This window comes from Nerophis lumbriciformis, linkage group LG11, assembly GCF_033978685.3.
Source record: "Nerophis lumbriciformis linkage group LG11, RoL_Nlum_v2.1, whole genome shotgun sequence".
NCBI classification, from domain to species: domain Eukaryota; kingdom Metazoa; phylum Chordata; class Actinopteri; order Syngnathiformes; family Syngnathidae; genus Nerophis; species Nerophis lumbriciformis.
The window spans coordinates 3,002,772-3,146,950 of record NC_084558.2 but is presented as its reverse complement, the minus strand read 5'-3'; the positions used below and the strand labels follow the sequence as shown (position 1 = coordinate 3,146,950).

The 144,179-nt window shown below is 39.4% G+C and overlaps 6 protein-coding genes and 1 long non-coding RNA gene across 13 annotated transcripts in view; 1 reads left to right on the top strand and 6 right to left on the bottom strand.

Annotated features, from left to right (window-relative positions):
• The window catches only part of ngfrb (nerve growth factor receptor b), a 66,824-nt gene extending 62,488 nt beyond the window's left edge, over positions 1-4,336 (top strand). Inside the window, exons 6-7 of one of the 2 annotated variants that reach the window (XR_009815949.1) lie at positions 1,280-2,783; positions 2,814-4,336. Coding sequence is in view for 1 of the 2 variants with exons in the window: in XM_061967841.1 (XP_061823825.1) it covers positions 1,280-1,617 (338 nt within the window). In the remaining variant the exon portion in view is untranslated. Of the gene's footprint in view, positions 1-1,279 lie in introns of both variants that reach the window. The other variant, XM_061967841.1, reaches the window with a different exon arrangement.
• The window catches only part of LOC133611010 (uncharacterized), a 62,818-nt gene extending 48,391 nt beyond the window's left edge, over positions 1-14,427 (bottom strand). Inside the window, exons 1-2 of the long non-coding RNA XR_009815950.1 lie at positions 14,395-14,427; positions 3,500-3,578 (exon numbers count right to left, since the gene is read on the bottom strand). This is a non-coding gene — a long non-coding RNA (uncharacterized lncRNA). The remainder of the gene's footprint in view (positions 1-3,499; positions 3,579-14,394) is intronic.
• A 19,758-nt stretch (positions 14,428-34,185) lies between these two features.
• Positions 34,186-52,346, bottom strand: spop (speckle type BTB/POZ protein). The gene is made up of 10 exons (XM_061967839.1): positions 52,243-52,346; positions 45,125-45,328; positions 42,870-42,991; positions 42,644-42,795; positions 42,441-42,568; positions 41,807-41,984; positions 41,677-41,732; positions 41,472-41,594; positions 40,241-40,383; positions 34,186-37,418 (listed from the first exon to the last, which is right to left on the bottom strand). Exons 2-10 carry the CDS (start codon positions 45,200-45,202, stop codon positions 37,274-37,276), a joined length of 1,125 nt encoding a protein of 374 aa, XP_061823823.1. The 5' UTR covers positions 45,203-45,328; positions 52,243-52,346; the 3' UTR covers positions 34,186-37,273.
• A 10,835-nt stretch (positions 52,347-63,181) lies between these two features.
• Positions 63,182-89,805, bottom strand: cenpt (centromere protein T). Of its 3 annotated transcripts, none has more exons than XM_061967836.1 (14): positions 89,673-89,805; positions 89,465-89,582; positions 87,388-87,505; positions 87,172-87,316; positions 87,013-87,103; positions 86,785-86,921; positions 75,569-75,629; positions 75,348-75,487; positions 73,852-75,216; positions 72,066-72,335; positions 71,905-71,998; positions 63,799-63,969; positions 63,622-63,726; positions 63,182-63,519 (listed from the first exon to the last, which is right to left on the bottom strand). In XM_061967836.1, the coding sequence occupies exons 2-14, from the start codon at positions 89,548-89,550 to the stop codon at positions 63,390-63,392; spliced, it is 2,913 nt and encodes a 970-aa protein (XP_061823820.1). In that variant the 5' UTR covers positions 89,551-89,582; positions 89,673-89,805; the 3' UTR covers positions 63,182-63,389. The 3 variants fall into 3 exon arrangements, with proteins under 3 accessions (XP_061823820.1, XP_061823821.1, XP_061823822.1); XM_061967837.1 differs by having other exon boundaries at positions 63,799-63,966; XM_061967838.1 differs by having other exon boundaries at positions 86,791-86,921.
• A 2,473-nt stretch (positions 89,806-92,278) lies between these two features.
• Positions 92,279-93,845, bottom strand: ndufa4b (NDUFA4 mitochondrial complex associated b). Its single transcript, XM_061966225.1, has 4 exons — positions 93,577-93,845; positions 92,795-92,883; positions 92,673-92,733; positions 92,279-92,550 (listed from the first exon to the last, which is right to left on the bottom strand). Exons 1-4 carry the CDS (start codon positions 93,622-93,624, stop codon positions 92,494-92,496), a joined length of 255 nt encoding a protein of 84 aa, XP_061822209.1. The 5' UTR covers positions 93,625-93,845; the 3' UTR covers positions 92,279-92,493.
• Positions 93,846-98,623: 4,778 nt separating this feature from the next.
• LOC133611005 (protein FAM117A-like) lies at positions 98,624-128,194 on the bottom strand. 4 transcript variants are annotated; one of them, XM_061967833.1, is made up of 8 exons: positions 127,585-128,194; positions 119,372-119,517; positions 118,940-119,065; positions 118,694-118,810; positions 106,836-106,964; positions 106,539-106,701; positions 106,296-106,449; positions 98,624-99,837 (listed from the first exon to the last, which is right to left on the bottom strand). In XM_061967833.1, exons 1-8 carry the CDS (start codon positions 127,697-127,699, stop codon positions 99,594-99,596), a joined length of 1,194 nt encoding a protein of 397 aa, XP_061823817.1. In that variant the 5' UTR covers positions 127,700-128,194; the 3' UTR covers positions 98,624-99,593. The 4 variants fall into 4 exon arrangements, with proteins under 4 accessions (XP_061823817.1, XP_061823815.1, XP_061823818.1 ...); XM_061967831.1 differs by having other exon boundaries at positions 106,284-106,449; positions 127,585-128,193; XM_061967834.1 differs by having other exon boundaries at positions 127,594-128,193.
• Positions 128,195-129,607: 1,413 nt separating this feature from the next.
• On the bottom strand, positions 129,608-143,214 carry rundc3ab (RUN domain containing 3Ab). The gene is made up of 11 exons (XM_061967830.1): positions 142,894-143,214; positions 138,653-138,768; positions 136,895-137,022; positions 133,947-134,032; positions 133,770-133,859; positions 133,622-133,702; positions 133,290-133,440; positions 131,543-131,700; positions 131,340-131,459; positions 130,416-130,516; positions 129,608-130,333 (listed from the first exon to the last, which is right to left on the bottom strand). The coding sequence occupies exons 1-11, from the start codon at positions 143,028-143,030 to the stop codon at positions 130,191-130,193; spliced, it is 1,311 nt and encodes a 436-aa protein (XP_061823814.1). The 5' UTR covers positions 143,031-143,214; the 3' UTR covers positions 129,608-130,190.
• Positions 143,215-144,179: the final 965 nt, after the last annotated feature.

Below are 144,179 nucleotides of genomic sequence, written 5' to 3'. Positions count from 1 at the left end.
TAACTAGAAGTGTCGTGTTGATTGTTGGGCCTTAGAAAACATTGTTGATAAATAAATATTTTAAACTTTTCATTATTCAATGAGAATGTGTAAGGTCTCCAAGATATTTAGTTTAACAGAAATGAACTTAGTTTATTTCACCTATTTGAGACAAAGAAAGTAATTGCTGAAAAATGTCTAGGATTTTAAAATTTGAAATTTTTATATTTTTAGATGAAAGAAATTCATATAAGATCATTTTGCTATGTACTTTAGGTACATTTGAGTACAAAAAATGGTATTACCTTTTTCCTTTTGTATTTTTTTTAATTCGCATTCTAATTGCATAATTTGACATTTTAACATTTCTACGCAGTTTTTTTTTTTTTTTAGATAGTACATTATTGAAATAAATTTGGGATAAATTACCATGTTTAATAAAATAAATGTTTTTTAAATGTTCTAATTATTAAACATGTCTACATTTAATCTGCAATAATTCATATATTTAATCCATGTCACATTTTAACTCAGGGGTGTCAAACTCATTTTAGATCGGGGGCCTTATGGAGAAAAATCTACTCCCAAGTGGGCCGGACTGGTAAAATCACAGCACGATAACTTAAAAATAAAGACAACTTCAGATTGTTTCGTCTGTATAAAAATAGAACAAGCACATTCTGAAATTGTACAAATCATAATATTATTGTTGTTGTTTTTTTTAACTTACATGTTGCGGTTAATAGTATTATATCTTTATTTGTCGTTATTTATATTTTCTGAATAAATGATGTGATAATGTTCATCAGTCAACTCATTGGTGTTCATTTTCAATCCATCAAGATAAAAAAATATCAAATTAAAATTAGAGTATGTTATTTATGTAGTTTGATCATTTTCCTCGACTGATGTACTAACATCATGTGGTTTATTTTGTACATATGTAGCATAACCTACATAGATACAAAGAATCGCTATTGTGACATCTAGTGGACACATTTAGAACAGCAGTTTATTTCATTCAAAAATTTTGGCTCATTTTTATACTTAGCAATCTCATCCTGCGGGCCGGATAAAACCTGTTCGCGGGCCGTACGTTTGACACCCCGGTTTTAACTACAATTTACTAGCAATAGCATTTTTTATGTTTTATTTTTTCAGTAATTTTATGTTTTATGCATTCATTATATAATTAATAATATTTTGATTTAGATTTAAATTAATTAATATTATTACATGATATATATTCCTTTCTGTATATATTTTTCCTAGATATTGATGACATTTTATCTTGACACAGCGGTGACCATGGACGAGGACCCCTGCTTGCTGGTCCCCCTGCACACCAGAGAGAAAGTGGAGCAGATGCTGTTCAGGCGCGGCGAAGGGGACGACTGCAACATGGAGGAGGACTGGTGCAACCTAGCAGGCCTGCTGGGCTATGAGGACGAACGTATCGCCACCTTCCGCCAGGGGGAGCACCCTGTGCGCGCTCTCTTGTCCGACTGGGCGACCAAGGACTGCGCCAGCGTGGACGCCTTGTGCACGGCGCTACGCAAGATCAACCGCAACGATGTCGCCCAGAGTCTGGCGCTCAGCCCAACCGCCCCGAAACCCACCGCCACTTCCGTGGTGTGAATTTAGGATTAAATAAAGCAGATGGAGCTTTTTATTTTTAGTGTGTGCACACGCAAGGAAATGAGCTTTTTTGCAAATTGAATTCAATCTGTAATCATTCCAATGTGCATTTCTGACTTTTACTGACTTTCCAGTTGTACCAAAGATGTGTTAAAAGTCAGGCCTAACCTTATTTAGTGTACATTGTAGCCCCGGCCTGCCTGGACCGGATGAGGCCTACATCCCACCCAGTGTCTGGATCCCTGCAAGTGTGACAAGCAGAGGAAGGATGTTTGGATGATGTCATATGGACCTCTTTCCATGAGGAATAAACTTTGTCCAAAGTGACCTTTGCACACTTAAGTGGTGCCCTCTAACACACCATAAACAACACAGTGAAGGACATTGAACTCATCGTGTATAATGTAGACAACACACACAAACATATACTGTATGTAACCATGCATGCTTGTAATATATAAAACACACACACACACACACACATTCTTGTATTTTTTACCTTCTTGAGCCCTCTGAAAAATGCCCACCTCTTTAGGACCACCCCTTCTAGATATATAAAGATTTGTATTTACAACATTAGTAATATATACATACTATGCAAATATAAAAAAATGTAAGCTTTTAGTTTGGGTTTTTTTGTTGAATTTTTGGTTTGTAATTGTTTTTTAATCGTCATTATTTACTTCAAGTTATTACAGTATGTCTCTATGTACATATTTAGTTTATGTTTTTAATTCATTTTGACCAAAGGGGTGCACTTGTTATTACATAAGTTGGCCAGAGGGGGAGCACACCAAATTTTTACACACACTTATTTCATATGCTGACCAGAGGGGGAGCACTTTTAAAACCGACAAAAAATCCCTCCTTTTTGGGACCACCCTAATTTTGATAGATTTCACCACCAGGGGTGCAAAGGAGACATTCTCTATTAGATGCAATGGTTTTCCGTATTAGGACTATGATTTATGACCTAACTTGTTCACCGGTCCTCATATGGAAGGTACTTTTCCTTGTTGGTGTCTCAAGAAGGGTAGAAATACAACACACACACACAACTTTTTTAAAATAAAATGTTTTTTTAAATTGTATTTACATAAATCACAGATTGTTAATCAATCTAATAAAATAGAATAGAAAAAGCCCAACTCCAACCCAATCGAAGTGTTGAAATACTTAAGATAAGAAATTACAAGGCAATTGAGAAGACATACAAATAAAATAGTGAACTAAATACGACACAAAAAAAGGAATAGCGACAATGAATGAAAGCAACAGTATTAATAACACTAATAAAATAAGCGGTAGAAAATGGATGGATATCAATAATAGTTGTTTAATGTTTGTAATCCAAAAATTGCAAAAAAATAAATAAAAATGGTTTCCTTTATCAACGATTCTTGCATCGATTTAGAATTAGAATAAATAGAAATTGCGGTTTGGATATAAATAGACTTTTTGAGCACCCCTAACAGATATTCTAAAAGTTTTATGAGTATTAGAAAAACTAAATTGCCAAGTCCCAAAGACGTTTTTCAACCAATCTGGCTAAAAGTTTACACACAAGTTTGTTGGTCCCCGCAAGACATGTGCCAGGTTTTGTGGAGCTTTGACAAAACACCCAAAAGTCACAGTGGAGACTTGAAAACTGCAGTAGACTGACTCAATAGCACCTCTGCTGGTTCCAGCCAAGTACTGCCCTCAATTTCTTTCAGATTTCAAATATTCTTTACTGTCCATAATTCCGGACTTCATCTCCATCCCTGGTGTAAGCAGCAGGAGTTTATGAATGATTGTCTGCTATACAATAAACAACGACACATAAAACACATGCAAAAACGACAGCCAGCTTGAAAAAAAAGAACACACCAAATGCACTTACTGTATGATCAGGATGCAAAACAGCTTTTCCTCTCCTCTCTGCCTCCTTTCTCAGGGTAAATGGAGTGATTGTGTCGCCTCTAAGGAACACAACATTGACACAAGTCAGTGTGATGTACACAAACGTTTAATAACATAATCAAACTCTTTTAGCTTTAGGCACGCATTCCATTCAGTTTATTCCATGTGATTTAAATATGCTGACCGGGGGGAAACCCGCCACCTCTTTTCTTTTGTTGAAGGAGCCAATGTGACATGTACGGTATGTCCTAATTGTTACCAATAGCTTAGTGTTCTTTAAAATGAAGGTGTTATGTTATTTTTTTATTGTTATTCTCTATAATGTAGCATAAGTCCGTTTACATGTTGCAGGTTGTGTGGTGATGTTGTACAGAGCATTTAGTTCATTTCTTGTAAATACCAAACTCCAGCAGGGAGGAGCTAAATGTACATTATATGGATTTAAGTTACAGGAAATATAATGGGACCAATATAAAAATGGCAACGCATGCATGCTGTGCGTTACAAATACTAAAGCCTCCTTTTTTGACTGTACTATAATAACATGAGCGTGTCCTCCCTGGACACTTTGGATTTCTCTGGACAGTATTTGTTTTTGGAGCAAGAGGTTGTACAGTCGTGAATATGTCATGAATTCGCACTTGAGCGTGTTATAGGGATTATGCAAATGAGGGGAGCGCTTGATGGCGGTGACTGAACATGTACAGCCCTGACACTCACTGAATGTTCCTTCTATACTAACTAACTAACGCATAATACTGTATTATACCTCATGTGAATTGGAGAGGTTCTTAAAATAATAAAGCTCATGAATACACTCATGTTGTCATCGTGTCTATGGAAATGCAGTAAGAAGTTTACATAATTATGAATTTGCGCAACCCATTTTTTTTAACCAGATTATACCACTTCAGTGATTTAAAAAAAACAAGAATGGGAAAAACAGTGACAACAACCTTTTGGACTAATTCTCGCCAAAAATTTGCTCCGTCTTCTTGTAGGAAACATGGTTGGATTCGTGGCACGGATCTGGATTTTAAAGCATGGAGACTTTACGACACAATTGTGTGATTACTCTTTTTAATCTGGTATGCATGTTGTTTTATTATCTTTCCATACATCGTGCAATCGTTAAGTGTGCATCATGTATCATTTATTACTCATTTTTAGTGTTACTTTGGTTGCTCAGTGACGTGCGGTGAGGTTCGTGACTGGTGAGGCACTGACTTCATCACAGTCACATTTACAAACATATGAACCCTAAAGAGTATCTTATTCACCATTTGATGGGTAATGTTTAAAAGCTCATACCAGCATTCTTCCCTGCTTGGCACTCAGCATCAAAAGTTGGAATTGGGGGTTAAATCACCAAAAATGATTCCCGGGCGCGGCGCCGCTGCTGCCCACTGCTCCCCTCACCTCCCAGGGGGTGAACAAGGGGACGGGAGGACAAATTTCACCACACCTAGTGTGTGTGTGACAATCATTGGTACTTTAACTTAACTTTAACTTTACACATACAAACTGTAGCACACAAAAAAGCACATTTAATAAAAAAAACGTTATTATGGTCTTACCTTTACTTATAAGTGCGGGAACAGTGGTGTTCGTGTTGGAGGAGTTGTGAATGAATGAAATATGAAATCCGTGCTGCAGTCTGCAGGTGTACCTAATGTTGTGTCCCTGCAGTCGTTCACGGCTCCTCCGGCGCGAGCATTGTTGTTTTTGCACTTTTTGGACTCTTGTTAAGTGACTTTTTTTGGGTGGATTCGGTCTTGCACGTGGGGGGTTTGGGTGTGGGCTTTGGTTGGTATGGCGCTCTCGTCGGGGGGTGCGTTCTGCGGCGGAAGTGCATTAACCGGCACCAGGAGGCGGGATTACTGCGAGCCTCACACAGTGCGTCTTCGCAGCAGTTTTATGATTGCTCAGCACAAGAAATACGTTACACACATACAGTTGTTGACAAAATACACTGTACATTATATACCTCAGCTAACTAAACTATGGAAATGTATAATATAATTCATATAGCAATACGGTCTCACTGCACAGCAGGCCAGCAGTTAGCCGAGTCATTGCGCAATCCATGTTGAGGCACTGAGTGACGTGCCTCAACTGGCTGCTGATCACCGCACCGTCTCTTCTCAGTATTTGAACGGCAAATGTGAAAATTCAGCGATTTTGAATAAAAATAATCTAAAACTGGTGAAGTTAAATGGAAAATAACTTTATAGTATAATCACTGAATACATATAACAATCTAATTAATTGTTTTTCTTTTTACATTTTTTTTCTTTCCATGATGGCAGGTGAGGCCCCGCCTCATCTGCCTCCAGTGACCGCACGTCACTGTGGTTGCTGCCGCATCCTTTCCCCATCGTGGGATAAATAAAAGTCAAACCTTTTGACTTGGGGGCGACATTTGGCAAAAAAAAATTTGTCTGGGGGCCGAAAGCCGACTGCATGTAGTAAGTGACAATATATTTAGCATATACATATACTGTATATGTGTACATATTATATTAATATAATGGATATATCAGGAGGATGAATGTGATTTGCATATTTATAAGGGGGCGCAGCCAATTTAAAGTTGATTGGGTTATAAAAAAAATGTGCTTGGATTTGTGCATGCATACACTTAAATACATTTACATTTTTAATTGTTTTTTGGATTTGAACGTATGTCTATTTTTAGTAGGAAATCCACGCAACTCCTATTTATTACATGAGGCCCCTGGTCTTACTCACTAGCATTAACTTATAGCGAGATATCAACATAACTTTGTTTTCCAACCATGGGAAGGACATTACTGAGAAGACGTGGCTTTATTATTTGAATGAAAGAAAGAAATCAAAAACATAACCGAGCGTGTCGCCAATGGGATTGTGCTGAAAATCTTAATTTCTCCTCGGGGATTATTAAAGTATTTCTGATTCTGATTCTGATACAATCGGAGCGTATCACTGCTAGTCTGCGCCATGCTGAAGCAAAATGAGCAATGCCAGCCAAGAATGTTAAAATAATTTTGAAACAGCTGACATGTTGTACATGAATATATGGAAAAGCTGCTGATGGTGTGTTTGACGGAGAAGCAGCTGGAAGGAGATACTGTAGGAGTCCGTTCTCCAAGGTAAATGCTGTACATTTTTATTATGTTGTTTCAATTCAATCCAATCCACTTTATTTATATAGCACATTTAAACAACAAAATGTTTCCAAACAGAAATAAATACATATAAAACCAATATAAAATAAATATGATATGATTTTATTTCATAAAACTACTGTACCAATTATTGTCACACACACACTATCTGGGGTGAGATTATCCTCTGCATTTGACCCATACCCCTCACCCCCTGGGAGGAGAGGGGAGCAGTGAGCAGCAGCGGTGGCCGCGCCCGGGAATCATTTTTGGTGATTTAACCCCCAATTCCAACCCTTGATGCTGAGTGCCAAGCAGGGAGGCAATAGGTCCCATTTTTAGAGTCCTTGGTTTAGTAGTTAATTCCATTGTATTCTTAAAAAAAAGTTTTTCTTTTTAAAAGGCCTTTTACGTGTTAAAATTGTGCTGAAGTACCAATTAAATTGATTTCAAATAATTTCAGTGGGAGACGTTGATTTGAGATACAAAAAAAAAAATCCTTTCAACATTATTGCCTGAAGTCAGAAAAGCCCCTGTGGCATGTAATCCTAGCCAAACAAGACTCAAGAGGGGGCTAAAGTAGCAAGAAGTAGTTCACGCTTCACGCATGTGCTGGCGCTGGAAGACAAACAGTCCGTCAAGTCAATTAAGTCCTCGGATTGACACGAGAAGCTAACGGCGCACACTGGCAACATTTGCCCTCGCAACTGCTATATTATTCCAAAGTCACCATGGGGTTAAGTTAGACTTAAATCCCAATAGCCGGGACCGCTTTCGGAAGTCAGCCCGGTTCCAAATGGGAAACACATTCACGCTCGGAACCTCTAGTGGGTCGTTAGCGAGGAATGTTGGACGTGTGAAGGGAACCATGTGTGTGCAAGAGCGAGAGCACGTAGGCCGTGTTGAGTTCAGGTGAAGACCTTTTACTTGATTCTCACGTTTGTAGGAGAACATCGGCTCAACTCACTTGCAGACTCCGGCTGGGTTGCATCATTATTGACAGGCCAAATAGACTGAAAGAGCATGGTTTCAAGAAGACAAATAATAGACAAAAATAAAGAAACAGTTGACCCAGTAGGGACGAGACATCGATACAACGTTGATTACACATACATGTCCTTTAAAACAACGTTGCAAAATAATTTGTAAATTCAGACAACGTTGATGTCCAACGTTGGATCCACGTTGTTGGATGGTAAATGACCACATTTCAATGGTCAAATCAACGTCACAACCTGACATGGAATAAACGTCATCAAAAAGCATGTTGTTTCAACATTGTATTTGTATTGGTTGGGAAATGATCACATTTCAAAAGTCAATTAAACGTCAGAACCCAACATTGATTGAACGTCGTCACAAGGCATGTTGTTTCAACGTTAGGTTTGAGTTGCTCAACGTCAGGACCTAATTCAACAAGTTCTCAACGTTGTTTTAATGTCTTGTGTCTAGGGGGAAGAGGTTAAAGAAAAAACTATTTGAAACATTACAATTACAGTGTATTAATATTAGCATAGCAGTATTTATTTGTTCTTTAAAAAAAAAAAAAAATCATATATATTATCACACAAAAATTCCCTCTGCAGGCTATTGTAATATTCAATTAGATTTCTGTGTGATTCCACACATTGTTTTTTTTTTTATGTTATTTAAAAACAGGAAAAAAAATCTTTATTTAAATTATCAGATAAATAATGCAATATATATAATATTACATGTTCCTGCTGTTAAGTAATATATATATATATTAATATATTAAAAATATTCCTAAACGAGGTTTAAAAAAGATGAAATACTTTTTTTTTTTTAAATCATAATTTAAAAAGGTTATTTCTGTTGAGTCATTCAAATGAATTGAAAACATTTTAATAGGTCCGTGTACCTTCCGTTCATTCTATTTCCAATTCTTAAACGCAAGTCAAAAAACAAAATCAGGGCCGTTTTTCGAATTTTATTATACATGGCAGATTTTAAAACAAACAAAAAAGGGTTGATTTTCATTAAAATATTGCCATAAAATTGGCTTATGTGCTGGTTTCCCTTTATGGATTTTTATTTTTCCAGATAAACACAAAAATCGAATATACGTTCATCCAAAATGCAAAAATGCGTGGTTATCTGTGCGATGACACATTGAACCGGAAGCAGTATTTTAGCTTTTCCTTTGCGTTTAGCATGCTTTTTGCATAACGGTAACATCTTTGTTCAGCAGGAGTCCTATTGTCGTTTTAAATCACTAAATCACCAAATGATTCCCGAGCGTGGCGCACGCTGCTGCTCACTGCTCCCCTCACCTCCCAGGTGGTGAACATGGGGATGAGTCAAATGCAGAGGACACATTTCACCACACCCAGTGTTGGGACTTTAACCTTAACTTTATTGTCATTCTAAAAAAGCGTCATTAAATAGTTGTTCAGCTTTTGTTTTAGAAATGAAAATAGAAAAAAATGGCCCGCAATGTTGTTTTTGGATTTGCATTTATGAATTTGAAATGGAATGAACGGAAGGTACACGGACCTTAATACAATAATTAAAAATATATTACCATTGTTTGTAATATTTGACTTAATACAATTGTATTACAAGATCAAGATAATATTTAATTAATAAATAATTAACAATGAAATGTTTTTCAATTATGATTCCCTATCATAATCTTCTTTGGAACTTGTGGGTCTGTGTACATCATTCTATTTCCAATTGTGAAACGCAAATCAAAAAACAAAGTTTTTCGATTTTTACTATATATGGGAGATTTGAAAACAAACAAAAAATGGTTGAGTTTCATTAAAATATTGCCATAACATTTTATTTTGTGCTGTTTTCCTTTTATGGATTTAAATTTTTCCAGATCAACACAAAATTCCATCCATCCATCCATCCATTTTCTACCGCTTATTCCCTTTGGGGTCGCTGGAGCCCATCTCAGCTACAATCGGGCGGAAGGCGGGGTACACCCTGGACAAGTCGCCACCTCATCGCAGGGCCAACACAGATAGACAGACAACATTCACACACTAGGGACAATTTAGTGTTGCCAATCAACTTATCCCCAGGTGCATGTCTTTGGAGGTGGGAGGAAGCCGGAGTACCCGGAGGGAACCCACGCAGTCACGGGGAGAACATGCAAACTCCACACAGAAAGATCCCGAGCCCGGGATTGAACTCAAGACTACTCAGGACCTTCGTATTGTGAGGCAGATGCACTAACCCCTCTGCCACCGTGCTGCCCCACAAAATTCCAATTCATGTTTATCCAAAATGCAAAAATGCGTTTTCTGTGTAATGACAAATTGAACCGGAAGCAGTATTTTAGCTTTTCCTTCGCGTTTAGCATATTTTTAGCAAAGCGGTAAAACCTTTGTTCAGCAGGAGTCCTATTGTCGTTTAAAAAAAAGTGTCATAAAATAGTTGTCCAACTTTTGTTTCAGAAATAAAAATAGAAAAAAATGGCCCAAAATGTGTTTTTTGATTTGCATTGTCGAATTCGAAAGTACACGGACACTTCTGCTTCGTTAAAAAGAATCTATTGATTTTTTTTTTTTCATATTTAAGTTATAAATCAATTAATCATTCTATTATTCATATGCAGGTATTTCCAGTTGTGTAATGTTTTACAGTTAAAAGTTAAAGTACCAATGAATGTCACACACACACTCGGTGTGGCGAAATTATTTTCTGCATTTGACCTATCACCCTTGTTCACCCCCTGGGAGGTGAGGGGAGCAGTGAGCAGCAGCGGTGGCCATGCCCGGGAATCATTTTTGGTGATTTAACCCCCAATTCCAACCCTTGATGCTGAGTGCCAAGCAGGGAGGTAATGGGTCCCATTTTTATAGTCTTTGGTATGACTCACGACCTACCGATCTCAGGGCGGACACTCTAACCACTAGGCCACTGAGTAGTTTTGTGACTCAGCATAACATTTTTACGCGTCAAATCACCTCTGGGATATGAAAGGGGAAGGTAAGACCCCCTCGGGGGCGTGTGAAATGAGACATGTCACGGAAGCTATCGTTGAAAGATTTGTTCAAGTCAGAATAACACAAACTGACATCTCCAGGGAGGGGTTCAAAAACCAAGGAGGTTGCAGTTGGCTTGTTTTGTTTCTAAGTGGCCACAAGATTAGGTACACTATCATAATAAAAATGGAGATGCTCATTTTAAGCTGTAAATCTCACAGTTTAGCGTTTAAAGAGCGCACTGGGTGCATTTTGTGTTACAGCAGTCCAACCAAGCGGGACCACCTACTATTCAGCAACGGATGACTTTTACAAACTGTCCATCCATAAAAAAATCAAGTGGTGCGGTTCGTCCACTCGGCTTTTCCCGACTCTGCTCCTTGCTGGAAGAAGCAGAGCGGGAAGCTCCGACCGGCAACGCTGCCAATTAAGAAAAGAGTGATGAAATTATAACCGTGCTCCGAGCAAATGGATGGATGACTGGGTGGAGAGGAGAAGTGAGAAGGAGGGAGAGTCCACTCTGGAAATTCTATTAGGGCCGTGTACTGTAACACAGCCTTTGGACTCATCTGTCAGCGTTTGGAGGTTGTGCAAGCTGCTGAAGCTGAAGCTGACAGCGTCACCTTTTGACAACACGTGACAAATTGCCTGGATAGCACCGTGTACATTTCTGAATACCGTTGTCACATATGCACAGTGGTGTGCCGTCAGGGCCAGCCAGGCCTTCCCCGCTGGCCCAACATAACCAGAAATAATGATCATCATTTAAAATGTTCTTTCCCTAAATATCTAAAAGTATTCCTATTCTCTTCATGTCATATTATGCTCCTTCCAGCGCTGTTGTTTTTAGTTTATAGTTTTTCTCCAATCAGAATTCAGCTAGCTTATGTTGCCATGCTGTACCAAATCTGCCTAGATCCCTCAGAATCAACAATGTGGGCACTGTAAGTGAACGGGCACATACAGTTGCAATAGCCAATCAGATCACGCCTTGTTGTCAGTAAGGCCTTCTAGATGGCATAAGGCAGATATATAGGGATGTTATGACCTATGTAACGTAAGAACTCCATTACCCAGCACAGTAGTGAAGTGAAGTGAATTATATTTATATAGCGCTTTTTCTCTAGTGACTCAAAGCGCTTTTTCTAAGTTACATTTAAACCAGTGTGGGTGGCACTGGGAGTATGGGGGCAAAGTGTTTTGCCCAAGAACACAACGGAAGCGACTAGGATGGCGGAAGCGGGGTTTGAACCTGGAACCCTCAAGTTGCTGGCACGGCCACTCTACCAACCGAGCTATACCGCCCCGTTTAGGTTGTTAAATGTAGACATGCCGGCAGCGGGATGTTTTTGATGAGCACACTGTGGAGTAAACTTTAAGAACTCAGTCAACTCGCCTCGTCTGCATCTTTTATGATTAGACAAGACAACACATATATATTTGCAAGGCCATTTTCAAGAAGGATATTTAAAGCGAAACTACATCTTGTGAGACGAAGTCGGCTAATTTTAATTTTGACAGTACCACATAAGATATGTTTTAATTGCTGATGCGGGTTTATTGATTTTTAAATGCGCCAGAAAATAACCCGTTTTGTACAATGCCCAGTAGTGCGTAATTGTGTTTCTGGATAGTATTTCTCCAGCAATATTTCAACAACAATAATATTCTTTGGAACTTTTGCTTTGTTATATAAAAAAAAATTGTCGCTGTAATGATACAGACAAACCATAACCAAGAGTTATGTTAATAATATATCACTTATATGAAAAATCTTATTTTCAACCTAAATTTCCCTATGAAGGCTATTTTTCCATTAGATTTTGTTGTGATTAAACACATTATCAAACAAATATTTCATTAAAAACAATAAAAGACGAATACAAATTAGCACAAATTTGAAATTGTTTTTCTATATTTTATTAAAGAGATTAATGTATCATATTTTTAAATACAATTATTAAATAAATAATACATAAAAAAGGAGTGTTTATGAAAAAACGAACGCCATTAAAAAAACAAAAAACGCAAGCAGACATCAAAACAAATCAATTTAACTCGTTTTAATCATCTCAGCTATAAAATTATGAAACAATATTTCATTTCTGACAGTCCAAATACAGTATGTAGGCATGCACGCGCTCTATTGTCTTTGCTGCGTGAACGCCTCCTTTCTCCCCCGCCATTTGTGCTTAACTGTGCCAGTTGCACATACTTTGGAGAACAGTTGATAAGTCTTGATAAATCCCATTGTGAGTGCTAAATGATTATATTCTCCTGCCAGTATTGCGGGACGTAGTAATGATCAGCATATATTCTGCATATTCATGAAGACAGACACGCTAAATCAGGGCTGTCAAACTCATTTTAGCTCGGGGGCCGCATGGAGGAAAATCTGTGCCCACGCGGGCCGGACTATTAAATTCATGGCATTAAAACAAAAAAATAAAGACAACTTCAGATTGTTTTCTTTGTCTTACTTTGGCCAAAAATAGAACAAACACATTCTGAAAATATTACAATAAAAATATAGAAAAAAAATACCGGCAGCGGTAAAGTCCATGAAAGAAAGAAGAAAGTGTATGAATGTATATAACTGAATACATTTACAAATGCATAAAAATTTGTTTTCTTTTGTATTATTTTTTTTAATGAATTAAGTAACGTTTATGACAACCTTTTTCCAAAACACAATATAGGATGTGAGTGGCAACACTCAAATTTGGCCCTAGTGTGTGAATGTGAGTGTGAATGTTGTCTGTCTATCTGTGCTGGCCCTGTGATGAGGTGGCGACTTGTCCAGGGTGCACCCCGTTCTGCCCGAATGCAGCTGAGATAGGCTCTAGCACCCCCCGCCACCCCAAAAGGGACAAGCGGTAGAAAATGGATGAATGGGGTATAACAGGTTAATGCATACATTTTTACAAAAAAGTGGGACCCCAAAAATTTACTGTGGGACCCCATTTATATGACTTGATGGGGTCATAAAAGATGGGCCCCATTTAGAAAATTCCTAGCGCCAACACTGACGGAGTATTGGTGCGTGCCAAACAGCAGCAGGCGGCTGTGGCCTGCGGGCCGGTTCCAATACTAATCAAATATCATCCCGGGGGCCATAGTTAATTTATTCGCAGGCCGGATCAGCTAGTACCTACTCAGTGGCCTAGTGGTTAGAGTGTCCGTCCTGAGATGGGTAGGTTGGGAGTTCAAATCCCGGTCGAGTCATACCAAAGACTATAAAAAATGGGACCCATTACCTCCCTGCTTGGCACTCAGCATCAAGGGTTGGAATTGGGGGTTAAATCACCAAAATGATTCCCGGGCGCAGCCACCGCTGCTGCCCACTGCTCCCCTCACCTCCCAGGGGGTGATCAAGGGTGATGGGTCAAATGCAGAGAATAATTTCGCCACACCTAGTGTGTGTGTGACAATCATTGGTACTTTAACTTTAAATCAGTTTCCACGTTTGCACGAAAACGCATACGTGTGCTCACACGGAGAAGTATACCCAGTATACCAGTAGCGGGGAGTGTATCACCCTCAATAGGCGCCATCTTGGCTACATAGTGGAAGGGGAGAGGCTAACCTGAGTGGCTGCAATTCAAATCTAATAAGAAGGAAAGGAAGCGGATTTATATTGCTATCGTCCTTTTCCTGTAAGTGGCACAGCACTACACTGTCATCGTTTGCGCACTTGAGAACTAAGTACGCAGTGTACATAGTGCAGTATACATACTGAAGTGTACTGATGGAAATATTGTCACCTGGGGGGATAGCAGGTGCACTCTTTGCTTCTTCACTCCCTTGCTTCGCCAGGCTGGATGAGGCCCACGGAAACGTTCCCAATCACGACCTAAGATAGAATGATAATGTTATTTCACTGATGAGAGCAGACACAAAGCTCCTCTCCCCCTCCCGGACTCCACCCCCAGTCTCTCCAACTTGTGTCGGCCGCAGGTCAGATCACCGATAGAGTCGGACAACGTCACGGGGACACCCGCCGCACCCCCTGTGCCCTCCTGCCTGCACGACCTCTGCTGGTTTGGGGACATTCCGGAGGCTTCTGTCAAAGAGCTGCCATTTTCAGATGACAGACAAGGGCGCAAACCAGCACAGACACGTTCTTTTACATTCCGAAATGAGGGAATCTTTGAAAATGTGATTTAAGGCCGCAGTTGAAAAGAAAAATAAAGTTGTTTCGAGCCAACTGGACCAGATAGACGGCTTATAGTGACATTTAAACAAATAATTGTGTACTGTGTTTGTATAGACCAGAAGGATTTGTCCTTTCTTTCACTTTATAAGTATTATCAAAATTAATGTTGACATTTCTCCGCTGTTTGCTTCATACGATTGGTCTAAGTCAGGGGTGTCAAACTCATTTCAGCTTAGGGACATGGAAGAAAATCTATTCCAACGTGGGCCGGCCTGATAATATCATGGCATAATCATTTAAAAATAAAGACAACTTCAAACATTTTGTTTTTGTTTTACTTTGGGCAAAAATAGAAGAAGCACATTCTTAAAATGTACATATTACAACTAATCCTCTTGGCAAAACACTTCAAGTTAGATGACAATTCTGAGGGAAAAAAATGGTGCAGTTTCCAAAACACCATGAAGACCACCATGAACTTAGACGTTGTCTCAGTGTTTTTACAAAGCCATTAAACTTTAAGCACTTTCTATTCAACATTCTCATGTTGGCAGTTCACCATTAAAGACGTGTTTGGAAAAATAATCGAGTGTTTCCTCAAACCGCCACATTGGTGACATCTACAACTGCCACAACACATTCATTTATCATCCACCAAATATTACATTCATTCATTCATCCATTTTCTACCGCTTGTCACTTTTGGGGTCACGGGGGGTGCTGGAGCCTATTTCAGCTGCATTCGGGCGGAAGGCGGGGTACACTCTAAACAAGCCGCCACCTCATCGCAGGGCCAACACAGATAGACAACATTCACACTCACATTCACACACTAGGGCCAATTTAGTGTTGCCAATCAACCTATCCCCAGGTGCATGTCTTTGGAGGTGGGAGGAAGCCCGAGTACCCGGAGGGAACCCACGCAGTCACGGGGAGAACATGCAAACTCCACACAGGAAAACCCCGAGCCTGGGATCGAACCCAGGACCTTCGTATTGTGAAGCACATGCACTGTGCTGCAATTATAACATAAACAAAACAATTGTATAAAAACATGACACCATAATAGCCGAATGAAAGATAACATGACTACAAACTTAACCAATGTGAACATGATAGATTTCTGTATGAAATAAAACAAACGAAAGTAGTAACACAATTTTTTACAATGGACTTCAGTGTGCACATCGCGCCGTCAACCAATTGCGAGCGCTGCACGGGACTCTAACTACAAAGATCAAGTTGACTTAAGTCTTTGCATCTTACCGTTTCGTTATTTTATCCGTTAAGTGTGTAATTTACAATAAAATAAGGTATTGTGTGTCTCTACAGCATTAGTCTGCAATTAGCCACAAGAGGAGCAGCTGATTGCTTGCACCTGCGCTGATTGGAGTAGCGGCAGCCAATCCAGAAGGCGCTTAAAGTCAGTTGACACGTCATCTTAAACAGTGTGATGTGTGACGTGAGTTACACTTGACTTGCTATTGTGACATCTAGTGAACACATTTAGAACAGCAGTTTCTTTCATTCAAAAATTGCAGCTCATTTTTATATTTAGCAAACTCATCTTTCGGGCCACAGGCCGGATTAAACCTGCCGTCCATTTGACACCCCTGGTCTGAGTCAAACTAACAGTAGCTCTGATTGGTGGATGTTACATTTTCAGAGGTATGCGATGTGACAATATTCTTCTGCCTTTCATAGTATTAGACAAATAAATAAAAAATGGACTCTATTTGTCAATTCGCTCCCTTTTAAACTCTCCCTCCCACAAAGTCCAATCATTATATTCACACAGATTTTACCCATTTGTATGTTTGCACCTTAATAATGTATATCATTTTTTTTACTCATAACTATGTATGTACTACAAAAGTATCATTTAGTTCCCATATTCCTATCATAGCTTGTGTATATCTAATGTGGGACGGCGTGGCGCAGTGGAAGAGTGGCCGTGCGCGACCCGGGGTCCCTGGTTCAATCCCCACCTAGTACCAACCTCGTCATGTCCGTTGTGTCCTGAGCAAGACACTTCACCCTTGCTCCTGATGGGTGCTGGTTAGCGCCTTGCATGGCAGCTCCCTCCATCAGTGTGTGAATGTGTGTGTGAATGGGTAAATGTGGAAGTAGTGTCAAAGCACTTTGAGTACCTTGAAGGTAGAAAAGCGCTACACAAGTACAACCCATTTATCATTTATCATTCAATGTATATATTATTCTCTATTCATTACATCTAGTTTGTGTACATCTAAATACTTAGATAATTTATTATGTACATGCATGAATAATTCTGTATACTAATTATGCACTTCTGGATTTGATGCTAAATTACATTTCATTACCCTGTATTCTTTTCTGCATGTGTAATGACAATAAATGTAACATAATCCTAATACTTAATAAATAAATAGCTAAAAAGAAATATATAAATTAATGCCCAATTAATAAATGACAACTAAACACCTTTTTAATAAAAGGTTAAATAGTGATAAGAAAAACAAATAGGAAAATAAATGAAGCCAAACAATGAAAATAATGCTGAATACATAATAAAGTACAGTAATTGAAATGTAGATTAAACAAATAAATCCATCCATCCATTTTCTACCGCTTATTCCCTTTGGGGTCGCGGGGGGCGCTGGAGCCTATCTCAGCTACACCCTGGACAAGTCGCCACCTCATCGCAGGGCCAACACAGATAGACAGACAACATTCACACTCACATCCACACACTAGGGCCAATTTATGATATATACAAATCATTAAATAAATACAAAAAAGCAAAAATAATTGTTATTATTGCCAAATAAGTCAATGGCAACACATTTTAAAAAATAAAGCCAAATAAAGAAATAAATGCTGAATATATAAAATAAAAGTAATGCTTACTAACAAGTACATTTTTAAGTAAATAAAAGCTAAAAAAAACAACTAAAAGGCAGACTAAATACATACCAAATAGTATTCTGTGAATACTTAGAGAATGCACTGTAAATATCACACAAACAACGTCATTGATTTTATCTCTCTGAGTTGGCAGTTTAATAGAATGTGGGAAAAAAGCCAACACTGCCTTGCATTTAGCATTGAGACATGTCCTTTGTGCACAGCATTACCACCAAACCATATGTGCAACAGTCGCACAAACAGACTTTCATATTCATCAAGCCAATTAAACCTTTTCTGGATGTTTTTTGGGGATTATTGTGAGCAATGTATGTGTTACCGCTTGTCTAATTGAGCTTTATGTGAAGCCACATCAAGTCCATGCACACAGGCCTGCCTCACAGATGTCAGCACCACACATGCTTTTAGTGCCACTTGGTAGAATTCAACCACCAAGCAACCTGTTTTCTTGAATAAAGTCTCTAACATCTGGGGGAAAACACTTTAATGCATGTTAAGAGTCTTTATGCATTTTGTGAGACGACAAACATGGCCGAATTGTCCCCATACTAATATTTTGGTACCGGTACCAAATTACTTTTCTAAATAAAGGGGACCACAAAAATGGCATTATAGGCTTTGTTTTGTTTTTTACAAAAAAATCTTACGGTACATTAGTCATGTGTTTCTTATTGCAATTGAAGAAGAATTTTGGCCTTAAATAAAATAGTGAACATACAAGACAACTTGTCTTTCAGTAGTAAGTAAGCAAACAAATGTGTCTAACATATTGTGTCATTTCTCATTCTATTATTTTGTCAAAATTAGGAGGGACAAGCGGTAGAAAAATGGAATATTAATCAACTTGTTTATTTCCTGTTAATATCAGATTATTTGCTTTTACATGTTCTATCTACACTTCTGTTCAAATGTAATAATCACTTATTCTTCTGTTGTTTGGATACGTTACATTCATTTTGGATGATACTACAAATTTGGGTATCCATCCGATACCAAGTATAGTTACAGGGTCATACATTGGTCATAATTAAAGTCCTCGTGTGTCCCGGCACATATTTCCTGAGTTTATAAACATAATATAATTTTTTTTAAAGAAAAAAGTTCAATGTAATCACTTGGTATCATTACAGTGGACGTCAGGTGTAGATCCACCCATGGCATTTGTTTACATTGAGGAGCGCTAGCTTGTTGTTAGCGGTGAGCTATTGTATCCTCCTACGGTGCGTAGTGAAGCATGTTTAGCTATTCCTCGTCCTGCATGGATGATCCTTGTAAGAACCTCACTTTGTTTGTCGCCATGGAGACGAGGATTAGTGATCTAGAAGTCGCTAAAACACTGCCGACTGCGGATGGACGTTAGCCGCTAGCTAGCCAGCCATGATTTTTTAAAGCACCTCTTCCTGAGGGTGTTTCAGTGTTTATAGCTTCAACTTTATTGTTAGTCCATTCTCCCCTTTCTGTCGACACAGCGTGTCTGCTTGTAAGTGCTCTGTGCGTGTGCGTTGCCGACCATGCTCCCCTGCTCGTAAAACCAGCAATGTCGCGACGGGACGACGGCATGCCGTCATGCCCGATCAGACAAACATTTAAAAAAGGGAACCGGTATTTTTCAGAAGCAGTATAGTACCGTTTTTCATTTATTAGTATCGGTATACCGTACGTGGTTATCATTTCAAGGTCTGACTTGCCTTGAGGCCAGTCAAGGACAAGCGTCCAAGGTAAGTGTAAAGTGAGGATGATGTTGATATTACAGAGATATGGTCTCTAAATAAAGGAGTGAGGTAAAGGGGGATGGAATGGAGCGCTGCAGCGTGACACACAAGCTTTCCCACATCGGTCTAGACGTCCAAGAAAGACAAAAAGCCTGCAGCGCTTCTTTTGTTAGTGCTTTCAATGTACCACCGACATTAATATCACAGGAAATAAAGGCTGTTGGTAAAAAAAGAAAGCTCTGTTCGATAGGTGCCAACATCTCTTGTGAAGAAGAGCACCCTATTAGACCGGAACTTTTTCATATACCTTTTTATGCTTTTGTTGCAAACTAAAATGCTTGAATTCGCGGATGTTAGGAATTTGCCATCCGTGTATTAAGTGCTCCTTGTAACTTTACCCTTAAAAAGCACAGGATTTTAACAAAAGTTGGGAAACAAATACTGTCTGGATGTTTTACTCATTTTAAACCATGCAGACTTAAAAGTTCATACCGTATCTTTCGGACTATAAGTCACAGTTTTTTTCATAGTAGTATTATACTCAGGAGCGACCTATGTGTGAAATTATTAGCACATTAGCGTAAAATATCAAATAATATTATTGATGTCATTCACGTAAGAGACTAGACGTATAAGATTTCATGGGATTTAGCGATTAGGAGTGACAGATTGTATAGCATGTTCTATATGTTATAGTTATTTGAATGACTCTTACCATAATATGTTACGTTAACATACCAGTTGGTTATTTATGCCTCATATAACGTACACTTATTCAGCCTGTTGTTCACTATTCTTTATTTATTTTAAATTGCCTTTCAAATGTCTATTCTTGCTGTTGGCTTTTATCAAATAAATTTCCCAAAAAAATGCGGCTTATACTCCGGAGCGATTTATACTCCGGAAAATACGGTACTCCGATTTAAACTTGTTATCAATTACTGAATTCATTATAACTGATAATAGTAATAATTAATTGTAATTACAGCTAAGGAAAGAAAACTGTCTTCTCTGTCGTCCACCGGTTGCAGACATTCTCGGTGTATGTTTTGCGCTTGAAAACCTTCTTTTATGTTTTTGATTTATTGATTGAGACTTTTATTAGTAGATTGCACAGTACAGTACAGTACATATTCCGTACAATTGACAACTAAATGATAACACCCGAATACGTTTTTCAACTTGTTTAAGTCAGGGTCCACTTAAATCAATTCATGGTTCCAAAACATGCACCCCCCGCACGTGACGATCACTTTGTGAACAGTCACAAGCAATTTGTAGTGGTAATTTTTGTTGGAAAATGAGGATGAGCGATTATCATCACACTTCAACATCTTCCGGAATGTATTGTAAATGCTGCCTCTTTGCTAAGTCAACATTGTACAAAACCCAAAACCAGGGAAGTTGGCACATTGTGTAAATTGTAAATAAAAACAGAATACAATTATTTCCAAATCCTTCTCAACCTATATTCGAAAGACAAGATACTTAACGTTCGAACTAGAGATGTCCGATAATATCGTCAGGCCAATATTATCGATAAATGCTTAAAATGTAATATGGGAAATTATCGGTATGGGTTTCAAAAAGTAAAATGAATGACTTTTTAAAACGCAGCTGTACGGAGCGGTACATATCCGGTAGGGAGCAGTACAGAGCAGATGCGTCTCCCAGTCAGCAGCCCCTCCCCTCTCCCCTCTCCCACACACAACACAGGAGTTGACAACTGCAGCATGAGAGGTTTACTGGCGACGCTTGATGACCTCATCAAACCGCCGCAAGCGCAGCATAACAACAACAAGAGTGTGTTGTTGCCGGTGCTGTAGCCGTGGCTAACAAGCCAGCGAGCTCGGTGACTAACTAACGACACCATGTCTATGGTTTGGGATTATTTTGAAGTGTCTCTGACAGATCAAAAACTGTCAATTTGCAATGACTGCAAAAAGTTGGTTATGCGAGGAGCAACCAAGACATCTTCCTTTAATACGAGCAATTTGATCTCCCACCTCTTCAAGAATCATAAGGAGATACACAATGAATACAAGCGGAAGATGGATGTGAGCCTAGTTTATAATTCCCTGTTATACAGTATGCCAGGCAGTCTTGCACTAAAGGAGGACTATGTTATTGTTTACTGTATTACTCTAGTATACTCTGGACTGAAGCTGTGTGCCTTCATTGTTTTTGTAGTTGTTGTTTTGAGGCATGTTTAAAAAAAATAAAAAATAATGCACTTTGTGAAAGTCAAAGTATAGTATTTCCCATACTTGTAGTGGGTATCAGGATTATCTCAGGGAGAGCATGTCCCAAATTCCAAGCTGCTGTTTTGAGGCATGTTAAAAAAAATAATGCACTTTGTGACTTCAATAATAAATATGGCAGTGCCATGTTGGCACTTTTTTCCATAACTTGAGTTGATTTATTTTGGAAAACCTTGTTACATTGTTTAATGCATCCAGCGGGGCATCACAACAAAATTAGGCATAATAATGTGTTAATTCCACGATTGTATATATCGGTATCGGTTGATATCGGAATCGGTAATTAAGAGTTGGACAAAACCGAAATATCGGATATCGGCAAAAATGCCATTATCGGACATCTCTAGTTCGAACTGAAAAACTTTGTTATTTTTTGCAAATATTAGGTCATTTGGAATTTGATGCCGGCAACATGTTTAAAAAAAGCTGGCACAAGTAGCAAAAAAGACTGAGAAAGTTGGTGAACAGGCTAATTGGGAACAGGTGGGTGCCATGATTGGGTATAAAAGCAGCTTCCATGAAATTGTCGAACAGTTTAAGAACAACATTTCTCAACCAGCTTTTACAAGGAATTTAGGGATTTCACCATCTACGGTCCATAATATCATCAAAAGGTTCAGAGAATCTGGAAAAATCACTGCACGTAAGCGGCAATCCTCAATGTTATATAATGACTACACAAATAATAAATAATAGAAAATTAGGGGGCCGTGGCCTGCGGGCCTGCCGCGGAACGGGGTGTGCCAGGACCGGCCTCGAAGACAGCAGAAGGTGCGTAGATGGCCCAGGTGGGCCTTGTTATCTAATCACCTGTCGCCTTTATTAGCAGCAGCCGGAAGGAGATGAGTAGTTGGAGTTGGAGGTGCTGCTGAGCGGAAGCAGGAGAGAAAGACAGTTTGCTGGAAAGCAAAAGCCTCTGGACATTTATGAAAATAAAACAGTGTTATACCCTGAATTCCTGGCTCTCCTGGCAGTGTGTGGTGGCCTGAAGAACCCACTAGAGGGCCACCTCTACATTTGGCGCCCGACATGCACCTGGGGATAGGTTGATTGGCAACACTAAATGGTCCCTAGTGTGTGAATGTGAGTGTTGTCTGTCTGTCTATCGGTGTTGGCCCTGTGATGAGGTGGCGACTTGTCCAGGGTGTACCCCGCCTTCCGCCCGGATGCAGCTGAGATAGGCTCCAGCACCCCCCGCGACCCCAAAAAGGGACAAGCGGTAGAAAATGGATGGATGGATGGATAGTTGCAAAGTTCCAAATACGCTTTGCTTGATGGTGGCCATGTTTTTCAATTTCATATTTGACACACACGTGCTTGTCCGCCTCCTGAAGGTGCGCACTAAATTTCATGGCAAATTAGCAAAACACCGTAAAGTTACAATGTGGGTTCTGTAGAGTGCATTGAGCTGTGTGAGAAATTTCAAGCCAATATGACGGATGTGGGTCAAACGCAACAGTAAACTACGAAGTAAAGTTTGCTTCCACTGTGATACATACAGTCAAGTCAAACTGTATAGGCCTTGGAGGATGTATCCGCACCTTTATCTAGAACCTCATGGAAATAGAACGTGTACTTCCTTGGCTCACGCCCCGCTCACATACTGAACAAAATGTCATCAACACTGATAGTTTTTCCCACTAATAAACAAACACACACTTAATGGTACTTAGGAAAAGATTGCAAGCAAGGTATGGTTCAAGTATTTCCCGATGTGTGTGTTGACAGACATGGGGCGGGGCGGGGGGCACAGACCTGAGGCGCACTGCGCTCTAACATGTCTGTATGTGATGCATGCAAAGCACACGGCAAGGAGGGGGCAAATTACTAGTGAAACAAATACTTTTAAGCACTACAAGGACGGCCAAAGACACTCCCTATACTAAAAAGGTAAATAAACAATAAAAATGCACTTCCATAGATACTGAATATCTTGAAGTGCAGTTTTTTTTTCCCCAGTTGGAAAAACTAGGCCAGGTAATTTATTTTGATGCTTTTACTGTTGCGTCACTTTCCAACCACACTTTTGTTCGTGCTGATGGGCTCATCTTGCTCACTGGTTTGAAGCAGAAATATTCCCCAAACCAGACTTTTGGCTTTTTTGCTCCTAACTTGTGCTACCTCGCAGTGCTTGTCACTAGAAAGTAGCAACTAGCGAGGCTTTGTCCGTGCTTTCTGTTTGTGTAAACCAGCAGTCACTGTGCATTTGCTGAGAGCGATGCACAGAGTGAACCCTCTTGCACAATTTTGACTAAAGCACCAGGGTTACATGTTATCTAGACCACAAGGAAGTGTCTTGAATGTAGAAAATCACAATATGACCCCTTTAAAAGATGGTTCATACCTAAACGTGACAGAGGAACTTGCTAACCCTGAGGGTTAGTTCTTCCCATTAATGGGACATGACTTCCCGGACAGATTTGAACCAAGAAGAAGGGAGCACTACGTCTATTCCCATACTCATTATTGTCTTCCTAATCTGCTCCAGATTTGTGCAGTGACAGCGATGTGAAGAGTGTCATGTTCAGCCACAGTATCAACTGTCAGGGATTGGCTTCGGTTCAAAGCGGGACGGTGAAAAGATTGGGATCCTCCCCCTGGGACTAGAAAGGGGCGTGGCCGATTCACATCATGCGGGTAGCGCTGCACTCCTTTTCATCGTATACAGCACCCTAATCACTCGTCTCATGTTGATTGTTCACTGAATTTAACAAGTCATCCATGCGTCCGCCGTCCTCGTGGAGTGGATCATGAACCACCACCCCCTTCCTCCTCATCCTCCAGATTGAGTTAGGACCGATCTGCTGCCCGATTTATCTGTGATCCTCGCCGATGCAGATCTAATTTCAGCCTCTTAGTACCACAAACAGGAAGGGGAAGCTTGTCAATAAACAGCGACAAGGGGCGTGAGGGGGCGAGGACCATATTTGCTGTCCATCAAAAAAAAACACTACGTCCACTAATTCCTGCTATAATCAGGTTTAAGGAAGTTATCTTAAAAGGTATTGTATGTAAATGAAGAATGTTGCATAAAAGAGTTAACAAAACTGTGCTTACGGTGTGCCGGAAGACTGCGTCCTGGGGCCCTTTTTAATTCCATTAGTTTGGATGGTAAAACCATTATTTAGTTGTATAAGGCAAGGAATTACCGTATTTTTGGGACTATATAGCGACCGGTATGTAAGCCGTACCCACTACATTTTTGAAGGAATTTTTTTGCCCCAGGTATTAGCCGCACGACTATAAGCCGCAGATATTTATGTTGGGAAATGACTTAGTTACACAGAAAGATTTTGCAAATGTTTATTTAAATACCTTGTATATTTCTAAATGGTGCCTGTGACACTGCAGTAAAACGGCTGATCAAACAAAACAAAAGTCATCGTCATGGACCCAGTTTTCGCCCTGAAATCGGTTGGTTGTGAGTTCAAACCTAGGCCGAGTCATACCAAAGACTATAAAAATGGGACCCATTACCTCCCCGCTTGGCACTCAGCATCAAGGGTTGGAATTGGGGGTTAAATCACCAAAAATGGTTCCGGGGCGCGGCCATCGCTGCTGCCCACTGCTCCCCTCACCTCCCAAGGGGTGATCAAGGATGATGGGTCAAATGCAGATAATTATTTTGCCACACCTAGTGTGTGTGTGACAATCATTGGTACTTTACGCAAGATGGATCACGTCATGGAGAAGCTCCCTCGGGGTGATGGACGGCTGGCAGCATCTGGAGATGTACGTTGTAATATGTATATGTGCTTTGCTATGGAGGTTTTTTCCCACTCCAGACTGGGCCCCCTTAGGAGCCCAGTCTAGATTGTATTTTTTTTACTCATCCTTCCCCAGCGTTTTACCTTTTTCCCCATTTTTACGGGGCGCCTTGTGGCGACCCATCAGCGTTCCTGTTCTGTAACCCTGTACGCTGTTTCTTTGTCTAATCTTGAACGGGTTTGTGCTGAAAACAAAGTTTTGTTGTACTTGTGCAATGACAATACCTATCCATCTATCTACTTTACTTACTTACTTACTAGCTATCTTTTTTACAGCTAACCAGATTCAATAACTCCATGTTGATATTTTTGTGACTTTACTGAGGAATTTGTCAAAATAAAATTATACAAAAAGAAGGTCATTATAAGTTAATAATACTAACGCAAGACACTTGTAAACGTGTTAGCATATTAGCTAATGCTAACGACATAAGCTTGATCAAATTAGGATAGCACGTGCAAATATGCATGAAAACACTACTATCAAACATGTGACGGTGTAGTTGGTACAAATTGTTTTAGTTATATTGTAAAACTAAAAAACGTTACTTGGAGTGATGAATGAAGAAACCATAAGACTATAACGCTGTGGATGACTAGTAGATGGAATGGCACTTATACTTCCGGTTCAAGGCACAAGTTAAAGTTAAAGTTATCAATGATTGTCACACACACTAGGTTAGGTGTGGTGAAATTTGTCCTCTGCATTTGACCCATCCCCTTGATCACCCCCTGGGAGGTGAGGGGAGCACTGAGCAGTAGCGGTGCCGCGCCCGGGAATCACTTTTGGTGATTTAACCCCCAATTCCAACCCTTGATGCGGAGTGCCAAGCAGGGAGGTAATGGGTCCCATTTTTATAGTCTTTGGTATGACTTGGCCGGGGTTTGAACTCACAACCTACCGATCTCAGGGCGAACAGTCTAACCACTACGCCACTGAGTAGGTTGTGATCAACCTACCCACCTCCCAGGGGGTGATCAAGGGGATGGGTCAAATGCAGAGGACAAATTTCACCACACCTAGTGGGGGCGGGGCGGTCCTCTCCAAGGTTTCTCATCAGGGCCGGCCCGTGGCATAGGCCGTATAGGCAAATGCTAAGGGCGCCGTCCATCAGGGGGCGCCACGCCAGTGCCACAAATGTTGGAGAAAAAAAATAAATAAATAAATGTTGGTACTATTATTTCTAAATACAAAAAATAATCCCACGTTAATTAAAATGCAAAGTAAAGCCTATTTAATAGAAATATTATTTGTTACAACATTACGCCCCCCCCCCGCACGGTGCGCCCCCTCCCTTCCCGTATCATGACTCTTTTTGGATGTCACCACATCAAAAAATCAACACAAGATGTCAAAACGGCCAAAACTGTCAGGTGCCCAGGGAAGAAAAAAGAGAAAAGAAGAGGAGGAGAAACGAGAAAAGACAGAGGTAGCAGGTAGGTAACGTTAGCCTACATGAAATTATTTGTCTCTTACAGAATGTGATAGTAGCTGGCTTTTTAGCATTAAGCTAATGTTACATGATTCGGCAATTGCTAATCAATAAATAGCTAGTTCTGTTTTAACGTCGGGTTAATATTGTGGAGGGGGCTAAATTGTTATGGAAAATAATAATGTAACGTTAGGTAATTACAGTACTCCCACCTTACATTCCTCAGGGACATTTCTTTCTTTCTTTAGTTTATTTGGAACATGAACACACTTACATCATAATACATCACACAATTTCATATCATTTCATTTTACATCATGCCCGAAAAGGAGTAGGAAGAAGCAAAGCTTATTTAATCCTACCCCTTTCCCACTTCAAAGCGTTATAGAATCATTTACTGACCTTTTTATATAATAAAATAACATCTATGAATTAGTATACAACAGTTTTGTAATATGTAATTACTTAATTAATTCAGTCATTATTAACATACTGAGATGAAGAATATCTTATTTTCAATAAGGTTGAAAGTATTTCTCATAATTCTTCTTCTTTGTACTCTGTAAGCACTATTATTTTGAACAACCTCTTAAACTGGATCATATCAGTACAATTTTTAACTTCTTTACTTAATCCATTCCATCATTTAATTCCACATACTGATATGCTAAAAGTTCTAAGTGTTGTACGTGCATATAAATGTTTGTATTAGATCTTTTAAGCAGGTGTTTTTTGTTTACATTGTTATTGCCTTCTGGTTAGCTAATGTTTGCCCTGCAGGTAATCGTCACTTTTCCACCCCTTTATATATTAGGTATAGTTGTAAGTAAAAAAAAAAAGGTCAAAGACAAAGCTATTCGGGTTCTTGTGAGTATATACACTTCACTGCCGATGTGGGGGGGCGCCACCTAAAATCTTGCCTAGGGCGCCAGATTGGTTAGGGCCGGTCCTGTTTCTCATAGTCATTCACATCGACATCCCATTGGGGTTGTGAGTTTATCCTTGCCCTTATGTGGGCTCTGTACTGCGGATGTCGTTGTGGCTTGTGCAGCCCTTTGAGACACTTGTGATTTAGGGCTATATAAATAAACATTGATTGATTGATTGATTGATAGACTTAACTGGCAACACCTGCAGTGAGCGAACTCGATCAAAAAGATGGCACCATAGCACAAACAATGACACACCGTTTCAGTCCCTGCGTCATTGTTACTACTATGTAAGTTTGTTGTATCTTAAACATTGTGGCCGTTAGCAAAGGAAAATCCATAGATTAGCCGCACCTTTGTATAAGCCGCAAGGTTAAAAAGCTCAAGAAAAAGTAGGGCTTTACAGTCTGAAAAATACAGTACTTTAAATGTAAGATTAAAAATAGAGGTCACACTAAATGGGAGTATAGCCATATTATTTTTCCTACAGTTAATCAGCAACATAGGCACTAAAATGTTAATAATAAGAGCGAGTGCAAGAACAATGTTTTGGATTTATACACAGTAGTGTGTTCAAAATGTTCAAATCCACTGAAGAAAAAAAAACATCCATCAATCCATTTTCTACCGCTTGTCCCTCCTAGGGTCGCGGGGGGCTGGAGCCTATCCCAGCTGCATTCAGGCGGAAGGCGGTGTACACCCTGGACAAGTCGCCACCTCATCACAGGGCAAACACAGATAGACAACATACAAAAGCAAAATAAATACGAAATATATATAATAATAATCTACAATATACTGTACACTGCCTGTGATTGCATCATCCTGAGTTGCTATTGTAATATGTGGAGGTAATTGTGTGTAAGATAGTCTTTAAAAAGCAATTGCTGAAAACAAAGTTCAGGTGTAAAGAAATGTGTAAGCGGGGCTGAAGGGGGTCAAACATCAGACACAGCATAGCACACTTGGGATTTAATGATGAGGGAATCCAATTTGAGGCCCGCTAAATTCTCAGCACATTGTAAAAGTCAACAAGCCGTCACTCACCTTTGCTTTGTGTAGCAGCCACCTCCTCCGCTTCCCTCCTGCTCCTGTTTTTAACCTTTTTGCATGGTCCTCCATCTTCTCTGAAACACCATCAGCAGCTATAATAAAGGGGGGGAAAATAATGTGGGCGGACCTAATTTGATGAAAACCTCGATTAATTCATCCAATTATGTAAGAAAACAAGAAGGCACATTTGAACTTACAAAAAAGTGAAGTTGGCACCTTGTGTAAATCGTAAATAAAAACAGAAACAAATCCTTTTCAACCTATATTCAATCGAATAGACTGCAAAGACAAGATAATTAACGTTTGAACTGAGCAACTTTGTTATTTTTTCAAATATTAGCTCATTTGGAATTTGATGCCTGCAACATGGTTCAAAAAAGCTGAAACAAGTGGCAAAAAAGACAGACAAACATTTATTTGGAACATCCCACAGGTGAACAGGCTAATTGGGATCAGGTGGGTGCCATGATTGGGTATACAAGCAGCTTCCATGAAATGCTCAGTCATTCACAAACAAGCATGGGGCGAAGGTCACCACTTTGTGAACAAATGCGTGAGCAAACAGTTTAAGAACAACATTTCTCAACCAGCTTTTACAAGGAATTTAGGGATTTCACCATCTACAGTCCTTAATATCATCAAAAGGTTCAGAGAATGTGGAGAAATCACTGCACGTAAGCAGCAAGCCTGAAAACCTTGTGACCTTTGATCAGTCAGGCAATACTGCATCAAAAACGGACATCAGTGTGTAAAGGATATCACCACATGGGCTCAGGAATACTTCAGAAAACCACTGTCAGTAACTACAGTTTGTCGCTACATCTGTAAGTGCAAGTTTAAAACTCTACTATGCAAAGCCAAAGCCATTTATCAACAACACCCAGAAACGCCGCCTGCTTCGCTGGGCCTGAGCTCATCTAACTGCAAACTGGAAAAGTGTTCTGTGGTCTGCCGTGTCCACATTTCAAATTGTTTTTGGAAACTGTGGACGTTGTGTCCTCTGGAACAAAGAGAAAAAGAACCATCCAGATTGTTCTAGGCGCAAAGTTGAAAAGCCAGCATCTGTGATGGTATGGGGGTGTATTAGTGCCCAAGACATGGGTAACTTACACATCTGTGAAGGCACCATTAATGCTGAAAAGTACATACAGGTTTTGGAGCAACATATGTTGCCATCCAAGCAACGTTATCATGGAAGAAGTAAAAGAGTGCGGGTACTAGACTGGCCTGCCTGTAGTCCAGACCTGTCTCCCATTGAAATGGTGTGGTGCAATATGAAGCCTAAAATACCACAACAGAGACCCCAAACTGTTGAACAACTTAAGCTGTACATCAAGCAAAAATGGGCAAGAATTCCACCTGAAAAGCTTCAAAAATTGGTCTCCTCAGTTCCCAAACGTGTACTGAGTGTTGTTAAAATGAAAGGCCATGTAACACAGTGGCAAAAATGCCCATGTGCCAACTTTTTTGCAATGCGTTGCTGGCATAAAATTCAAAGTTAATGATAATTTGCAAAAAAAAAAAAAAAGTTTCTCAGTTGGAACATGAAATATCTTGTCTTTGCAGTCTATTCAATTGAATATAAGTTGAAAAGGATTTGCAAATCATTGTATTCTGTTTTGATTTACATTTACACAACGTGCCAACTTCACTGGTTTTGGGTTTTGTAGATGTGTTATAAATAACAGCTAATTTAAGACATGATGTATATTATTTATGTAGCAGTGGACTGTTAAAACAGCAACAATAAGAAGAGGGAGGATCCTATCCACTGCAACTCAAGTGCATGTGTCGACAGTGTTGGACATACTGTTCTACTTTGAAGGCCTCTCCTGTTCCATGACCCCAAAAGACAAATTGCAATATTACGTGAACGTGTGTGTGTGTGTGTGTGTGTGTGTGTGTGTGTGTGTGTGTGTGTGTGTGTGTGTGTGTGTGTGTGTGTGTGTGTGTGTGTGTGTGTGTGATTTCTACTGTAACTCTCACACATTAACTGACATTGATAAATTCCCTCCACAATGAGAAGGCACAAGATTCATCACTGTCGGAGGCCACAAACGGACCCACAATGGAAGTTGGGGATAAAAGGAGAGAAACAAGAGCCTTTTCATCGCCGACAGCTCGTTTCATGTTAAATGAGAACTGTCCTGTTTAACTGTTTGCACTTGGCTTGTTCAGTGCTGAGCATATGGTAAGAGAGAAGATTCAAGTCACACCTCTAGTGTCAACACTTCCTTATTTTCTTGGAAAGTAAAATAAGATAGATACAGTGTAAATACCATTCATTAAATGGTATACAAATAAAACATACAAATGATAAATACTTAAATAATAATGTTATCAATTGTAAATTGTGTTGCACACCAAAATATGATCAAATATAACAAAAATATACGTACACACTGCAATTCATTCAGGATAGCCCCTTGAGATGCAGCATCTTGTTTTCAAGAGGGTCCTAATATATGTAATATGTCTACTTAATCTACAACATTATGACCACCCGCTTCTTATTTTCTTGTAACTGAAAGAAAAAAAAACGATATGCATACAAATTTAAAAAAATGTATAATTAATAAATATGTCAATAAAAATACATGATTTATTTTAATTGTGTTAAAATAAATATATTACAATATTATGTCTACTACATATGTATTATTAGGACTACTATTTTCTTATTAAAAGAAAAAAAAACATATGCGGATACAGAATTTATAAAATAGCATCGTATGTATTGTATTGTAATGTATTACTGATTGAAAAAGGTATTAAAATAAAACATGTAAAAATGTTAATACAGTATAGATAGCATAAAATATGTCTACTGGAGATTTAGTAAAATATATAAACAAAAGAAATGACACAAATGGAAAAAGATGAATAAAAAATCAATAATAATTAATATATTATTGATTTAAAAATGTGTTAAAATAAAAAACATACCACTTGCTTCTTATTAATTAAAAACAAATAACACAAGAATAGATACAAATAAAAAATGTCATTAATAAACACGTTGACTGGAATATTGACAATTTATGTTTTTAGTTTAATGACATTTTACAAACATAATAAAATGATTATCTTTGTAAAGGCATACTTTTTGTTTCAGCTCTTGGTACAATATGAAGTAGCAGGTGTACCTAATGCTGTGGCACAGCCTGTATTATACATGTAATGCCGCTGCCATCTACCGGTGAAACGTAGAAACTACCCCCATTTTGCTCAAATTTAGAGTAACTCAAGCTAAGATACTTAAAGTGTATGTGTATGTTGAGTATTTTTTTTCAAGGCAATTTTTATTTTATCATAATCTTTAAGTATCATACAATACAGTATTAGTTTAATCAGTGTGAAGCCAGAATATGTTGTACAGCTTTCTGGCCACTAGATGGCGCAATCACATCTCTTTTTTTTTGCTTGTGTGACTTGATTGATTGATTGAAACTTTAATTAGTAGATTGCACAGTACAGTAAATATTCCGTACAATTGACCACTAAATGGTAACACCCGAATAAGTTTTTCAATTTGTTTCGTTAATCAATTCATGGTAAAGGGTAATGAGAGAAGGTTTTAAATATCTACAGTGGTAAGTGAGAGTTCCTCATTCTGTCATTTAGTGAAATGAAAATGTTTTTTGGTATCACAAAGTATGTGTGGCTCAGACTTAAGAAATGTGGCTCAGATGAGGTTGAAGTGATGTGGACAATGGAATACTTGCCATGTGTGGCTGCGAATACGATGGAGATCCACCTCGAGCGCCAAAGCGTGGTCCATCCAAAAGGGTATAAGACATCTAACTGCCGGGTAGGTAATAACTGGACAGAAGGCAACAACAAAGTGATGTCATGTAATTATGATCCCTCCAGGAGGTGTGGTCAGGAGCAGATGCAGAGATTGCTCACCTGGAGGAGCTCTAAACCATGTCAAGGTGGTTTGGATCCACAAGGTTTTCTAAAGCAGCGCCTAGAATGGTGCATCAGGTCTTTCTGGAAAACAACTCACAAAAGTCTCACTTTTAGTACCTTTCTGACAGTGTTGTTTGGCATAGTAAAAAGACAAATTTGTAGTTGGGAAAAGACAGCTTTAAAAAAATAATAATAATCACAAATGGCATCCCACAAAGTTCTGTTCTAAGGGTCTTTCATTCTATGATTAATTGAATGGTTAACATCTGTATTTAAATTGAAATTTTAACAAACTAAAACCCCAAAGATGCACACAAATGTTTTCGATACTTTAATTTAGTTAAATAATCATTAAAACCAATCATGTTTGTAAATGCAGTTTTTTTTTGTTTTTTTTACACAATATTGGTTCTCAGGTTGGTGTGTAACTACGTTGGGTTAAAACTTGTATTTTCAGTTTAGCTTTGCTGCAAAGTTACATGTTGTACCACATTATATTCAATCAAAAACATTTAAATAAAGTAAAACATATATATATGCAAAGTGCCTGCAAATATTAAATAATCCTAAATTTAAGAGGAAAAAAAAATCATAATTGTTGCATTTGTACAATTGCACAATACAAACGACGGTACTGCTAATGGTGTTTTAATACTTAGCAAAATGCGGTCCTCATTTTAAATTCCGTGCTACAGTATTTCGTGCTTAAAGATTACTAAAACAAGTTGAAAAACTTATTCGGGTGTTACCATTTAGTGGTCAATTGTACGGAATATGTACCGAACTGTGCAATCTACTAATAAAAGTTTCAATCAATCAATCAAACACTGTAGAGAACAAAGGAGAAGTAGTTTTGTGAGGGCGTTGGAACAATACGTATCGTTCGGTTTACTACTACACCTACACTATTGTTGTTTATGGTTGACTTTTTAATCTCCATTACAGTGCATCCGCAAAGGATTCACAGCACTTCACTTTTTCCACATTTTGTGGTATTACAGCTGTATTCCAAAATGGAATTAATTAATTTGTTTATTTTTAATACATTTGCATAAATAAATAAAAAGTCTAATTGTCATTATGCGGTATTGTGTGTAGATTTTTGAGGACAAAAATTAATTTATTCCATTTTGCAGTAACATAACATGTTGTGAATACTTTCCGAAATGCACTGAATGTCTCTAGCATGAGGCAGACTCTTCTGAGGGCAGCGCACCAAAAAAACCAAATCTCAAAGTAAAAAGTGAAGTGAAATCAAACATTGTAAAATGCACAGTTTTAGAAACAGAATTTGTATGTAACCCGACGACCACCTGTACTGAAAATTAGTTTTATAAGAAGACACAAACAGGCAAAATATGTTTGAGCAGGTTAAAGGCAGGATTTGACCATTTTTTTTGTGAAAAGAAAAGTAAAAAAAAGACATTTCATTCAATAAAAAATAGTTGTGGTTTATTCTTTTGGGAACAAAAAAAGGCAACAACTAAGTGTCACTTCTCATAAACGGACAATATCTACAGAAAAGAAATGACAAGGGCTCCTTCTAACCAAATCACCAATTTTCTCCCACTTGCAAAGAACAAAGATAACTTTAAAAAGGAACCTATGATGATTCTCCCCTTTTCTGACTCACTAATGTTGTTACAATGTTGGATACGCGTGTAAAACAATGTCAAAGTGTCAAATCATAAGGTTCAGGCATTGTTTTTTGTTTTTTATAAAAATGGGCCATTTGTGATGTCACAGATTGACGGACATAATTATATGGGCATCCTAGTATATACTGCCAAATCAAGACTGCTGCCAGGAGCCTTGTGTGTTATTCCTTCTCATCTGCTCTGATGTCTACAAAATAAATACTTCATTGTTTAATTGTCCACCACATTTTACACGGGGCAGGTTTGTCAACATGGGTCAAGTATGAAACTGGATTAGCCGCTAAAGAGACGAAAAAGGCGGCGCAATCGCAACATTGTTACCGTATTTTTCGGACTATAAGTCGCAGTTTTTTTTCATAGTTTGGCCGGGGGTGCGACTTATACTCAGGAGCGACTTATGTGTGAAATTATTAACACATTATCGTAAAATATCAAATAATATTATTTAGCTCATTCACGTAAGAGACTAGACGTATAAGATTTCATGGGATTTAGTGATTAGGAGTGACAGATTGTTTGGTAAACGTATAACATATTCTATATGCTATAGTTATTTGAATGACTCTTACCATAATATGTTACGTTAACATACCAGTTGCTTATTTATGCCTCATATAACGTACACTTATTCAGCCTGTTGTTCACTATTCTTTATTTATTTTAAATTGCCTTTCAAATGTCTATTCTTGGTGTTGGGTTTTATCAAATAAATTTCCCCAAAAAATGCGACTTATACTCCAGTGCGACTTATATATGTTTTTTTCCTTCTTTATTATGCATTTTCGGCCGGTGCGACTTATACTCCGGAGCGACTTATACTCCAAAAAATACGGTACTTGGTTTCAGTGACCAAAAAGAGAAGTATTGTTTTTATCAAATCTTGGCATGCAGTGAGATACAGTAAATGGCTGCCTCTGCACATTAGGTCTGCATCAACACGCTAGCATTTTAAAACCTTTCAGAAAACATCTATTTTCATGAGCATTTTTCTAAAAGAAAATGTGTTGTTTATTTACAGCACTGTGGTCGACCAAAGTTGTTGTAATGTGCTACAAAATATTAATAACGATTGACTTGTCAAGGTGTACATAATATTATGACCGGTGGATCTATATACTTTTTATGAGGTCTATTTTCGCCCATGTCTGGGAAAAAAAACTAAGCAGCGGTGATGTTTGTCCTCAAGATATATTTACCGTATTTTTCGGACTATAAGTCGCAAGTTTTTTTCATAGTTTGGCCGGGGGTGCGACTTATACTCAGGAGCGACTTATGTGTGAAATTATTAACACATTGCCGTAAAATATCAAATATTATTTAGCTCATTCACGTAAGAGACTAGACGTATAAGATTTCATGGGATTTAGCGATTAGGAGTGACAGATTGTATAGCATGTTCTATATGTTATAGTTATTTGAATGACTCTTACCATAATATGTTACGTTAACATACCAGGCACGTTCTCAGTTGGTCGTATAACGTACACTTATTCAGCCTGTTGTTCACTATTCTTTAATTCTTTTAAATTGCCTTTCAAATGTCTATTCTTGGTGTTGGGTTTTATCAAATAAATTTCCCCAAAAAATGCGACTTATACTCCAGTGCGACTTATATGTTTTTTTCCTTCTCTATTATGCATTTTCAGCCGGTGCGACTTATACTCGGGAGCGACTTATACTCCAAAAAATACGGTATACAGTGTACATTTTCAAAAGATAAATTGATACTTTTGGAGAGGGTGGGTTTTATTCGCAATCTAAAGCGAAGGCCTCCACACAAGAACCGTTTGCAGAAAGCAGGTTATAAAAGTGCCTGTAGAGAAATGTTGAGCATGTCCAAAAGGTATCATCTACACCACCGGGAAGTGTGTTCAGTGTAGATTAGAATCATCATAGGTCCTCTTTAATACATTTATTTTGTGTGGGGTTTTATTGTTTTTTTCACATTCTGTCTCATTTGAACAATAAAACGTGTTCATTTAATTTGAAGTTCCTTGCAGCCGTCACGCCTGCAAACAAAAGTTCATGTAATTTGGAAAATAAGTATTTGGGGAAAAAGATGCTACTATATCTCACTTGACTGAATGTTTTTTTTCTTGACCTCAGTCCCCATGGATTGGCTCTCAAGGCCCACATCGACACAACACCCAGTTGTTTGTGTTGCAGTTTGGGACTTTCTTTCTATTCCGAAATGAAAACGGATACAATTGAGGCAGCGGTATGAACACACACGTGTGTGTTGTGCACGCTGATAAAGCATCTTTAAAGGGTTTGCTTGTCCTGCGTGGTCCAAATGGGTCTGCAGTTAGTCCATTAGGCGATAGCCTACTACTTTGTTTGATTGTTCTGGTGGCGGGGAGGGAAAGACCTGTGGATTTATTTAGTGCAATGTTTCCCAAATTGCTTTGGGAAAATAAGTTTCATGATTTTTCTGCTTTTGCCTAGCCCTTTAACCCGTCTTTGAATCCCTCCTGTCCTTGAATGTCTAATTGTTAAAGACCTTGTCTGTCCTCCACATTTCCAGCTCTTGCCTTTTTTGTGTCCAAGTTCTTCCTCCTGAAGGATTTTTCACGAATGGGGGGAGGGAAAAGAGCACAAGGTCCCACCTTGCTGTTGAAAAAGTGCATTTTGTTTCTTTTCTTTTTCGATTCTGTAAACGACAAATATCCACTTCACAAGCCAGCCCCCTCTTCCCTCCATCTAAATACAGCAGGTTCTGGATCGCGGGGCAGAAGAGGGCTGTAGGTAGTGTAGTAGGTAACAGCAAAAGGGAAATGTCTTCCATATTGTGGACCCTAGGGAGGGGGCAACAGGGTATATTTGAGTGATGCGTGTTTTTACGACATGGAGGTCCATTAGGATTGTTTGAGGCGCTTGCGCGGAGGTCCGAGGAAAGGGCACTGGGCCGACGCTAGCGAGCGGTACGCTTCGGCCACCAGGTGCGGATGAGACGCGACCATGGATTTCCAGCCTGCCGTCTCCATAACCTCTGCAGCGTGGCTGGAGGGCGAAGGAGGGAAGTAAGGACAGAGTGGGGATCAAGTACACCATTCAAGTGGTTGCATACAAAATAGAAGAAATCTCTCTGGAAAATCACACACATTCTGTTTGTTGTCAGCTAATAATAGCGATTTGGAAAAGTTTAGCAACTAACGTTACCTATCATTGAATGTGTACGAGATAACCACAGCCAAGAACAATTTGTATTCAATATAATTAGTAATTGTGAAACATACAGAATAAAAAATACATATGTTTTTTCAAACCAGGATTTTTCAACCTTTTTAGACCTCAGGTCCCCCTCTTTTCCACTACAGAGGAGCCCGGAGCCCACTCAAATATTACCATTGAATTAGTCATCTTAATCTTGATTTAATCATATTCAATAATTATATCTAACCTACTTACAGTTTACAACCTTTCAAGTGATATGAAACCAGATGTTAATCACAAAGATTATTATCTATTTACCACATAAACCTTAGAAAAATAGGCACTAATTAAATACACTGCGTAAGAAAGCACTCATAAATAACTGGTGAAAAATGCAATCATATATGTTGTGCTAAAATAAATTAACTAAATTAATAACGAATATGTTTAACTACATTTTCAATATAATTAAAGTGCAAACTAAAGTACGGCCTCACCACTTTAGTCATATTATTTGCGCTTTAAGTACCAGTAGAGTTGAAAAACAAGTTACCCTTTATACTGAAGCTATCATATATATATATATATATATATATATATATATATATATATATATATATATATATATATATATATATATATATATATATATATGATAGCTTCAGTATAAAGGGTAACTTGTTTTTGAGACAGATACATATATATATATATATATATATATATATATATATATATATATATATATATATATATATATGTATGTATCTGTTTTATGACACCAAAACACTTCCAAAGTTTGCGAATAAATAGATATGGGGACGACGTGGCGGAGTTGGGAGAGTGGCCGTGCCAGCAACCTGAGGATTCCTGGTTCGATCCCCACCTTCTAGCAACCTCGTCACGTCCGTTGTGTCCTTGAGCAAGACACTTCACCCTTGCTCCTGATTGGTCGTGGTTAGGGCCTTGCATGGCAGCTCCCGCCATCAGTGTGTGAATGTATGGGTGAATGTGGAAATAGTGTCAAAGCGCTTTGAGTACCTTGAAGGTAGAAAAGCGCTATACAAGTATAACCCATATGATCAAAATAGTATCAATTTCACAAAGATTCCTTAAGCCATTTTGAGAGATAATGAGGAAGCCAGTCACGTGATCGCGTGATATAAGAGTAACCACAGATCCCTTCCTCATCAACAACAACGCTAATCAAGCAGACTTTGTGAGAGCCAACAACAATTACTTTTGTAAAAATTATGTTCCAGGACTTTATATTTTTGAGCCCGACTACACAGAGGATGAGCAATACGTTTTAGAAAGCTGACTTCCACCCGAATGCAGCTTTATTGTGACATAAAGCATTGCTAGGTGCTGAACGCACAAACTAACCATAGTAAACCATAACAAAAAAAAACACTTACTGTAATATTTCCACTCTTGCTGGGGTGCCGACCAACGGGATGCTCACATAATTCCGTTTAGATGAAGATTAAATCACAATCATCACGAAGGGTTAAAAAAAAGTTGCTGCAACAGGCTGTTTTTGTGTCTTCTTAAAAGTCCACCAGCCTGTCGGTCCATGGCCACATTTGTGCACATCTCTTTCAATTGCTTGTGTATTTCCAGTAAGACTGATCTAATAACATGGTCAGAGTGCAGAAGTGTTACTACAATGATGTAGAATCTACGGAAATTACCGAAGGCGTTTGGAGCGGAATATTCAAAATGGCTAACTGAATTTGTGGCATTTTGTGACATTTTAGAGGGTATTTTCACATACTTTGTGGATTGTGGATACAATTGGATATGGTTTAATGGATACAATGAAACACCAATAAGCATATAAGGTCAACTTGTTTTTCCACTCTTATGTTACTTTAAAAAACTTCCCAATGAATTTCGCTCTAGAATTCCACTACCGTCATTGTTTATATTTCCAACAAATAGAATTACATACAGTATAAAAGATGGCTTCTATTGCAATGTTTTTTGTGAAAAAAGGTACTATGTTTTTATTACTTTTCTCCATCATCATCGCTTATATTAATACTTCATTCATCTGTAAATTAATCCTAAATATTTTCTAAAATTAATTAGCTTTTTTTTTTTTTCTTTGTTTGCAATCTCATTAGCAAGTAAGTGAAATAATGAAAACTAACAAAAGAGACTCTGGTTAAAGTTTTTGTCCCGCAGACGTCACTAAAAATTGTTGGAAATGTAAAAATAAATTGCTTCTCCTTACATTTCTGTGTAAAATTGCATAAAAATTAAAAACAAATAAAGCTACTGAGAATCAATGAGCTTGAAATGAAAATGAGTGTTCCTCATTCAACCAATACAAATAAGTAGATAATGTTGCCGTTGACCTTTGACGTCTATTAATACACATAGTGAGCAGTGCAGGTTGAGGAAGGGAAACAATGTGAGGGGCTGTGCACGCTGAGACTTATTATCACAAGCTCAGGAGTCAGGTTGCCCCGAACTCTCGTCTCTGCAAGCTACGACAAGACGATATCTTACAGGTCGCTTCATGTGTGGACAAAATTTAATTAGTGGCTGTGACAGACACACAAAGCGAGCTGAGGTGACACTGTGTGACTCAACTCGGGAGAAGAGTGTGACTTTCTGTGTGTGTGCATGTTATTTACTGTATGTGTGCGTGTGTGTGTACTCACTAGTTGATGAAGTCGACTGCCTGCGTTTTAAGCTGGTCAGCGCTGTGCAGGTCTGCCAGAATTAGGATCTCAGCTGCATTCTCCACCGACAGGCTGGTGCACAGCGCGTCCTCGCACATTACCTTCAATCTTTCTAGAGCGTACTGACGAGGAGGGAGAATGTGAGGGTGAATGGATGTCGGATTCATCAGTATTCATGTGCTAGTTGTCATTGTAGTCTAAAGATCCTGTATTATACAAAATTGACTTTGCAATGGCGTTTCAGGCTTTGCTAAACATCTTGACATAAAGCTCTGCTACCATCTGTTAGTCCGCAACAAACATGGGAGATGTTTAATTCAAGTCTTCCTCTTCAGCGAATACGCTAACCTCGCCTGATGTTACTGTTAAAATTTGCACTGTAGCTCACATAGCTAGGCTCGTGTTAATAACGTGTTGTGGCTTCCTGTTCCAGTTCTTATTCTTGTTGTTGAATGTGATGTATGGCTTATTTTACGTTAGATAAGCGCAAAGTTACAGTGTACACTACATGTAAAAAGTGGATAAACGTTTCAGTAGCATTAAAGCTGCAAACAAAACAGTGCTGACTAAAAGCACTTTTAAACTGTGTGGATTTTGGCCAACCAGAAGTGGGAAAAAGATTCATTCTTCAAAGAATCACGATTGGAATGCAGACGATTCTGAATTGATGGACAAATAGACAAATGTCCAAATATCAATTATTTTTGTATGTAAAGTAACAGAGACGGTTCTAAAGCTATAATGCAGACACTGAGGGATAAGGAGTGGATAAGCTATGCTAGTCGCGGCGCTAAACTAGCTTAAATGTGAAATAGGGAAACAACAAAAGAGTAATACAAAGTCAGACTGGGACCACGTTACAGCAGAGAGTAACCAGCCAAAGTGAGAATTAGAAAGTAGATGAATAAGTCCAGAGAGAATAATATTCACACTTTCAGCCATAAATATGAATGAGTTGATAGACGACACAATTTTCGGTGACTATGGCAAATGTGTCTGGACAGTCCGTGGTGTTAAAAAATTTTTTTTAAAGGATTCCTATTTGCCAAGAAGTAACGTTTAAGTATTTTATCACTTAGCAGGCAGCTGCAGTTCTCATGTATCTAGCCTTACACTTACTTACACACACACTTTTTTTTTTTTTTATAAAATCAAAAAGTCCCATCTCTATAGCCAACACACAATAAATACACTATTGAAAGGACCTTACTTTGTCAGCTGCAGCCAGCAGGTCGTCTGCCATCTTGTCCAGGTTGGGAGCCTTGTCAGTGTAAATGAAGCACATCATCTCTTTGAACACCTCAGGTTCCACGTCGTTGATTTCCACGCGGTTCTGATAAAGGAAGATAAGTGGTGATGGACTGGGTGCTTTAAATGTTTGCAAACTGTAACTCAATAGCAACATTACTACTCACCTTTTTGCTCTCCTCCATCTCATGTTCAAACATGGCGCTGAATACAGGAGAGCGTGCTGGAAAGAGATGATAAAGGAATTGTGGGACTTAGGACTGAATAAACATGGAGAGAGAAAGGTCATGTTGCTACCTGCCAGGATGGCTTTGTGGGCCTGAAACTCCTGGCCGGCCACACACAAGGAACAGTCGGTGAAGCGGGAGTTCTCCCATAAGCCCCCGAGCTCGTCGGCCAGTCTGCAGTCTGGAACCTTTACCATGTTCATGGTGTTTTGGCCAGATATGTTGACTGAGTCCTGCACCACACTCACCTAAAACAACACACAGGCAACTGAGAAACGGCAACAAAGCAAGATTTGAACACAAACACTTCGAAGTTTCATTTGTATAATATTGTCTGGGGATGTGTGATATGTCCTAAAATCTAAATCGGGATAAATATCACAGCCTCCTGCGATAACGCTGTATTTCACAATATGTTATTTGGTATGTAAATGATAATAGAACCATTTCAAAACAGGTTACAAGGGCTCCTAATTTAGCTGCTAATATATTGTGTCATTTTCTGTCAAAACCATTATTAATCTCCTTATTAATTTACCGTTAAGAACTGGTTACTTTCTGTTGTGACATGGTTCTATTAAAATACAATATAATTTAAACATTAGTTTTTTTAAAACCTGTTTGTATATGGACTTACAAAATCATGTATCACCACTGTGCATTACTACCAGTACCAAAATGATGTTTAGACGGCTTCGGCATACCTCACAGAAGAGTGTGAGCTTGTCGTCAGGTAGAAGACCGTTGGCTTCATCTAGAAGGAAGTCTCTTCGAATGAACTTTTTAAACCCCCAGTCTTTACCCTGCACGAAGCGATACGCCCTCTGGCTTTCTGTACATTGTCAGAACATACAGATGATCAGAACAGTATAGGTCCATGTTAAAGTTCTGACTCCATTTGACTCACCCATGGCTTTGGTCTCCTCTCCCTTGGCGTTGAGGATGGAGAACTTGAACTTGGCTCGGACTTCGGCCTTCGGACAGCTGACCAGCAGCAGGTAGAGTGACAGGTAGTCTTTGCTCTCCTCGTCCAGGCCTTTAGGATTGACGCGCAAACACCTGCAGGAGGCGCGGGGTGCAGGTGTTAATCCAGCAGAATATTATCAGACTCTGCAGCACCAATGACCACTCACCACTTCAGCTTGTCATTGGCTCCTGAAGAGAAAGTGGAGCTCTTGATGACCTCGCCCATCTCCTCGCGACAAAAGCTGAAGTTGTTGATGGTCCACATGTACGAGAACTTCACGACTTTGATCTGCAAGCAGAGCAATAAGACAAATGCAGTCGTGTAGAAAGAAGATTTAAATACAATACACTGGGCTTTTTTCACTCTAACAGAATATTCAAACTGTTTCTATGTTATATCAAACAGCAAATGAGCAAACAATAAGGAAATGTGTATTAGTAGGGTTTATGTACTCTCGGTTGCAATGAAAAAGTAGGTGATTGTCATTGCCGGTTAATGCATTTTATTGCTGATACCCCCTGGCTGACACTATTTATTTTTAGTCCCTCGGCTGACAAGCAGCCATAAGCTAATCATGCGTCTCCAATAAGGTTGTACGGTAAACCGGTACTAAAAAAGTACTGCAGTGCAAATTAATAAAAAACGGTCCTAAACTGCCTTTGAAAAATACTGGTACTTTTTTTCATCCGCATGCTGCTGTGTGCCGGTGTTGTACAGAGCCAAGCCGTATGATGTTGAGTGTGTCAAAACACACACACAAAGGCGCATACAAGCAAGCAGAAACAATGTGGAGAGAAAGAATGGCAAAAACTGCAATTTTACTAGTTAATAAAGAGGGTGCGTGGAGCGTAAAATGGAGGCATCATTAATGTGTTTTACCTGCTCTATGTCTTATCTGTGTAGTTGTATCCATAGTATTGTTGTTAGTATTTACTAATGGTTGTATTTTTCTTAAAACACACACCAAGAGTGGCAACTATAAATCATGAAGCACTTAACATAATGTCTATAAAGCTTTCTATTCTATTCTAACCTAATCCTAGATTATTGCAAGCTATATGTAATATATACACTTGTAAACTGTTCTTTGAGTGCAACAAGAAAAGCCCAATGTGTTAAATGCCTTTTAATTTTTATTTTAACCTTCTAAAATTGTTCTTTCGGTGCAATAGGAAACATGTTTAATGTATTGTAAGATTTTCTGTTTAAATTAAGCCAATATTGGTACGTAGCTTGTAAAATGGAGGTATCGTTTACAATGTGTGTTTTACCTGCTTTATGTCTTATCTGTGTAGTTTTATCCATAGTTTTGTTTTTAGTACTTACTAATAATTGTATTTGTCTTAAAGCACAGACCAGGATTGGCAACCATAAATCATGAAGCATTTAATATAATGTTAACAAAGATTTTTTATTGTATTCTAATCTAATTCTTGATTATGGCAGATTATATGTAATATGGAAAATCGTAAATTGTTCTTTGAGAGCAACAAAAAAAACAATGTGTTTAATGCCCTTTAATTTATATTTTAACCTTCTAAAGGTGTTCTTTTTAGTGCAATAGGAAACATATGTTTATTGAATTGTAAGATTTTCTGTTAAAATAAAGGTAAAATTGACACTTTTAAGTAGTTACCTTTATTTGGAAAAGTATCGATATATGTATACGTTTATTTATTTATGAAACAGACGTTTTTGTTAACATGTTAAAAGGTGTTTAATAAAAATACAAGCATGTTTAACACATTAATATTACTTTCTTTCATGAAGACAAGAATATAAATTGGTGTATTACCTCATTCTGATGACTTGCATTGACTGGAATCAGACAGGATTCACAGTCCTGCTGATAACTTCCACATTTTCGAATTTACATTGTGGAGGCGAAAAAAAAGTTCTCCTTTCTGTCCAATACCACATGAAAGTGGCTGGTTTTTGGCACCATTTTTGTCCAGCTTCCATACTCGTATCCGTCACAAGAAATACATTGACGGCAAACTCCTAGCTTGCTAGCTTATGTGCGCTAGCTTTCTGAGACTCCTATTTTCTTAGCTCAGGCAGGATGTAGCAGCACTTTTATTGTGACGACAGGAACTTGGCGGTCAGTCTTCAGGCTTTTGACAACTGTTGAAATAAAAAGTGTTTCTCGCCTTCTTGCTGGTCGTTTTTACTTAATACTGAGCTCGCAGCAGCCAGCGGCATCTCACAACATCCTCAAAAGCTGTGAATGTCAATCAAGGGACGAAATTATCAAGATTGTTAATCGCTAAATTTTAAGTCTATTTTTTAATGCCTGACAGGCGATCGACTGACACACCCTTCGCGATTTACCGGTAGCTCGCCATCGACCTAATGGACACCCCTGATCTAGATGGGTCTGATATGTCGAACACTTGATGGACAGATGAATGGTGACTTTACCTGCGTGTAGCACCAGCTCTCAGCCACTGGCCCGCTGGACATTTCCGCCGGGGGAGGGGGACTCGGGACTCTTGACATTGCCAGCGTGACAGAAGGTGTTGGTTTCACGTTGAGGTTGAGGAGGGATCTGTTGTTTACACTCGTCAAAGCTTGGTCCAAAACTCCATCTGCATCAGAACCAGCGAGACGGAAGTGTTTGGCCTCCTACAGACAATTAGTAGAATTTTTATACAGCTTCACAGCCATCCTTTTAAGAGCTGTCTACATTCTTTACAGCATATTGAGTACAAATAGCAGAAAGTCAGTTAAAAGTTAAGTCTAAAGCCCGCCCAAATACGAATGAAAAATGGCCGATTGCCAGTGGCGCACAATACAGGACTAGTTGAGATGGAGGTAAGTCTACTTTTAACCCTCACAGTGCGATGTATTAACACATTAGAGAAAAGGTAGGAGAACAGCGCAGAGAAGACCAGGGTTGGTTGTCTCACTTTTTACTCTAGTGTAAATCTTCCAGTGATCATTCCTACATTAAAGGGGTCATATTATGATTTTTTTCCCCCATTTAAAACACTTTCTTGCGGTCTACAGTACATAACATGTAAAGATGTTTTTTTTGGTCAAAATGTTGCATAGATTATGTTTTACAGACCATTTTCCAGCTTCTTTCTTTCTAGCTGTCTCGTCAGGATGCGCCGTTTTGTTGGCGTTCTTTTTTACATTCCTTTACTGTCTTCTCCCTGTCATCCATGTTGTAGTTTTTAGCGCTTCCATAAAGAGTCTACTGAAAGATTACGTTCGGACTATACGTTACTTTGTATTAGAAATGACAACAGTGGAGGATGTAGGCGCATGTACGAGCCAATCTGCACCAGGATAGAGACAGACAAGATGGCAAATACATAATTTAATGCAGCTTAACACAAAATAGGCAACACATTTTTAGGCCAGCCTGCTGTGGATATGTGACATCGTTGGTTCTTTCTTTTTCTCTATCTCTTGTCATGGGGCAGACTGGCTGGTGCATGCATGCATGAATCTTCTGCTGTTGCCATTTCTAATATAAAGTGGCGCACAGTTCTAGCTTATATCCATCAGTCGACTGACTCCATATAGAAGCGCTAAAAACTACAAGGTGGCTGGCGGGAAGAAGACGCAGTCAAAGTGGAGGCACGTAAGTAAAACCTCCTATAAAACAGCACATCCTGAAGAGACAGTCAGAAAGCGGCTTTAAGAAGGTCTGTAAAACCTGTGTGAAAAAAACAAATTAAGAATGTGTATCATGGTTCTTCTTCTTTGTACTTAGTAAACACTTTAAGTTTGAAGAGTTTCTTAAAGTGGATCATATTAGTACATTGTTTGATTTCTTTGCTTAATCCGTTCCATAATTTAATTCCACATACCGATATACTGAAGGTCTTAAGTGTTGTATGTGCGTACAAATGTTTAAATTACATTTTTCTCTAAGATTATATTTCTCCTCTTTTGTTGAGAAGAATTGTTGTATATTCTTGGGTATCAGATTATAATTTGCTTTGTGTTTAATTGTAGCTGTTTGCAAATTCACTATGTTGTGGAATTTCAGTATTTTTGATTCCATAAATAAAGGGTTTGTATGTTCTCTATATCCAACATTATTATTCTAACTGATCTTTTTTGTAACACCGTTAATGTAATTTTAATATTGTTGTGCATTTTCAATCCTGTGTAATTGTATTGAGGATGTTAAATGCACCATAAAAAGGACTACAGATGGAAATTAGCATGGTGCTAAATCTGGTGCAGCCAACATCTTAATATAACTGCACATTGTCATTCAAATAAAGAAATACAAACAAACAAACATAACCCGAACTATTCCACATAAGTCGAACTATTTCACCAGAGTAAGTGATGCTCACATGTACTACACGAGAGGGAGTTCCTCAGACCTTGTCCCCCCCAAATTGAAGATTCTCATGAGGAAAAAATGCATTCTACTATTTTGCCACCACACAGTGGAATGCACTACCAACAGACCTTAAAATTCGAACTTCCCTACTAAATTTTAAAACTGCCAAAAAATCATGGCTTGGCTCAACCTCAACCTGATCTGAACCAAAATTGATCCCAAGCAACTTTCCGAAGCATCAAGCAGGTTTATATGTGGTTATAGCGTAAATATATTTCTCATTCTGTTTTGCACACTTTTGGAGTCAACATGTGCATAGTCACTATGTTCACTGCTCGCTGTACATATCCTACGAAGTCAGACCTACACTGTTTCAATGTCCATTTCTCAGATGATATTATTGTTGATGACTGAAGTGCTGATATCAACCAAACCTAACCCCCCCGCCCCAACCCCCTCCACATCCTACCGCCCGGATTGTAAATAATGTAAATAATTCAATGTATATACTCTGATGATGATTAACTTGTGTGATGACTGTATTATGCTGATAGTATATATTTATACCATGAATTGATTAACGTGAACTCCGACTTAAACAAGTTGAAAAACTTATTCGGGTGTTACCATTTAGTGGTCAATTGTACAGAATATGTACTGTACAATCTACTAATAAAAGTCTCAATCAATCAATCAATCAATGTACAATGTACCTTTTTGGCTTTTTGTGCCATTCATTTGCCTTTTTATAGCATTACATGGATTCAATTCTTTAAGATGTCAATAAACTTCTCAATAAATCAATCAAAACCCAACGAACGAGATTTCTCTATAGAATCTCCTCTCTGGTCAACAAAAGCACCATGAAGATTCTAGCGGGAACTCTCATTCAACCCTTTTTCGATTACGCATGCACTTCCTGGTACCCTAGCACAGTGGTTCTCAACCTTTTTTCAGTGATGTACCCCCTGTGAATTTTTTTTTAATTCAAGTACCCCCTAATCAGAGCAAAGCATTTTTGGTTGAAAAAAATAGATAAAGAAGTAAAATACAGCACTATGTCATCAGTTTCTGATTTATTAAATTATATAACAGTGCAAAATATCGCTCATTTGTAGTGGTCTTTCTTGAACTATTTGGAAAAAAAGATATAAAAATAACAAAAAACTTGTTGAAAATTAAACAAGTGATTCAATTATAAATAAAGATTTCTACACATAGAAGTAATCATCAACTTAAAAGTGCCCTCTTTGGGGATTGTAATAGAGATCCATCTGGATTCATGAACTTAATTCTAAACATTTCTTCACAAAAAATAAATCTTTAACATCAATATTTATGGAACATGTCCACAAAGAATCTAACTGTCAACACTGACTATTGCATTGTTGCATTGTACTGAATGGAATAGCCTACTTGATTTGATGTTCAGTTTATGAACTTACATTCATATTTTGATGAAGTATTATTCAATAAATATATTTATAAAATGATTATTGAATTGTTGCTATTTTTAGAATATTTAAAACAAATCTCACCTACCCCTTGGCATACCTTCAAGTACCCCCAGGGGTATGCGTACCCCCATTTGAGAACCACTGCCCTAGCACCTCCAAAACCCTCAAATCTAGACTCCAAACATCCCAGTACAAGCTAGTCAGGTTACTTCTAGACCTCCACCCCAGATCACACCTCACTCCTACCCACTTCTCCAAAGTGGGCTGGCTCAGGGTGGAGGACAGAGTAAAACAACTTGCACTGAGCCTAGTGTATAAAATCCGCTACACCTCCCTGATACCGAAGTACATGTCAAACTACTTCCTTAACGTAAATGACCGCCATAACCACAACACCAGAGGGAGCTCCACTAACCACGTTAAACCCAGATTCCGAATCTAACAAAGGTCTTAACTCATTCTCTTTCTATGCCACATCAATATGGAATGCACTCCCAACAGGTGTAAAAGAAAGGGCATCTCTATCCTCCTTGAAAACCGCACTAAAAGAACACATCCAGGCAACTTCAACCCTAAACTAACACCCTCCCTTCCGCATCCTACCTCCCCCGATTGTAAATAATCAAATGTAAATAATCAAATGTAGATACTTATTCTTATGCTTTCTGATCTCTCTCTCTATGTCCACTACAAGCCTTTTTGGCTTTTTGTGCCATCCATTTGCCTTTTTAAAGCATTACATGGGTTCAATTCTTTAAGATGTCAATAAACTTCTCAATAAATCAATCAAAACCCAACCAACAAAATTTCTCTATAGAATCTCCTCTCTGGTCAACAAAAGCACCATGAAGATTCTAGCGGGAACTCTTATTCAACCCTTTTTCGATTACGCATGCACCTCCTGGTACCCTAGCACCTCCAAAACCCTCAAATCTAGACTCCAAACATCCCAGAACAAGCTAGTCAGGTTACTTCAAGACCTCCACCCCAGATCACACCTCACTCCTACCCACTTCTCCAAAGTGGGCTGGCTCAGGGTGGAGGACAGAGTAAAACAACTTGCACTGAGCCTAGTGTATAAAATCCGCTACACCTCCCTGATACCGAAGTACATGTCAAACTACTTCCTTAACGTAAATGACCGCCATAACCACAACACCAGAGGGAGCTCCACTAACCACGTTAAACCCAGATTCCGAATCTAACAAAGGTCTTAACTCATTCTCTTTCTATGCCACATCAATATGGAATGCACTCCCAACAGGTGTAAAAGAAAGGGCATCTCTATCCTCCTTGAAAACCGCACTAAAAGAACACCTCCAGGCACTTCAACCCTAAACTAACACCCTACCTTCCGCATCCTACCTCCCCCGATTGTAAATAATCAAATGTAAATAATCAAATGTAGATACTTATTCTTATGCTTTCTGATCTCTCTCTCTATGTCCACTACAAGCCTTTTTGGCTTTTTGTGCCATCCATTTGCCTTTTTAAAGCATTACATGGGTTCAATTCTTTAAGATGTCAATAAACTTCTCAATAAATCAATCAAAACCCAACGAACAAAATTTCTCTATAGAATCTCCTCTCTGGTCAACAAAAGCACCATGAAGATTCTAGCGGGAACTCTTATTCAACCCTTTTTCGATTACGCATGCACCTCCTGGTACCCTAGCACCTCCAAAACCCTCAAATCTAGACTCCAAACATCCCAGAACAAGCTAGTCAGGTTACTTCTAGACCTCCACCCCAGATCACACCTCACTCCTACCCACTTCTCCAAAGTGGGCTGGCTCAGGGTGGAGGACAGAGTAAAACAACTTGCACTGAGCCTAGTCTATAAAATCCGCTACACCTCCCTGATACCGAAGTACATGTCAAACTACTTCCTTAACGTAAATGACCGCCATAACCACAACACCAGGGGGAGCTCCACTAACCACGTTAAACCCAGATTCTGAATCTAACAAAGGTCTTAACTCATTCTCTTTCTATGCCACATCAATATGGAATGCACTCCCAACAGGTGTAAAAGAAAGGGCATCTCTATCCTCCTTGAAAACCGCACTAAAAGAACACCTCCAGGCAACTTCAACCCTAAACTAACACCCTCCCTTCCGCATCCTACCTCCCCCGATTGTAAATAATCAAATGTAGATACTTATTCTTATGCTTTCTGATCTCTCTCTCTATGTCCACTACAAGCCTTTTTGGCTTTTTGTGCCATCCATTTGCCTTTTTAAAGCATTACATGGGTTCAATTCTTTAAGATGTCAATAAACTTCTCAATAAATCAATCAAAACCCAACGAACAAAATTTCTCTATAGAATCTCCTCTCTGGTCAACAAAAGCACCATGAAGATTCTAGCGGGAACTCTTATTCAACCCTTTTTCGATTACGCATGCACCTCCTGGTACCCTAGCACCTCCTAAACCCTCAAATCTAGACTCCAAACATCCCAGAACAAGCTAGTCAGGTTACTTCAAGACCTCCACCCCAGATCACAACTCACTCCTACCCACTTCTCCAAAGTGGGCTGGCTCAGGGTAGAGGACAGAGTAAAACAACTTGCACTGAGCCTAGTCTATAAAATCCGCTACACTTCCCTGATACCGAAGTACATGTCAAACTACTTCCTTAACGTAAATGACCGCCATAACCACAACACCAGGGGGAGCTCCACTAACCACGTTAAACCCAGGTTCCGATCTAACAAAGGTCTTAACTCATTCTCTTTCTATGCCACATCAATACGGAATGCACTCCCAACAGGTGTAAAAGAAAGGGCATCTCTATCCTCCTTGAAAACCGCACTAAAAGAACACCTCCAGGCAACTTCAACCCTAAACTAAGACCCTCCCTTCCGCATCCTACCTCCCCGGATAGTAAACAATCAAATGTAGATACTTATTCTTATGCTTCCTGATCTCTCTCTCTATGTCCACTACTTGCTGTACATATCATACCAAGTCAGTCCTACACTGTTCCAATGTCCATTTCTCTGATGATGCAATTGTTGATGACCCTCCACATCCCACACCCCGGATTGTAAATAATGTAAATAATTCAATGTACATACTCTGATGATTATCTTGTGTGATGATAGTATATATCTGTATCATGAATCAATTTAAGTGGACCCCGACTTAAACAAGTTGAAAAACTTATTATGTAGTGGTCAATTGTACGGATTATGTACTGCACTGTGCAATCTACTAATAAAAGTTTCAATCAATCAAAACCCACACCAATGACTATGTAAAGATTTGAAATAGTACTAAAAAGAACACTGGGCCCTGCATAAAGATTACACTGCCACATTTGAGCAAACCTGAACTCCAATACTAAACTCGTGTTTTTATGCAAGCTTCAGAAAAGACAACATTAATTTGTGACAGCTGAGCAGATGTCTAAGAGATGGCAGTAGCAGGTAGTTAACCTGCTAACGCTACATGTCACCGTTTGGAAAAATGTTACGTTACAAACTTGATGAACTCATTACCTTTACTGTGAAGGACAAAACAAAACATTGTGTACTAGTTATCTGTGACAGTGCATCGAGGCGAGCGCTAGCTAGCACGCTAACTAAAGTCAATCAAGCTAGCTGCCCGCTAGTTAGCCACCTAGCCGCTACTAAGATAACCGAATGGGTTGGCAAAATTGCAACGTTGGCTGGGACTAAGAACACACCGCGACAAGCTCCGTGGTGTTGTTTCACCACACTTGTGTGCTTCATTCATTGCATTCGGTGTGGTTTATCGACGCGCTTACCTCTTCGTTGAGCTCGCCAGCTTTCCGGGATCTTCTGTTGTTGTTAGCTTGTTGAAGTGGCAGACCTGAACCGTGTGACGTCACCGAGCACTGGCGTGACGTGCTTGACGCCACAACGTTTTTTTTGTTTTTTTTGCTCCAGCATTTTATTTGTTTTGGAGTTACATTCAAATACGTCACGCAATTACATTTACACCATTAGACAAACCCGAAAATAAGTCGATTTTTAATTAGTGTTGATTCATTCACACCATATTTACCGTGTTTACCATGTTGGTCATTTAAAAATATATTTTTTTACATTATACCATTCGGTCGGCAACCCAAAACGTTGAAAGAGCCATATTGAACAAAAAATACAAAAAACTAATTTGTCTGGAGCAGCAAAAAATGAAAAGCCGCAAATAATTCTTATAATGACGTAAGTTTCTATATCAGCTATAAGTTGTGAAGTGAAGTGAATTACATTTATATAGCTTTATCTCAATAGACTCCAAGCGCTTTACAATGTGAAACCCAATATCTAAGTTACATTCAAACCGGGAGCAGGTGGGTATAAAGCATCTTGCCCAAGGACACAACGGCAGTGACTCGGATGGCGGAAGCGGGGATCGAACCTGCAACTCTCAAGTTGCTAATACGGCATACTTGCCAACCCTCCCGGATTTTCCGGGAGACTCCCGAAATTCAGCGCCTCTCCCGAAAACCTCCCGGGACAAATTTTCTCCCGAAAAACTCCCGAAATTCAGGCAGACCTGAGTGACGTGTTGACAACACACAACAACAGTGTCTACCGTAAAGCAGTTCGTCTGCCGTAAACAGCAATGTTGTGACACTTTTAAACAGGACAATACTGCCATCTACTGTACATGCATATGTGACCCACCCATAATGTGTCACATTTTGTGTTGATTTATTTATTTTATTTTGTGGTTTGAATTCGTTTTTGGAGCTGTCATTACACATTTATCAGTATTCACATTGGTCAGTAGGGGGCAGTAGGGCGTTTCTTCCCAATTGAATGCTATCACCTGCAGACCGGAAGTGTCTTGTCATTCTGATGAGCGCGACCAGTCTGTGAACAATTGAAACATCCTGTGTGCTTTTTCCTCCTGTATAACAGGTTAGTTTTGGTGAATCAACTCACTGAATAATATCCATGTGATCTTTATAAGTTTAAGTACACATTCTGATGGTGGAGCCTAACTCTAAAGTGTTTGTGAGTTGTAGTTTGTAAATGAACACTGAAATTCAAGTATTTATTTTATTTATATATATATATATATATATATATATATATATATATATATATATATATATATATATATATAGCTAGAATTCACTGAAAGTCAAGTATTTCTTATATATATATATATATATATATCTTAAACACGCCCCCGCCCCACCCCCGACCACGCCCCCGCCCACACACCCCACCCCCCACCTCCCGAAATCGGAGGTCTCAAGGTTGGCATGTATGCTAATACGGCCGCTCCACCAACCGATACCGCCCCAAACGTTATAGTTAAGTTTTAAAGTACCAATGATTGTCACACACACACTAGGCGTTGTGAAATTTGTCCTCTGCATTTGACCCATCCCCTTGTTCACCCCCTGGGAGGTGAGGGGAGCAGTGAGCAGCAGCAGTGGCCGCGCTCAGGAATCATTTTGATGATTTGACCCCCAATTCCAACCCTTGATGCTGAGTGCCAAGCAGGGAGGTAATGGGTCCCATTTTTATAGTCTTTGGTATGACTCGGCCGGGATTTGAACTCACAGCCTACCGATCTCAGGGCGGACACTCTAACCACTAGGCCCCTGAGTAGGTATAATGGCCTACTATCAAAAAATGAGTCGCAGGCTAAAGCAAATCTTCGTTGACAGAAATGATGAAATGTAATATATGTTCTACATATTTTTACAACATTAGAAACCATTATGGAATCAGATGCTACTCAGAAGGTGAGATAACTCCTGGAAATGACTGGCTTTTAATGGTCAAAGGTATAGATGCGTGTGTCCAAGTTAAAGGAAACGTCTTCTTTTAATAGATTTATTACAATCTTTGGCAAGCTAGGTAGTGTTTGCTGTGGTCTGGAACAACATGGCACACAAACCGCTGTCTGAAATGCAGCCAATATTACATACAGATAATGGGTCATGACACATGCAAAAACTAGAACTAGAGGATAAAAGTAAAGGATATTAAATGAGCTCAAATATACCTACAAACGAGGCATAATGATGCAATATGTGCATACAGCTAGCCTAAGTAGCATGTTAGCATTGATTAGCTTGCAGTCATGCACTGACCAAATATGCCTGATTAGCACTCCAACAAGTCAATAACTTCAACAAAGCGCACTTTTGTGCATTCACGCACAGCATAAAACTTTTGGTGGACAAAATGAGACAAAGGAGTTGAAGATTTTACATGTAAACAAACTGTTGCATCACGGTCCACACTATGGCGGGTTCAAGAACCGCTGAAATTAGTAGGACAAAACGATGTTCACCAAATACTCTCATCAGTGAAGAATACACACAAGCGTATTAAACAGTGGACTTTTTAACAATTGGGAAGGTTTGTGTCCTCAAACAAAAAACAAAAACAAAAAATGTCCCCATCTTTTTCCATTTTCAATCCTTTTTTAAAAATGCTCCAGGGAGCCACTAGAGTTGCGGATTGCTGACCCCCGCATTATGCATATGCACCTTCTTTCATTAAAAGTTTGTTTTCTTCCGTGGTGGGTCGATTGATAAAAACATATTAAATGGCAATAAGTTTTCTTATTTTCATCAGTTCCTATTATTTATATGATAAATACATTACTAATATGACATATTACGTCCCATAATTCATTCTCACTTTTATTATAACATACCAAAATATCGATGGCAAGTCAATAAGCCAAGTTTATTCGTATCACTTTTGTTTTTAAACAGTAAACATTGACCAAAATGTAAAAAGTATAAGATGAAAACATCCATAAAACTCACTAATATATAGTGATAACAAAAACAAAGAAAATGTGTAGGAACAATTAAATCAAGCAATAAACATCCATCCATCCTTCCATCTTCTTTCGTTTATCCGAGGTCGGGTCACGGTGGCAGCAGCCTAAACAGACTTCCTTCTCCCCAGCCGCTTGTACCGCCTTCCTTTGTGGAGAGAGGAGAACCTTCCAGAAGGACAACCATCTCTGCAACAATCCACCAATCAGGTTTATATGGTGGAGTGGTCAGATGGAAGTGAAATACTCTCAGACCATGAGAAACCAAATGATCTGGTCTGATGAGATAAAGATAGAACTCTTTGACATAAATGCCAGGCATCATGTTTGAATGAACCCAGGCACCACTCATCACCAGCCCAATACCATTCCCTACAGTGAAGCATGGTGGTGGCAGCATCATGCTGTGGGGATGGTTTTAAGCAGGAATTGGGAGACTAGTCAGGATAGAGGGAAAGATGACTGCAACAATGTACAGAGACATCCTGGATGAAAACTAACGCTTCTCATCCAACCTGATGGAGCTTAAGAGGTGCAGGAAAGAGGAATGGGCAAAGAAGAATGGGTGAGACTGCCCAAAGATAGGTGTGCCAAGCTTGTGGCATTGTATTCAAAAAGACTTGAGGTTGTAATTGCTGTCATAGGTGCATCAACAAAGTATTGAGCAAAGGCTGCGAATACTGATGTACATGTCATTTTTTCTTTTTTTATTTTAAAAAAAAAAAAAAACCTGCAAAAAATTCGGAAAAGAAACCAAACATTATGGGGCATTATGTGTAGAATTTTGAGGACAAAAATAAATGTATTCCATTTTGGAATAAGGCTGCCTGTAACATAAAATGTGGAAAAAGTGAAGTGATGTGAATGCACTGTACATGCAAACTACATCAGCCAATAGTTTTTGCTTTTGTTTATTTATTTTGGCACGATTGACAAAACGTTAGTTGGTACCAGATTTTTATGCTCTAATATCGATTCTTAAATCTAAATATCAATACTTTAGCTATACGAGATAATGTATGTCATCAAGAGGAACACAGTGTAAAGTAACTAAATCATTGAGATCTTGACCAAATTAAATGCAATTGGTAGGAACTACTTTTTTTTCCGCCTGGGTCAGTACTAGAGGTGGGGGGAATAATCGATTTTTAGATGCATCGCAATTCAAACATGGACGATTATAGAATCGATTAGTAAATGTCAAGAAATCGATAATCAATTTATTTATTTTAAATTAAGAAATGCAGACAGACTGACTGCAGCGAGCCACCTCACCGAGATCTGACCAGCTCATTTATTATAGGGCACTTATGGTTTAGTTTTGCACACATTTGCATTAATTTAATAAATGTGAGAATTAATGTAACAGTTTCTTATTCCAAATGAATTGTTTTTTAAAGATGCAAATGACAGTTTAGTGCAGTGATCCTCAACAGGCGGACCGCGGTCCATGTCCGGACCCAGCGACGTGTCCGTCCGGACCCAGCACGAATTATAGTAAAAAAAAAAATAAATAAAAATAAAAATAAAAAAAGTTTATTTTTTTATTATTATAATTATAATTATTATAAAAAATATAATAATTGTATTCATCTGTGAGTTATCGCTAGCGCAAGTCAACGTTCTTCGTTGTTTTTAGTCAAATATCTCCACGTTTCGTTTACACTTCTCGTGTCTCACTCACTCCGTCCCTCTCTCTCTCTCTCTCTCGCTCAGAGAGAGAGAGAGAGAGAGAGAGAGAGCGCCACTCTGATTGGCTAATTCCGGGGTATGGGTTGTCATCTCGATCACAACGACGCGCTGATAGGCTGTTACCACCTGGGTCATACACATGTGCAGTGCACAGTGCATGGAACCTTTCGCTGCAGGCACACAGTTGTCTCGTATCGCTACTTCGCTAACTGTTCACTCGTCAGTCACTGAATGTGAATCAAATCACAATGGCATGCTCCAAGTTGGCTCAGGCTGGTAAAAGAAAGGTGGACAGGGAAAACCGACGTTTCAAGGAAGAATGGACAGAGCAATATGTTTTCATCCTACCTATTGCAAATACCAGACCAATGTGTCTAATATGCAACAGTACTGTTGCTCTGGTGAAAAGTGAAAATCTGAAACGTCACTATCTGAAAGAGCACCGCAAATTTGAAGAGACATTTCCTCATGATTCAGAGCTAAGAAAAAAAGAAATCACGAGGCTGAAAAAGTCATATGAAACATCAAGCAAGATTTTTGTTAAATCTATGACACAACAACAAATAGCAACAGAGCAGAAACGTGCGGTGAGGTTGATGGCTGGTGAGGCACTGACTTCATCACAGTCAGATTTACAAACATATGAACCCTAAAGAGTATCTTATTCACCATTTGATTGGCAGCAGTTAACGGGTTATGTTTAAAAGCTCATACCAGCATTCTTCCCTGCTTGGCACTCAGCATCAAGGCTTGGAATTGGGGGTTAAATCACCAAAAATGATTCCCGGGCGCAGCGCCACTGCTGCCCACTGCTCCCCTCACCTCCCAGGGTGTGATCAAGGGATGGGTCAAATGCAGAGGACACATTTTTTCAAAGTTCTTATTTATTTTTGTTTCAAAGAAAATATTTCATGTATTTTATTGGATATTTATTTTATTTTTGTTAATTTTAAGAAAATGTTAAACTACTTACCTCCTGCTACTATATAAGCTTGACCGATAATAAACTGACCCAGCCTGTTTAAAAAAAAACATTTGTGGACCTTCAAGATTTGTACTTGAGGACCCCTGGTTTAGTGAAACGAAAATACATGTTAAACTGCATCAATATACATGGATACAATATTATGTCAGACCCACTCGACATCCATTGCATTCGGTCTCCCTAGAGGGGGGGGGGTTACCCACATATGCGGTCCTCTCCAAGGTTTCTCATAGTCATTCACATCGACGTCCCACTGGGGTGAGTTTTTCCTTGCCCTTATGTGGGCTCTGTACCGAGGATGTCGTTGTGGCTTGTGCAGCCCTTTGAGACACTTGTGATTTAGGGCTATATAAATAAACATTGATTGATAAATTAAAGATGCATCAATAATCGAATTTTAATCAAATCGTAGGTCTTGAATCGTAATCGTATCGTGAGGTGCCCAAAGATTCCCACCTCTAGTAAGTACATAATGTGCAAGCACAGCGGCCCACTGTGCTGTGCTCATTCATTCAGTCTGTCATTTGTTTGTTTATCTAAAAACATTACTGACAATTAAAATGAGCCCCTCTGCATTATAAAACAAGCTTATTTGGAGACATTGTTTGTTTCGACCTGTGATTTTATATCGTTTAATCAGTCAGAATCAGTATCAGTAATGCTTTATTAATCCACGAGGGGAAATTAAAATTTTCAGCACAATCCCATTCAAGATCAGACAAACATTACAGGGAGCTTAAAGAAGCTTCCAAAAAAACAACAACACTTGAAATACACTACTTTTTAAAAAAATTTCATCAGACACATTAGGTATATTTGCACAAAGTATCAAAATCTGATCAGTATTGCTGATACCAGAATGAATAAATTAAAAATGAAAATCAACGGTATTGCACATCATTACTAAAAGGGAATGATTCTATAATTTTGTTGATACACATTTTTTTAGCGGATTGCCTTAAATCTTTGTCCTGTGTGTTGTTGTTGTAATCAAGATCAACAAATTGAATCCAAAAATTGTTCAATGAATCTGAAAAGTATCAATATCAGCTATACTGTCCCTGTATTTACTTGGTATCAGATTGATAGAGAGTAGTCTACCAAGTAAAACATACCAGGCCAATAAAGCCGATTCTGATCCCAAAATGTGCATCACCCACATCTAGTATAAGTGTCACTAAAATAAGTTACAATTGTTGTACGGTAGTCCAAATGATGACTTTGTACCATCAGATTGCGTCATCAGTCAAGATGTCGCCATCTTCATTAGCAGTACTTGCTGTCTTTAATCACATGTACTTTTTCTGGTCTTCCATGTTCATTTTTCCCTTGGCTCTTTTAAGGCGTACGCTTTCGTGGCGATATTTCTGTACACGTTTGATTATTTTAGCCTGCTTCTCTGCTTCAGCAGTGCCCTTTTGTGATTTTTGTTGGCCATGAGTACGATGAGGTAGATATACTGTACAGTATGTGTCAGTGTTGTTGACGTCAGCGAGACATAATGCGTGGAGCAGTTCATGTGTGTGGTCTACTCCTATTCATCTATACCAGTGTGCTGAAAGAAGTTGAGGACTTCAAATACCTGGGTGCATGGGTCAACTCAACTGAGCAAGATCTAAAAGTGAGGAATGCACTAGCATGGAGGGCCCTGAACGGCATGACCAGTGTATGGAACTCCAACCTCCCCCGCCAAATCAAACTCAGCTTCTTTTATGCGACAGTTGAGTCCGTTCTCCTCTATGGCAGCAAATGCTGGACCCTGAAGCCAATCCTGGAGAAGTCTCTGGATGGTTGCTACACGTGCAGTGCTTAACATCAACAAGAGTGTGCACGTAACCAACAGAATCCTCTACAAGGGAATACCAAGGGTGAGCGAGAAGATTGCTGTAAGGAGGATGAGACTAGCAGGACACTTGACAAAGGCATCAGGAGCTGCCAGCCAGCAAATTGGTGCTGTGGGAACCAACACATGGGCATCGGTCAAGAGGACATCCCACACTAACATACGTGGACATACTCAAGAAGGATGAAGGAGCTCAGAGTACCAAGGAACTGGTCAAATGTATGGAGAATCGGGATGACTGGAAGCAACGATGGAAGGCTCGTCTGAGGACGACCTAGAGAGTGATGCCCAAAGTGGGGCACGCGGGCCAAATTTGGCCTGTTGTGTCATTTTGTTTGAGCCGCCAAAGGTTTTCTACCAAACTTAATACATATTCATACTGACCTCTTTCAAGCTGCACTGTAAAGAAAGTCAGTAGATTTTACGGTAAAAAACTGGCAGCTCAGTCACCAAAATGTTTACGTAAAAACAAGTGTTAGTTTTTCAATTTACACCGTAAATTTTATGGTAAAATTCTGGGGGAGGTGTTTATCGTAAAATATGTAGATTTTTTTTTACAGGCTAACTAGTTGCATTTAAATTTGAGACCCTTGCTCTGTGGTAAAGTTGGGACTTTTTGACGCTCTATGGCAGGGGTGCTCATTACATCGATCGCGAGCTACCGGTCGATCGTGGAGGGTGTGTCAGTCGATCACCAGCCAGGCATTAAAAAATAGTCCTAAAAATGAGCGATCATAAATCTTCACTATGACGTCACTTTTGTCACTTGATTGACATTCACGGCACCCGAGGGTCTTCTGAGATGACGCTGGCTGCTGCCAGCTCATTAAAATTACCGACAGGAAGGCGAGAAACACTTTATTTCAACAGACTCTGGCGCCGTACCTGTCGTCAAAACTCCAAAGACCGACTGCACAGTTGCACAATAAAAGCGCTGCTTCATCCTGCCTGCGCTAACAAAATAAGAGTCGCAGAAAGCTGGCGTGCACAAGCTAGCAAGCTACGGAGTTTGCCGACAATGTATTTCTTGTAAAGTGTATACAAAGGAGTACGGAAGCTGGATAAATAAGACGCTAAAAACCAACCACTTTCATGTGATATTGGACAGAAAGGAGGACTTTTTTTCTCCTCCGTTCGAAAATGCGGACCTTATCAGCACCACTGTCTGATTCCAATCAATGCAAGTCATCAGAATCAGGTAATACACCAACTTATATTCTTGTCTTCATGAAAGAAAGGAATCTACCGTATATGTGTTAAACATGCTTGTATTATCTTTAAACACTTTTAACTTATTAACAATATTAACTATATGTGTTAAACATGCTTGTATTATCTTTAAATACCTTTAACTTATTAACAATATTAACTATGTGTTAAACATGATTGTATTATCATTAAACACCTTTAACTTGTTAACAATATTAACGATATGTGTTAAACATGCTTGCATTATCTTTAAACACCTTTAACTTATTAACAATATTAACTATATGTGTTAAATATGCTTGTATTATCATTAAACACCCTTAACTTGTTAACTATATGTATTAAACATGCTTGTATTATCATTAAACACCTTTAACTTGTTAACAATATTAACTATATGTGTTAAACATGCTTGTATTATCTTCAAACACCTTTAACTTGTTAACAATATTAACTATGTGTTAAACATGCTTGTATTATCATTAAACACCTTTAACTTGTTAACAATATTAACTATATGTGTTAAACATGCTTGCATTATCATTAAACACCTTTAACTTGTTAACAAAAACATATATTTCATAAATAAGTAAATATAAATGATATATATGAATGAGGTAGATCCCCACGACTTGATCAATTGAAAAGTAGCTCGCCTGTAGAAAAAGTGTGAGCACCCCTGCTCTATGGAAAAGGATAATCTTGGTTGCCATGCTTTGCCCGCGTCCTATAATGAACACCTAAACGCTTCGAAATTTAGCATCCTGCATATGTGTAATCTGTCTGGGTAAAGTTTGAAAGCGATCAGATGAAATATCTAGGAGGAACTGGTTAGAGAACAACACATGGAAATGGCTAAAATCTGTAGAAAATGACCTGTTTGAATGTTTCAAGGTTAAAAATGTACATAAAATATGCAGAGTTGCATGTTAACTGAATTAGGCACACGACTTGTATTTAAATATTGTGATACATTCCTCATTGGTAGTGCTGTTGCATGCTTAAAAAAATACTGTTTGGCTCACGAACCATTGGCACATTTTCACTTTGGCCCTTGGAAGCAAAACGTTTGGGCACCCCTGAGCATACTGAACATAATTTACGAGTTTTGTATGCAAGGTCTTGCAATGCCATAATAAACTTAATGTTGGTTGATTTCAAGTTTTTAATATCAATGGCGGGGACCTGCGCGAGAACTTCCTGGCATTTTCTCACGTCCTCATCCAACACATTTAAGGCAAAAAAAGCCTTTTTACTGCCCATTCCAGGTCGGTTGGTAGTCAACACCTTTAAGAGTGTCGGAGGCAGATATTTACATATATCTGAATTTAAGTTGTACTTCTTTCATTTCTTAGTCATATTTGAACACAGCTCGTGTTTTCCATTTATTCTCTTGATGCTCTGTCAGCAAGTATACTATGTGTGTAAACCTTGAGTTCTTTGGAATGTGTTTAGACTAGCATTTTGTTTTGTCTACAGAGATGGGACGAGAGAGAGGGTGGTGGGATCGGGAAGACAGACCATTTTGGGTGTGCGCGATAGAAGGTTCTAGGGTTAGACTGGTCTCAATCAAAATGTATATTGGCAAAGCTTTGAGAATATACAACAAAATACCTATTCTGTCTCTGGTGGTTTTTCAACTCAGCTTTAAGTGTCGGAAAGAACTTGGGAGCAAATTGTGACTTGAATTCCCTGGGAGGAACAACTGGTCCAAAACGCAACAAGAGTCAAAACATAATTCAACTACTTAGTTTGAGCTCACTGAGTAATAAGGAATTGTCAACCAAAATGTGATCCTAAATGTACAAATAACCAATGTTATCTTTCATTAATCCTCTCAAAAGAAAAGGGAAATAATATAATTTGACCTTTTTGTCTTGTGTTTTGTCAATAAGGTTAATTTCACTGAAATATTGATATACTTGCCAATTACAACATCTTGTATAATTTCCTGGGTACAGCAGCAACTTGCCTAAAAACTTCCCAAAACCCCTAAAATGTTCATTTTTAGCCTCAAGCCTGTTTACTGGTCTTCTAAAAATAAAGTCAATTATTTGTAATGAGTGACATATGTTAGCTCTTACACAAACCTACCTATAATGTCACTTACAAAACTTGTTCTGCTTGCTTAGCATATTATCACCCAAAAAATGTTTCTGCTTTAACATTTTTCCATACGCACAGAAAAAAAAAGCATTTCAAGAGGAAAATCAGGGAACTTTATTTGCATATTACATTACCCAGTCACTTATTACGCTTACACTGTATTAACAACGTAAATTTGTTGACGGTATGTGACATGGAAAATGACAAACCTTGAACTGTAATCAAGCTGATATAAATATTTATACATTGAAAATAATAAACAGACTCAACATTGCAAGTCACTAAATATACCTGAAATTCATCGCTTCATTTTAGGGATGACGATGTTCCCACTGGTTGCCATGGGGATTAATAGTCTGCGCTGGTCCATACGCAGGTACTTCTCGATTAGGACTTCTACGGGGACCTTGTCGTTAACGTGACCCTGCCTAAAGGGGGCAAACACCACATTTAAAAACCACAATAAGTAGAACTGAAAAATATTAGATACGTCTCTCTATTGACTGTAACGCCTAACATAACACACCGACCTTCTCAACAACAGTACTACATCTTCAACTTCGATAGTTTTTCTCTTGGCGTGATGAGCAAACGTCTCTAGGTCCTCCGCCATTCGATCAAAGAATTTATCCATTCTAGTTAAACATAAAAAAAAGAATATAAAGAGCAGCTAAACAGCATTAAGAATGGTACTTTAAGGTACTTACGTCTCTTTTAAGACGGGGTAAACATCAGGGGACACCTTTGTTTTGGCGAAGTGCCGGAAGACGCCCATAAGGTAGTTTTTAGGAAGTCCCACTTCATTCTTGACTGTGGCACTTTTGGGCTTTCTCTCACGTTTTGGTTTCACAGAGGGCGCACCTTCACTTTTATTACTGCTGGGTTAAGACAGAACAACAGCCAAACATTATGCACATTTTTTACAATTTCTCAAGAAGTTTGCAGTCTCTGAAGTGTGTTGTCCATAATCCAGCCTTCATGCTGGACTCTAGACTAGTTAAAAGTGCTTTAATAAGCCCTACTTGGAAACATTTATGTCTGTAGCTTTAATGCTAATGAGCTTTGCTTGTCCACATCTATCCCACACAGTACAGTATTGGCTCCATATACACATTGCCAGTAACTGCACTAGTCCAGAGTAACAGATGCCATACATGATGCAACAATGTAACATTAAGAAGTGGGACAGAAGGACACAAATGTTAGCAAAACTAACATAACTATGTGAGATACAGTACTAACATTACTGTCACAGTTGCATGTGGTTGAGATTGTCATGACCCCGGGATGTAGAGACAGAGAGTGATGTACAGGTAAAAGAGTTGAATTAAACTGGGAAAAATAAAGGTAAAACTAGGCAATGTAGCACAAAGGCAAACAGTGACACTAAACAATGACCTGCCGGCCGACGGGTGACTCAGAAGGAACTTAAATAGGTCCAATTACCAATAGACAACAGGTGCGCTGGAGGGAAACGGAACAGAAATGGAGGTGCAGCAAACCCTATAGGAACCAAGTAGGAAAACTAGAAAGTAGAAGCATTTTTGCGTGGATTTCCTACTAAAAAATGGTGAATGTTCAAATCCAGAAAACGTACGCAGAAAAAAAATCAGATGTATTTATTTTGTACATCCCCATCAACGTGTAGGTAAGCGCACATGTTGGAGTGGCTCGCCACTCTCGGTTTATGCCTTCATTGAAATATGCAAATCATATTTAAATTAGCCACGTGCCTGAGATCCCGCACGCCGCAGTTAGAAAAAACAATGAGCAAGGCGGGCAAAAATAATTTCACCCACAATGACATGAAGGTGCTTTTTGCTGCAGTGTAAAAAAGTAATCTGTTCCACTATTGCAAGTTAGTGCAGCAGTGCATGCGCCGAGGGAAAGGGTCAGGTGAGGTTTAGAATTTCACACGTCACGCACAGGTTTTCATCATGAGTATTTTTTGTACACGGAAAGAATCAGGGGCTTATTTGGAAGATCTTAAGACGTACTTTAACCAGAAAAAAAGGGCAAGCCACTAACTTTAGGCCACTGACTTGTAATGATGCCGTAAAGATGGGAAATCAAATTGGGGGGGGCGCACATACAGTATGCCCAAAGTGCATCACGTTGATTAATATTAGGACAATTACATAAATCAATATATTCACCAGCATCTTGCACAATGCCAGCTTGTTACCAATCCTGCTGTTACTTAGAATGTAAGAATCATGCATTGAACCCAGGCTACATCACTACATTGTTGCATTTGCACAGCACAAATGATCTGTACATTGATTGAATGAAAATCTGTTTGACGTACACAAATTTGTTGTATGATGGCGAGCAATATGTGTGCAGTCAATAGCTCTGGTTAAATTGGCTCTCCAAGTACCACCATTACAACCAACATTAAAATACAGTAGCATAGTAGGCCTAAATATCTATTAAAATAAGGCAGAGGTTTTATTTAACAAGTATATTTAATATTTTGGCCACTGTAATTTTACACAGTTTGAACAGTAACACTGTTTGAATATACAAACATAAAACATTGTACTTTAATCAAGTGATTCTTTGGCGTACCACTAGATGAAGCCACGTGCAACAGTTTAAGGATTACTGCATTAGGAAAACCGGCTGTTGCTTCAAATTGCCCTTTAATGTTGGCCTATTGTATGGGAATTAATATACATCTATGGGAGGGGAAAGTACGTAATATATATATATACATACATACATACATACATACATACATACATACATACATACATACATACATACATACATACATACATACATACATACATATATATATATATATATATATATATATATATATGTATGTGTGGGAAAAAAAATCACAAGACTATTTCATCTCTACAGGCCTGTTTCATGAGGGGGGGTACCCTCAATCATCAGGAGATTTTAATGGGAGCATTCGCATACCATGGTTTATATAGGGCACAGAGTGGGTGGGTACAGGCTGGCGTAGGGGCGTGGTGATTGGCTCATGTGTTACCTAGGAGGTGTTTCCGTCTATGGCGGCATGTTGTTACAATTTCGCTGCGCTTGTTGAGGGATGACAGGTCTGGACGGTAAATAATAAACAGTTTCTCTTTCAAGCATAGGTTGCATCTTTTATTACCACTATTGTAAGGTGTGCTGGATGCAAGAATTTGCCATGTTATTGAATATTCAACATTATTGTCTTTGAGGTCCCAAATGTGTTTGCTGAGTTCTGTGGTATTTCGCAGGTTTTTGTTCCTGAAAGAAGCCTTGTGATTGTTCCATCTGGTTTTGAATTCTCCCTCGGTTAATCCTACATATGTGTCGGATGTGTTAATGTCCTTGCGTATTACCTTAGATTGGTAGACAACTGATGTTTGTAAGCACCCCCCGTTGAGAGGGCAATCAGGTTTCTTTCGACAGTTACAGCCTTTGTTGGTTTTGGAGTCGCTCTGTCTGGGGGCCGACGGCTCATTTGCAATTGTTTTGTTGTGGTTTGAGATGATTTGTCGTATATTGTTCATGCAGCTGTAGCTCAATTTAATGTTGTTCTTGTTGAATACTTTTCTTAGGGTGTTGTCTTTGGGAAAGTGTTTGTCAATCAGATTGAGGAATTTGTGTCCAATGTTAGTTGAGACGTTTTTGCTGTATGGGGGGTTGTACCAGATGATGTCGTTTCGTTTTCTGTTCTTTTTTGGCTGGTTTCCTGGCGTGGGTTCATAGGTGAGGGTGAAATTGTATCCGCTTTCATCAAGGGCTTTTTGGTACGGGGGGGTTGCTTGGTCAAATTCAGCTTTGCTAGATGACAGCATCGATAGCCTTTTATTAATTCCGGTAGGTATTCTTTTCGTGGTGGTGGGTGGGTGGTTGCTGTCATGGTGCACGTATTGGAGTGTTGTGTTGGGTTTCGTGAATGGTTGGTAGCTGTTATTTCTCAGGTTGAAAGTGACGTCAAGGAAGTTGACGGTTTGCTTGTTGGCTTCAATCGTGATCCGTAGGCCGTTCTCTTTGAAAATTTGGCATATGCGCTTCTTGGTATTCTCGCTGCTCCTTGGCGAGGCGCGACACACTGCCAGTCCGTCATCACGGTAAATACCAAGGTTCAGATTGAGGCTAGCGAGCTGGGAGAGGAGGAAACTCCCAACGAGTTCACACGTTTCTGCTCCGTCAAAACTTCCCATAGTGACGTCAAATGTTGCATTGTTCTTTTTTTGCCATGGTGTACTGTTGTGGATGAGAATGGAGTTTTTTGCGTGGATGATGATGTTTCTTTCGTTGCCTGTGATTGAGTCGTAGTCTGAGGCGAAGTCTAGTGCTTGAGTCAGTAGGTCTTGCGTGATGGAAGGGTAAAATTCCTCGATATCAAAGGAGATAAAGTTGTGTTGTTGTTTGTCTTGGATGTTGTTGAACCATTTGATTACTGCTGCTGTATTTCTCCATTGGTTGAGTGGTGTTTTGTCCTTGATTTTTGTGTTGACTCTGTCCAGGATTATTTTGCTGATTTTTCCTATTTCAGATTTAGTTGGGTTTATTAGTCGGCATGTTGGGTTATTTGCGAAGTTGGGTTTGTGGTCCTTCAATGTGATGAAGGCTTCCTTGTTGGCTGTGGCGTCCACCCTGTCCTCAATGTCCAGTTCAGCCGCGATCCTTTTATTTTCCAGGTGGATGTTCTGTAAGGTGTTGGGTTGCGCTTTTTTGTATGATTTGGTGATGCTTCTGTCTAGTAAGGTGTGGTGTTCTGGTATGTCCATTCTGTAGAAGTTTGTGGTTTTATCGGCAGCTATGATGAGGTTGTTTACTTTCTTGATGCGCTCCTTGTCATTTTTCAGCTTGGTGAGGAGTGGGTTGCGGATTGGCTTGAATTTGACTGATTGTATAATTTTGAGCATGTCGTTCTCAAAATCCTTTAGTTCCTCAACTGTGGGTGGGTTCTTGGTAGATTTGAATCCGTAAGTTTTCTTTTGCGTTCCTTTTGTTTCAGGGTGGAGGAAAAAATGTGCTTTCCACCGCATCCTTCTTAGGAAGTGTACCGTCTTTTCTATGAGCCTTAGCTTGTAGTCATTCTGCGCGGGTATGGGAATGTTCTTCGTGGAGTAGTCGATGTTGAATTTTTCCATTTCTGATCGTCGTACAGTGCTCAACAAATGTCAATTTGGAGCGGAGTATATGTCTTAATAAGGTTATCCAAAAAATAGTGCTCGATACCGTAGTAGAGCGCAATATATGTATGTGTGGGGAAAAAAATCACAAGACTATTTCATTTCTACAGGCCTGTTTCATGAGGGGGGGGTACCCTCAATCATCAGGAGATTTTAATGGGAGCATTCGCATACCATGGTTTATATAGGGCACAGAGTGGGTGGGTACAGGCTGGCGTAGGGGCGTGGTGATTGGCTCATGTGTTACCTAGGAGGTGTTTCCGTCTATGGCGGCATGCTGTTACAATTTCGCTGCGCTTGTTGAGGGATGACAGGTCTGGACGGTAAATAATAAACAGTTTCTCTTTCAAACATCGACTACTCCACAAAGAACATTCCCATACCCGCGCAGAATGACTACAAGCTAAGGCTCATAGAAAAGACAGAACACTTCCTAAGAAGGATGCGGTGGAAAGCACATTTTTTCCTCCACCCTGAAACAAAAGGAACGCAAAAGAAAACTTACGGATTCAAATCTACCAAGAACCCACCCACAGTTGAGGAACTAAAGGATTTTGAGAACGACATGCTCAAAATGATACAATCAGTCAAATTCAAGCCAATCCGCAACCCACTCCTCACCAAGCTGAAAAATGACAAGGAGCGCATCAAGAAAGTAAACAACCTCATCATAGCTGCCGATAAAACCACAAACTTCTACAGAATGGACATACCAGAACACCACACCTTACTGGACAGAAGCATCACCAAATCATACAAAAAAGCGCAACCCAACACCTTACAGAACATCCACCTGGAAAATAAAAGGATCGCGGCTGAACTGGACATTGAGGACAGGGTGGACGCCACAGCCAACAAGGAAGCCTTCATCACATTGAAGGACCACAAACCCAACTTCGCAAATAACCCAACATGCCGACTAATAAACCCAACTAAATCTGAAATAGGAAAAATCAGCAAAATAATCCTGGACAGAGTCAACACAAAAATCAAGGACAAAACACCACTCAACCAATGGAGAAATACAGCAGCAGTAATCAAATGGTTCAACAACATCCAAGACAAACAACAGCACAACTTTATCTCCTTTGATATCGAGGAATTTTACCCTTCCATCACGCAAGACCTACTGACTCAAGCACTAGACTTCGCCTCAGACTACGACTCAATCACAGGCAACGAAAGAAACATCATCATCCACGCAAAAAACTCCATTCTCATCCACAACAGTACACCATGGCAAAAAAAGAACAATGCAACATTTGACGTCACTATGGGAAGTTTTGACGGAGCAGAAACGTGTGAACTCGTTGGGAGTTTCCTCCTCTCCCAGCTCGCTAGCCTCAATCTGAACCTTGGTATTTACCGTGATGACGGACTGGCAGTGTGTCGCGCCTCGCCAAGGAGCAGCGAGAATACCAAGAAGCGCATATGCCAAATTTTCAAAGAGAACGGCCTACGGATCACGATTGAAGCCAACAAGCAAACCGTCAACTTCCTTGACGTCACTTTCAACCTGAGAAATAACAGCTACCAACCATTCACGAAACCCAACACAACACTCCAATACGTGCACCATGACAGCAACCACCCACCCACCACCACGAAAAGAATACCTACCGGACTCAATAAAAGGCTATCGATGCTGTCATCTAGCAAAGCTGAATTTGACCAAGCAACCCCCCCGTACCAAAAAGCCCTTGATGAAAGCGGATACAATTTCACCCTCACCTATGAACCCACGCCAGGAAACCAGCCAAAAAAGAACAGAAAACGAAACGACATCATCTGGTACAACCCCCCATACAGCAAAAACGTCTCAACTAACATTGGACACAAATTCCTCAATCTGATTGACAAACACTTTCCCAAAGACAACACCCTAAGGAAAGTATTCAACAAGAACAACATTAAATTGAGCTACAGCTACAACAAAGGCTGTAACTGTCGAAAGAAACCTGATTGCCCTCTCAACGGGGGGTGCTTACAAACATCAGTTGTCTACCAATCTAAGGTAATACGCAAGGACATTAACACATCCGACACATATGTAGGATTAACCGAGGGAGAATTCAAAACCAGATGGAACAATCACAAGGCTTCTTTCAGGAACAAAAACCTGCGAAATACCACAGAACTCAGCAAACACATTTGGGACCTCAAAGACAATAATGTTGAATATTCAATAACATGGCAAATTCTTGCATCCAGCACACCTTACAATAGTGGTAATAAAAGATGCAACCTATGCTTGAAAGAGAAACTGTTTATTATTTACCGTCCAGACCTGTCATCCCTCAACAAGCGCAGCGAAATTGTAACAGCATGCCGCCATAGACGGAAACACCTCCTAGGTAACACATGAGCCAATCACCACGCCCCTACGCCAGCCTGTACTCACCCACTCTGTGCCCTATATAAACCATGGTATGCGAATGCTCCCATTAAAATCTCCTGATGATTGAGGGTACCCCCCCTCATGAAACAGGCCTGTAGAGATGAAATAGTCTTGTGATTTTTTTTCCCACACATACATATATTGCGCTCTACTACGGTATCGAGCACTATTTTTTGGATAACCTTATTAAGACATATATATATATATATATACATATATATATATATATATATATATATATGCATATATATATATATATATATATATATATATTAGGGGTGTAACGGTACACACATATATAATATATATATACACACACACATATATATACATATGAAGTGCACATACATGTAAGAATCACGTTAAATTAATACATTTGATTTGGATTAAACAATACAGTTATGCAGGTTGAGCTCTAATGCCGCTAGCTTAATGCTAACGGACAATGGACAAAGTCGCTGGCAGGCTAACCAAAATTAACATGGCCAATTTTTGGGTACATTCAGTATAGACAAACAATCATTCAGACTCACAGTCATGTCTATGGATCTTTTACAGTCTTCGGTGAACCTAACGTGCATATTTTTGGAATGTAGGAGGCAACTGTAGTACCCGTATAAACCCAAACACGACAACATGCTGCACACTCCACACAGAGATGTACAAACGGAAATTCGAAGACGTACACGGCATAAAGTTAGACGTTATTATCTGTAGTAATGTCAAAAGAATTAGGGTCGTTTACACATGTTTGAACAAGAAATGCCTTAATTACCTTGAAACACCTTTCTCCCCTTACTTTTGCCAGGTGTCAACTCCGTTTAGGTGCGCGACCAGCTGCATCGCTCCCGACAGGCGATTTAAATGCATGTTTTTTGGTTGTTGTTTTTTTTTTTCTTCAAAATGAAGCATACAGTAAACATTTTATGATATTTGAGATGTTTTTCAAACGCATTATGGCCAATAGTACCTAAATAGACTATATACAGTGTATGTATTCATACAATATATTAATTAATTTGTTTTGAAGGCGTGGCAGCATTTATCTTGCAGTGGTGGTGCGCTACAGTCACCCTGTCACTTCTTTAACACTGCCCTTTAGATTATATTTCTGGTTTCTATGGTTATCATTTACTCTTTGCCATCATTGGTAACCCAAAGACTAACACCTTTGTTCAGTCATTAGTTTAAAGAGGTAATTCTGCATAATGCGGGATCTCAAAAACGATAAATGCAGCCAGTGATGATTGTATAGGACTTGCCTGGTTTGGGGATTTAAAGCAGTGGGTGAGGCCTGATAAGCCACTTGAAACGTCCTCTTTTCTCGAACAAACGCTGGAGTCTTCATGGGGATGTCTGCAGATAATAAAATCACAGATGTTTAAGTTTTTCAAAACAACCTTATACTGAAAGACTGAAAGACCTTTATTCTCTTCTTCGTCGTCATTTTCCTCCCATTCGTCCTGTTCAGGTGTAACCGCACCTTCAACGGGGGCTGTCTCTATGGGGGAATCACCAGCTCTTTCGCTACTGCTCACCTCCGGATGATGAAAACTGGGTTGTGCTTCAATACCAGATTCATCCGGGTCCGAGTCTGGATGTGGACCACTTTCAAGGTCGCTGCAATCCACTTCGATGCTGCTGTGAGAATTCCTCAAACTGTTCTTGCCACCCACGTCTTGCTCTGACAAGCCTACATACAGGTAGAATGAAGCAAAATTTAAACACTTTCATGTTTTTATATCAACATCACATACAAATGCACAGAGCAGCCAAACCCACCATCATTATCTTATATCCAAAACAATATACAATATATATGTATAAAAATCTGAAACCAAAAATGCTCTGATAGCTAGCTAGCTATCTGTTCCAAATGTTTATTATTGTGGTTGTACTTATTTATTTGTAATATTTTGCATTTTTTTGTGAAGTTTAAGCTATATAATCCGTATTTATAAGTAGCGGTAGATTAAAAACAACCAGTTTATGTTTTGGTCTTTTAATTTTTATTTTATGATTAAAAATTGAAAGACTAAAATTAATTGGTTTAATTGAATTTTATTTTGAAACACACACACAAAAGGTGAAAAACAAAGCGTTTTTTTTTTTCAAGTATTGAAAATCAATAACTAGATCTTGAACTTTTTTTAAATTTTATTTCATATAACAATAATAAAAATCAACTGACCGAAAACAGGTTTTTTTGGTTGTACCCTGTGTTTGTACAACATATTGATCCGTGATCATCTGATCTTTCTGAAACAGGATACAACACTACATTTATTTTTTTCCTGCAGACTAGCCTCTAGCTTGTTTGTGAATAACAACTTCCGGTACTGGTGTCACGATTAAAAACATTTTTTATGCTGACTGCAAAACAAAAACTATTTTTCAGATGTAGTTATTGTTTTGAAACCAAAAAAGAACACTTAGTTTTCTACTTAATTTTTTTAAGTTTCAAAATTGTTTCTTGTTTTTCCAATTCCCATTCATTCAATGACCAAAATAAACACTGACCCAAAACCATAAAAAAATAGAAAAAATAATGTTCCAAACTCCATAATAAAACTGTAAAGACATTATTGTAAGTAACATTTAATTGTTTATAAAGAATATATCAAATATGTAATATATAATTCAAACAACCCATCATATACTAATACGAATGCGATACGATGCATCCGAAAAGTATTCACAGCGCACTTTTCCCCCATGTTATGTTACAGCCTTATTCCAAAAAGGAATAAATTAATTTTTGTCCTCAAAATTCTACAGACAATACCCCATAATGACAACGCGACATGATGCTACCACCACCATGCTTCACTGTAGGGATGGTATTGGCCTGGTTTCCTCAAAAAACATGATGCCTAGAACTCAAGCCAAGGAGTTCAAACTTTGTCTAATCAGACAACAGAATGTTATTTCTCATGGTCTGAGAGTCTTTCAGATGCATTTTGGCAAACTTTTCTTTTTTACCAAAGAATGGCTTCCATCTGCTACAGAGATGGTTTTCCTTCTGGAAGGTTCTCCACAGAGGAATGCTGTAGTTCTGGGCATGAACATCGGATTCTTGGTCACCTCCCTGACTGGACTAAGATAAATGCAGCAATGTACAGAGACATCCTGGATGAAAACCAACGCTTCCCATTCAATCTGAATCCGTACCTAATAAAGTGTGTTTAAATAGATGAACTGATCCTTACCAGGCTCTGTAGTGTCGTCCTCTTCAACGGGCATGACAAAAGTTCCCCCAAATCGATGAGCTTGACGATCGATGTGCTCAACGTCTTGATTCAACTCTTGCTCTTCATCCGTTTTTCCTTTTGACTGAGACCTGGCAGCAAGAGCATTCTCTTCCTCGGATGGAACTGTAGCAGAGTCCTCGGTTGGGGGTTTGGTCCCTTCCTCTTCTTCCCTGTTGTCCTCACCCTCAGATGGCGTAGTAGCATCCTCGTCCTCTGATGGCTTTGTGGAGTCCTCTTCAGTTTGTGAGTCAACCACAACCATTTCCTCTTCTTCCATGTTGTCTTCTTCCTCAGGTGGTGTAGTAGCATCCTCGCCCTCTGATGGCCTTGTGGAGTCCTCTTCAGTTTGTGAGTCAACCACAACCATTTCCTCTTCTTCCATGTTGTCTTCTTCCTCAGGTGGTGTAGTAGCATCCTCGCCCTCTGATGGCCTTGTGGAGTCCTCTTCAGTTTGTGAGTCAACCACAACCATTTCCTCTTCTTCCATGTTGTCTTCTTCCTCAGGTGGCGTAGTAGCATCCTCGCCCTCTGATGGCTTTGTGGAGTCCTCTTCAGTTTGTGACTCAACCACAACCATTTCCTCTTCTTCCATGTTGTCTTCTTCCTCAGGTGGTGTAGTAGCATCCTCGCCCTCTGATGGCCTTGTGGAGTCCTCTTCAGTTTGTGATTCAACCACAACCATTTCCTCTTCTTCCATGTTGTCTTCTTCCTCAGGTGACGTAGTGGCGTCCTCGTCCTCTGGTGGCGTTGTGGCGTCCTCTTCAGTTTGAGAGTCAACTAGAGCCACTTTATCTTCTTCCATTTGGTCTTCATCCTCAGGTGTTGTTGTAGCATTCTCATCTTCTGTTGGCGTTGCAGCATCCGCTTTAGTTTGAGAATAAACAAGACTCTTTTCTTCTTCCATGTTGTCCTCTTCTACAGATGGCGTTACAACAACTTCTTCAGTTTGAGGGTTAACTGCAGCCTTTTCCACTCCTTCCCCTTTGTCGTCTTCTTCCTCAGACTCAGGGGTCTCTAACTCAGCTTCACAATCAGTTGTATTCTTCTCCTCCTGGCATTCAGACACTTTTCCATCTGGCTGGGTCTGTGCTCCAATCGCCATCACACTGCGTATCGCAGACACCATGACAGTGGACTGGTCCTGTGTCTCAAGTACGGCAAAGACGCCGACGGGAACGTCACCAGTGTCGTATCGAGCCGTGTTCGAGTGGATAATTTCATTGATGAGCTCTTGTTTATTCAAGTTGCTTAGTTTGGGAGAGAAACCCTCGGCCAGGGTGCTCTCACCGAGGCCTTGCTCTCCCTGAATCAAGCTGCTTGTCTCTGTGAGGGAAAAGTTGAGAAACAAATCTATTAGCAATGACAGAGCACAACACTATGCTGCTCAAACAAATAACAGCTAAACATTTGATAGAAAAATATAATAATCAGGGCTACAAACATATTTTTATCACCATGATCTAAAAGCATCCTATTCACAGCATCGCCAAAACCCTCCTTTGTGGTTTTTCGACGTTGAGAAAGTCTCCTCCGCAGGCCTTTTTTATCAGTCTGAACATTCTCAAAGGGTGTTTTTAGACTGAAGGAAGTGGTGCTGCAAAGCAAGGTAGGATGACGTCATCATTATGTTACTGCAGCGACAATAGACACCAGCATTGTAGACAACAATTTATACCTCGAAGACAGCGACAGATCCTCTTGTGCTGAATCCTCCTCTTCGTTTTCACCTTTTTCATCTGTTTGCACAAGCAGCGAGTCAGCAAAAACATACAGCAAAAAATTATACCGTGGAACCTAATGTGATACTCGGGATGGGTGATATGGCCTAAAATCTGTATCACAATGTATATTGTAGCCTCTTGCGATAATGATATAAAGAATATCACGATACACCATTTAGCAATAATAATAGAACCATTTCTAAACGTGTTACAAAGGCTCCCAATATAGACTATATATAGGCTCCATATTCAGTAATATATTGCGTCATTTCCAGTTGTATAATTTTTTTCAGAACTATTATTAATTTAACTGTTAATATCTGGTTACACTTCTGCAAAAAAATTATGAAGCACTTTTTCTATTGTTTGGATACTTAACATTAGTTTTGGGCAATATTACAAATTTGGTTATGGATCCAATATCAAGTAGGTACAGTGGCAGTATTGGCCACACCAATGCTGATACTTAAAATTATCTCAATTATAATCAGACAAAAACATAGCATGACAATGTAACAATATCAATTAAATATTTAAATTGTTCACTTATATATTAATTTTTTTATATACAAAGTTTTCAGCAAAACAAAGTCAATAGTGCAAAATAACTAAACCCAAGCAAAAACTACTTTTGGCTCAGATATAAATCATTTGTTTTTTGCACTTAAGTCCTCCTGTGTTTGTAAACAACAAAAAACACAATTTCATGATAATAAAAAATATCGATCTAGTCACTGTAGTATCTATCATATACTGTTACTATACATGGTATCGTTACTGTCGATATTTGTATCGACCCACCCACACCTGTCTACATTCTAGTTGAGCGTTCGGCATTGCTTATTGTATCCTCTTACAGTGTGTAGTGTAGCATGTCTTCCAGTAATAATGATTCTTGAAAGACTATGTATTTGCCGCCAAGGAGTTCACAATTAGTGACTTAAAAACAAGTTTAACACTGTAGAAGGTTGTTAGCTGCTGGCAAGGTCTCTACATTGCGTTGAGGATGTGTTCATTAACCTGCCACTGTCAAATTTGCAGGACATCGCTAGAATGTGTCATCAACATACATTATCACGATATAACTAGAGTATAATATTAAAAGTGCTATCATTGGCCAAATGTATATAATTTATATTGTTGACATTGTCCAACACTAAGGAAAAATAAAACACCACACAGTGTCACTGCTCCCCTTCCAGTTTCTTTATTTTAGTTTGATAAAACCTGCTCCTTTACCGGTACTTGTTTTATTATTGAATACCAGCTAGTAGGGATGCTCAAAACATAATCAATTCATATTTGAATCGCGATTCTTATTTATGCCGATTCTAATTCGATTAATAATTTTGAATAATAATAATAATAATCGGAGTTGGGGCACGATGGCGAGCGCCTGGTGGCCGGGCCTGTCCCCATGGGGCCCAGCCGGGCACAGCCCGAAGAGGCAACGTGGGTCCCCCCTCCAATGGGCTCACCACCCATAACAGGGGCCATAGAGGTCGGGTGCAATGTGAGCTGGGCGGCAGCCGAAGGCAGGGCACTTGGCGGTCCGATCCTCGGCTACAGAAGCTAGCTCTTGGGACGTGGAACGTCACCTCGCTGGGGGGGAAGGAGCCTGAGCTATTGCGCGAGGTAGAGAAGTTCCGGTTGGATATAGTCAGACTCACCTCGACGCACAGTAAGGGCTCTGGAACCAGTTCTCTCGAGAGGGGCTGGACTCTCTTCCACTCTGGCGTTGCCAGCAGTGAGAGGTGACGGGCTGGGGTGGCAATTATTGTTGCCCCCCGGCTCAGAACTTTGAACATGTCACAAGGGAGGTACTGGACATTGAGTCCGAGTGGACCATGTTCCGCACCTCTATTGTCGAGGCAGCTGATTGGAGCTGTGGCCGCAAGGTAGTTGGTGCCTGTCGTGGCGGTAATCCTAGAACCCGTTGGTGGACACCGGCGGTGAGGGATGCCGTCAAGCTGAAGAAGGAGTCCTATCGGGTTCTTTTGGCTCATGGGACTACTGAGGCAGCGGACAGGTACCGACAGGCCAAGCGGTGTGCGGCTTTAGCGGTCGCGCAGGCAAAAACTCGGACATGGGAGGAGTTTGGGGAAGCCATGGAAAACGACTTCCGGACGGCTTCGAAGCGATTCTGGACCACCATCCGCCGCCTCAGGAAGGGGAAGCAGTGCATGTGTATGGTGCGGATGGTGTTCTGCTGACATCGACTGCGGAAGTTGTGGATCGGTGGGGGGAATACTTCGAAGACCTCCTCAATCCCACCAACACGTCTTCCTATGAGGAAGCAGTGCCTGGGGAATCTGTGGTGGGCTCTCCTATTTCTGGGGCTGAGGTTGCTGAGGTAGTTAAAAAGCTCCTCGGTGGCAAGGCCCCGGGGGTGGATGAGACCCGCCCGGAGTTCCTTAAGGCTCTGGATGCTGTAGGGCTGTCTTGGTTGACAAGACTCTGCAGCATCGCGTGGACATCGGGGGCAGTACCTCTGGATTGGCAGACCGGGGTGGTGGTTCCACTCTTTAAAAAGGGGAACCGGAGGGTGTGTTCTAACTATCGTGGGATCACACTCCTCAGCCTTCCCGGTAAGGTCTATTCAGGTGTACTGGAGAGGAGGCTACGCCGGATAGTCGAACCTCGGATTCAGGAGGAACAGTGTGGTTTTCGTCCTGGTCGTGGAACTGTGGACCAGCTCTATACTCTCGGCAGGGTCCTTGAGGGTGCATGGGAGTTTGCCCAACCAGTCTACATGTGCTTTGTAGACTTGGAGAAGGCATTCGACCGTGTCCCTCGGGAAGTCCTGTGGGGAGTGCTCAGAGAGTATGGGGTTTCGGACTGTCTGATTGTGGCGGTCCGCTCCCTGTATGATCAGTGTCAGAGCTTGGTTCGCATTGCCGGCAGTAAGTCGGACACGTTTCCAGTGAGGGTTGGACACCGCCAAGGCTGCCCTTTGTCACCCATTCTGTTCATAACTTTTATGGACAGAATTTCTAGGCGCAGTCAAGGCGTTGAGGGGATCCGGTTTGGTGGCTGCAGGATTAGGTCTCTGCTTTTTGCAGATGATGTGGTCCTGATGGCTTCATCTGGCCAGGATCTTCAGCTCTCACTGGATCGGTTCGCAGCTGAGTGTGAAGCGACTGGGATGAGAATAAGCACCTCCAAGTCCGAGTCCATGGTTCTCGCCCGGAAAAGGGTGGAGTGCCATCTCCGGGTTGGGGAGGAGATCTTGCCCCAAGTGGAGGAGTTCAAGTACCTCGGAGTCTTGTTCACGAGTGAGGGAAGAGTGGATCGTGAGATGGACAGGCGGATCGGTGCGGCGTCTTCAGTAATGCGGACGCTGTATCGATCCGTTGTGGTGAAGAAGGAGCTGAGCCGGAAGGCAAAGCTCTCAATTTACCGGTCGATCTACGTTCCCATCCTCACCTATGGTCATGAGCTTTGGGTTATGACCGAAAGGACAAGATCACGGTACATGCAACCGGCCGAAATGAGTTTCCTCCGCCGGGTGGCGGGGCTCTCCCTTAGAGATAGGGTGAGAAGCTCTGTCATCCGGGGGAAGCTCAAAGTAAAGCCGCTGCTCCTCCACATCGAGAGGAGCCAGATGAGGTGGTTCGGGCATCTGGTCAGGATGCCACCCGAGCGCCTCCCTAGGGAGGTGTTTAGGGCATGTCCGACCGGTAGGAGGCCACGAGGAAGACCCAGGACATGTTGGGAAGACTATGTCTCCCGGCTGGCCTGGGAACGCCTTGGGATCCCCCGGGAGGAGCTGGACGAAGTGGCTGGGGAGAGGGAAGTCTGGGCTTCCCTGCTTAGGCTGCTGCCCCCGCGACCCGACCTCGGATAAGCGGAAGAAGATGGATGGATGGATGGATTTTGAATAATTGTTTTTAAGAATTCATTTTCATCTCCATACTTACTTGCTGTGCATATACTGTATGTCATCCTTCAGCAACCAATAGAAGATTTTGTAACCTGTATTGAAAAGTTCAAATATAATAACTATACCTAATAACACATTGCGAGAGTCGGTTTGAATCATCAATTCTGATCCGAATCATCGAATCGAATTTGTGAGGTGCCCAAAGATTCCCACCTCAAGAAGCTAGTGTTGTTGTGCGATAGTACATTTTGTAAACATCACAGCTCAACACTTAGTGTCCAGATGTCTAAAATCTCCCTAACGAGTTCTATTTACCGTGTCTATTTTTTGCTCCTGAAATTGAATGTGGCAGTCATTTCCCACAAATATAAATTAGTTTTTAAGTAATCAGTAGATAACACTTTTCCATCGCTAGACTTCATATAAAAAATAAATATAAATGATCATATATAGACACCATAGCCCGTGTTTCCTTATCTTCAGAATATGCCTGCCATGGGTATTTCATTCAGCTTACATTTGTAATACTTTTTATTCTTTCCTTAAACCTTTCATGCCCCTGTGTGGTTCTACACTGGTAAAGCTGCTGGAAATGTGAATTTCTTTTGAAGACAAGTATCTATCGAACATGTCGGCATTGCAGTCGTGGGAGACCATGGAATTCTTATTCTTGGCCAGGGTTGTTTTATATACAGTATGTGCAAACTGCTGCGGAGAACCAGCTTACGCACTCCATTCGTCTTTACACCCCCTCAGGGTGGGTTTGCCGGCGGCAGTAGCTGCAAGCCAAGTGGCGCGAGCAGGAGCAGCATGCACCAACTACAAGCACCTCAACTTTCAATAGTACAGCACAGGCGCATCACACACACCCTGTGCAAGCAGACACACGTATCACTATGAGTGAGTACCTTTCACATTTGAACTGATAGTACCCGGTACCTGGGAATCGATATCGGTACGTAGTAGTACCAATTACCGGTACTTTTGTGTGTGTTATAATGTTATAACAATACCAATATTATACCGGTACTAAAATTATTTCGATATTTTTCTAAATAAAGGGGACCACAAAAAAATTGCATTGGCTTTATTTCAACAAATAATCTTAGGGTACATTAAACATATGTTTCTTATTGCAGTTAAGTCCTTAAATAAAATAGTGAACATACTGGACAACTTGTCTTTTAGTAGTAAGCAAACAAAGGCTCCTAATTAGTCTGCTGACGTATGCAGTAACCAATTGTGTTATTTATCATTCTATTATTTTGTCAACATTAACATGTTCTGTCTACACTTCTGTTAAAAATGTAATAATCCCTTATTCTTCTGTTGTTTGATACTTTACATTAGTTTTGGATGATACCACAAATTTGGGTATCAATCCGATACCAAGTTGTTACAGGATCATACATTGGTCATATTTAAAGTCCTCATGTGTCCAGGGACATATTTCCTGAGTTTATAGACATAATATAATTTTTTTTTAAACGAAAGAAGATGTTGTGATGCTAAAAAACATCGACGTAATCACAGTAGTATCGACTAGATACGTGCCTGTACTTGGTATCATTACAGTGGATGTTAGGTGTAGATGCACCCATGGCGTTTGTTTACATTTTGATACCGGTGAGCTACGGCAGTGTTTCCCACACATTCATTTATTTGTGGCGGCCCGCCACGAAAGAATTACGTCCGCCACAAATGGATTTTTCGGCTTTTGACTCGCTCGACCGCTCATAAAAGCAATGGGACTGTCTGTGAATGTTGCTTGTAGTTACACCTCAGGTGCAGTAGGTGGCGGTAGCCGACTATGCACTAGCACTTAATTCACCTGGTGGTGGGGAAGAAGAAGAAGAAGAAGAAGAAGAAGAAGAAGAAGAAGAAGAAGAAGAAGAAGAAGAAGAAGAAGAAGAAGAAGAAGAAGAAGAAGAAGAAGAAGAAGAAGAAGAAGAAGAAGAAGAAGAAGAAGAAGAAGAAGAAGAAGAAGAAGAAGAAGAAGAAGAAGAAGAAGAAGAAGAAGAAGAAGAAGAAGAAGAAGAAGAAGAAGAAGAAGAAGAAGAAGAAGAAGAAGAAGAAGAAGAAGAAGAAGAAGAAGAAGAAGAAGAAGAAGAAGAAGAAGAAGAAGAAGAAGAAGAAGAAGAAGAAGAAGAAGAAGAAGAAGAAGAAGAAAGAAGAAGAAGAAGAAGAAGAAGAAGAAGAAGAAGAAGAAGAAGAAGAAGAAGAAGAAGAAGAAGAAGAAGAAGAAGAAGAAGAAGAAGAAGAAGAAGAAGAAGAAGAAGAAGAAGAAGAAGAAGAAGAAGAAGAAGAAGAAGAAGAAGAAGAAGAAGAAGAAGAAGAAGAAGAAGAAGAAGAAGAAGAAGAAGAAGAAGAAGAAGAAGAAGAAGAAGAAGAAGAAGAAGAAGAAGAAGAAGAAGAAGAAGAAGAAGAAGAAGAAGAAGAAGAAGAAGAAGAAGAAGAAGAAGAAGAAGAAGAAGAAGAAGAAGAAGAAGAAGAAGAAGAAGAAGAAGAAGAAGAAGAAGAAGAAGAAGAAGAAGAAGAAGAAGAAGAAGAAGAAGAAGAAGAAGAAGAAGAAGAAGAAGAAGAAGAAGAAGAAGAAGAAGAAGAAGAAGAAGAAGAAGAAGAAGAAGAAGAAGAAGAAGAAGAAGAAGAAGAAGAAGAAGAAGAAGAAGAAGAAGAAGAAGAAGAAGAAGAAGAAGAAGAAGAAGAAGAAGAAGAAGAAGAAGAAGGACGGAAGGCATCAAAATATTCGTGCCATGGGGAAAAAAACTTAAATGGTGCTTTTTGGCGACAGTTAGCAGCTTGGTGGCTCATAGCCGGCTAGCATTGCTTCATTTTTACAGGTGTTATAGGTAGATAGTAGTGATGGGACGCCTCCTCTGTGCCCTGTGAGCGGGTCTTTTCTACAGCCGGAGAAATAATAACTAAGAAGAGAAAGCGTCTAAAATTGAATACGTTGGAAAAACTGTTTTTTTTTTAATAAAAATGTGTAAAAATAAATAAATAATAATTTCCAGGTCCACAAGCATCCTCATTCACAACACGTTCTCTTAGATTTCCATGTTATGATACATGTTCACATTATTTATTGACTGTATCTAAAAAAGACAAAACATATATTTTTATTTAAATGAAGTTATGAAATAATCCTAAATGAAATACAATGACTTGGTTTATATTATTGTATATACTAGGTCAGTGGTTCTCAACCTTTTTTCAGCAATGTACCCCCTGTGATTTTTTTTTTAATTCAAGTACCCCCTAATCAGAGCAAAGCATTTTTGGTTGAAAAAAAAAAGATGAAGTAAAATACAGCACTATGTCATCAGTTTCTGATTTATTAAATTGCATAACAGTGCAAAATATTGCTCATTTGTAGTGGTCTTTCTTGAACTATTTGGAAAAAAAAGATATAAAAATAACTAAAAACTTGTTGAAAAATAAACAAGTGATTCAATTATAAATAAAGATTTCTACACATAGAAGTAATCATCAACTTAAAGTGCCCTCTTTGGGGATTGTATTAGAGATCCATCTGGATTCATCAACTTAATTCTAAACATTTCTTCACAAAAAAAATAAATCTTTAACATCAATATTTATGGAACATGTCCACAAAAAATCTAGCTGTCAACACTGAATATTGCATTGTTGCATTTCTTTTCACAGTTCTTTTTGACAGACATTTTAGTGACAAACCTGAGCTTGTGCTTCACTGAGTTTATGAACTTACATTCATATTTTGTTGAAGTATTATTCAATAAATATATAAAGGATTTTTGAATTGTTGCTATTTTTAGAATATTTAAAAAAAAAATCTCACGTACCCCTTGGCATACCTAAAAGTACCCCCAGGGGTTCGCGTACCCCCCATTTGAGAACCACTGTACTAGGTCATAAAATCAGTGTCAGTTGAGTCGGTCCATAGGTTGCCTGTAGGGATTTTTAATGTCCAGCAGATGTCATTATTTAGTGACACAGTATCGACACAGTATCAATACAGTTTTGCAATGTGTCAAAACGCTTCATGACGCCTCATCAACCCATCACTAGTAGATAGCTTATAGCTGCATCGCTCGCGGCTCGTCATATATTTAACGTTAATCCGTGATTTCACCGAGCGTTTCACCGAGCGTTTCACTGACGGTGAGCAGCCTGACGCTGCTTCATTATCACAGCCGCTGTTTGACTCGTGGCCCGGGGCAGACGCTCGTAGTAACAGTCACGTGTTACAATACCGACGAGCTAACGTGTCCAGGTTATAACCATGTTGTCAATAAACACACATGGACTGAAGCTAAATTGTCCACTGCAGCATGTGAATGCAATGAAAATAATAAAATCTGAGCCAACCAGCTGTTAAAATGTTGTCCAGGTTAATGTTTTGGCCATTAAAGGCCCTTCATTTCAAGATTTCAACTGTGATTGGGCTTTAAACAGGTGGCTGACCTGTTCAGATGAGTGTAACTGCTACTGGTCAAATAATGTGAAATAGCATTTAATTGTACATGTATGCAATGCCATTTAAATGCAATTATAGATAATAATAATAATAATAATAATAATAAATACTGTGTAGTGTTGTAAATAGTCAACGGGAAGGATTATATTAACATATAAGCCATGAGCACTACACAGCCAGAAAAAAACCTAGGCAGGACAAGTACAAATATTGGGGCAAGTAGATTTGAGAAGTCAGGCAAGTAGAAAAAAACCTTAACGTTGAACCCTGCATGTGTTGAGCTGCTGCCGCTTAAGGTTAGACGGCACTGTACATAGAGCGTTTCTGCTCGTTAGTAATAAATTCTAATGTTGGATGTTCACTCCTTCACACAGATGAGTATAGAAAAATATTTTCAACGGCCGAAAGGGGCTCGACTTGGAGAGGAGGTAGGCCTACAGTTCGGACCACAGGTGCGACCTGTTCAGCAGCAGCAGCAGGAGGAGGAGGAGGAGGAGGTTGACTGACTGTGGCAGGACACCTCTGCCTCTGTTTCACTTCATGTTGCTGGTAAATAATATGGTTGTAGTAGTAGGCTAAAGTTAAATTATTTAGTATTCACTAATTAAAGGGGCAGAGCTTTAAGAGACATTTTAGCTTTTATATTTTATAAGATATATTTTTTGTAAAAACCACAATTAATAAATATATTTCAGTGAATCACTAATTGTTCAAATCTGTATATAAATATGTACATAAAATGTTGTAATTATATTCCAACTCCGCATTCTTCTTGGTCATCGCCGCTGCCGCCGCCCCCCCCCCGCCCACCCGCCGACCACACCACCACAAATAGATGCCTGTCCTGTTGGAAACACTGTACGGTGTGTAGTGAAGCATGTTCACCTATTCCTCGTCCTGCAGGGATGATACTTGTAAGAAACTTATTTTATTTTTTCGCCATGGAGACCAGGATTAGTGATTTAGAAGTAGCTAAAACACTGCCGACGGCGGATGGACGTTAGCCGCTCTTAAAGCACCTCTTCTTGAGGGCGTTTCAGTGTTATAACTTCACCTTTATCGTTAGTTTTTAAGCCAAAATGCGTCCATTCTCCCTTTTCTGTCTACACACTGTGTCTGCTTGCAAGTACGCCGTGATTGTGTGCCGCCGAACATGCTCGTCTGCTCGTAAAACCAGCAATGTCACGACATGACTTCGACGTAGGCGCAGGGGGGTGTGGGACCGATGCGGTATAGTACCAAAAATGATTCATTAGTATCACGGTACTATACTAATATACCGTACAACCCTAGTGTGTTAATAAATATTGTTTTTAAATAAACGTCTTAATTTGCTGAAACTCGTTAGAAAACAAACCTGAAATCACTACTGTGTCTATTTTAGGAAACCTTTTACCTGGAGATATCATTTTTAGGATTATAACTATGAAATAGTTGCCAATGTTGTCAGCATTAGAGGGGCCCTTCAGGGAAATGCTGGACAGTGCGTGGCTTTTATCTTATTAGTTAGTGCTGCTTGACTTAAAGGGGAACATTATCACCAGACCTATGTAAGCGTCAATATATACCTTGATGTTGCAGAAAAAAGACCATATATTTTTTTAACCGATTTCCGAACTCTAAATGGGTGAATTTTGGCGAATTAAACGCCTTTCTATTATTCGCTCTCGGAGCGATGACGTCACAACGTGACGTCACATCGGGAAGCAATCCGCCATTTTCTCAAACACATTACAAACACCGAGTCAAATCAGCTCTGTTATTTTCCGTTTTTTTGACTGTTTTCCGTACCTTGGAGACATCATGCCTCGTCGGTGTGTTGTCGGAGGGTGTAACAACACGAAAACAGGGACGGATTCAAGTTGCACCAGTGGCCCAAAGATGCGAAAGTGGCAAGAAATTGGACGTTTGTTCCGCACACTTTACCGACCAAAGCTATGCTACGACAGAGATGGCAAGAATGTGTGGATATCCTGCGACACTCAAAGCAGATACATTTCCAACGATAAAGTCAAAGAAATCTGCCGCCAGACCCCCAGGAAAAGAGTGCGGATGAGGGTATGTCTACAGAATATATTAATTGATGAAAACTGGGCTGTCTGCACTCTCAAAGTGCATGTTGTTGCCAAATACATTTCATATGCTGTAAACCTAGTTCATAGTTGTTAGTTTTCTTTAATGCCAAACAAACACATACCAATCGTTGGTTAGAAGGCGATCGCCGAATTCGTCCTCGCTTTCTCCCGTGTCGCTGGCTGTCGTGTCGTTTTCGTCGGTTTCGCTTGCATACGATTCAAACCGATATGGCTCAATAGCTTCAGTTTCTTCTTCAATTTGGTTTTCGCTACCTGCCTCCACACTACAACCATCCGTTTCAATACATGCGTAATCTGTTGAATCGCTTAAGCCGCTGAAATCCGAGTCTGAATCCGAGCTAATGTATAAACTTGCTGCTCTATCCGCCATGTTTGTTTGTATCGGCATCACTATGTGACGTCACAGGAAAATGGACGGTTGTATATAACGATGGTTAAAATCAGGCACTTTGAAGCTTTTTTTAGGGATATTGCGTGATGGGTAAAATTTTGAAAAAAAACTTTGAAAAATAAAATAAGCCACTGGGAACTGATTTTTAATGGTTTTAACCCTTCTGAATTTGTGATAATGTTCCCCTTTAATACTCTCAAGCAGTGACGATGTGTGGTCGCCAGTTCGAGCCTGGCATGAGCACTTTAGTTGCGTTTGAATTTTCCAAATTTTCATGACGTCAAAACGGACAGTTTGTAGGTTCCACAGTACAAAGATGATAAAAATGATCTTTATCTTACCCTCACCCTTCCTGAGCTTCTTTATAAAAGTAGATACGTTGACGGTGCGACGTGGTCTCTTTCGGCTCAGCCTCTTTGCGGTGCTTCGTGCATTGCCAAAAGTTAAGTCGGGCAGATCCAAACCGGAAAGCTCAATGCTAGAAAAACAAAACAAAAACGCACCAACATACTCATTACTTAGTTTTGTTACAAATACATGGCAAAAATATGACAAAAAGAAGAGTTTACCTGGAATTTGTGGCAATGCTGTGGTCTGCTGAAGACGGCTGTGACTCCACTGGTGCAGCTTCCTCGTGAATCACAGGGGACTTGACAGGCTCTAAAGTGCACAAGTATTCACGTTGTTAGAAGACAAACATGTTAAGATAAGAGCAGTGTTTTTCACACCCGTCTGCAAGATGTTCATGAGAATGTGCCTCGGCGTGTCGCCCTCTAAAAGCATCACAGAGGAAGCCCGCGTGTTTGGGTTTCCCAGGCCAAGAGAGACGGTTCTCTCTTTGCTTGCAGGTGGAAGATTCTTCTTGGATATGCTCTAGAAAGAGAAGTCACAATTTTAAAAGTGCCAAATGCCGCTCTGGGAAGTGTTTTTTTCCAAAACCTTACCTCACGCATCTTATGCTTTAGACTGCGCCTCAAGATGTTCTGTGGGGTTTGTGCATCAGCCTTTTTCACGCTCAATCTGGTGCGGTAGATAGATGAGGGATTTTGATCTCTGGAGACGCTGAAGTAGAGACAGAGCAAAACAGTACTCAGAAACAAATACATTTTAACCAAAGAGAATATATTACAGAAATGTCGGCAGAAAGATGTACATAGAAAAAAAATACATTTACCATTTAGGAATTACAGCATTATATGTCTGTCTTTACAATCCTGAAATATGAAGTCAGCCGGTAAATTCCATCATAGTTTTTGAATGTCCTTTCGAGGCGACAGCTGTGACGCTCACTGCCGTCGTTTGTCACATTTCAATCAGAAAAATTCTCCACTATGGTCAGATACTGTCATAGTATAATGCGCAGTTATTCGCTCTAAATGGCATTTTATGACGTTTTTATGTTATTAGATAATTTTTAGATTCCCTTTTCAGAAAAGGTACCCTCTGTTGAAAACCCCATTTTAAAATTCCAGGAAATATGGACGTTATGAGCTATTTTTCTGGTAATTGTGACGTTGCTTCTCAACTTAATTAAATAATAAAAAATTAAACAATCACCATTTTCTTTAATTCAATAAGTGATTTTCTTTGAGTTATTTAACTACCGGTAATCATTTTTACCTTTTTATTTGATGCAATGATGACAAACAACAATGTTGTTTTGAAATTCACTTTCCAAAATGCAGGTCACACATTTCTTTATTGCAGTGGTTCTTAACCTTGTTGGAGGTACCGAACCCCACCAGTTTCATATGCGCATTCACCGAACCCTTCTTTAGTGAAAAATACAATGTTTTTATTTTCCAAATTCAAGACAAAGTTATATGTTTTTGGTAACACTTTAGCATGGGGAACATATTCTAAGTAACACAGACTTAATTTAGAGTTATTTGGACACTAGGGGAACATATTCTAAGTAACAAAGACTAAATTTAGAGTTATTTGGACACTAGGGGAACATATTCTAAGTAACAGAGACATAATTTAGAGTTATTTGGACACTAGGGGAACATATTTTAAGTAATAAAGACTTAATTTAGAGTTATTTGGTTAGGGTTAGGGTCAGGGTTAGAGTTATAATAAGGCCATGCTGAATAAGGCATTAATAAGTAATTAATAATGACTAGTTAAGAGCCAATATGTTACTAATTTGCATGCTAATAAGCAACTAATTAATGGTGAATTTGTTCCCCATACTAAAGTGTTACCATGTTTTTTTACTGGTACACAAAATGAACCGTGCATGAACATCACCTTGTTCAAACAACAAAACCAACACAGTGCATAAACTCACAACAAATTACACACCTGCAAATCAGTCTGACTTCTGCTGTTGCCGTATCCGTAATACGCCCGATAGGGAGAAGTTTTTATTTACACGATGAGTCGGGTGTGTCTTGACCTCCGCCGAACCCCTGAGCCCAACTCACCGAACCCCTGAGCTCGACTCACCGAACCCCTAGGGTTTAATCGAACCCAGGTTAAGAACCACTGCTCTATTGTCTTAATGGATAATCCAGGGCAAAAACGCGATACATTTTTGAACTTCAAAAATTCATAGCTCCCTTCATTTTAGGCCGATCACAATGGTTCGAATACCATTGGAAAGCTTGTTCTTATGTCTTTAGAATGGTGTCATTTTAAAAATATATATATTTTGAATTTGAATTTTTTTGTCACAAGACCGGTTTCATTTAAATTCATTTTTCACAAATATCTACTTAATACAAGTATTACTTTTTCAATTCCATAAAAATCAAAGTTCCTTATGCAATTGTATAACGAGGCTCTTATTGATATATATTCAGTTACACGCGGCCCTCAGAGGACAGCCATAATTGCGATGTGGCCCTTAAGAAAAATGAGTTTGACACAGCTGCCCTGGCTACAGTAACATAAACACGCTCTTATGTTGTTCGTAGTCGGGGAAAGTGAGTTACAGGATGGAAGTCCAGTGTTAAAAAGTATATAGTAACGTACGAGCGGTTCAGTTAGGTGCTTGCTTAGTGTTATGTTTCTTACCTGCGAGTTATAGGAGTCATTGGTGGCTCGGTACTGAGAATTTGTTCAACAAGAACCCGAGCAGACAAATCCCCCGTCGGCTCCATCTCGCCACCTTAGCTGTTCGACTTTCGGTAAGCTAACAACAAACAACAACGTACAGAAACGGCGACAATTAAAGTTGTGTTTCATTAGTTGTCTAAAGCTGGTGATGAATAACAAGTCTTACCGGATGACCAAACTCTGCCTTGTTAGTTTGATGTATTTGTAAGCTATTCAACTGGACATGATCCAGTTGATGACCCGCCTTATTTTTTTGAGTGAAACCTCGCGAGAACTACATACTTCCGCTTCCTTTCTCCTTCCTTCGTGGTTTTGAAAGTTTAACAGAAACACTGCCATCACGTGGTTAAAATACGAATTACATTTACAAGAGTATAAAGGTCAACTTCCATCCATCCATCCATTGTTTCTACCGCTTGTCCCTTATGGAGTCACGGGGGTGCTGGAGCCTTTATTACGAAGGTTTTTTTAAAAAAATACTGAATTCATGCATCCGAATTGTTTGCGTTTAAATTTTTCATTTCATTTTTTTTATTTATCTCCTTCATTGATGTGCATCTTTGATCGATAAACAATTAAACCTCAGCAACTAAACACACGTTGACACACCAATGCCTGAGGAGCAGGATGAAGAAAAATCTTATATTTTCCTGCCCCCTTCAACATAATACATAGTCTGGATATCATACAAACCAAACAAATACAGTATATCCAAATATAATGAAAACAAACAAAAAAACACAACAAGTGCAAAACTTCATGAAGTACAAACCGAACAAAAAAAGTAAATACACCTCACGGGATGATACAAAACAAATACAAAACCAGACAAAAAAAACAAGTAAATTAATAAATATTAAGCAAAATGTCTGTCCATATGATCTTATTGTTCTGTCTTTATATATATTTTTCAATTGGAATATATTTTTACAGTCTTTTATCTCATTGTAAAGAGAATTCCATAACCCCCACTGATACATTATTCACAGTACAGACAAATTTCAATGACAAAAAATGTGGTTTGTTAAAATACAGTGTTTGAAAATTCAGTATTTTAAAAAATGAAGTGCAAAAAAAAAAAAATAATAAATCAGTGCAGAAATATTTTTTGTCTCAAAAACCACCTGATCGACTGAGTCTGCCGGAAGGATGGTTTCGGGTTTTAATCGACCCGGAGAGAGTCATGAGTTTTGAAGTAACGAATATTTCTGCACTGAATTTTAAACATTTAAATTTTTCAACAAACCGAATTTTTAAATACAAATTTTGCTCACTAATTTGTATTGAATGAAATTGTGTCTTAATGGATAACCGAACTGTTTTGTTAGTTTTACGTATTTTTAAAGAAATTCAACGGATAGCCGAGATCGGCTCCAGCACCCCCCACGACCCCGAACGGGACAAGCAGTAGAAATGGATGGATGGATGGATGGATGGATGGATGGATGGATGGATGGATGGATGGATGGATGAATGAATGGATGGATGGATGGATGGATGGATGGATGGATGGATGGATGGATGGATGGATGGATGGATGAATGGATGGATGGATGGATGGATGGATGGATGGATGAATGGATGGATGGATGGATGGATGGATGGATGGATGAATGGATGGATGGATGGATGGATGAATGGATGGATGGATGGATGGATGAATGGATGGATGGATGGATGGATGGATGGATGGATGGATGGGTTACTACAGTTACTTCCGTTTTCTTTTGTGTTTCGAAAGTTACAGAAACACTGCCCTATGGTTAAGATAAACAATTACAGTTACAGTCCAACCCGGATAATGAATAACAAGTCTCAATTAATAAACAGTTTTTGTTAGTTCTACGTATTTTTAAAGAAATTCAACGGATATGAACCTATTTGCGAGAAATGGTTACTACTAGTTACTTCCGTTTTCTTTTATGTTTCGGAATGTTAAATAAACACTGCCCTCATGTGGTTAAAATAAGAATTACAGTTACAAGTGAAAGCATGTGTTGGTGAAATAATGGTGAAGATGGAGTACTTTTTATTAGAGATGTCCGATAATATCGGCCGATAAATGCGTTAAAATATCGGAAATTATTGGTATCGTTTTTTATTATCGGTATCGGTTATTTTTATTTTTATTTGATCTTTTTATTAAATCAACATAAAAAACACAAGATACACTTACAATTAGTGCACCAACCCAAAAAACCTCCCTCCCCCATTTACACCCATTTACACTCATTCACACTTATTCACACAAAAGGGTTGTTTCTTTCTGTTATTAATATTCTGGTTCCTACATTATATATCAATATATATCAATAGTCTGCAAGGGATACAGTCTGTAAGCACACATGATTGTGCGTGCTGCTGGTCCACTAATAGTACTAACTTTTAACAGTTAATTTTACTCATTTTCATTAATTACTAGTTTCTATGTAAGTGTTTTTATATTGTTTTACTTTCTTTTTTATTCAAGAAAATGTTTTTAATTTATTTATCTTATTTTATTTTATTAATTTTTTAATAAAGTACCTTATCTTCACCATACCTGGTTGTCCAAATTAGGCATAATAATGTGTTAATTCCACGACTGTATATATCGGCATCGGTTGATATCGGTATCGGTAATTAAAGAGTTCGACAATATCGGTATATCGGATATCGGCAAAAAGCCATTATCGGACATCCCTACTTTTTATTTTTTTTAAGTATAGTAATAATGTCTAATTATGTCACATTTGACAATGAAGGTATACTCTATACAAGAAAACAAACGGATTGTGATTTATATGGCTTTTAATAATTTAAAACACAGCAAAGTTAAAAATAAATATATCAATTAATCAGTGAAACAGGTTTTATTTATACGGTCCTATTTTCACACTTTATAGATGAACCAACTGGACGACAGCAGCACCCGATATGACCCACACTTCGGTCAGGTGTTGTGCAAAAGGCTCCTCTTTGCAGGGATGACGAAAACAGGGTTGGGTTTAGAAATCGGGCCCATCCTTCTTCAGCTTGGAGTAGTCCATATTTACTGTGAAAAACTGCACACACAAAACACAGAAGTAGGTGACATGAACTTTAAAGCGACTTATCTTCTAAAGTAAAATGTCTGTGTGGCTTAAATTAAGGAGGCATTTAGCCCAATATGCAGAAATGTCCATACTTTGTATTGGTCAGTGGGCTCCATCTTGTTCCAAGGCTCAGGGTTGTTCTTACGGTCCCAACTAGACACAAAGACATGGTTATCACAAAAACACACTTACATAATACATCACAGCAACTTACCAGACGTCAGGATTCCTCAGGGCCAGTCGGCCAAGGTACATCATGCTCATGGTCGCCCCGCCACCAATGAAGATGAACAGGGGGATCAGCTGTTTGCAGGAACAAGGGGCCCATAATAAAATGTACAGTGTTATTGAAATGCTATTGTGGGGGAAAAAAACGACCAAAACAACATTAAATACTTTATGCAGTTCAAATGGATGTGAAAACAAAATAACTAAAGCCGTACCATGACAGATTGTTGTTGTATTAAACCGTATGTTTTAAAAGAAAACAATAGATCAGATGACTAATACATGGGAGAATAGATGTATAATGTGTTTTTTTCAATGGCCTTTCTGTGAAAATGGCGTCCCTTTCAGTACACTGTAGTATAGAGGTGTTTACCTTGAGAATAAGCCGCACTTACTGTACACTACATAAATGGTGGTGCACCATGCTTTAGACATTTGAATCTTTTCTTTAAAAAAAAAAAACGTTATATGAATATGGAGGCATAAATAAATATGCATACCTGTCGTGGAATGCAGAGGCCTATATGACATAATGTCTTATTTTATTGAAATCAAAAGCTATTATTAATGGTTGTCCTTAAATAGCTGTAACAGTATACACATGATCGTTAATAAAGGTGAATTAAGTGTCAGTATGATTAACAACGGCTTTGTATTGAAAAGAGCACTTGTCCTCTAACCGCTGCAACGAGACGCATTTCAATGTCACCGGGTCATTTTAGAAATCATATCTCGAAAATGAAAACACAGCCGATGTTTCAAACTCACAGCTGGATGATTCTTGAGCTGTTTGGCGACGGTCCCCAGCATAGTCATGGTGGCTATGAGGATTAGAAAAGCCAAATTGTAGGTGGGTTCGGCTCTGCTCCAACTGCGCTGCTCTGTGGTTTCCGACAGGTCGGAAGGACCCCTGAAGTACACACGCCACCGCCTCCTGTGCGGTCAGCCAATCAGCACGCAGCGCGACCACAACGGCCGCTGACAGCGCTTTAAAAGGAAAGTGCTTTATTCATGTTTAGTTTCGAAGGTTAGTTTGTCTTTTTGTGTGTGATCAAAACAAGAAAAGTATGTGGTTACGATGACTCTTTCGTGCGTATGACGTAACTGCGCACGTCTGGCTTTGTGACCATACATGGATGCCGGCACGAAACGCACTCGTGTGGAAATAAACAGTTTGGGATTAGTCATCAAAACTGTGATGAATCTAATTGTTTAGTGAGACACATTTTGGATAAAGAAGCAAATAAGCAATTATTCTAAATAAAGCTAACGTTACATTGCCATTTCCTGTTTCCATCAAAGACCTCCATAGGCATCCAATCATATCAGAAGTCATCACTATGCTATTCAGCCACTAGGGGGCATTGTTGTTCAGCAGTTGCTGGATATGAAATAAAACCATTTTTTCTTTTGATTGTTACACACACACACTAGGTGTGGTGAAATTATCCTCTGCATTTGACCCCCCCCCCCCCCTCATGGGAGACGAGGGGAGCAGTGAGCAGCAGCGGTAGCCACGCCCGGCAATCATTTTTGGGGATTTAACCCCCAATTCCAACCCTTGATGCTGAGTGCCAAGCAGGGTCCCATTTTTATAGTCTTTGGTATGACTCGGCCGGGCTTTGAACTCCTAAGAGTGATTGAGACACAACAAGCAGTTTCATTCTATTTTAAATGATCTTCAAAGCCAAACAGGACATAAAAGTCCTTACGTTTTGGAAGGGCATAAACATTTGGCTCATTTTATTTATTTTTTTGCTCAAATTTCAGTCCTAAACAAAACTATAAAGAATATAAGACGTTTTCTTTACAGTTTTACTGTTGTAAAGGCCTTTTGATTACATAATGTCACAGGTTTAGATTAGAAAAATAATTCATGTTATTCAAATATATATTACATCATATTTGTTTGAAATGTTTTCAAAATAACATTTCACAAAACATTACATGTTTAGTATTTTTGTTGAGGGCTGAATTTGATTAAGAAATGTGTGCAAAAAAAAAAAAAAAGAGTGAAAAAAAAAAAGCAAAATATTTTATGCTCTTTGAAAATGAACTATATTGCCAAAAGTATTTGGCCACCTGCCTTGACTCACTTGAAGTGCCATCCCATTCCTAACCCATAAATATGTCAGTCCACCTTTTGCAGCTATTACAGCTTCAACTCTTCTGGGAAGGCTGTCCACAAGGTTGCGGAGTGTGTTTATTTTGGAATTTTCGACCATTCTTCCAAAAGCGCATTGGTGAGGTCACACACTGATGTTGGTGGAGAAGGCCTGGTTCTCAGTCTCCGTTCTAATTCATCCCAAAGGTGTTCTATCTGGGTTCAGGTCAGGACTCTGTGCAGGCCAGTCAAGTTCATCCACACCAGACTCTGTCATCCATGTTTTTATGGACCTTGCTTTGCGCACTGGTGCACAGTCATGTTGGAAGAAGAAGGGGCCCGCTCCAAACTGTTCCCACAAGGTTGGGAGCATGGAATTGTCCAAAATGTTTTGGTATCCCGGAGCATTCAAAGTTCCTTTCACTGGAACAAAGGGGCCAAGCCCAACTCCTGGAAAAACAACCCCACACCATAATTCCTCCTCCACCAAATTTCACACTCATGTACCGTTCTCCTGGCAACCTCTAAACCCAGACTCGTCCATCAGAATGTCAGAAGGAAAAGCGTGATTCGTCACTACAGAGAAGGCGTCTCCACTGCTCTAGAGTCCAGGGACGACGTGCTTTACACCACTGCATCCCACGCTTTGCATTGGACTTGGGTGATGTATGGCTTAGATGCAGCTGATCGGCCATGGAAACTCATTCCATGAAGCTCTCTGCGTACTGTACGTGGGCTAATTGGAAGGTCACATGAAGTTTTCCGCTATGTAGCAACTGACTGCAGAAAGTGGGCGACCTCTTTGCACTCTGCGCTTCAGCATCCGCTGACCCCTCTGTCAGTTTACGTGGCCTACCACTTGGTGGCTGAGTTGCTGTTGTTCCCAAACTCGTCCATTTTCTTATAATAAAGCCGACAGTTGACTTTGGAATATTAGGAGCGAGGAAATTTCACGACTGGATTTGTTGCACAGGTGGCATCCTAGGACTGATCCGCGCTGGAAATCACTGAGCTCCTGAGAGCGGTCCATTCTTTCACAAATGTTTGTAGAAACAGTCTCCATGCCTAAGTGCTTGATTTTATACATCTGTGCCAAGTGATCAGGACACCTGATTCTGATCATTTGGATGGGTGATCAAATACTTTTGGCAGTATAGTGTATGTCCGGTTTGGCTTTGGGGTATTGTTGAATAACCGCCAGTGTTTTGTAACAGACATTAACATTTAAAAATGAAAACATGCACCTGGGGATAAGTTGATTGGCAACACTAAATTGGCCCTAGTGTGTGAATGTTGTCTGTCTATCTGTGTTGGCCCTGCGACAAGGTGGCGACTTGTCCAGTGTGGACCCCGCCTTCCACCCGTGTGCAGCTGGGATAGGCCCCGGCACCCCCAACGACCCCGAAAGGGACAAGCGGTAGAAAAATGGATGGAACATGATAAAACCATCTTAGGAAACAGAATGCATAACAACAACAAAAAGATGTGCAAAACACAGCAAAAATTCATGAAAGTACAAACGTCAGTTTTTGTCACCTGAGGGTTAAATTGTGTAGGGTGCAAACAATGTGGCACAATATTTGTCAGAATTATTTTCATGTATCCAATGCCAATACAAATATTTTATTCATCAGATTTTCTAGTATTAAGTAGAAAAATGTTTTAAAACAGTTTATAGCTCTATTTTTATGTAATATTTTTCAGATACGCTAACATTAGACATGGAAAAAAAAACAGTAAAAGGTCATTTGAAATTGAAACTTTTTTGGTTTTTGCGTTTTGTCATTTTTTCACTCATGAATGATGCTGCAAGCGGCACCTTGTTGTACGGGTTTCACATATCTATTTTTGCAATTTTATGCATTTGTCGCATTGTCCCTCATACCAGTGTTTTCAACCTTTTTTGAGCCGAGGTACATTTTTTTCATTGAAAAAATCTGGAGGCACACCACCAGCAGAAAACAACAAGAAATGAAACTCAGCAGCAGATATTGACAGTAAAAAGTTGTTGCCACAATTGTTAGATATGACTTTAAACCATAACCCGAATCAACTTTAAACTCCTTCTATTTGTTTTTAAATGTCTAAACAACCTCGCGCCAACATATCTCTCCGACCTCCTTCAGCCTTACTGCCCCACCCGATCCCTAAGATCAGCCGATCAGCTGCTACTACAAGGCTGAAGCTCAGAGGTGACAGAGCTTTCGCCACTGCTGCTCCCACGCTCTGGAATGACCTACCTCTGAGTGTTAGACAAGCCTCCTCTCTTCCTGTTTTTAAATCTCTCTTAAAAACATACTTTTATTCCATGGCTTTTAACACTGAGTGATATCCATCCTGCAATGGCGCCCCATAATACACCTGCTGTGAACCTGTTTTTATGTTCTATTTATTTTACTTATTTATTTTTTATCGTGCTCTGTTTGTGTTGTGTTGTGTTTGCTCGGTTCTCGTATTATCTTTTAACCTTCCCATTGTACAGCACTTTGGTAAATTTTAAATGTGCTTTATAAATAAAGTTGATTTGATTTGATTTGATAACCAACCTTGCATCACTATAGCTCTTGTCTCAAAGTAGGTGTACTGTCACGACCTGTCACATCACACCGTGACTTATTTTGAGTTTTTTTTGCTGTTTTCCTGTGTGTAGTGTTTTAGTTCTTGTCTTGCGCTCCTATTTTGGTGGCTTTTCCTGTTTTGTTAGTGTTTTCCTGTAGCAGTTTCTTGTCTTCCTTAAACACTATTCCCCGCATCTACTTTGTTTTAGCAATCAAGATTATTTAAGTTGTTGCTATCCTTCTTTGTGGGGACATTGTTGATTGTCATGCTTCACAGTAAGTCTTTGCTGTCGTCCAGCATTCTGTTTTTGTTAACTGTGTAGCCAGTTAGGTTTTAGTTACATTCTGCATTGCCTTCCCTAAGCTTCAATGCCACTTGCGTTTTGTTTATTTTTCGTTTAAGCATTAGATACCTTTTCACCTGCATGCTGCCTCCCGCTGTGGCCTGCATACTGTGATCATGACAAACCATGTTCCCGACATCTACAAAGCAATTAACTAGCTGCTGCCACCTGCTGATATGGAAGAGTATAACATGGTTACTCTGCCAAACTCTGACAGCACCGACACTCAACAACCGCACATTATTTGAAAAATATAATTACTGGTTTGCAAAAAATATTTTTACCCCATCCATCCATTTTCTATTGCTTGTCCCTTTCGGGGTGTCAGGGGGTGCTGGAACCTATCTCAGTACCCCAAATAGGTGAAATTAAATAATCTCCCACGGCACAGTGGTTGAAAAACACTGCCTTATACAACTGCATTTTTGGGTTTCAATCAATACAAAATATGCTCAAATAAAAGTAAAAAGCAGGACCAAAAAAAAGGAATGTTATGCAATAATATCAAAACTGGAGCCATATAATGAATATTATATCACAAAAGTAGCTTTTTTGTGGAAATATGTCAGTTTACACACATCCAAATAAAGACTTAACAGCAGAAGCAGAGAACTGACATGTTTCAGCGTTTAATAAAGGGACAAAAACCGCACACGTGGTCCAGGGTGTATTTATGTAGACAAAACAGTACCTGAGATAGAAACCCCCACCCCTCCCTTCTCCCCCAGCATCCACAAATCATTGGAATGGAACATTTCACCAGGATTCTACATCTAGAAAAAAGTCAGACTACTTTAATTTTCCAGGAAAGGAAGACTCGTATAAAAACCCTTTCCTTGAAGTGCATACAAATCTACCTGATACAAGATTTCATGTAACACCTGTCTTGATTATGTGAACACAAAAACTAAAACAGGTTTTTTTCTCCTTTTTTTTTTAGCTTATTTTGCAGGTTATTTGAGGATTCACACAACTACTATTTAAGAAGAAGTACAAAAAGTGGGGGGGAAAAATGAATCCATTTGTGCAAACGTGTCTACCAGAAATAAAAGAGGAGAACGTGACAATTCTACACTACTAAAACTGGCTTGTCAAGGGTGTCCAAACTTTTCCCGCCCATACTTAATAAGCCAAGTGTTTGGGGGCTATTTTAATGTTTTTAATTTAGTTAACAGGTAGGAACCCAACACAAGTAGCTAAAAAAACAACAACCAGACGTGATAAAGCGTACTATTAGTAGCGTTATTAATATCACCAATTGAACTATTGCGCTCTTTTTTTCAGCATTTTTCTTGTTTAATTGTATTTTTCAAAGAGGCCAATAAAAAGAAAGTAGCCCCAGGGCTTCACTTTGGACGCTCTGGGATAGGCAGTCAACTTCCAACGAAATCAGACAAACTTGTTACTACGTCCATCAACGTGTGCACTTGTCCTTTTTGTCTTTGAACACAAACGGTTTATGGCAGGGAAGCTGTCAGCGATGACGCTACCCACTAAAACCCTTCAGTCGGACATCATTAAACAGCACATGACTGATTTGTCGAGCTTCGTACACCGACGGTGCGAGGTGAATACAAACATTTAAATAACCTAAATCTTAGCTTTCACACTTGGTCTAAAGACAGTCTTTGGATCACACAACATACAAAAAACCCTTTGGATTGATTATTTTCATTATTATGATTTTTTTTTTTTTTTTTAATAAACATTTCCGATAGAAAAAGAAGGCTTTTCTAAATCAAAGCAACACTAGTAACACAACTCACAGAGAATGAAGTATTAGGAGTCGCCACGCACGAAACCCTCGCCAGAAACGGCAGCAAAAGGGTCCACCTTGTTGCTGGCACGTGATCCACCCTGGCTGGAGACGGCCAGGCTACAGAACAGCAGGTCCATGGAGGGGAGTAAAGGGTTTAGGAGGCTGACGGGGCAGAAGGCGGAGCCCCCATGGGGGGTAAAGTTGACCTTGTTGGGGTCTGGGCAGGAGGAGACCGCTACCACTGGCTTGGGCTGGTTGCAAGTGCTGAAAAGGAGCAGAAAAAAACATTATCTTTATGTTAAATAATGCCATGGGTAGAAATAAATGTCATTTTATTAGTACTAAGAACATTTTAGATTAGTGCTTCTTGGGCAACTTGCTAAATCTTTTTTTGCAAGAATTTAATTGCAAACATATAACTTGTAATTTTTTAATTTTTTGGAGTATCATGTTTTTCAGACCATGAGGCGCACTTAAAATATTTTTATTTGCGCCTTATATATGTACCGTATTTTGCGGACTATAAGACGCACTGCAGATGAACGGTCTATTTTTGATCCTTTTTTGCATATATAAGGCGCACCGGATTATAGGGCGCATTAAAAGGAGTAATATTATTATCATTTTTTTTCTAAATGTAAAACACTTCCTTGTGGTCTACATAACTTGTAATGGTGGTTCTTTGGTCAAAATGTTGCAAAGGTTATGTTTTACAAATGATCTTCGCTTCCGGATGCGCCGTTTTGTGGGCGGTCTTATTTACGTGGCTCACCTTCGACAGCGTCTTCTCCCCGTCATCTTTGTTGTAGCGGTGTAGCGTGCAAGGACGGGGGTGGAAGAAGTGTCAAAAGATGGAGCTAACTGTTTTAATGACATTCAGACTTTACTTCAATCAATAACGGAGCAGCATCTCCTCTTCCGAAAACAACTACACCGGAAATGTGTCCCGTGAAAAAGCGTCTGACCGGAACTCTCTAATAACTAAAGTTCCTAGGGTGAATAATGTAAACTCACTACACCGGTATGTTTTAACGCTTTCATGGCAAGTTTACTGACATGTATAAGTAAGAACTTTACACTACTTTATATTAGAAATGGCAACAGCGGAAGATGAATGTCCCATAACAAGAAAGTAAGAGAAAAAGAAGAAGTTTATCGACTATGGTGTCGACACAGACTACAAAGGCAGACGTGCGCAATTTTTCAGGATTTATGCAGATCCAAAATACATATCAGCAGGTAGCAGAAGGTAGGAAAAGTTGCTTTTGCATAATATTGTAGAACAAAACACCAGATAATATGGCTTAACTTATACACACACCATAATAATACTCATATGTTGAAGCACATCAAACGGTGCAGCCTACACTTATCTCTTATGTTTGACTGCCATCTACTGGTCACACCATGTACCAAATAAAATTGCTTCGAGGTGGGTAAGCTCAACCAAACGTATTCCTTACATTAGGCCCACCGGGTTATAAGGCGCACTGTCGAGTTTTGAGAAAAAAAAAGATTTTAAGTGCGCCTTATAGCTCGGAAAATACGGTATTCATTCTGGTTGTGGTACATGGTGTACTGTTAAGTGTGACCAGTAGATGGCAGTCACCCATAAGAGGTAGGTGTGTACTGTAGGTTGATGCCTGTTCAATAAAAATGACGCTAGCAAGTACGGGTAAAAAAGCAAGACCAAAACTTTGATGTTTCATTGAGAATATAGAACATTACACACAGGGCTCAAAAATCTGTCAAAATATTTTAGTACTACAAAGCTGCACCGCTTGATGGGTTGTCGGAGCATTACGGCCAGGGCTGCAAGTAACGATTATTTTGATAATCCATTAGTCAAAGATTATCTTAACGATTAGTCGACTCATACTGTATAATAAAGCGTACACATATTTAATGGCTCTTGTTTTTCCATCGACTTCTAAATGCAGCTTAGGATATTTTAGGCATGTGCTTACCAACAACAAAGATGACAATTCATTCATACATTTTTATTCATACTGTAACTGTGCTGCTCATTCAGCTGTTACAAAAAATCAAAATGATTATTAAAATGTAGTCCATTTAAAAGAAAGGAAAGACAAAGTACTAAAAAACAATTAACCTTGTTTATGTATTGAAAAAAAACAGTTAAAATAGCAGCAATGAAAAATCTAACTTCCTCAAAAATAAATAAAGCATGTTGCGATGTTTAAAAAGCTGCACACTGGAATGTCCCTGACGTGGGATCTGAGCCGAGGATGTCGTTGTGGCTCGTGCAGCCCTTTGAGACATTTGTGATTAAGGGCTATAAAAGTAAACTTTGATTGATTGATGTTGACTATTGATTAACTCCAGGCAGTTTTAGCACTCTAATAGACTCGATGTGTAGAATTCTATTCATTCTTAAAATGTTGGCTAATTAATAGATTGTATGTGTAATCTTATGATACCTCCACATTGGTGCCTGTCTGTCTCACCCAGTTCGCGTTTGTTAAAGGGCCTTTTTTTTCTACCACATTTCAAATTGACGCTGCTTTTAAAACGTACTAGAATTGATGGACAAATTTTAGCTGGCTGACTTTGGCTAAAATAATAGTTAGTTATTTTTCATACAACTTGGTCTCACTCTTATTGAGGCTCTGTCTGCATCCTCCCTCCAAATGTCCAACATCATGCCTCAGCTTTAAATGCTCTCGTATCACAGATGTACTGCCATAAAAACAAGGTATGCTTTGCAAAATCAGCAAGGTATTCATGTTTTTAACAAGAATTAGAGGAAATATCCTCAAACTTTAACATGTTATCACTGGCGATGTTTTTGCGAGTGATCCACTTTCGCCCGGAAAAACAAGCGATGACGTCACGATTATTGTCGACAAATATAATTGTCTGGGACTAATTTTACTGTCGACTCATCATTGGAGCAACTAATTTACAGCTACCGACGTCAGACATACTGTGCTTCAACATAAAGGTATTATTATGGTGTGTGTGTGTGTGTGTGTGTGTGTGAGTGTGTATAAGGATTCCAAATCGGCACCCGAGGAGACATTATCTGGCGTTTTGTTTCGCCTTATTATGCAGAAAACAAATGTCCTTACCTATTGGTACCTGCTGTTGTGTATTTAGGATCTGCACAAGTCCCAAAAAAAAATCATAATATGACCTCTTTAATCAGGTGCGTATGAAAAAATACCTTTTAATCGACAGTGGGCCTTCCAATTCAGTGAAAATATGGTCATTTAAAATACTTCTTAATTGTTTTTAATTCGATATTTCAAACCTGACAAAATGTGAGAACTTTTTTAAACATCCCATATTCTTTATGAATATATATTTTTATTTTATACTAAAAAACATTTTTTGATATATATTTTAAGTTAAAGGGGGCTTAGTGAGTAAAACCAACTTTTCTGACCTATTGGTACTTGTTTTTGTGCATTTCTGATTTGCATAAGTCCCGAAAATTGGTAATCAAATCATGGAGGAATTGCAGAGATATTTACAAAACAATCTTGCCTTGCTTCATACTTCTTCCAAACAAATTGTTTGGAATTTTCCCCATTTTTGACGTATTTCCCATTGGAGACGTCAGCGGATATCTCCATATATGATAAAAGTTTTACCCGAAAAGCTTTGCGCAAGTTTGCCATTGTTGTCTGACCTGGTGGTCAGTTAGTTCCTTCTTTTACTCTATCCTCTTGCTGTGGGGGAGACTGGCTCGTACATGCACATGCATCCTCCACTGTTACAATTTCTAACACAAAGCAGCGTATAGTTCTAAGTTATATAAATCAGTAGGGACGTATATAGAGTAGTGGTATTTTTAGGTACCGGTTCTTAATTGGGTCGGTCCAAGCGGACCGTAAAACTTCTGGGCTTTATCCAGCTGACCGTCGTTTATGACACGCGCGCACTGAAATATTCATTCAGGCACCTCAGTAAAGCATAAAAAAAGACATGGCGGAACAGCCAATCGGAGTCGCCCCACTTCTGGGTTTGCAGAAGTAAACAGAATCATAGATTTAATGTTTGCTAAAAACAGATTGTAAATGCAGAAAAACGCGAAAATTGTCGTAATGTGACTGAGATGCTGTCATGAGAGGAAAAGGGGAAATTGTGTTTACCGCGCACTTGACAAACACGCAACTCCATGCACCCTTCTGGGGCCATTTCTGTGCTTGCATCCAAGACACACGGCCACCTCAAACTACCAAACTAACTCCAAAATACAGAGCCAAACATTTCTCAAATTACTTCTACGCATTTCTTTTGCAAATATGACTACTAACTTGTCGCCATAAAGCTGTGTGAAAAACATGCTCGTACTGCAGCCAGTTGTGGACGTGACCACCGATTAAACGTCTTCATTGAACTTCTAATACTATAGTTGGACCACCAATGTTTAAATAAGTGATGCATCTTTCTTTTACTCTGAAACATCAAATCAAATCAAATCAACTTTATTTATAAAGCACATTTAAAATTGACCACAGGGGTAGCCAAAGTGCTGTACAATGGACAGGTTAAAAGATAACACGAGTACCGAGCAAACACAACACAACACAAACAGAACACGATAAAAAAAAAAAAAAAAATAGAATAAATAAAAACATAAAAACATAAAAACATAAAAACAGGATCACAGCAGGTGTATTATGGGGCGCCATTGCAGGATGGATATGACTCAGTGATAAAAGCCATGGAATAAAAGTATGTTTTTAAGAGAGATTTAAAAACAGGAAGAGAGGAGGCTTGTCTAATGCTCAGAGGTAGGTCGTTCCAGAGCTTGGGAGCAGCAACGGCGAAAGCTCTGTCACCTCTAAGCTTCAGCCTTGTGTCAGGGACCGTCAACAGCAGCTGATCGGCTGATCTTAAGGATCGGGTGGGGCAGTAAGGCTGAAGGAGGTCGGAGAGATAGGTTGGCGCGAGGTTGTTCAGACATTTAGAAACAAATAAAAGGAGTTTAAAATTGATTGGATAACGCACAGGGAGCCAGTGAAGGGACGCTAAAATAGGGGTGATGTGCTCACGTCTGCGGGTCTGTGTTAGCAGACGAGCAGCAGAGTTCTGCACGAGCTGCAGGCGGGCGAGGGAGGCCTGGCTAATGCCAACATACAGGGCATTGCAGTAGTCAAGACGAGTCGAGATAAAGGCGTGGATTAATTTCTCAAGATCATGTCCTGATAGAAGCGGTTTTACTTTCGCTATATTAGCATAATTGATAAAAGCTTTTTTGAACGACGCTCCTGATTTGTTTTTCGAATTTAAAATCTGAGTGGAACTTTACCCCCAGGTTTGTGACACAGTCGCTGAGATACGGGGTCAGAGTGCCGAGGTCAACGTTGGGGGAGGGAGAGCGACTTGGACCGAACAACATAACTTCTGTTTTGTCTTCATTCAGGAAGTTAGCTGAAAGTTACATGTACACTCAAATGTATTGGTACATTGCTATTGTGCTTTTTCTTATTTAATTTCCTTTTTTTTTTTAATTCACTTTGAATGTTGTTATAATGATATAATGAACTAATTCCTAGTTTATTAGTTTTTTAGTACAGATCCTATAAAACTGTCTGGTTACAAAAAAATAATTGTGATATTAATGGAAATCGAATGATTTTTTCCCCCACATCGCCGAGCCCTATAAGGATGTGATAATTGGCTTGGAGTAATCACAATTAAGGAAGCAACACCACACAAAAGTTTGTAACAACAATATTTCCTCCTCAAAAGACTCTCAAAGTCCAGTGTTTAGCGATCCATTAATCCACAGGCCAGTATTAATCCATTCAAATAAGCAACAAATGTAATATATTATAATAATCCATTAAATTGCTCAAAGGCTAGACAGCATCCGCTGTAGGGTCTCTAGTCGCTGTCGGACGTCACTCCATTGCGCCGTGTTTGTGTGGCATCAAAACACATCTTGCTTAACGGCACACCCACCTAATATGCTAATTGACTGTATTGATTTATTAGATATAATTTGATACAATATGAATTAGGATAGGATGTACAGTACCCTGTACAAGGTCCGTGCTCTGCCTACATAAATATTATTTCCATCTGAGAAACACAGTGATGACTCGGTGTGGTCTTCACAAGATGTTGACATAACTTTATTACATTGCAAACACAGTTGACTTGTTTAAGAATTAAAAAGCTGGTGTTGATAAAACACTTCTCTACTGTGAGATGTCTTGTGTCAATGAAAAGTGTACTAAAAATGCATTTTGAAAATCTTTATTTACACCAATTACATATAGTACCGATAAGGAATATCGATAAGGGTATCATATCGATAAAATCTTAACGCTATACATCCCTATCTGTCAGTAAACTTGATATGGAAGCGCTCAAAATCGACGGGAAGAAGACGCAGTCGATATGGAGGCGGGTGTTTAAATTTTTATTAACACACATGTTAAAAATGCAATTTCAATGTTGATGATGTCCATTTATTACAAAAAAGATTAAGGTTAAAGCAACAGAAAAAATGGTGTTGTTTCAACTGTTTTCCCTAAAATATGCATTGAGGGTATGAAGTGTGTTTTATCGGATTATTCGATTAATCGACAAAAAATTACTCAATTATGAAATACGATGCAGCCCTAATTTACATTTAAGTGATGTGTGCATTTCCCATCCAAGCAAATAGGGGGCAGTATTTTCAATCTTATTAGGTTACTTTCTAATGAAATAAATAGGTCGACACTTACTCTTTATCATACCTGTTCTCCTCCCAGACTCGGATCTTTTCGCAGCCCTCGGGGGGTTCTCTCTGGAAGCAGCAGCTCTTGTTGGGGCCTGGCGAGGAGGAGATGAGCAGAGGCAACGAGAGGTCGGCCTCACTCAGGCATGAAACCGGAGACAGGAGATCCAAGCCTGATGTTAAAAAATAAAATTAAAAAAAGACACGATGCCACAACGTAGTTTGAGTTCATCACAAGATGGCAGTTAGTTTTGCCCCGTACCTTGATGCACGTTCACAGGGGCGTCCTCGGATGTGGAGCATGGGGAGGATGAGGAGGACGAAGACGGCGAGGGAGGCGACACGGAGGCCGGGTCGCTCTGAGATCCGCTGCTGCAGCTCTGAGGCGGCACGGGAGCACGGTGTCCATCTGGAACCTCCAGGAACTGTAAAGATAGATAGATAGATAGATAGACAGTACTTTATTGATTCCTTCAGGAAAATAAAAATGTTATTAAAAAGACAGGAAGTCAGGGACTGGCATCGCCTACTGAATGCGGGTCGATGAACACGGCGTTACCTGGTGCTGCTGGTGCGCCGGCTGGCAGATGAACATGCCCTCCAGCTCCTGGTTGAGGCCTTCCACGCTGCAGCGCAGGCGAGGGACCAGCGTAGACAAGGGAGCCAGCGGGATGGGAATGGGCTGAGTCTGGTGACACAAACATGTTTAGGATTAGAAGTGAAGTGAAGTGAATTATATTTATATAGCGCTTTTCTCTAGTGACTCAAAGCGCTTTACATAGTGAAACACAATATCTAAGTTACATTTAAAGCAGTGTGGGTGGCACTGGGAGCAGGTGGGTAAAGTGTCTTGCCCAAGGACACAACAGCAGTGACTAGGATGGCGGATCGAACCTGCAACCCTCAAGTTGCTGACACGGCCGCTCTACCAACCGAGCTATACCGCCCCATAGCATGGGGTATATATAATGTGTTCCCATTATAGAGAAATCTTCAAACGGGCGCCATTTTAAAGGACCTCGAATGTGTGTTTATTGCACTGGGCGTGCTTCTGAAGCAAATTCCATGGCGTGACAGGGCAGGAATTTCATAAAGAGCGCTTCACAAAGTTTGTTCTATTGAAAACGAAACATAATCATGTAACAGCTGTGCTGGAAAGCAGAAGCCGCGTGATTGTTGTGTCCTTTCTGTTGCTTCAGCGTTTGAGCACTTTCGTTTCCTGTACTGGGCTGCACCATTTCATCGCTCCGATGGTGTCAAACCTGACCACACACTCACCTCTTGAAACAAGATTATTTCTTCATATGCAACTTCCTGCTTATGACTTTGGTTTTACCATCAAAAGAAAACTTTTAGCCTCATTCTTATTCTGCAACAAAGTGGATACTCCATCCATCCATTTTCTACCGCTTATTCCCTTCGGGGGCGCTGGAGCCTATCTCAGCTACAATCGGGCTTCACACACTCACCTCTTGAAACAAGATTATTTCTTCATATGCAACTTCCTGCTTATGACTTTGGTTTTACCATCAAAAGAAAACTTTTAGCCTCATTCTTATTCTGCAGCAAAGTGGATACTCCATCCATCCATCCATTTTCTACCGCTTATTCCCTTCGGGGTTGCGGGGGGCGCTGGAGCATATCTCAGCTACAATCGGGCGGAACACTATGGAGCAATAATAGTTTATTAGAAGACAAGATTTATCCAAGTAGACACTGAGGGCAGCAAAAAAGTTTGACCAATGAGTATAATACTGCAGCCTCCATATATAAGGACATGTTTTTTTTGGTTTTTTTTACATTTTTCTACCTAATTATTAGTACCGTAAGCAATAAGTTTGACTGTGGAATAAAACACTTCCGCATCCCCAGCGAAATGCTTATTTGTAGAGATGTCCAATAATATCGGACGATAAATGCTTTAAAATGTAATATCGGAAATGATCGGTATCGGTTTCAAAAAGTAAAATTTATGACTTTTTAAAACGTCGCTGTACGGAGTGGTACACGGACGTAGGGAGAAGTACAGAGCGCCATAAACCTTAAAGGCACTGCCTTTGCGTGCCGGCCCAATCACATAATATCTATGGCTTTTCACACACACACAAGTGAATGCCAGCCATACTTGGTCAACAGCCATACAGGTCACACTGAGGGTGGCCGTATAAACAACTTTAACACTGTTACAAATGTGCGCCACACTGTGAACCTACACCAAACAAGAATGACAAACACATTTTGGGAGAACATCCGTACCGTAACACAACATAAACACAACAGAACAAATACCCAGAAACCTTGCAGCACTAACTCTTCCGGGACGCTACAATATAAACCCCCCGCCCACCTCAACCTTCTCATGCTCTCTCAGGGAGAGCATGTCCCAAATACCAAGCTGCTGTTTTGAGGGATGTTAAAAAAAAAAAAATGCACTTTGTGACTTCAATAATAAATATGGCAGTGCCATGTTGGCATTTTTTTTCCCATAAATTTAGTTGATTTATTTTGGAAAACCTTGTTACATTGTTTAATGCATCCAGCAGGGCATCACAACAAAATTAGGCATAATAATGTGTTAATGCCACGACTGTTTATATCGGTATCGGTTGATATCGGAATCGGTAATTTTAGAGTTGGACAATATTGGAATATCGGCAAAAAAGCCCTTCTCGGACATCTCTACTTATATGTCATTTCCAGCTCCTTATTAGGGGGCACATGTTATCCAAAGGAGACTGAAGGCAGCCAGAAATCTGACTATGAAATAAAATACTTCATTCAACATTCACAGATAAGACATAGCTGTGTGTTTATTTTTGTCATTTCTTACTGCTTATTAGATCAATTTGATCCAAATGGAGACAGAGGGCAGCAAGAAGTTTGACTGTGGAATTAAACCCTTCCGCATCCACATATAAAACATAGCTACATGTTTTTTTTGGTCATTTCTAGCTGCTTATTAAGAGGCTAATTTTATCGGAAAAAGAAGATTGGGGGAAGCAAGAAGTTTGACTGTGGAATTTAACACTTCAGCATCCACAAATAAGATGAAGCAACAAGTTTTTTTTTTGTAATTTTAGCAGCTTATTAGGAAGCAAATTATTTGGACAGGAGACAGAGGGCTCCAGCAGCAAATTGGAGACTGTGGAGTATAATACTGCAGTATCCACAATTACAGCAACAGTAAGCTAATGTTAGCATGTTTTATTTTTGTCATGAAAAGATAAATTGTATCAAGGATCATTGCAGCAAAGTGGAAACTGTGGAGCATCCAAAGCTTTTTCTAGCAGTCTATTACAAGAAAAATGTAATCCAAAAGGAGACTAAGGGCAGGAAAAGGTTTGACCATGGAGTTAAATAATGCAGCCTCTACAGATAAGACATGGGTACGGGTTTATTTTTGTCATTTCAAGCCACTTCTTAAAAGACCATTTCCATCAGAAGGAGACTGAGGGAAGCAAGAAGTTGGACCATGGAGCAAAATACTGCAGCATCTACAGATATGACATAGTGTTTATAATTTGTCATTTCTAGCTGTGTATTTAGAGACATCTTTTGTCCGTGAGGGCCACAGTAGCAAAGTGGAGACAGTGGAGTATAATACTGCAGGATTCAGAGCGACAGGAACAAGAAGCTGTCATGAATTGCCCATCCATCCATTTTCTACCGCTTATTCCCGTTGGGGTCGCTGGAGCCTATCTCAGCTACAATCGGGCGGAAGGCGGGGTACACCCTGGACAAGTCGCCACCTCATCGCAGGGCCGCTGTCATGAATTGCTTCAAGGATAAAGGAAAAATATTGCTGCAGCAAAATGGGGACTGTGGAGCAGACTATTTCTTGTGATATATTAGAAGATACATTTTAGCTGAGAAAAGACTGAGGGCAGGGAGAAGTTTTACTGTGAAATGAAACAGACCACAGCTACAAGAAAAAAGAACAATTACCTTATTTGGCGCTATACGATCAAAATGATCAGAGACTTTGGAATTTTTCCTTTTCCTTAGCTCCATTTAGATCGATGATGGAGCCAAAACCGATGTCAAAACACGGCACACTACTCCACCCAATTATTTTAGTACCGACTTGTCACTTGCGCTTTCTGACAAACACAGTTTGGCGCTTCACAGTCAAATTACACAGCGATTGTATCAGTCACGTGTTTTTTTTTTTTAAAGTGACAGACGCATCAAAGTATCAAGGACACAGTATCACTCCTTGTGTTTTATGCCTTAGTATCGTTTGACCCAACACTACTGGAGTATGCAGAGCAGTTTATTATCGAGGTCTTGTTGAATGTGCCTAAAAAGTAATTATACACACACTGAAATATTTTCAATAACTAAAATAAATAGACACAATGTTACAAAACGCACTATTTTGCATGTTTTGTGTTTATTATGCTTCACTGATTAAATTAAATATATTGATATAGAGCTTTTTCATAAGTGTGTCAAAGCACTTTACAATGAGAAACCCCATACATTGATGCTTAGTAGTGGAAAGCTTAATTTATACCAGTGCGAGTGGCACTGGGAGCAAAGTGGGTGAAGTGTCTTGCCCAAGGACACAATGGCCGTGAATAGAAGGCCGGAAGGTGGAATTGAATCAGCAACCCTCAAGTTTCTGGATCACTCGCCCTCATGATAGTGTTTTAGTTTCAATGGTTAAGCTTTTATTGTTTTAAAATATTGGTTTGTACTGGAGTGCTCTAAGATGTATTTAAATGAAAAATGCATAACAAATAAAATGTATTGATATTTATTATTTCTGGCAGGCGGTGTGGTGTCCTACTCTGTTCAGCAGTCCATGAACATACCGTAAAAACTCCTCCGTCTGGTATTGCTCTGGTTATAGAACGATCACTCTGCTCTTGTAGAGCAGAGCTTATAGGTCTAATGTGCACAATTAAATAACGTAGTTACTCAGACAGCAATGTGTTTAGATTGGGGTATGTTGTTTCTTTAATGTGGAAATATGTTAATGTGTCTTGTTTTCCTTTTATCATATAAGTAGGCCTCAGAATTTTTTTTATTTAGGATTTGTTCTGATTTTTTCCCCTACTTGTTAAGGAAACCAATGCAAATTACAGCTATAATTCAAAACTTCCATTCAAAAGTTAAAAAAAAAAAATCAAATTTGTATACCGTAATGTTGTTCTTTTTAGACCAGATATAAATTGTACTTTAAAATGGAATCATTTTCAAATAATTAAATTGAGAGCTTCCACTGAGAGGCAATATTAGATTAAATTTAGATTTATTGGTCCCCGTGGGGAAATTCATTTTCACTGACTGTACATTTAGACAATATCACGGACAAAAATAACAAAAAGACAAAAATATAATGCTTGAATAGAATACTTCTGTTGACAAAAATGTAGCGTTGCACATTACATACAAATAAACAATCTCCAACATAGAGATCAATAAAAAGCAAACTTCTGTGTTGAAAAACATACTTCTTTAAATAAAAATGTAGCAATATACTGTATTTTTCGGATTATAAATCACAGTTTTTTTTCATAATTTGGCCGTGGGTGCGATTTATACTGCGGAGCGATTTATGTGTGAAATTATTAACACATTACCGTAAAATATCAAATAATATTTATCTAATTCGCGTAAGAGACGAAGCAAACGGCAGCAATCGTCACACACACGTCAACCAATAAGAATTCGGCGGGGGAAGGTCATGGCAGAAGTGCATTGTGGGTCATGGGATGCTAACTGCTATATGCTATATGCTACTGCCGTAGCTATTAAAGTGGATCACATCAACATTGGCGGTAACTTATAAAAACTGAGAAGGACTGAACAATAATGGCACCAAAAAGGAAATCATATACTGCAGATTACAAGCTGGACGTAGTGAAATATGCAGCAGAGAACGGCAATCGAGCAGCAGAAAGAAAGGACATACCAGAGGTGACACTGGGGAGGAAGATTTCATGGGATTTAGCGATTAGGAGTGACAGATTGTTTGGTAAACGTATAGCATGTTCTATATGTTATAGTTATTTGAATGACTCTTACCATAATATGTTACGTTAACATACCAGTTGGTTATTTATGCCTCATATAACGTACACGTATTCAGCCTGTTGTTCACTATTCTTTATTTATTTTAAATTGCCTTTCAAATGTCTATTCTTGGTGTTGGATTTTATCAAATAAATTTCCCCCAAAAATGCGACTTATACTCCAGTGCGACGTATATATGTTTTTTTCCTTCTTTATTATGCATTTTCGGCCGGTGCGACGTATACTTATAGTGCGACTTATAGTCCGAAAAATACGGTAAATAAATAATGAAATAAAACATCGAGAGGACTATAGTTTGTGTCAGTAAGTGGATAAAGTAAACACAGCCTTTTTTATTCCCACATCTTGGCGGTGTGCAGAGCAACTGATTTAGTGATCGTTCTATGCATTGTGCTTCTTTCTCATCATAGTAAGGTGATTATTAGCTCGTAATGTGTTTGTTGTTGCGTCTTGTTCGCCTCGTAAATAATTCCAGCACTTGAATGGAGGCTTCGGTTTCAGATGCTGGAATAAATTTGTTGTGCTGATCCCTTTTTAAAACAAAACTTTGCACCGTGCAGTTATTTCTTCCACGCCTGTTGCCGCAAAACCAAATTACTGACAACACTTTTCTTTTCTTGGACACAAACGACTCGCTCTTGTTCGTGTTCGTATTAGCCATGTTTTGCTAGGTGTCCCGCAAAGGAAGTAAGGGGACGAGGCGCAAGCTACGAGAAGCTCCTGAAGGGCAAAAAGTATGCCGAAAGAAGAGGAAAAATATATAAATATTTTATTTTATTAAATAGTCTGCAACAAAAACCTTGAATTAGTGTTGTCCCGATACCAATATTTTGGTACCGGTACCAAAATGTATTTTGATACTTTTCGATATTTTTGTAAATAAAGGGTACCACAAAAAATTGCACTATTGGCTTTAATTTGACCAAAAATCTTAGGGTACATTAAACATATGTTTCTTATTGCAATTTTGTCCTTAAATAAAATAGTGAACATACTAGACAACTTGTCTTTTAGCAGTAAGTAAACAAAAAAAGGCTCCTAATTGAGTCTGCTGACATATGCAATAACATATTGTGTCATTTTCCATTCTATTATTTGGTCAAAATTATTAAGGACAAGGGCTTCACGGTGGCAGAGGGGTTAGTGCATCTGCCTCACAATACGAAGGTCCTGAGTAGTCTTGGGTTCAATCCCGGGCTCGGGATCTTTCTGTGTGGAGTTTGCATGTCCTCCCCGTGACTGCGTGGGTTCCCTCCGGGTACTCCGGCTTCCTCCCACTTCCAAAGACATGCACCTGGGGATAAGTTGATTGGCAACACTAAATTGGCCCTAGTGTGTGAATGTTGTCTGTCTATCTGTGTTGGCCCTGCGATGAGGTGGCGACTTGTCCAGGGTGTACCCCGCCTTCCGCCCGATTGTAGCTGAGATAGGCTCCAGCGCCCCCCGCGACCCCAAAGGGAATAAGCGGTAGAAAATGGATGGATGGATATTAAGGACAAGTGGTAGAAAATGAATTATTAATCTACTTGTTCCATTTACTGTTAATATCTGCTAACTTTCTCTTAATGTGTTCTATCTACACTTCTGTTCAAATGTAATAATCATTTACTCTTCTGTTGTTTGGATACTTTACATTAGTTTTGGATGATACCACAAATTTAGATATCAATCCGATACCAAGTCGTTACAGGATCATACATTGGTCATATTCAAAGTCCTCATGTGTCCAGGGATATATTTCCTGAGTTTATAAACATAATATACATTTTTTTTCAATGAAAGAAGATGTTGTGATGCCAAAAAATATCGATGTAATCATAATAGTATCGAGTAGATACTTACTTACCGTATTTTTCGGACTATAAGTCACAGTTTTACTTATAGTATAGTTTTCTCCTTCTTCACCGTTGTGGTGAAGAAGGAGCTGAGCCGGAAGGCAAAGCTCTCAATTTACCGGTCGATCTACGTTCCCATCCTCACCTATGGTCATGAGCTTTGGGTCATGACCGAAAGGACAAGATCACGGGTACAAGCGGCCGAAATGACTTTCCTCCGCCGGGTGGCGGGGCTCTCCCTTAGAGATAGGGTGAGAAGCTCTGTCATCCGGGGGGAGCTCAAAGTAAAGCCGCTGCTCCTCCACATCGAGAGGAGCCAGATGAGGTGGTTCGGGCATCTGGTCAGGATGCCACCCGAGCGCCTCCCTAAGGAGGTGTTTAGGGCATGTCCGACCGGTAGGAGACCACGAGGAAGACCCAGGACACGTTGGGAAGACTATGTCTCCCGGCTGGCCTGGGAACGCCTCGGGATCCCCCGGTAGGAGCTGGACGAAGTGGCTGGGGAGAGGGAAGTCTGGGCTTCCCTGCTTAGGCTGCTGCCCCCGCGACCCGACCTCGGATAAGCGGAAGAAGATGGATGGATGGATGGAAGTCACAGTTTTATTCATAGTTTGGCCGGGGGTGGGACTTATACTCAGGAGCGACTTATGTGTGAAATTATTAACACATTACCGTAAAATATCAAATAATATTATTTAGCTCATTCACGTAAGAGACTAGACGTATAAGATTTCATGGGATTTAGCGATTTGGAGTGACAGATTGTTTGGTAAACGTATAGCATGTTCTATATGTTATAGTTATTTGAATGACTCTTACCATAATATGTTACGTTAACATACCAGGCACGTTCTCAGTTGGTTATTTACAGTGTTGGGTTAGTTAAACTAGTAACTAGTTACAGTTACTAGTTACTTCATTTCAAAAGTAACTCAGTTACTAACTCAGTTACTTACACCAAAAAGTAATGCGTTACTGTGAAAAGTAACTATTTAGTTACTTCTTTCTTTTTTTTTAAAGCTCCCATTAATGCCCTTTTAGCCTTCATTTCAGTACTGTTATTGCACTGGAGAATAATACAATCTGTTGATCAACTTGACATGCATTTGCATCACTGAACTCTGCTAAGCAATGTGCTCTACATACAACACACAAAGACAAAGATATGTTACAAAGGCCAATTTGTTTCTGGCCAGAACAAATTGACAAAACTATTTTAAATAGCTGCAACATAACGTACATAAGTAACAAACAGCATAATAACAGCATAGATGTAAACCAAGAAAGGCACACACTACATACACAAAGCCTAACCAGGCATTTTCTTTACTGAGCAAAACTCTTTATTGTCGGCCATAAACACATCACCAAAACATTAGTAAAAAAAATGATATCTAGCAAAAGTGGTCATTTTCTGCAGTACAAACCAGACCAAAAGCTACTTTGTTATATCAACAGCAGCCACTCGCTCTTTCTCATGTGTGCCAACACTTGCACATATGGCACTTAGCCAGTGATGCGTTTACAGCCACACAAAAAGTCGGACAACTCCAACACCACACATAAAGTGTAATTCCAGGTCGTTACACCATGATTTACCAATCAAATGTGTGCTTATTCTAGTGTCATTTATTAGGAATCTTAATTTATAAATATTAATCATTAAATGCTGTTAGTATATTAAATAAATACTAATAAAAATATATTTTTTACAAACAGGAAGTTGCAGGAATGTACACATGATCCCCTGCTTACATCTCATTGTGCAACATGTCAATGTTTTAATGGGAACTAAATGAAAGGGGTACAAACTATTTCCAAAGCAGGACCTCCACCCAGACAAACAATACAAGTACACAGTTCATGAAAAACAATATTTGTTGTTATTGTCATTGTAAGTGGGCCTAAACACTTATATTAGAAATGGAAGTGACTGCTGTCATTTGATTATAATAATAAGAGAATGTTGTCTGTCTATCTGTGTTGGCCCTGCGATGAGGAGGGGACTTGTCCAGGGTGTACCCTGCCTTCCGCCCGAATGCAGCTGAGATAGGCTCCTGCGACCCCGAAAGAGACAAGCGGTAGAAAATGGATGGATGGATGGAGATTGAACTTGTTATTTAGTGAGGTTTGGGACAGGTGTGCTGCTGGTGTAGCCACAGTGTGCACGTCTAAAGTTGCTCACATGGATTCCACTCAATGCTCAGGGAGTTTTTGCGTTTGCTCACACACATCAACAATTAGAGGGAACATTGATTGACAGAGTGTGTACCTTCAGCGGTGAATGATGCGCAGAGGCAGACTTAATCCTTAAGTGGTGGAGGTGAAGTGGCATCAGAGTCTCTGTCTCTCTTTACTAGCTTCGTCGAAGCATGTTGCTTATGTAGCTTGTTTCAGCAGATTTGAATTGCTGTTTTGGGCAGTAGATGGGATCTTTGATCCAAAGCACAATTTACATTTAACTAAAATGTTCTTTTCTTTGTGCTCGACAAAAGAAAAGTAGTGAAAATATCTCCATGTTAGCAAACTCGACTTCTGGCTCCGCCATGGTCAGACACGCCCCCTCCCCTCCCTCCCTCCCTCCCCTCCCTCCCCACACTCACACACAGAGCGCACGTCTCTCTTCTCCGGCTTGTGACACAAGAAGAATCAGAACGATGACACAGCAGCGCTCCGATAAAACACACTTTATACTACATAAAAAGTAACGTAAAATAACGCAGTAACGCATCATGTAGTAACGGTAACTGAGTTACTGAATATAAAAAATAACGCGTTAGATTACTAGTTACCGCCGAAACTAACGGCGTTACAGTAACGCGTTACTTTGTAACGCGTTAGTCCCAACACGGGTTATTTATGCCTCATATAACGTACACTTATTCAGCCTGTTGTTCACTATTCTTTATTTATTAAAAATTGCCTTTCATGTGTATCTTATTTTTTCGAGCTTCAGGTTTGCTAGTACGTACGTCCCTTACCCAGTGGGAGACTAAGGGTGGGACAGCCTCCTTCCACTTCAACAATACCAGGCGGCGTGCGAGGAGGGTGGTAAAGGCAACTATTTTGTGACCCCCAACAGGTAGTTCCATCCCTTCAGGAATGATTCCAAATACAGAAATTAAAGGGTTTGGATCGATTTGAATTGTTAAAACCGTGGAGAGTGCTTCAAAGATGGACTTCCAGTACCCCTTTAGCTTCGGACAAAGCCAAAACATGTGTATTAATGTTGCGTTATCTAGTTTACATCTATCACATAATGGGTTAATATGGGGAAATATTTTTGCTAATTTTGCTTTTGAGAAGTGCACCCGGTGTATCACTTTAAATTGGACCAGTGAGTGTCGTGCGCACATTGAAGATGAGTGAACCCTTTTCTCAATTTTTGCCCAGGTTACGTCATCTATTGATGTTTGGAGGTCTTGTTCCCATGCTGTTCTGATTCTTAGCATGGAAGTGCATTCTAATCCTGAGAGTAAATTAAGTATATGTGAGATTGCCCTCTTCTTTGTTGGATTTAAAGACATCATTTCATCTGTGGTTGATTTAGAGGGTTTGTTAGGGAACTGCGGAAGAATTGTTTTAACATAATCCCTTATCTTTTATTATAAAAAATAAGATACACATTACGGGGCTCTGAAAACAAGTTTTTTAAAGTGTGGAGACCTTTTTTGACCAATCTTCTACACAAGTGCAGGAAGAGCCCTAGATATGTACCTAAATATGGCCTTGTCATGCTGCGTCTACATTATGTTTCAGTTTTCAATTACTGTGTTTTAAGTGCCTTGTACCGAACTTTATCTATTTATTTATTTTTTACTCCGGGTACTTTTGTACTCTTACTTTTGTTTTTTGTTTTTGTTTTGAGTGACAGCAGGGGTAGGGGATGAAGAGGGTTTGAATATGTTGTTAATGTGAATGTGAAATCAATAAAAAGAACTATGAAAGAAAAAAAAATGCCTTTCAAATGTCTATTCTTGGTGTTGGGTTTTATCAAATAAATTTCCCCAAAAAATGTGACTTATATATGTTTTTTTACTTCTTTATTATGCATTTTCGGCAGGTGCGACTTATACTCCGAAAAATACGGTACATGCTCTTGTGCTCGTAACACCAGCAATGACACAACGTGACGACGACGACGGGGGGAGGTGGGGGGGACCGGTATTGTTTAGAGGCGGTATAGTACCAAATATGATTCATTGGTATCGCGGCGCTATACTATTACCGGTATACCGTACAACCCTACCTTGGATATATCAAATAAAATCAATATATCGCCCAGGCCTACATTTAAGCTAGCGAGCTGGCGCCAGTCAGTCTGTGAGTTTATCAAAATGCGGTTATCAATCACGATTTTTCGATAATTAAAATTTAACATCATTATACTAACGTCTGAAGTTTTACCACGGTTATCTTTAATACCCCTGGTATGTCTGGAGAATTTTACACATTTCAAGAGGAAACCCAAAAGATGATTGCTCTGAGGAGAATATACTAGAGCACGTATGATGTAGTGAAGCATGTCGTGAAGTGGCACCTGAGTGGTTCCTAGGCTACACGTCCCCAGGGTCAGGCCCCGCTGGCGGTCTTTGTCGTGTCCCCCCGAGACGGCAGGTTTGTAGCGCTGGTGCAGCTGTTGTTTTAGTTTGGCGATCTGCAACGGCGAAGCCAGAGGTTACCTTCAGTCAATCACCTTGTGGCGATTTCACACAGTAATCAGCGACATCTTTGGAAAGTAGTTTATTGATAATGTGTTGAGCAACAACAACAACAAAAAACTCACTTCCTGGAGATGCTCGACGCTGCCCCATGATGCCGAGCGCTTGTGGTTGGTGGCGATGCTGCTGCTCGCGATGATGTCATCGACGTCCCTCCTGCTGTGTGTTTTGTCTGACCAGGAGTGTGGCGTCTAGGGATTGACAACACTTCATTAGGTACACTTGCACTGCACATTCAATTGAGGACAAAATGAGAAGCTAAAGGCGCAAGCTTGTAGGGTGGAACAAAAGCAGTGCAGCAAAGCAAAAAGGAAGTTTGCGCGCAGGGAGGATGGGTGCAGCCGACTGTTCTCACTCATGCTCAAGGCTGCGGTTTGAAGGCCACAAAATATGCGAGCTTATCTTCAACCCAATCTTGCCCTCTGAACGCCACAACAGCAGCTTAGCTTGTAAAAAAAAAAAAAACATTGATTGAAAGCACCGACTGGTCACCTGACCTGAGTGGATTTGTCCTTGCGACACAAGCCGCCTTCTGGTTCTTTAGGCCAGTGGCCGTGCAGATAGGGACCGATGATGGCGTCCAGAGACATGGTCCTCCTCATGCCGGGGCTCGGCTGCTGCGGTTTGCTCTTTCCGGCGGTCACTGTGGTATAATAAATTTCATATTGACACCAACATTACATTGTGAGTTTTGATTGATTGATTGATTGATTGAGACTTTTATTAGTAGGTTGCACAGTGAAATACATATTCCGTACAATTGACCACTAAATGGTAACACCCCAATAAGTTTTTCAACTTGTTTAAGTCGGGGTCCACTTAAATTGATTCATGATACAGATATATACTATCATCATAATACAGTCATCACACAAGATAATCACATTGAATTATCTACATTATTTACAATCCGGGCATATTACACTCCAACACCTCTACATAAATATCATTTTTTTCTGATAAATATGACCAAGAAAATGACCAGCTAATGGCAAAAGGTAAAATGGGCGCTGGAAAATGTGTAATTTTTAAAGAATCACATTTTTTGGTCATAAAACGGCAGTCAAAAAGAGCTGCTTAGTATCTGAATTGCTCAATTCAACCTACATTTTTAGAACGTGAAGTACCGCAGACCACACATCTCCCTTTAATATCATACTTAATACTTCATATCATGTCAATGCAAGGCTCTGCCATAGCTTAACTTGTTCACGAAGGCTACTGTGTTACAGAAAGTCAAAGACCCTGAGGACAGCTTTGCTGTTTTTAAAAATGTAAAGGTCAAAGATCCTCTCTCTATATGACCGGACAAGAACCACTCTGCTGTTTTTAAAGACCTACTTTAAAGATGCAAGTCAAAGATCCTTTATATGACAGGACAAGGACCACTCTGCTGTTTTTAAAAGACTGGCTTCAAAAATGCAAGTCAAAGATGGTCTATATGACAGGACAAGGACCGCTCTGTTGTTTTTAAGGACAGACTTCAAAAATGCTAGTCAAAGATACTCTATGACAGGACAAGGACCGCACTGCTGTTTTTAGGTACTGACTTCAAAAATACAAGTCAAAGATCATTTATATGACAGGACAAGGACCGCTCTGTTGTTTTTAAGGGCCGATGTAAAAAATGCGTGTCAAAGATCATCTATAACCTACTCAGTGGCCTAGTGGTTAGAGTGTCCGCCTTGAGATCGGTAGATTGTGGGTTCAAACCCCGGCCGAGTCATACCAAAGACTATAAAAATGGGACCCATTACCTCTCTGCTTGGTAATCAGCATCAAGGGTTGGAATTGGGGGTTAAGTCACCAAAAATGATTCCCGGGCGCGGCACCGCTGCTCCCCACTGCTCCCCTCACCTCCCAGGGGGTGAACAAGGGGATGGGTCAAATGCAGAGGACACATTTTACCACACCTAGTGTGTGTGTGACACAATCATTGGTTCTTTAACTTTAACTTAACTTTAACTATAAGACAGGACAAAGACCGCTATGCTGTTTTTAAAGACAGGCTTCAAAAATGCAAGTCAAAGATGGTCTATATAACCGGAAAAGGACCACTCTGCTGTTTTTAAGGACCAACTTCCAAAATACAAGTCAAAGATTATTTATATGACAGGACAAGGACCGCACTGCTGTTTCTAGGGACTGTGTTAAAAAAATGCTAGTCAAAGATGGTCTATATGACAGGACAAGGACCGCTCTGTTGTTTTTAAGGACCGACTTCAAAAATGCGAGTCAAAGATCATTTATACGACAGGACAAAGACCGCTCTGCTGTTTTTAAAGACTGGCTTCAAAAATGCAAGTCAAAGATGTTTTATATGACAAGACAAGGACCGCTCTGCTGTTTTTAAGGATTCTCTATATGATTCGACCCCATTGCTGTTTTTAAGGACTTACTGGAAAAACTAAAGTCAAAGGACATCTATTGGACAGGACAAGGACCACTCTGCTACTTTAAAAGGCCAAACTGGGAAAAAGAAGAAACCTGGGGAAGGGACCGCAGATGTGGGGATCCCATGATGCCGAGTAGGTACTATTATTGAATTGTTACACTAATAAACAATGTGAGAGTCCAGTCCATCGGGAAGCCAACAGATGGTTGGAGAAGGATCTTCTTCCATATAGATAAGTTGTAAACCAAGAAACGTCACCAGCTGAGCATATTAGAGTGGTCCACCCCGGGTTATGACTTGGAACCGCTAGCGCATCTTCCAGACTGATACCTAGCGTACTAGTGTAGAAGGCCTAACTATTCATTAAAAACAAGGCGGAGGTTTTATCTAACAAGTGTATCTAATGTTTTTGGCCAGTGTTTGAACAGTCACAATGTGTTTGAATATTTCATTGGTGTAACACTAGATAGAGCCAGGTACCATAGCACAGTTTGAGAATTCCTCTTCTACATGATAGGACTACTTTTTTATTTTTAGGGACCTGCTTCAAAAAAACTCTAGTCAAAGACCCTAACTTTATTTGACAGGACTGCTCTGTTGTTTTTAAGACCTACAGGTACTTAAAAGATGCGAGTCAAAGATCCTATATATACACACAGGTAAAAGCCAGTAAATTAGAATATTTTGAAAAACTTGATTTATTTCAGTAATTGCATTCAAAAGGTGTAACTTGTACATTATATTTATTCATTGCACACAGACTGATGCATTCAAATGTTTATTTCATTTAATTTTGATGATTTGAAGCGGCAACAAATGAAAATCCAAAATTCCGTGTGTCACAAAATTAGAATATTACTTAAGGCTAATACAAAAAGGATTTTTAGAAATGTTGGCCAACTGAAAAGTATGAAAATGAAAAATATGAGCATGTACAATACTCAATACTTGGTTGGAGCTCCTTTTGCCTCAATTACTGCGTTAATGCGGCGTGGCATGGAGTCGATGAGTTTCTGGCACTGCTCAGGTGTTATGAGAGCCCAGGTTGCTCTGATAGTGGCCTTCAACTCTTCTGCGTTTTTGGGTCTGGCATTCTGCATCTTCCTTTTCACAATACCCCACAGATTTTCTATGGGGCTAAGGTCAGGGGAGTTGGCGGGCCAATTTAGAACAGAAATACCATGGTCCGTAAACCAGGCACAGGTAGATTTTGCGCTGTGTGCAGGCGCCAAGTCCTGTTGGAACTTGAAATCTCCATCTCCATAGAGCAGGTCAGCAGCAGGAAGCATGAAGTGCTCTAAAACTTGCTGGTAGACGGCTGCGTTGACCCTGGATCTCAGGAAACAGAGTGGACCGACACCAGCAGATGACATGGCACCCCAAACCATCACTGATGGTGGAAACTTTACACTAGACTTCAGGCAACGTGGATCCTGTGCCTCTCCTGTCTTCCTCCAGACTCTGGGACCTCGATTTCCAAAGGAAATGCAAAATTTGCATGGTTGGGTGATGGTTTGGGGTGCCATGTCATCCGCTGGTGTCGGTCCACTCTGTTTCCTGAGATCCAGGGTCAACGCAGCCGTCTACCAGCAAGTTTTAGAGCACTTCATGCTTCCTGCTGCTGACCTGCTCTATGGAGATGGAGATTTCAAGTTCCAACAGGACTTGGCGCCTGCACACAGCGCAAAATCTACCCGTGCCTGGTTTATGGACCATGGTATTTCTGTTCTAAATTGGCCCGCCAACTCCCCTGACCTTAGCCCCATAGAAAATCTGTGGGGTATTGTGAAAAGGAAGATGCAGAATGCCAGACCCAAAAACGCAGAAGAGTTGAAGGCCACTATCAGAGCAACCTGGGCTCTCATAACACCTGAGCAGTGCCAGAAACCAGAGGTGTGGACTCGAGTCACATGACTTGGACTCGAGTCAGACTCGAGTCATGAATTTGATGACTTTAGACTCGACTTGACAAAATGTAAAAAGACTTGCAACTCGACTTAGACTTTAACATCAATGACTTGTGACTTCACTTGGACTTGAGCCTTTTGAATTGACATGACTTGACACGACTTGCTACTTTCCCCAAAACCCAAAGATGAAAAAGTTATTCGGGAGCGCTCCGTATTTTTCATTGTGTACTTGTCTATCAGCGTTGCGTGTGTCAGCTGGTGTGCTGTCAGTACAACAGCCAATCAAATTAGATCTACTTTGTTTTCATCACACAGCATTCATCCAATCAAATTGCAGGACAACCAACGAAGAAGACATGTCCAAACCACACGCCAGTGAACAAAAAATGATACCTAAAATAATTTTGTTTGGGTATAAAAATTACGAGGTGGTCAACACAAAACGGTTTGCAGTATGTAACACATGCGGTTCCAAAATTACTGATGGAGAGGCAACAACTTCCAACTTCGTCCGGCATTTGAAGTTGCACAAAGAACGGTAAGTTTTGAATGTAAGATAACGTTTATTGGCTAAGTAACGTGACTTTTATTTGCTGTGTAGTTAAATCAGTGAGGCTGTAAACTCACTGCTAACGTAAAAACGTTATTGCAAACACGGGAATCTGTTGCAGTTCACTACCTTATTCATACTTTTTGTTCAGTGATTTTTTTTAAGCAGGGTTACGTTAGTCAATATATCACACGTAACGTTAGACGGCGGTCAGCAGCACCGCGTATTTTAGCCACCTAAAAAAAGACAAAAATAGTAAAATAAAGGTCAGTTAAAATGTATACTATATTATGAATATGTGTACCGTTTTAGCTAGCTTTCTGACATACTGTTGGTTGTTTACCTCAGTGGTCCCCAACCACCGGACCGCGGCCCGGTACTGGTCCGTGGATCGATTGGTATCGGGCCACACAAGAAATATATATATATATATATATATATATATATATATATATATATATATATATTTTTTCTTTTTTTAATTAAATCAACATAAAAAACACAAGATACACTTACAAGTAGTGCACCAACCCAAAAAAACTCTCTCCCCCCTTTTGTTCTGGGCATTGAACATGAAGACTCTTCCTTCACTGTTCCGAGTGGCCATGAGAGTCTTGGCAGTGCCTGCCTCCAGTGCTCCAGTGGAGCGAGTTTTCAGCCATGGTGGCATCATACTACGCCCCCATCGTGCACAAATGATTGACAGACTCTTGGCTAATTTGGTCTTTTGCAAATGCAATGCAGCATAGGGCCCTGACATATAAAAAGTACAACTTTTTTGTTATGTTCACGTATATGTATATATATATATTTCAATGTTAACACTTTTGTACAAATAAGTACATTTGCACTATATTTTTCAATGTGTTTGTTCTGTAAAGGAATGAGTTAATGTTTAAAATGACTGGTTAATAGTGCCATTATGAAGTGCAATGTCAGCACAATTTTCTTTCCTGCAATTTAAAATGCACTTGTTTTAATAAATAAATACAGCGTTTGAAAAGCATACACAATCTGTGTTAATATATTAGTCTGTGGTTAAAAGGACTTGAAAGGACTCGAAACTCAAAATGCAGGACTTGGGACTTGACTTGAGACTTTCCAGTCTTGACTTTGGACTTGACTCGGGGCTTGCCTGTCTTGACTCGGGACTTGACTCGGACTTGAGGGCAAAGACTTGAGACTTACTTGTGACTTGCAAAACAATGACTTGGTCCCACCTCTGCCAGAAACTCATCGACTCCATGCCACGCCGCATTAACGCAGTAATTGAGGCAAAAGGAGCTCCAACCAAGTATTGAGTATTGTACATGCTCATATTTTTCATTTTCATACTTTTCAGTTGGCCAACATTTCTAAAAATCCCTTTTTTGTATTAGCCTTAAGTAATATTCTAATTTTGTGACACACGGAATTTTGGATTTTCATTTGTTGCCACTTCAAATCATCAAAATTAAATGAAATAAACATTTGAATGCATCAGTCTGTGTGCAATTAATAAATATAATGTACAAGTTACACCTTTTGAATGCAATTACTGAAATAAATCAAGTTGTTCAAAATATTCTAATTTACTGGCTTTTACCTGTATATGACAGGACTACCGGTACTCTTGTTTTTAAGGACCTGCTTCAAAAAACGCTTGTCAAATATCCTAGCGCTTCATGACAGGACTGTGCTGTTGTTTTTTGGGACCTACGGTACTTCCAATACGCTAGTCCAAAATCCTCTATTTAACAGGCCTACTCTACTGTTTTTAAGGGCCGACTTCAAAAAGTGATTGTATAAGATCCTTTATATGACAGGACTACTTTAAGGACATGCTTAAAAAAGTGCTAGTCAAAGATCCTAACTCTATTTGACAGGACTGCTCTGTTGTTTTTTAAGACCTAAAAGTACTTCAAAGATGCTAGTCAAAGATCCTCTATAAGACAGGACTACTCTTCTGTTTTTAAGGCCCTGCTTCAAATATGCCTGTCAAAGATCCTAGCCCTACATGACAGGAGTGATCTGTTTTTTTTGGGTGTTTTTTTAAAGGACCTACTCCAGAGATGCTAATCCAAAATCCTCAAATGACAGGACTACTCTGCTGGTTTTAAGGGCCTACTTCAAAAAATGCTAGTCAAAGATCCTTTATATGTCAGGACTACTTTAAGGACCTACTTAAAACACTTGTGAAATACTGAATAGTATACACTTATCTCACAGTGGGGACATTGCAAGTCAAATATCCTTTATATGAAAAGGACTGACAGGCTGTTTTAAGGACCTACTTCAGAGATGCTAGTCCAAGATCCTCAAATGACAGGACTACTTCAAACAACGATAGTCAAAGATTCTCAAAATGACAGGACTACTCTGCTGGTTTTAAGGGCCTACTTCAAAAAACGCTAGTTAAAGATCCTTTATACTGTATGTCAGGACTACTTTAAGGACCTACTTTAAACACTAGTCAAATACTGTATAGTATACACTTATCTCACAGTGGGGACATTGCAAGTCAAAGATCCTTTACATGAAAAGGACTGATAGGCTGTTTTAAGGTCCTACTTCAGATATGCTAGTCCAAGATCCTCAAATGACAAGACTACTTCAAACAACGCTAGTCAAAGATTTTCTATATGACAGGTCTACTCCGCTGGTTTAAGGGCCTACTTAAAAAAAAACGCAAGTCCAAGATCCTCAAATGACAGGGCCACTTCAAACAACGCTAGTCAAAGATCCTTTATATGTCAGGACTACTTTAAGGACCTACTTCAGAGATGCTAGTCCAAGATCCTCAAATGACAGGACTACTTCAAACAACACTAGTAAAAGATCCTTTATGTCAGGACTACTTTAAGGACCTACTTAAAAACACTAGTCAAATACTGTATAGTATACACTTATCTCACAGTGGGGACATTGCAAGTCAAAATCCTTTACATGAAAAGGACTGATAGGCTGTTTTAAGGACCTACTTCAGAGATGCTAGTCCAAGATCCTCAAATGACAGACTACTTCAAACAACGCTAGTCAAAGATTCTCTATATGACAGGACTACTCTGCTGGTTTTAAGTGCCTACTTCCAAAAAACGCAAGTCCAAGATCCTCAAATTACAGGACTACTTCAAACAACGGTAGAAAAATATCCTTTATATGTCAGGACTACTTTAAGGACCTACTTCAGAGAAGCTATTCCAAGATCCTCAAATGCAGGACGATTTAAAACAACACTAGTAAAAGATCCTTTATGTCAGGACTACTTTAAGGACCTACTTAAAAACACTAGTCAAATACTGTATAGTATACACTTATCTCACAGTGGGGATATTGCAAGTCAAAGATCCTTTACATGAAAATGACAGATAGGCTGTTTATAAGGACCTACTTCAGAGATGCTAGTCCAAGATCCTCAAATGACAGGACTACTTCAAACAATGCTAGTCAAAGATCCTTTATATGTCAGGACTACTTTAAGGACCTACTTTAAACACTAGTCAAATACTGTATAGTATACACTTATCTCACAGTGGGGACATTGCAAGTCAAAGATCCTTTACATGAAAAGGACTGATAGGCTGTTTTAAGGACCTACTTCAGAGATGCTAGTCCAAGATCCTAAAATGACAGGACTACTTCAAACAATGCTAGTCAAAGATCCTTTATATGTCAGGACTACTTTAAGGACCTACTTTAAACACTTGTCAAATACTATAGTATACACTTATCTCACAGTGGGGACATTGCAAGTCAAAGATCCTTTAAAGATGAAAAGGACTGATAGGCTGTTTTTAAGGACCTACTTTAAAAACACTTATCAAAGAGTTGTGCATTTGACGTACAAATGAGTATTAATGTTGCACTTGGACACACATATAGTACCTGACTTGCCATCCCTGCCTTTGGCTCGATGCTTGCTGGCCAGCTGATAGGGGACAGTCGCCTTGAGGGGCTGCGGGCCCACAGCAGCTCCACTCCGGCCTGACATGCCTGAAGGGTCGGTGTTGGACCAGCTATGGATGATGATGGTGGTGATGGAGAGAGGAGGGGGGTTCTCAGCAATGAAATACAACTCTTCCCCCAAGCTTCAAAAAAACTCCACACAAATTTCAACCCCGAATCAGCAGGCAGACATTTTCCACCCGCGTGTAAAAGTCGTCGTGTATGGTGAGATGCTATTTTTGTCTCGTCATCGAGGTTTTTGTCCACTTTTCTTGTCGTGTTCAGTGGCGAAGTTAGCAGCCTAGCCAGCCAAGTTTCTTTGTGAGGTGAGGAGATGTTTCTAGCCTGCTGCTGCTGCCACCGGACGAACGAGGAAGCAGCTCAAGCCTTTCTACGAGAAAGCAGCGTCTATTGCAGCGAGTCCATATTCGAAGGTGGAATGAGTTATTTTGTTCAAGTTGTGTTGGGCTTAAAAAAAAAAAAAAAAAAAAGTTTCTATGTGTGTTTTTTTTTCTTTCTGACTCCAAACTACACCGCCACGCTGGTGTTGGTTTAATTATGTGGTGGGCGGGACTTGGTGGGCAATGTTACTTCCCATTGGTCGGGGTTTTTCAAAGCGACCTTGCTATTGGCTCATTTATCACAAATCAATCAAACAACACGCGATGAGGTTTGTTTTCCACGCCCACTTTTTTTTTTTTTTAACTTGTTTATACTTTCTCACAACACAGAAAGTTAAGAGTAATAATTGATGAAAAAAAACCTTGCGATTACATTTACAATGTTTTAACAGTTAAAAGGTGACCACTGATTCCTTTAAAAGGCTACATGTGTGGGCAGAAGAGCATCTGGGTGGACTGGTTTGGGGTGGTGTGCATTGTGGGAGATAAATGACCTGACTCTGTGCAGAAAGGGAGTGCCAATGGTGGGGACTGTGAAAGGAGGCAAAGATAACATGACCTGCCCGTTTATTAAGCACATCCCTGACCTTAAAGCAACCCAGTCACCTCAAAAGTGACTGTAAATATGCACATATGCAAGATAACACCATGGTCTGCAGAACCCAAGCACCATTGTGGGTGTACTTTAATGCTCATGAGTTCATATTATTTTCTCTGCAGCCTACTGTGATGGGTCTATAGAAGGCAACTAATAAAACTATCTGTAAAGTCAATAATGCATGCAATACACACTGCAGAAACAGCAGTGGTTCTTAACCTTGTTGGAGGTACCGAACCCCACCAGTTTCATATGCGCATTCACCGAACCCTTCTTCAGTAAAAAATATATATCTTTTTTTTTTTCAAATTCAAGAACAGGTGCACAAAATGAACCATGCATGAACATCACCTTATTCAAAGAACTAAACCAACACTTTGCATGAACTCACAACAAATTACACACCTGCAAATCAGTGTGACTTCTGCTGTTGCCGTATCCATAATCAGGGGCGCCGAAAAAGGGGGGGGGGGGGGGGGGGTGGGGGTAAAGGAGACGGATTCTAGGGGCCCATGATGGAGGGGGGCCCAGAGAGGCCCCTAATGATGATGAAATTATAATACAGAAAAAATAATGACACTGTGTTGGGGGCCCTGTAAAGATTCTTTTCATGGGGCCCAAAATCCCTAGCGGCGCCCCTGTCCATAATACGCCGATATGGAGAAGTTTTTATTTACACAATGAGTCAGGTGTGTCTCGACATCCGCGGCGGAGGGTCCACCGAACCCCTGAGGCCGACTAGGCCCCTAGGGTTCGATCGAACCCAGGTTAAGAACCACTGAGTTAGAGATAATCCATGACAGAAGCACTCCACTGCAAAAACATAAAGCTAGTCAAAGATCCTCAATTTGTGACTGCAAAAAAGCTTGGCGAAGATTCCAAAGTGACAGGAGCTCGATGCTACTTTTAGGAATTTGCTGCAAAAATACAAGTCAAAGACTGTATTAACGTGTAATTGTTGAGAAAAAGGCAGGTTTATTGCATTCAAAATACGACAACATATCCCATAATAGCGCTCACTGCAACAATTACAGGACAACGTGATGCTGAGTGGTGAAATAAATAAAAGAGCAGGTGAAACAATGAGGACACACACACTTGAACACATTCGTCCTGCATAGTCACGTTAGTATTTATGGTTTACACTTTATGCCTCTGCAGTTCAGTCTGACTCTAATATGCTAGGCTATTTGCTAACTCTCAAGGAAGTATGTTTTTTGTTTGTTTGACATCATCGCACTACTTTATCGCCGTGACCAGCTCATCTAGCCTGCACTGCTACTTTTATGCAACTGTCAGGATAAAGAGATAAAGTGAAAAGCTGATAAGACATTTAGACAACAGTAGTGTCCTCTTGACAATGGACAGCGAAGACACACGTATGATGATAAGAGGCAGTACAGCAGCTTTTTTTTTTTTTTACCCAACACTCTTTCACAGACAAAGTGAAGAAAGAAAGAGTGGACAAAAGAAGAGCGTCCCTCAAGTCATGGAAGCAATTTGTTTCAAGCTGTATTGTCTGTTTGCTTTGGCGCCCCCTAGCTGGGAGAGAGTGCAGGACTGTTGTCAGTGCTGATGTTTACCAGGCACTCACTGGACTTGAGGCTTGAGAGAGACTTGCAGCTTGGAAAGGAGCCCAAAGAGCCACAAAGTCCCATCAGAGAGGGGGTGTAGGCTTTTTCTGTACACACGGAAGGATAATTAAGATTTTTTTTATTATAAAAAAACTAACAAATAAGGAGATAGGTGGCATTGAGAGTCACCTGTGCACCAGGCGCCTCCGTTCGGCTTCCCCGCCGTCCTTGGAGGGTCTGAATCCAGGCTGATCTCCACTGACAGCAGCTCGGTGCTGGGGAAACTCCTCCTGAAGAGCAGCAATGTGTAATATAAGCATTTTTATCACAGTATATTAATAATGTTAATAATAATTGATAATATTCACTGTATTTAAAATGGCAGCTCCCTTGTGTCAAACATTTAGTATAAAAAAAATAAACTTTTTGTTTAAATAATATTAATAAGTAACACATTCAAATGAACAAAAATTAATAGAATGACTAAATTGTAAATAAAAATGCAATGACATTTAAATAAATAATTGATAAAAAAAAAACAGTACAATATTTGTTGAAAATAAATACTACACCAATTAATAATAATAAATAAGTAATGAAACTAGATACATATTTGAAATTAATAAAATAACAAGGTGTCTTAATTATTATTTAGAGTGATATATTGTTTGTAAAAATAAACACTTGCAGATTAACTGAATGATTTGTATTATTAAAAAGTGTACTATACAATATATTTAAAGGTTGCACTTCCGATTAAAAATATATATAAAATAAAGTGACCTAAAACATTCTATTCATATTTACTGGTCTTTTTTTATCAGTATCAATTGTGTTATTTAAAATAGTGGATTTATTAGGTACTTATTTCAGTTTATATACCTTATTTTAATTTGAACTTTATTGCATCCCTTACAAGTTACATTTTTTTTTCAAAAAGTGCATTACCACTACTGCCTTTGAAGTCCAATAGTATACCACACTCTATGTCCTTTGTTATAAATAGTTTGTTTGATGTTGTTTTCCGGAGTATATACAGTAGTAATAGTGAACAGCAATGACAAATATAGAATATGGCAAGTGTTTTTGAGTTGTTTTGGCATCAAAGCAAACCTGCGGAAGAGCTTGAGGTCATCCTGACTGCTGTAAGGTTCAAGCAGAGGCCATTGGTTCACTAATGGGATGGTTAGGTTTTTGGCCAGGTGGTTGGCATCGCATGGAATTAAAGTTGTTCTGTGAAACGCGGACAAGAAAAAAACCTCTGAACATCTGTATGTGTATGGCAAAATGTACGTGAAGCTCCTGTGCGCATTTACAGTTGCTCCTGAAGCTCCAGGATGACGTCCTCCAGCTCCTTTTTCTCCTGCTGGCTCTGGCCGTGGACTTCTTCCAGGCGGGCTTTCAGCCTTTTGTTGTCCACCTCGGTGTTCTTCAGCTGGGATTCGCGCAGACGCACCAGCTCCTCTAAGTAACCCTGACAAACACACGCATGTATTGTTGTACGTTGTTGCACACTCAGCAGCCACAACATTAGGAACACAGTTCCACACAATTGTACCTTGCCACATCGCACTTTGAAGTTTGCAGCATCACTCTATCGCAATTTTTGTGTCATATGTCATGGATTTTTGGCCTAAATTAAGCATTTTCAAGCATAAAACTGGCTAAATGAAGTAAAAAATGAACTGGATGAGATCAAACCAATAAGAGTGTGCTGTTCAGTATCGTGGCCACTGATTGGCCCAGCCTCATGCAGTATTACACGGCGTGGTGCAGTTGGTAGAGTGGCCGTGCCAGCAACCTGAGGGTTTCTGGTTCGATCCCCACTCCTACCAACCTTGTCATGTCCGTTGTGTCCTTGAGCAAGACACTTCACCCTTGCTCCTGATGGGTCGTGGTTAGGGCCTTGCATGACAACTCCCGCCATCAGTGTGTGAATGGGTGAATGTGGAAATAGTGTCAAAGCGCTTTGAGTACCTTGAAGGTAGAAAAGCGCTATACTAGTATAACCCATTTACCATAACCTATTTATTACATTTGATTAAACAAGTGTAAAGGTGGGTGTTTTTTTATGTCTAGAAAGCTCTTATAACGTTAAAAACGTATTTAGAAAGTGGTAAACAAGTTTTTCTGCTCTCGCTATAAAAATATTTGATTTCTTGTTAATACTTCCTACTTTGCGGAAATTAAATTGCCACAGTCAGGCCTTGAACCAATTTACAGCGATAAACGAGGGATTACTTTACAATTTTGTTTTTGTTTTTTGCCTCTACGAATGGAATAATGACCATATTTATCATACCAATAATTACCATGTATCTTGATTTAGGCAATATTAAATCATTAAGATGCATGCATTATTTTACTGGTAAATCTACTGTACATTTTTACACAAAACAATGTTATATAATACCTAGTTAGGTACTAGTTGAATTAATGAAATGATGTTTAGTGACACACAAAAACTAGCAATTAAGATGAGCATTTGACACAATGTAACTTTCTTGAGTTATTTTGTGGAATATTATTATTTTTTTAATCCAATATTAATAATGGCACAAAAATATGTCATCAATTTATTTTGTTTTTTTACACAACTTTATTTTAAGAAATGATCAAATTCATGAAATGGCTAATGGTTTTTTTTAATCAAAAGAAAAACAAACGATTAGAGGAGACTGAATCAATAGCACCACTGCTGGCTACAGCTCAGTACTGCACTTCATTTTGCCCCATCCATCCATTTACTACCGCTTGTCCCTTGGGGTTGCAGGGGGTGCTGGAGCCTATCCCAGCTGCACACGGGCAGAAGGCGGAGTACACCCTGGATAAGTCGCCACCTCATCTCAGGCCCAACACAGATAGACAGACAACATTCACACTCAGTTGCTTCAAATGTCATTAATCAACAATTAATCAATTGACATAATTGTTATTTACTATGCTGCCCCTGTTACACTGCTGTAATCATTAAATATTGTTGAAGTCATCATTATTATCTTTATGAAGGCATAATTACTTGATACAGCTCGCATGTACCTAATATTGTGTCCAGTGCATTACCTTCTGGGCGTTGATAATCTTAAACCTCTGCTCCATCTTGCGGCACTTGGTGCTCCAGCTCTCCTCGTCGCCAACCAGTGGGACGTACGGATGCTCCGGGGCGTCGTCGTCACTCGCGCTGCTGTCGTCGTCGTCGCTCACGTAATCGTAGCTATTTAACAAAAGGGAAGCAGGGAGCTTTTTATTTTCATGTAATGTAGGGTTGTATGTTTTTTTTCCCCTCCAGGGCTTCTCAGTAAGCGAGTCAGAGCTTTTCTTCATGTCACTCACACACACACACACCAGTGACCAAAAAAAGGGTCATCTAATAAATATTTTTTGTCTTTACACACCTTTGTGTGAATTTCAAATATGGCGTGTAGTCAACAACTGCAGGGGATTTGCCATCCAAGGCTTCCCCTTTGAGACAAAAACTGCAAAAATAGAAAATATCAAACTTTATAAGAAAAAGTCACAAGTTTGAGACTTTCAAAATGTCACCTGAAGTCTATTGCGCCGAGGCCTATTAGCATCCCAGTTAGCACGGTGGCTTCTTCTCTTAGCATGATGGCACCATCTGCATAGAACCGCCTGCACGCGCATTAAAAAAACACACACACACACACAAGCAGGTGAAATTTGAGATGACTGTACAAACGGTGCACTTTCACCTCTCACCTCGTGGTCCTAATGTCCCTCAGGGCAGTTGCCACATATTCCGACAGCCTCTTCTCCATCAGGGCCACTCTCATCCAGGCTCGTCCCTTAAGGAAATATTCAGGTTTTAGTTGATTTCCAACATGCCTCACAAGATTACACTGAAGTTAATAAAAAGACTCAAAGGTTACGTAAGCAATATTTACAGAGACCCAAATCATCGGGAGGAATAGCACTACCAATCTTTAGATGTTACTACTGGGCCACCAACATTAGAATTCTTAAATATTGGCTGCACTATGAAGCATTTGACCCTCCTCCGTTATGGCTGGTTATGGAGGCAGACTCAACTAAACCAGTATCTCTTAGGGCTCTGGTTCACTCTCCCATCCACTCTTCTACTTCCGCTTTCACCAAAAATCCAATTGTAAAAACCTCATTCAGAATTTGGGTTCAGTTCAAATGCTATTTTGGCTTACAGACTATTTCAAGTCTTGCACCCATCATGTTTTCCCTCCCTCTCTTGTCGCTCGTGCCTTTTAAGATGGTCAAGTTTGGCGATCAACACCATTAAATATTTATACATCGAAAACAAACATTTATACATTGACAACACTTTTGCCTCTTTCCAGCAACTTTGTGACACATTTTCACTCCCTAAGCAACACTTTTAGATACCTACAGAGCCGCAGTTCTGTTCTAAATACTTTTCCCCGGGTTTCCAAACTTACCGACTGACACAATTTACAAGCCTTTTTGACACCACTTCCTACTAGGATTGTACGGTATATCGGTATTAGTATAGTACCGCGATACTAATGAATCATATTCGGTACTATATCGCCTATAAAAAGTACGGGATTGATACCCAAATTTGTGGTATCATCCAAAACTAATGTAAAGTATCCAAACAACAGAAGAGTAAATGATGATTACATTTGAACAGAAGTGTAGATAGAACACGTTAAGAGAAAGTTAGCAGATATAAACAGTAAATGGAACAAGTAGATTAATAATTCATTTTCTACCATAATTTTGACCAAATAATAGAATGGAAAATGACACAATATGTTACTGCATATGTCAGCAGACTAAATTAGGAGCCTTTGTTTGTTTACTTACTACTAAAAGACAAGTTGTCTAGTATGTTCACTATTTTATTTAAGGACAAACTTGCAATAAGAAACATATGTTTAATGTATCATAAGATTTTTTGTTAAAATAAAGCCAATAATGCCATTTTTTGTGGTCCCCTTTATTTAGAAAAGTATCAAAAAGTATCGAAATACATTTTTGTACCGGTACCAAAATATTGGTATCAAGACAACACTACTTCTTACTTTTAAATGATCAATTACACAGGTTTACAACCTCAGTCTCTGGTTTCAATTAGGTCACTTTAGGACAGTGGTTCTTAACCTGGGTTCCATTGAACCCTAGGGCTTCGGTGAGTCGGCCTCAGGGGTTCGGCAGAGCCTCCGCCGCAGCGGTCAAGACACACCAGACTCATGAATTGATTAACGTGGACCCCGACTTAATTAAACAAGTTGAAAAACTTATTGGGGTGTTACCATTTAGTGGTCAATTGTACAGAATGTGTACTGTACTATGCAATCTACTAATAAAAGTTTCAATCAATCAATCGTGTAAATAAAAACTTCTCCCTATCGGCGTATCTGTCCTGTAAAGTTAACATTTGAATGAAAATAAAAAGGAAGTCTAAGTCTAAGTCTTATGGATACCCCCAAACAATGTTCCCTCTAATTTTCCATCTGATTTGCAGGTGTGTAATTTGTTGTGAGTTCATGCACTGTGTTGGTTTTGTTCTTTGAACAAGGTGATGTTCATACACGGTTCATTTTGTGCACTAGTAAAAAAAAAAACATATAATTTGAAAAAAATAAAAATAAAACATTTTATTTTTCACTAAAGAAGGGTTGGGTGAATGTGCATATGAAAGTGGTGGGGTTCGGTATCTCCAACAAGGTTAAGAACCACTGCTTTAGGAGGAAGATTTAGGAGTGACCCTATCTGAGGAGAGATGGACAGAGATTTTAAGTAGAGTTCATACATCTTCTATTTGTGCTAGACACAGCCTTATTCAATGCAAGCTAATACATCGTACCTATTATACCAAGGTCCAGCTGGCTAAGATGTATGACGGAATATCCGTATTATGTGATCCGTGTCAACAGTCTCCAGCTAAACCTAATACATATGTTTAGGCTCTGCCCATCCCTGTGCAGTTATTGGACTCAATTTGAAGTACTTTGTCTTTGCTAATTGACAAAAGGATCGAACCGAAACATCTAAGCGGACTATTTGGGGTAGCCCCTGTGTCATCTTCTCTGAGCAAATTTCAAAAAGAATTTGGTAGCATTTAGTACTTTGTTGGCTAGAAGACTTATTGTGGTAATTTGGAAGGCACCTCCTTGCCACACCCGCTGGGTTAGAGATATTCTTTAATTCCTTAAATTAGAGAAAATTAGGCAAACATTGAACGGTTGTTCTGTGAAGTTTCCGAAGTACGGGGTGGTTTCCTAAAATATGTAAAAGAGACTGATCTCAAATTTAAGCCCGATTGAAAAGTGATTGAAAGCTAGATAATTGATGAGCCTTTTGTCTGCTTTTGTGTATTGCTACACCGTGTTGGGGACATTCAGGAGTGGAGTTGTCTGTGGCTTTGTGTCAATATTTGCCTGGACTTATTTGACTGATGCATGATTTTTTTTGCTAGTTTATCATTTTTATTTGATGTCTAATTTTTGTGGGTTACTTGGTCCGGAGGGGGAAAATAATGTTTGACATGTATTCAATTGTATTTTAGGACTGTATGTGTCAAAAATGATAAAAATGCAATACATTAAAGTTACCGCCATGTCCGAAAAGGAGTAGGAAGAAGCAGAGCTGATTTAATCGCGCCCCTGTCTGAAAGTTGAAAACAAAAAGTTTCTTTTGGTCAGGCTTACTTTAGCTCGTGAGGGGCTGATGTTTTCCATGCTCTCGATGCTGTGAATGCAGCTGTGGGGCACTTTGGCACAAGCCAATCTGATGAAGTCCCAGAAACTTCTCTGGCCATCGAACCAGCTTCCAGAGCCTAAAATGTCCGAAATATATCAATATTAGAATGTTTTTCACTACTCACCACCATTGTCACCTATAAATCTTGGAGTCGGAGGGAACTAAAGCCTAACTTTGTAATTTTATTATGTACTTTCAATACCTTTTTTTTTTAATAAAGAAAAAGTTAGCCAAATATTGTTGTTGTTTTAAAACACCATACAGTATGGGAATTGATTCAAGTAAAATACATAAAATATTTAATAAATACTAATACTATATAATATTAATAACAATAAATACTGAAACTAATGAAGTATTTCCTGCTTAAAATGTTTTTTTAAGTAAATAAATGTCATAATGACAATAATAAAACCATAAAATCAAACATATACTGTACCAAAAAACAAAGAAATGTTTTTCTTAAAAAAAAAAAGAAGACAAATAATTATTAAGTCAAAAAAACAAGAAATAAATTTTTTTAAAACCCATAAATAAAATCTAAATAAACAATTTCTTCTCCTAAGAATATGAATTAATGATTACAGCTACAACTATTATAAATACAGCAAACAAATTATAAATAATAAAATATTAACTAAAATGAAAATAAATATGTATTCACAAAAAATATTAATCACTTTATCAATTATTAATGAATTCATAACTTAACACAAATTCAAATTGTCAAAGGAAAAAAACATCATATTATTTTCTAATTTCTCCCCTTAAAAAATAAATTTGCAAAAAACTAAGCCCTCCTTCTCCTTAAAAAAACTATTTAAAGTAAACACCATACTAATAAAACCATAAAATATAAGATATTATATACAAAAAAATGTTTTCTTAATTTTTTTAAAACTAATTTATTAAGTCCATCCATCTGTCCATTTTCTACCGCTTGTCCCATACAAATTAAAATATTCATAATAATAATAATAAATATTTTTTAAACACAATCTAAACAAACTATTTTCTCTTTTAATAATATTAATTAATTAATTAATTAATAGCTTAATTAATTAAGCTATTTCCTCTCCTAAGAATACGAATGAATGAATTACTACAACAATAATAACACAAACAAATGATAAATAATAAAATATCAAATTAAATAAAAATAGGTCTTCACAAAAAAAATGAATTACCTTTCTAAATATTGATACATTTAATTACACAATCAATCTCAAATAATAAAATGATTTAAAAAATCATTGTATATTTTTTCATTCCTCCCCTTAAAAAAATTAAAGTGCAAAAAATTAATGAATAATGATTGGAAATAATACAAATATAATCAAAGTTACAAGCAGCGTTGAACTTAACCACCACGATTTGGGCTCATTCGGTCCCTAAAAGGAGTGTGTGAAAATATGACCCACGATTTTGATCCAAACCAAAATGGCAGCATTCGTGTTGTTTTACGAACTCGGGTTCGTGAGAGTTTTTGAGTGTGTCCTGTCACGACAGATATCTTTTCCAAATCTCATGATGATCGGCAAACCTGACTTCTTTTTTTTTTTTTTACATACAGAAGGCGCAATTGAGTGAGTTGTGGGGATTTAGGGACCCTTAAAAAAACCAAAATGTTCCACTTTGCCTGACATGCTCACAACCTTTGGTGATCTTTCATGCAAGTTAAGGCACGCGGCGAGGCTCTTTATTACCTTTAAAGCGGTGGCAAAGGATGTGCTCCAGAACGGCCGCAAAATTGATGAACGCCTCCGATGAGTCATCAATGGGCTCGGCCGTGTCTTTCTCCAGAAGGGTTTTCACTGAGAACCTAAAGGGTTAGTAGGAACAGGAAGAGTTGCTGATGTCACTTTGTTATGATGTTTTACTGGACCACTCAATAATAATATGACTCTTGTGTGATGTAACTCGTATTGATAGGAAAGGCACTCACTGTAGTGATGCACCGGTTTATATAACACATATAGTGCAGCGTAAGTACAATTAAAGATTATGCTTTTGTGAATTTCAATGCCTGGAAGACAATATTTGACGAGTCAAGTGATCTAACAACCCCTTTGTTCTAATGGCATCAATGTCTCATTCATGGAACGATATACACAACAGGCACTGACTTGTGAGCTCTGTCACCACTAAAATAAACACAATTTCTAATTATTTTAGCCATAGTAAATACACAACAAAAGTATACACCCTCAAATTGTTCATTTGTTTAACCCACATTTCTACTTATCCAGCAGGCAAAAGGCCTACTGAAATGCGATTTTCTTATTCAAACGGGGATAGCAGGTCCATTCTATGTGTCGTACTTGATCATTTCGCAATATTGCCATATCTTTGCTGAAAGGATTTAGTAGAGAACATCGACAATAAAGTTCGTAACTTTTGGTCGCTGATAAAAAAGCCTTGCCTGTACCGGAAGTAGCGGACGAGTAGCGTGACGTCACAGGTTGTGGAGCTCCTCACATCTGCACATTGTTTACAATCATGGCCACCAGCAGCGAGAGCGATTCGGACCGAGAAAGCGACAATTTCCCCATTAATTTGAGCGAGGATGAAAGATTTGTGGATGAAGAAAGTGAGAGTGAAGGACTAGAGGGCAGTGGGAGCGATTCAGATAGGGAAGTTGCTGTGAGAGGCGGGTGGGACCTGATATTCAGCTGGGAATGACTAAAACAGTAAATAAACACAAGACATAGCCACAACACAACCAGGCTTATATTTAATATGCCACAAATTAATCCCGCATAACAAACACCTCCCGTCCATATAACCCGCCAATACAACTCAAACACCTGCACAACACACTCAATCCCACAGCCCAAAGTACCGTTCACCTCCCCAAAGTTGATACAGCACATATATTTCCCCAAAGTCCCCAAAGTTACGTACGTGACATGCACATAGCGGCACGCACGTACGGGCAAGCGATCAAATGTTTGGAAGCGTACTCACGGTACAGTGTCTGCGTATCCAACTCAAAGTCCTCCTGGTAAGAGTCTCTGTTGTCCCAGTTCTCCACAGGCCAATGGTAAAGATTGACTGTCATCTTTCGGGAATGTAAACAATGAAATACCGGCCGTGTTTGTGTTGCTACAGCCGCCCGCAATACAACACTTCCCTACTACAGCTTTCTTCTTTGCTGTCTCCATTATTCATTGAACAAATTGCAAAAGATTCACCAACACAGATGTGCAGAATACTGTGGAATTTTGCAATTAAACAGACGACTTAATAGCTGGCCATCATGCTGTCTCAAAATGTCCTCTACAATCCGCGACGTCACGCGCTGACGTCATCATACTGAGTTGTTTCAGCAGGATATTTCGCGCAAAATTTAAAATTGCACTTTAGTAAGCTAACCCGGCCGTATTGGCATGTGTTGCAATGTTAAGATTTCATCATTGATATATAAACTATCAGACTGCGTGGCTTTCAGTAGGCCTTTAAAACAACAACAAGAACTTGTTGAATTAGGTCCTGACGTTGAGTAACTCAAATATAACGTAGAAACGACATTTAATCAATGTTGGGTTCTGATGTTGATTTGACCATTGAAATGTAATCATTTCAACACCAATATTCTGCAACACAAACACAGCGTTGAAACAACATGCTTTTTGGCGACGTTTATTCAATGTCAGGTTGTGACGTTGATTTCACCATTCAAATTTGATCATTTCCCAACAAACAACATGGATCCGACGTTGGGCATCATACTTGCCAACCCTCCCAATTTTCCCGGGAGACTCCAGAATTTCAGTGCCCCTCCCGAAAATCTCCCGGGGCAACCATTCTCCCGATTTCCACCCAGACATTAATACTGGGGGAGTGCCTTAAAGGCACTGCCTTTAGTGTCCTCTACAACCTGTCGTCACGTACGCTTTTCCTCCATACAAACAGCGTGCCGGACCAGTCACATGATATTTGCGGGTTTTACTCACACTCAGTTACATTAACATTGACATCATACATGTGGGTCTATAGATATACAAACCGTTAAATGTAGCAAGCTACTTTTGCCGTGTAGCTTCCCAGGTAGCTTAGCTACATTTACTGGAAAGTAACTTTTATTTGAGTTTACTATAATTTCCAAGTAGCTTGCCCATCACTGGGTATACTCACTATCGCCCCCTAAAGTGTGGAGGTGATATACAGGGAAGGCCACAACATTAGAAACATCCTGTTATTTGATGCAGTGCAGTTCTACACCACTGCACAACTACAAGCACAGTGAATGATTTACATAATTGTTACATAAAGGCTTTAGTGGCCACATGCGTGGACAGCACCTTTTAGCTCTTATTTCCAAAATTGTGTACACTACTGAATTGGGGTCTTATGCCGCTTATGTGGACACTTATACTGCCATCTGGTGGTGTCAGGAGAGTATAACATACAATGGAATTTGGAAAAAAAAAAGTGTCAAAATAAAAATGTGCATGTCACTACACATGAAGTACACGTTTGTGTACTTATGGACTAAATACATCATATCAAAAGATGATTTTTAGTTTTTATTCTAATTAGAGTCGAATAAGCCCAAAGAAATAAAAAAAGCATGTAAACCAGTGGTTCTTAACCTTGTTGGAGGTACCAAACCCCACCAGTTTCATATGCGCATTCACCGAACCCTTCTTCAGTGAAAAATAAAATGTTTTTTTTCAAATTCAAGACAAAGTTATATGTTTTTGGAAACACTTTAGTATGGGGAACATATTCTAAGTAACAAAGACTTAATTCAGAGTTTTTTGGACACTAGGGGAACATATTCTAAGTAACAAAGACTTAATTTAGAGTTATTTGGTTAGGGTTAGGGTTAGAGGGTTAGGGCCAGGGGTAGAGGGTTAGGGTTATAATAAGGCCATGCCGAATAAGGCATTACTTAATAATGACTAGTTAAGAGCCAATGGGGGGGCGGCATGGCGTAGCGGGTAGAGCAACCGTGCCAGAAACCTGAGGGTTGCAGGTTCACTCCCCACCTCTTACCATCCAAAAATGGCTGCCGTTGTGTCCTTGGGCGGGACACTTCACCCTTTGCACCCGGCCACTCACACCGGTGAATTGAATGATGAATGATAAGGTGGTGGTCGGAGGGGCCGTTGCCGCAAATTGCAGCCACGCTTCTGTCAGTCTACCCAGGGCAGCTGTGGCTATGAAAGTAGCTTACCACCACCAGGTGTGAATGAATGAATGTAAAGCGACTTTGGGTACTTAGAAAAGCGCTATATAAATCCCAGATATTATTATTATTAATATGTTACTAATTTGCATGTTAATAAGCAACTAATTAATGGTGAATATGTTCTCCATACTAAAGTGTTACCATGTTTTTTTTACTGGTGCACAAAATGAAGCGTGCATGAACATCCCCTTGTTCAAAGAACAAAACCAACAGTGTCTAAACTCACAACAAATTATTGTGACTTCTGCTGTTGCCGTATCCGTAATACGCCGATAGGGAGAAGTTTTTATTTACACGATGACTGATGACCTCCGCCGAACCCCTAGGGTTCGATCGAACCCAGGTTAAGAACCACTGGTTTAAATATAATATAATAATATACAATAAGTGCCTCAAACTAAAAATGATAATCCAATAAAGGAGTTAAATAATAACTTAAGTGCACACAGGCCTCTCTTATTGTGCCTCTGAGTGCCTGGTGTACCAGCCAGTCCCTGCCCCAAAAAGGTCGTCATGGCAACCATCTGCATGAGTACATGGAAGATGACACTGCTAAACTCAGAGAGGACATGCTGTTCTTTTGAAAAGAAAACATATATTATATTGCTGGAGACGTTATTTGTGTCATCACAAAAGGGATTTAGAACCAGATGATGTCATCTAAGGTCAGGAGTAAACCATAAACATAAACAATGCAAAAATGGCCCAATGAAATGCACATGTCATGCAATGAGGATTTATAAAAGTGACCTGCACACGGTGATGAGGTTCTTCCTTTCCACAGCCACGTTCCGAGAAGATGCTTTCACCGACACATCCCCCATGGCCACACAGACTGGCTCCATCCGACCACCTAAGGACTCCTGCCTCCGCCTCTTTCTCCTCATTCACGCACCGAAGTGTGAGAAAGTGGGAAGCACACTCGCGGCCACAAAGAAGACACAGTCGGAACACAAAAGCAGGGAGTCGTTGGCAGTCTTTTTGAAATGACTAGCAGACTGATTTGACATCCGCGTCCTCTTTTCCTTGATCTCGCCGCCCCTTTCAGTGACGTCATTACCACGCGACGTGACCAGCTAACTGGCTTAAAGTACAAGTAGCTAGCAAACTGGCTAATGTGCTAAAAAAAAAAAAAAATACAGTACAATTTTGACGTGTTAGGTCAAAAATGTTGACATTCAACCCGTTTATTTGAATTTAAATGTTTAAGTGCAAGTGTGAAAGTAATACTAGGCAAATGTCAACCTTCGCCTGAAATGACGTCATACCAATCTTCCTTTTTTGTTGTTGGAGGGAATCAATCCAAATATGGCCAGTGTCGATGCCGATATCAGATCGATGCAACCAATTTTCAATTAATTTTCGCACATATATTTTATATATTCACAAACCATAAATACATTATCAAGACATAGGTGGGCAAAAAGCAAAAGTATTTGAATAATAGTCATTCATGTTTTTGGTCATTTTACATAATATATTTCACCTTGCTCAAATAATCGTATGTAATAAAAAAGCGATCAATGTATTATTTAGTTGATATTGTAACGTTGTCTTAAATTGTATTACCGTATTTTCCGCACTATAAGGCACACCTTCAATGAATGGCCTATTTTAAAACTTTGTTCATATATAAGGCGCATAGAATAGACACTACAGTAGAGGCAGAATAGACACTACAGTAGAGGCTGGGGTTGCGAGACCTGTTGTGGCTCAATATTGGTCTATATATAAGGCGCACCGGATTATAAGGCGCACTGTCAGCTTTTGAGAAAATTTGAGGTTTTTAGGTGCGCCTTATAGTGTTATAGTGCGGAAATTACAGTATTCTATATACTGTTAAAATATTTACAAATAAGTTTGATACATTTTTATAATTTCCTAATATACTTATCATGTGTTTTATTCTGATTCTAATCATGATCAAAATATTAAAAGCCAAATTACTAAATCATTCAAGGAGCTTGAAAGCAAAAGGATCGATACAATAATTTGCAGTATCGCTCAACCTTACTTAATACTACGGATCTTATTTA

Bases quoted from the DNA above. Each gene is read 5' to 3' on its own strand.
- spop (XM_061967839.1), bottom strand. From the start codon at position 45,202: ATGTCAAGAGTCCCGAGTCCCCCTCCCCCGGCGGAAATGTCCAGCGGG. The intron at 42,992-45,124 runs GTAAAGTCACCA...CTCTGCTTGCAG, and splicing joins AGAGCTGGTGCTACACGCAG to ATCAAAGTCGTGAAGTTCTC. The intron at 42,569-42,643 runs GTGAGTCAAATG...GACAATGTACAG, and splicing joins AGAGGAGACCAAAGCCATGG to AAAGCCAGAGGGCGTATCGC.
- cenpt (XM_061967836.1), bottom strand. From the start codon at position 89,550: ATGGAGCCGACGGGGGATTTGTCTGCTCGGGTTCTTGTTGAACAAATT. The intron at 86,922-87,012 runs GTAAACTCTTCT...TTGTTTTTCTAG, and splicing joins AGCATTGCCACAAATTCCAG to CATTGAGCTTTCCGGTTTGG. The intron at 75,217-75,347 runs GTGATAAAAATA...TTTCCCTCACAG, and splicing joins TAGGATGCTTTTAGATCATG to AGACAAGCAGCTTGATTCAG.
- ndufa4b (XM_061966225.1), bottom strand. From the start codon at position 93,624: ATGACTATGCTGGGGACCGTCGCCAAACAGCTCAAGAATCATCCAGCT. The intron at 92,884-93,576 runs GTGAGTTTGAAA...TCCTGCAAACAG, and splicing joins AGCTCAAGAATCATCCAGCT to CTGATCCCCCTGTTCATCTT. The intron at 92,551-92,672 runs GTATGGACATTT...TTGTGTGTGCAG, and splicing joins AGCCCACTGACCAATACAAA to TTTTTCACAGTAAATATGGA.
- LOC133611005 (XM_061967831.1), bottom strand. From the start codon at position 127,699: ATGTCAGGCCGGAGTGGAGCTGCTGTGGGCCCGCAGCCCCTCAAGGCG. The intron at 119,066-119,371 runs GTCAGGTGACCA...GTCAATCCCTAG, and splicing joins GCAAGGACAAATCCACTCAG to ACGCCACACTCCTGGTCAGA. The intron at 106,965-118,693 runs GTGCCACTTCAC...TTGTGTCACCAG, and splicing joins GTAGCCTAGGAACCACTCAG to ACTCAGCCCATTCCCATCCC.
- rundc3ab (XM_061967830.1), bottom strand. From the start codon at position 143,030: ATGAGGAGAAAGAGGCGGAGGCAGGAGTCCTTAGGTGGTCGGATGGAG. The intron at 134,033-136,894 runs GTAAGCCTGACC...TATTTCCTTAAG, and splicing joins TCAGCCCCTCACGAGCTAAA to GGACGAGCCTGGATGAGAGT. The intron at 130,334-130,415 runs GTGACTCTCAAT...CCGTGTGTACAG, and splicing joins CGGAGGCGCCTGGTGCACAG to AAAAAGCCTACACCCCCTCT.